A 144,179-nucleotide genomic window follows, 5' to 3' on the forward strand; every position below is an offset into this window, starting at 1 on the left:
TCTTTCTTTGTCTTATTTTTCTTTTTTAAATTTGATATTCCTTCCCACAAGAACTTTTTTTTTATTTTTATCTTCATGTGTTTTACTTTAGGGCATTGCACTTTTTATGTGAAATATTTAGTCCCACACTGGAATCGGAAGGGAAATGATAGAAAGGATAGAAGCATATATATATAGGATATGGTTCTATAGGGGTGTAAACCCCTTAAAGGAGAGACTCTTTCTTCACCCATGTGTCGATGAGGTTCGGGGTGCTTTTTCACTCGCGCGACCTGATCTAAGCCAGGTCATGGCAAGGCAAGGGGAGGTATGATGTGGAGTTAGTTTTGAGTTTGGTCTCTGATACCAAATGTTGGGTACTTGACTGATATGCCAAAAAGCTCCAAAACTGATGGAATGCGTTAAATCAAGCTCTTTAACCTATCCCGTACTAGGTTGACCCAATCTAGGACCCATGCACTGGATCGAGCCCCATTAGGCACATAACAAACCACCACGGTTCTGCAGTCATCATCCTTGGTGACTTCCACTCTAAGTAGCTCTCACTCTACCGGTAGGTAGCCCTTTCCTGCGGCTCCACTCTGCTCCAGGGTTTTTGCCTGGTGGCAAGTAACCCTTTCTTGATGGCTTTCACTCTACTCCTGGTAGCCCTTTCGGTGACTCGAACCTGTGAGGTGGTGCCCGGTTTTGAGCTTGGTCACGTATTAATTATTTTTAACTTCAAGGGGCTTGGACTCGGGCCCATAAGGCAAGGAGTACAAAGACCCATACATATATATATTTCCTACCGCTCATATTGAAATCTTTTAATCCAATCTGTAGGAACCAAGGGTCACACCTACTCCATGGGGTACCTCAAGGGACACTTACTCCTTAGTACTTGGATTGGAATTTTTTTAATCCAATCTGTATAAATCAATGGACACACCCATTCCATGGGGTGTTTTGAAGGGATGCATTCATCTCTATAAATAGAGGAAGTGGGTGTCTTCCAAAGAATGCACAAATTCGTGTTATGTTCTCTCTCTCTCTCTCTCTCTCTCTCTTATATTGTTATGATGGCCGCTTACTAAAGAATCATTGCAATGTTTTTTTCGATTGCATTGCATACTTGTGTGTCCTGAATACTACTCTAAAGTTCTAGAAAGGATTTGTAGTAGCGAAGTACATTGTTATTGCCGGAGGTCAATAAAGGTTGTTGTATCTTGAAAGCCTACTCGCATACACCCTATTGCACCTATAGGTAGCGATTAAGATCTTAAGAAGAGTGTTCATTAGTATGCCTTAGCCTTCCTTATCATCTTGGAAAACTCATGTTTACTAAGTTTTGAAGTCTCACTCTCGTACAAGATAAGTACGTCTCTCTTACTTGCACAACATCCATCACTCTGTCCTACAAAAATACTTGAGAGAGTTTGTGAGAAAATGGTTGAGAAAATTCTATGAGAATAGAAAGAAAACAATGAGTAAAATATAGATTTGAGAAAGCTCATGAGGATGAAAGTTTTCTCCTGCAAATCACCGAAGGTTGGAAAGGACTTGAGAAATGTTTATGAACCCTCCAAAATCTTGCTACACCAAAGTAGTACCCCATCATTTCTTATTTTAAGTTTACCCAAGGTATAAAATATTAGTATCGGGTAACGTATTGGAAGGGTAATTTTAAGAGACGTATTGTATTGTATCGAAGATACATATTGTACGCTACAAATACACATGAAAATGATCAAGATACACATGATACACTTTCAAGGCCAAAAAAACAATATATATAAGCAATATATAAAATGTATTATGTATAAACACTAAACTGGAGAATAATATATAACAAGACAAGAGACTTTCATTGATTTGAGTACAAATCCTTGCAAATGATCAATTTGATGCATCAACAAAAAATAGAATTAAAAACCATGATTTAAACACAAATATCAAGTTTTTCTAAAACCTACCTTTTTCTGTTAAATCTTCTTCAATCTTTGATTTTTTTTTAAAAATAGTCTGATAGTCACATGGGCCTTCAATGGTCATATCGACATGTATCGGTTGCTATCGACCATATCAGTATGCATTGATCTGTATCAATCTGTATCGAGTTGTATCGGTCTATATCAAACCGTATCAGTCGATACTACCGATATGTATCGATACTCTCAAAATCACAAAAGCCTTTAATGTACGTATCGAAACTATCGATACGTATCGGTCCATATCGTATCATATCGAGTCGTACTGGCCGATACAATGCGATACCAATCGAGACACTATTTTAAAAAAAAAAAAAAGATCCGTATCGATATGTATCGTATCAATATCGATCAATAGCAATACGTATCAACTAATATGATAAGATACAAACTGAAACTTTAAACATGAGTTATCTTTACTTTCTCAGCTAAATAAGTGCCCACTTGATAACCTTACGGGTGTTTCTGTTCTGATTATGTGCTGGGAAACAGCAGAATAGTTTTTTCATTTTCTGTGCTGAGAAACCGTTTTTGACCCGCTTGGTAAACCACTAGCAAAATCACAGGCTTCTTAATGGTAACCCACATAAAACCACCAACTAAAAGCCCCATGGCAATCACCGCCGCAAAAACCCACATTACGGCCTTGGATACCTTAAACCCAAATTTCACATCGTCGGTGAGATTGGTGACAGCCACACCGTATACAGCCTTGGTCATGGAAGCGGAGGGCTCCAATTGACCCAAGCGGCGAGCGGCAGCAGTGCTTCCACCGGAAGACCCAAGGGGACCGGAGGTGATAAGCCCAGTGGGCTGCAAAGGCATAGGACGGGACGACTTCTTCTGGGGATGCAAGGGCCCTGAAACGGTAAAGGATTTGGAGATAGGACCTGAATTGGAGGCGGATTGGAGGGATCCACTGTTGTGTTGGAAGGAGTGACGGGAAGGCCTTGATGGAGGTAACCTAGACGAAGTACCTGCGTTGGAAGAGGAATCCACCACTACTATGCCGAATATTTTGCCCAGTTCACCTGATTTCTTGACGTCGCCGCCGGTGTATGATACGGCTCTTGACCCCATTGTGGGTTGGCGTTCATTGTGTTGTTCTGGTGGGCTTGAGACGTACAAGCCACTGCTCAGCTGGTGAGATGGGATTCAAGTCCCCATTAGAAAGTTTTAGAAAAACACAATCGTTGCAGAGAGTGAGTCAAAGAGAGGAAAGCAAAGACTGTGGAAGTGAGTGAGGGAGTGAAGTGTGAGCGGGATTGACTGTGATGGTGGAGGAGGTGGAGGACAGGAGGAGGAAGAGAGGTGGTGATGGTAAAGAAAGAAAGAAAGAAGAGAGAGAGAGAGAGAGAGAGGATGACCTTCTTGTGAGAGCTGCGTTTTAGGTTTGGATTTTGAGACTTTTATCGGGAACAAGTTTGCAAATTTTTGCTGAGAAACGACAGAACATGTTGGACATTTCTGTCAAAAGTCTTCTAAGGAGCATAAATTTTGATTTATGTTTCAAAAAACAGTCACAAAAAACACTTCGTTATCAAGCAGTTTTTGGGTGTTTTTCCGTTTCTCAGAATGAAAAAACACCAGAAATTGTTTCTGATAAGGTTATCAAGGGGGCACTAAATAAATAAAAGGGAAGTGTTTCCTATGGGAAATGTGGCCCATGTGCGCATGGAGCCGGACCATGTGCGGAAGCACCCAGTGGGAAACGTGGCCCCTCCGTGCAAGGCACTTTTCATCCTCCCCCAAAACAGAACCATTTTCCCAAAAATATAAAATATTACATTATTACATCTACTTTGAGAATATATATTTTGCCCAAAATGAGAGTGGTGAATATGTTCATTTTGCTATCTTAAAATTCTTGGTCGCTAAATTAATCCATGATCCCAATCCCCACTTTATTTTCTAGACTGTCTACTAAAAGTATTTTATTTTGAGCCTTCATAAGTAAAGTCATTTAGGATATTGCCATTACCTTTAATTATGAGCTCAATCCCCAATTTTCAAAAGTGGATTCACTTAATTTTTAGGATAAAGTTTTCTTCGATCGACCCATTGAGGATGGTTCACCCACCATCCTAGGATTAACAAACCCTTATAGAGTTTTAGTATTTTTCCAAAACACCTTAGCGATGCCCTTTCCTGCCCAGCTAACACCCACAATGAATGGAATCCCATTCACCGTGGGTGGAGGAAAACTCAATCCTAATTTCTATTGAAGTGTTCTATGTCTAGGAGCGTGGTTCCTATGCCTGCTCGAGACCCATTCAACACCCCCTTTTTGGTTCAATCTATGAGGGGCAGAAAAGTCATTTTATTACGAGGAAAAATAGAGAGACAGACACAAGGGTGCAGGCGAGAGCCACGCTCAAGGACAGGAAACTGTCTTTCTATTTTTATTTTATATTTTTAATACACCAATCATTTCCAATTTTTTTTTAAGGCCATTTGTTCCATCACCAATATTTAGTATTTTTCTTAGAAAGTTATGGGAGACTAGTTTGCTCCACTGAGCAAGGTAAACACCTCACCTTCCCATCTTTGTAACATGACAAGTACGCATCTTTGGTGGTCAACGAGTGTGATCGTGGTTTGAGGTATCGGTATACTACACGGTTTTGAAGGTAACCAATACTAATATCTGGATGATACCGTATCAATGGAACGGTATAGACAAGGGGTAAAATAGTCAAAAAAATCTATTTTTAAGGAAATCCAGAGATAAATTTATCTGATACGGCTGATCCATGTCAATACTGGATCGATATCGTATCGATTTTGAAGATGACCAATACCCGATCGGATAGCATGCGGGAACGACTGTGATGGAGTCAAATGTTTCAATACTTCGCCACTCTTAGGTGGCCGACTCCTTTACTTATTTTACTCATTCTTTTGAGATTTTCTTCACCGAATCCATCACTGCGAGATTTTCATATCTCAATTGAGGAAAAGTCATTGTTCTCTGAGTACTGACTCCATCAGGAAAATCAAGCTTAATTTATATATATATTTTTTTGTAAAGTATGGTTTCTTCTTGTCTCGCTTGAAACGTTGTAGTTTTGCTTGTTGCTTTTGGTAATCTCTGGTAAGGAGAAAGAATGCTGGTGCATGTGGTGCGCTGCTTCTGCACCCAGACATAGGGACGAGCAAAATGACTTCCACTATCATAAAAAGGCAGGAATTCCTAAAAATATGGCGATCATTTGCTCACCCCTATGTCTGAACGCAGGGGCAGCACAGCGCACCACACACACCCAGGTAATTTTCCCTTTCCCTATTTATTAGTTCTTGTTTATCTTTTCACACTAGTTTGGGCTAACTTACCATCATGATTCACAGTCAACTCTCGCATTTTTTTTTTGGCCAAGAAATTCTTGCATTTCTCACAGGCCGCAGTTATAACTCCTCATCATAGTGTCATAGTGATGCCCCTTGAGTCGGTTGTGGAGAAAAGGAACTTGATCATGAGAGCAAGGGACCTGAGCTCCACCTATCCACAAAGTCACAGCCCTGTTTGACCTGCCATGTGGTAGAACCAGGGCCCACCTGGAGAACCTTCTCCACCATTAAAATTGAAGAAGATGGGTGCCTTAATTATGGAAACTCAGCCCAACAAAATTGATTAGGTATTATAGGTGAAATATTTAGTTTTGGCAAATATAATAAATATTCATTCTGCAAATTCCAAGCAGGGTTTGGCTTGCAATAACTAGGACTCTAGGAGGATCAAAAGAGAATAATGCAACATCCAAGCCTACCTGCATTGGTGTAGTAGCATCAAGGCGGCCAAGGTATTTCAAAGCAATTTTCCTCAGTGCTCAATTGATTAGCTAAACTGGGGGCCAACCCCAATCAATTTCATAGTAATAGTAATTGGGAATGTCATGAATATCCTAAGCAAGAAACTGAGCCAATGAGCACAGAAGCATCAAGCTACTGTTACTGGGCTGAGAATTCAATAATCTTCATTTTGTCATCTTTGGAACAACGAAGCATCTAATATAGTTGGAAAACAATGTGTCACATTCCAACAGAATTTGGATTTGGATAGAAAAGAAGAAATCTCCTTGGTCAGATATCTCAGAATGTGAACCAGAAACCATCATAAATGGTGCATGTATACAATCAGGGACAGGACTGTAGATTTTCAGTTTCTCAAAAATACATAATCAGGATGCCTTGATTAAGATGAGAATGAAGCTACAAAAGGATAATCATGCATTCCATTTGTTTCAACATAAAGCAGCACTTTGCACATATTCCACCCATCATAGATTATAGTCCACTATGTTACTGTTACCTTGTGTTCAAATCGAACTCCCCAGCACCCCTCCACTCCCCTTGCACGCCTGTCTCTCCATTTTCAGGCTCATTCTCATCATTCAGGAAATCTTCAGATGGCTCTTCATCATCTTTCTGTGGGTTTCCCCATCCCTGTATCATCTCATCCATGTTAATTCCCTGTTCTTGGACAACCAAACCATTGTCTGCTTGAGAGCCAGCAGCAATCCCTCGCATTGGCGCACGTGCAAGCATCTCAGCATGGGCTTGTGCTTCGGCACGAGCTTGCTCTGCCTTAACCATTGCTGCCATCCGCATCTTAGCCTCGGCAGCTTCTCGACCTGCTTTCTCCCTAGATTCAATTTCTGCTCTTAAATCCAACAAGGCTTGTTTCTCCTCTTGTAAAAGAGCTTGTTCAATCATCAACCTTTCCTCCGATCGGAATTCCCCTAGGGTCCGTTTGCGTGAAATTATGGTGAAGGCAAGTACTTGTTTCTCAAAAGTTGAAGTGAACTCTGCAACCTTTGTGGAAATATTATGGTCCCACTGCTGGGAGCGTGAGGGCATCTGACCTGTTGTATCAGAATCAAGAATCCTGTCATCCTCTTCTACCTCATAGTCTGCCACCACATGGTAGGGCAGTAGCCTGCGTAAGTTCAGAAGATGGATGAAGAAAAGCAATAATGTTGTTGGGAAAACATTCTGAAACAGAAAAACGTTAAGAAACCATAAAGTGTGTAGGCATTGTTATGATCAAAGAACAATGACAAGGATGTGCAACCAGGGTAGACGATAACCATATACACAAGTCTGTATGCATGGCAACATGATGCGATTAGTATCTGTTTAGGTTTCATCCATCAAGTAATTAACTTCAATCATTATCTATGAAATGTAAAGTTTAGCTCAACTTGAATTTCTACAACCAAAACAAACCCCCCCCCCCCTCCCCACCAGCAAAAAACTAAAAGTTGATTATATAAGTGGAAACCACCATGCAGTCTGTGTCTCTGCATACAGGCAAGGAAACAGGCTAAAGTTGAAAGACATGAACTTGTGCAAGTATACATCTCAACTTGTGCAAGTACCATAGTTGTCACGGCGTCATGGCGATCCAAGTCGGTGGAGGGGTGTCTGATCGATATATCAGCACGTCGCCCGTCATGGCGGTCATGTCGACCATGGCAAAATTGTAATTAAATCCAAAGTTGAATGGCAAACTAGTAGATAAATCAAGATTTATAACAGCAATGGCAGAATTGTAATTAAATCCAAAGTTGAATGGCAAACTAGTAGATAAATCAAGATTTATAACAGCAATGGAAGAATTGTAATTAATCTGAAGTTGTAAAGGAGTGGCAGAACTGTAATTTAATGGAGTTAAAGAGAAAATTGAATGGGTTAAACAGAATAGCAATAGAGAATATAAGGGGTTTTATATAAATAATATAAGTTGTCCTTACTTGCAATTTTAAAGACTTAATGTCTTCTTTAACCTTGCAATAACACGATAGATAGAGAGGCAGAGAGGCAGTGAACTGGAGTAGTTCCAGCAGAGGAAACTCCTTATGAAGACGATTCTCCCTGCAATTTCTGGAACAAAATTGCAGCACCAAGGTCTGCCGATCCCAACGAGAAATAGCCCCAAAATTCTACTGACAACCGAATGGTAAGATCTGAAATCAGATCTGGCGGATGTCTTAGTTGCAGGTTACTAAACCAAGGCCAAAATAGGAGATTTAGGGAAGCAGGGTGGATCTAAGGTTGGGGAAGAAACAAAAAATTAAAGAAGAAGAAATCGAAGAGGGAAAGAGAGGGAAAGAGAGGCAGGAAGAAGAAATCGAAGAGGGAAAGAGAGACAGGACACCATGGCGTAGGTTGATATGCACAGACCTCCAGCGCCAGGACGCCATGGCGGCGCCATGACAACTATGGCAAGTACACATCTCAACTTGTGCAAGCACACATCTCAGAAAATCAAACCAGGGTTGACTTCTGAAACATCCTTATCCTAAAAGGTCTTACAGTCCCGGTTTGTCAATGAGATTCTAAAATTTAGAATTGGTCAAAGGACTTTAGTTTGACAGAAGTACCCAATAACTATTCTGAGTTGTATGTTTCTATATGGGTTTTGTAATGATTCCAAGTACGCAATGAAGATAGAGACTGCTTGATTGAAAATTGAAATGGGCAGAGGAGGTCTCCACCATCAGACATTGTTTATCTGATCGGATTCTACTTCCAGCAGAATAAAATTAACAAATCCTCCACTAAAATAAGTGCACTTTGTTATTTATTTGCATCACATGCAATTTTTATTTCATTATGAAAAGAACAATTCCAAGTGGTATAAGGTTGAAATCATGATTTCTTGGATTAGTGTAGGAACTTAGACCTTAACTATCATGCAAAAATCATTCTACAAGCAAACTATAATAAATAAAAATATAAGCACTATCATAAGATATGAGTACAACATATATAACTAATAACAGGATTTCAGTAATGACAAAGAAGCCCAACCTTGATTAGTCATACAACATATGTATAGAGAATAGTGAGAGAGGATAATGGAGAAAAATGATTGAAAGACCTATGAGAGCAAAATATTGCTCACAATTTATTAATATACCAGGCCTAGCCCTATTTATAGAGTTCTGGCTCAAGCCAAGCCAGGCCATCGGGATGTGCTAGCATCGGCCCAACTATTATCAGACTAGGGTTGGGTGAGGTCTGGCTTCCGGGCATATCTCAGCCTAAATCCAGGGCCGGGCTGTTAGGGCTAAATTCATGGTCTCACTGACTGGGCCACAGTCTGGCCTAGTCCAAGTTTCATCTCTACATAGCTGAGTTGGTGTAATCCCGGGTTTGAAACTCCATTTGGAATTGCTATATGCCCACCCAAACAACAATAATCCATGTGTGCTAGTGTAATGGCAGTTCTGTAAGTAACTTGAAAATTAGAACTAACAATTGAAGGAAAAATGTGGTTGAGGAACTGGAATCAAAATTTCTTAATACAAGAAGAGGTCCCTTGGAGTATGATCTTTGCAAAATGATTGGATGAGACTCAAGCAGGGATAAACGCCAAAGTGGAACTATGGAGATCAACCTTGGAATCAAAAGGCCTGAAGATAAGCTGAACAAAGACCGAATATATGGTGCATTACTTTAGCAACACTGAGACAGATAATGAAGCGGTGAATATTGGTGGGAGAGAGATCCCACAAAGTGAGTATTTTAGATGTCTAGGATCAATCGTTAATAAGGAGGGTGACATAGAGGACAATGTTGCCTAGAGGATTAAAATACGATGGATGAAGTGGAGAAGTGCGTCCGCCGTCCAGAGTACTGCATGATCGGCGTAACCCTTTAAAGCTTAAAGGAAATTTCAATAGGACTGTCATTAGACCAGCTATGATGTACAGTGCGAAATGTTGGGCTTTGAAGAAGTGTCATATAAATAAACTTCAGGTGGCAGAGATTTTTTTTTTTTTTTTTTTAACCCGAACCTTACCTGGGACCCGGGCCAGCCCCTAGCATTTTATTAATTTCCAAAAAGAATGAAAGAATACAAGGGGGGGACATACCACCTTACCCCAACCCAAGGAGCACAAGACTCGATAAGGCCTCTCAACTCGAAACCTCTCCAACCCCATATAGGAAAAGTGACAAATCACAGAGAATTAGTGTCTGAGGACAGGCAGTCCTGCCTTGTCCTCTCTAAGGATTCCCTGAAGTTCCCCCAAGGGCAGGCTGCCCTAGTGGAAAGTGCAGGAGGTCCCAGTATTACAAGCTTGATTAGCCAGCCAATCCGCTGCTCTGTTACTTTCACGATAGGCAAAGGTCACCTTAGCCCAGGTATGAGAGACAAGGGTCATTATCTCCTGAAACCAGTACCAGCCTTTCCATAAGTTACTCTTTTTCAGGTTAATCATCCTAACCATGGAAGCAGAATCGGAGTTAACCGTCACATCAACCAACCCTAACTCCTTGCAGATCTGCAAACCATCCCTCATTGCTCTAAGCTCCATTATCGAGCTAGTGCAACCGCCATAGAAATTTGAGAATGCTGCCATCACCATCCCATTCGGACCCCTAACCACCCCTCCTCCTACACCTAGGCTGCCCTTGCAAGCTCCATCCACATTAAGCTTAAATGAGACAAAGGGTGGGCACCAATAAATGGGGAGCGGGCGTTTCAGCCTTGTCGTAGGCGCTTCCAAGCCAAAGCATTGAAGGATTAGGTCTTCTCTATAAGATTTCAACTGGCCCAACTTTGAGGGAAGCCAAATTTCCTTGACCCAGCCTTTAATGCGCTCAATTATTGAACCAGCGGAGCGTCTCATCTCTCCATGCCTTCTATTGTTTCTCTCCTTCCAAAGCTCCCACACAATCAAAGAAGGTAAAATCCTTGTGATGTACGCACTTAAGCTGTTACAGTTCGCCGAATTCTGCCAATGGATAACCCGACCTCTGACATTCTGGTAGTGAAGAAAGGAAATGTCCAAGAGTCTAGAGAAATACCCCCAGACTTTAGAAGCCACGACGCCAGTTCCCAGGCAGTGATCAGTAGTTTCCATCCTTGGCTGCCCACAACAATTGCACTTGGAGGCCAGAGGGATACCAACCGACATTAACGAATCATCAGTTGGGATCTTACCATTAAGGAGCTGCCAAGAAAAGAAAGCTATTTTCAAGGGCAAAGTTTGATTTTGATCCACCTAGCGTAAGGTGTGGCTGGTGACACACGCCGAATCTCATTCCACGCCGACTTAGTGGAGAAGCAACCATCACTAGAAGGAGTCCATACTAGCACATCATCACCATCTAAAAGAGAGAAGTTACCCCGGGCTATGCAATTTCTAACTGTTGCCGAGTCAATATGGTTTAGAAGGTCCTCCCTCCAAGAACCGTCCTCATCAAATGCGTCCTTAACACACAATTCCATGTCAGCCAGCAGCCCATTGTCAACAAAATCAATCAACGGGCCAGCCCCAGTCCAATTATCGAGCCAAAAAGACACATTACCAGAACCGAGAAGCCACTGCGAGTGGTCCAACATGAACCCCTTGTGTTCCAGGGCAGCTTTCCAAGTCTTAGAGCCCATCCTCACCAACCCTGCCAAGGTAGGATGAGCATTTTTAAAATACTTTGCCCTGAAAAAACGACTCCACAGGGAGTGGTCTGGAAAGATCCTCCAGAGGCTTTTAAGCCTGAGGGATAGACCTACCTCCTCCAGCAATCTAACCCCCAACCCCCCTTCCTCAAGAGGTCTACACACCTTCCGCCAACACACCCAATGCCTACGCTTCCCCCATTCAAAGCTTCCCTACAGAAAATCAGCAAAAATCCGATAAAGCATACGAATAACAGCCTTCGGTGGGTCCAGAGTTGCCAGAACATGAATCGGTATAGAAGAGAGTACGTGTTTTAACAGCATAACACGTCCACCAGCCGATAACAACCTTCCCTTCCAGCCAGCCACCTTATTCCTGATTTTCTCCACCAGACCATCAAAGAAGCAGATCCGGAGTCTACCCGAGTGGAGAGGAGCCCCTAGGTAGGTAATTGGGAGTGACTGCCTAGGAAAACCCATAACTGATCCAATCATGCGAGCTCGAGCCACCGAGATTTTTCCACCTGCTACAAAACAGCTGGAAAACTAAGAAGAATAAAATAAGAAATGACCATATAATAGCTGGTTTGGGAGTAGCCCCAATTCATGATAAACTTAGAGAGAGTCGTTTGAGGTGGCATGGCCTTGTTCAACGAAAGCCATCGGATGCCCCAGTTCGAAGGAGCGACCTGATCCAAATTGAGGGAACCAAAAGATCTAGAGGCAGGCCTAAGATAACCATAGGAGAAGTGGTGAAGAAAGACATGCTTAGCTTAGTCCTTGCTCTTTGTATGACTTCAAATAGAGTTGAAGTGGAGAGCAAAGATCCACGTGGGCGACTCCATTTTAGTTGGGCTATGATATTTGTGACTATGGTGTTGATACACTCCTTTCTCGAGGCCTGAGACTCAGTTGCGATGTGGTTCATTGCTAGGTCAGGTCGATGCCCTAGAATTTATCATTGTTGTGTGCTCCCTCCCTTTTTTATATTATTAAATTCGGTTACATTTGGGATCCATGTAGCCGACCCCATTTACTTGGAATAAAACTAAGTAGTAGTTGTTGGGAAAAGAATGAGATAACTAAACAATAGAAGGTTAGTTATGTAAATGAGAACAAAGGATTAAACATTTTGAAGGAGTTTTCTTCCTTTCGATAGCAGACCAGCAGCAGGGGAGGGTTTCGCTTCAAGGAGAAGTCTCCTCAAGATGGAACTAATCAAGCTGGGGTTTTTGGACCTAAATTGCCCCTATCCTTGGTAGTAGCAAGTAACAACAGTCCACATAAGTTGCTGAGTAAATACTAAAACTATTCTGCAACTCAAGCAGGTGGTAAAACAGAAAAACCGATCCTAGTTCCGATTTGGACGACAGGTAAGATTTTAGGGGACAAGACTCCAGGGCCTTTGTCACTTAAGGGAAAGGTTCACATTTCAATGGGAAGGGTTTGAGTAACTGAGGTTCAACTCAACTTTGGGGATGCCAATGTCGTTAATCACACAACGAGAACAGGGCAGAGAGAGGAGTAAAGGGAAAGCAATAATGGAAAGGGAAAGAGGGAAGGGAACAGTAACAGTGATGCAGGAGGAACAAGAGAAGAAGAAAAGGAACAAAAGGAAGAGGAAGGAGAGGGATCGTACCTGTGAGAGAGAGAGAGAAAAGGATACAACAAGCCAACAGACCCACACCTTGCACCACGGTAACTCATTGCAACTCAACAACTATTCATTCCATTCTATTTTTGCATAAAGGTTACTTACATATACATAAAGAAAAAAGAAATCAAGGTCCCTAACCAACTCTAAACTGAAATAAAAGTAAAATCAAATCCCCTCTCCTATTTGCTACTAACGTATCCAACTTATTACCCCAAAAAAAAGACAAAGTAAATAAAATAGAAGATTAATTATTATCTCCCCAACCATACTAGTCATGACTCATGACTCCTCTATCAAACAACTTATGAGGATTTCCAGCCACTCGAATAGGAATATTAAGTGAACATTGCTGAAAAAGCACATTCTGAAGCCTTTTTTCGTCGTCAATTGGTCGAGTTACATGACACAGCAAAAGACTAAAGTGATATTCAGACTATCTTCAAAATCACAGATGGACAACGTATTTTTACTACAGCTCTGCCAATTGAGTACGATAGATCATAGATCTGAACAACAGATTATTGAAGTAAATCAGCAGATGGAAAGTTGGCAAGATTTACACCAGTTGGATGCTTCGTATGATTTAATTCTCGAAACTACAGATCAGATAGAAGGTAATCAAATGTTGATGGAGCAGCAGGCGGATGATGATACTAACAGCATGGACAGTATTGTTTGGTGCAACATAGAGAACATGGGTGAACCATAGCAACATGGACACTTGTCTGTTTTCTACAAAAGATAATAACAAATGACTGAAGTGGACCCCACAAATATCTTCTTGCAAAACGAAAATATTTTCTTAAAGTTGTTTCCCATATACGACTGCACACTATTCAACATATGTGGACAACTTTCAACACCGACACTTATTTAAACAAAAGAAGATATTTTGAAACTAAAGTGCGATAGTGGAAGACGTTATGAATAGCATTAAAAAGTGTCTTGATGCTTATAAATAGGCATCCTTAGTTCATTGAAGGGACGGTGAGTGCACCCTTCTCTTCTTCTTTGTCTCTCATCTCTTTAGTTTTTTCTTTCTTTCTTTCTTCATGAGTGTTTGCTTTCTATTAAAGTTAGTAGTTGTTTGAAGAAGTTTTTTTTTTTTTTTTTTTTGTCTTTTTCCTTGTAAGAGTTATTGAGTATTGTTATGGCTTGATGTTGTATTCTTGGCTTGAATTTGTTTGAAGGACATGAAAGCTTATTTCTTTGGTATCATATAATTACAAGGTATTCACAGCTTGTATTTCCCCTTGTGTAGATCTAAATAAGTACCATTAACAGCTATATTTTTATTGTTAAGATTACTCCCTCATTGAAAAAATGAGGGGAAAATTGGTATATCTGAGGTGTTAGGTTCAGTCGTAGATGTACTGCCTTCTTCATGGGTCTTTATTTCATCCACAACTCATTCTGAATATTAAGGACAAAATTCTGAATCCTTGTCAGGAGGGTAATCAATAGATACATTCCTCGTCCGAGTACTCGTAGTTGGGTTTTGATCATCCTGAGATTGATCGGAGTCATCTGAATTAGAGTCTGACCTCAAACTCAAACAACTCAAATTTTCTGAACTTACCATGCTTGTCGTATGACATTTGGTGTCTTTATCATTAGTCTCCTCTAGACTAATGACACATTCATAACCATAATTGGTCAATAAAGACCCCTGTTGGGTACATAGAGTCTGCATCATATGCAATAATTTTTCTCTTTCTACACAATCTCGTTCTTTGATATTCTGAGACTTCCAATATTCAATTTTTTCTATTAGATTGAAATTGGCCATAGGCTAGATCATCCTCAAGGACAAAATTTTGCTCCATAGAATAGATTTGTACGAAGTGTTCCTGTACCACCTAAAATAGATGAGCCTGTAGTTAAGACTCTGGCTAAGAGTCGGTTCTTTAGACTCATAATTGAGGTCGAAATTAGATATTGTATTAATCTGTTCAACATTTTCCTCTATCTGATCCATCTGTTTTTGAGTTTTTCTATAAAAAAGAAAAAGAAAAAGAAGTGCTTAAATCAACAAACATATTTAAACTACGATTAATACTACTAACAGAATTTTCTGCAATTTTCTCAATGTGTAATTTATGCGCATATAAACTTTCATACTTCGTAATGCAGCAGCTACACAAGTAATGGAATCCATTACAAACTGGATTTGGTGCCTAAGACCACCTGTGGTCTATTCCTTCCAACAATGGTTTAATGTCCAATACATCACATAGGCTTTAACGGACAAGACAATGGAAAGATCACACAAGCAGATGGCCTTTAACCATGGTTCAAAATCTCGCGATATTTCGAAATATCGCTTAATTTCGTATATCTCGAGCTTACCGAGATGCGAAATCAGGTCGAAATGAAAAAATACCATATTTGTCGATATCTCGTGAGATATCGTGAGATATCGACGATATCTCGTGAGATATCGACAATATCTCGATATCTCGTGAGATATCGACGAAATATGGTATTTTGGCTTAAAGTGTCACGTGAAGGGGGCTTTAATACAATATTTCGCAAATTTCGGTCCATATTTCGACCGAGAGCTGCATTTGCTAAGGAATTTCAGTCTTTTGCCTATTCTTCCACTCTTCCAAGCTCTCATCCAACACTCTAGCCATTGTTCAAGCACATTGTTGTCGGATTTTCGCGTAAACTCATCGGAGGGTCATCTAAGCTCATCATCCAAGCTTTTTCCACTATTTAAGGTAAATTCTATTCCTCTAAAACTATTTTTTTGAAAAGACTATGTACAAATTTTGTTGGATGGTGATGATATTAATATATGTTAGACAGGAGGCCGATCTATAGCCTCACGATGTCGAAATTTTTTTCCATATGTATTTTTTTTTTTTTTTTTTTCTGGTTTTAAAAATTCATTTTCCTACAATTAAAATAGGAAATAATTAGGGTAATATGACTTAGATGGTAATGAATTAAATATATGTTAGACACCAATGGCCGATCTACGGCTTCACGGTGTCGGATTTATTTTTCTGCTCTTAAATAATTATTTTAATTTTCGCACATACCACTCCATTGGCATCGGATTATGGTGCATCACAACCTTACGATGGATATAGATATGGATCATCATCATATGGGCGAGTTTAGTGGGTAGGGGACTATGACTACGAGTCCAGTCCGAGGACATCTTGGATCATCTTTTGTAAATAACATCTTTGCATACCCTAGCGGACCTAACTACCAACCTCACTAGACTTTGCAACACCGTGGATCAATAACTGCCACTTTACACTTGTGATGACTACACTCTCTTTTCTCCCCATTCTATACCCCGGACAGAGAGCTAACTCCGCGAGGCGGACCTAACTACCAACCTCACTATTATTTTTTTTTTTTTTATTTTATATTATAAAAAATAATTTTAATTTTTTTATATATTTATAAATATATTTATTTATATACAAGGAAATAAATACAGAGCTAACTTCTTCAAGCAACTACTAATTTAAAGTCTTAAATACCAACACTCATGAAGAAAGAAAGAAAAAAGCTAAAGAGACGAGAGACTAAGAAGAAGAGAGGGGTAAACTCACCGTCCCCTCAATGAACTAAGAATGCCTATTTATAACCTAAACATCAATACATTATTTAATGCTATTCATAATGTCTTCTAGTATCACATGCTAATTTCAAAATATTTTCTTTTGTTTAAAGAAATGTCAGTGTTGAAAGTTGTTCACGTATGCTGAAGATATTTTTGGGGTCCACTTAAATCATTTGTTATGATCTTTCCTAGAAAACGGGCAAATGTCCATGTTGTTATGGTTCACTCATGTTTTCTATGTTGTGCCAAGTAATACTATCCATGCTGACAGTATCATCATCCGTCTGCTACTCCATCAGCATTTGATTAGCTTCCATCTGATCTTCAGTTTCGAGAATTAAATCATATGGAGCATCCAACTAATGTAAATCTTGTCAACTTTCCATCAGCTGATTTACTTCAATAATCTATTGTTCAGATCTATCATAGTCAATTGATAGAACTATAGTAAAATCCTCCATCCATCTGTAATTTTGAAGATAGTCTGAATATCCCTTTAATCTCTTATTGTGTCATGTAACTCGATCAATTGATAACGAAAAAGGGCTTCAAGATGTGCTTTTCTAGCAATATTCACTTAATATTCAAATTCAGGTTGCTGGAAATCCTCATCAGTTACTTGATATAGGAAACAGAACTGGTATGGTTGGAAGAACTTTTCGCTCTGTCTCTAGCCTAAAGTGCTGAAAATGTGAAAACCCAAATGTTTTTCAAATTTCTAGTTTTTTGTCACATGAAAAATCATTGATTTAATTATTGCAGGAAAATTCGATAATTGATTCCATTCAATGCAACGAAAAACAATTTTGCCGACAAATCCCCAATCAATGCATTGGAAATCCCAACCATCATGGTTTATGAAGACATAAATTTTAGATTAAGTCTTACATTATAATATAGAAAAACGATGAAACTTTTCTAATATGTTGTTTATCACATGGTATTGCTCCCTATCAATCATTTTTAAATATAGGAGTTTATCAAATCTCTTGGAAGAATTTGTTTGGTTTTTTCATAAAGACAAATTCTTTTAATTTTTTCAGAAAGAGGGTCTCTTGTTTTTTAACAAGAAACTCAGAAATCTCAAGAAAATTCTTGATTTTTTCAAAAGAAAAATCACCCTCCCAATTTGTTTGTTTAACAATATTGAAGATGAGGTTTTGAAAACTCGTTTACTTCGCACAATGCTTTGATAGCTTTTCTGTGAGTTGTCCCATGTGTTGTCTGAAAAGTTTTCTTTTTCCAAGACAGTGGGCTTCATAGTTGTCATGGAGCCGCCATGGCGTCCTGGCGCTGGAGAAGGTTGCATGGCGACCTACGCCATGGCGTCCCTCTTTGATTTCTTCTTCCTGTCTCTCTTTCCCTCTTCGATTTCTTCTTCCTGTCTTCGATTTCTTCTTCCCTCTTCGATTTCTTCTTTCCCTCTTCAATTTCTTTCAATTTCTTCTTTCCCTCTTCGATTTCTTCTTTCCCTCTTCAATTTCTTTCAATTTCTTCTTTCCCTCTTCGATTTCTTCTTCAATTTCTTCTTTCCCTCTTCGATTTCTTTCGATTTCTTCTTTCCCTCTTCGATTTCTTCTTAAAACTTGAGAAACAATAGAGAAAAAATAAAACATGACTTGAGTATACATCTATTAAAACATTAAAAATAGAGAAAATAAAAAATAAAACATGATCGACATGCTCGCCATGGCAACGGCGTTGCCATGGCGGGCGACATGTCGATATATCGGCGTGACACCCCTCCACTGACTTGGATCGCCGTGACGCCGTGACAACTATGGTGGGCTTTCCATGCACCATTAAGCTCTGAATAATATTCCGCTTATTTGGATTATAAAAATCAGGAACTTGACTAGGATCTGATTGCGGATGTAGATTCAATTGGCTTTGAATCCTTAGTGCCTGAGAATATGATAGTATCTCAATATTTTTAGATTGACCATCCCAAAACAGCCACCTTAATGACATTTACAACTAAGAAGAGCACTACTAACAAGAAAATCAGCAAATGCATCCCAAACAAGTAGCAAGGAATTAAAGTTAGCTTGTCTGCCTAATAACAAAGATAATTTTTGTCCTCTGAGATCAATGGTTCATTTTAATCTGACTATTTGTATAATATTGTAATGGCTAATAAGAAACATGCAACACTTATTCCTAGCATGGTACTAAATCTCGTTTCGTTTCGGTGTTTCTGTCTGACCGAAATTTCCGAGATACCAAAATTTCGTCGAAATATGGTATTTTTCTGTGGGTGTAAAATGCCAAAAATACCGAGATTTCCGAAATTTTCGAAACGAGATTACCGAGATTTCCGAAATTTCCGAAACGAGATGACCGAAATATTTGAAATATTGCACGTGACACTTTTAATGACTTTTTCAATATCTCGCGATATATCGTGAGTCCACGATATTTCGTCGATATCTCGTGAGATATCGTCGAAATATGGTATTTTTCCATTTCGGATTGGTATCGTATCTCGGACAGCTCGAGATATACGAAATTTGGCGAGATTTTGAACCTTGATTCCTAGATATCTAATTGAAGAGGATATTTTTCCCAACCACTTCTACCCAAATCATGTTTCCAATTTCCTCCTAACTAATCTTGCTGCATCCATTTCAAATCTTTAATCTCAGCTACACACAGGTAATACGTAAAATGTTACCTGAAATGTTCATCTCCATAAACCTTTGAGAGGCTCATAGCCTATAGAATTAACCACTTAATGAAGCCATCAATCAAACACTCTAACAGACACAGCCATAAATCTATAAGCAAGATCCTCTTTGATCACTCCCTCCTCACAGATAAGTGAACCAAGAATGAGATTTGGTCAACTTTGGTAACTTCAAGCCATCAGTCTTAACAAGTCTACACTTCCACTTTATGGCTTATCTTCAGATCTTTTGATTCTGGAGCATCCATCCTTGATTCTGATTTGATATTTCCATCTTCTCCATTCCTGTCAATCAAAACTGTATCATCGATAAACAGCACACAATGGGATTCATACTTTATATGTCCAGTCAACCCATCCATAACTAAAGCAATATGGTATGGGCTCAATGCCAATCCCCAAGGTTGACCTACTCTGACTTGAAACTCCTATGTTTCTTCCCTAGTATTAGCAACAGTAGTTACAGTCCATAACACATACTTAATTGCATCAGTACATATACTTGAGACCCTTTATTATCTCCAGAAACCACTAAATGATCTGTCTAGGCATTCATTCATTAAAACCAAATAGTCATGTTGAAAGGGTGACTAAAAAGCTTCAAATGGTACCAAAATCACACCAATTACTAGTTTAGCTATTAAAACTTTCTTAAATAAAAAAAAAATAGATTTGATATGAAGCTTCTCAACTACAAATGTTTACCCACATTTTAATTCCATGTTCCTTTGCTTATCTATCTTCAACTGCCACAATTTTGTTCTCTCTAAAGGACAGATACAGCATGCCACAACCGGCTGTTTTTGGCTCCTCCATGTGACCAGAATGTGCAATAGCCTAATGAAGGCCTTCTGTTAGAAACAGAGTCTACCCAATCAGCATTAGTGTAGCCTTCAATCCTCAAATGGTTGTGTCTGGCATATAATGGTCTTTCTCCTGTGGTAGACTTTGTAAATCAAGACAGTGTAAGACTCGGTATTAGCGCTAGCGGTAGCCAGCGCTAATACCGAGATAGGTAGGGGTAGTTTAGGATATGTCTTTTGTTTCTTATTTTCTTATTTCCAATAATGTCCTTTGTTGCTCTTAGTTATTATATATATCGAATGGAGTGGGTGTTTCAACTTTATGTTGCAACTCCCAAGGTTACACAAAACTATTGATTCTCTTTGTTCTCTCTCTTCTCTTATTGTTTACATGATAGCAAGATCCTTAGGCACCACTACAACTTTCCTAATATCTTGTTCTCCTCTCTTTCAAGGTTTCAATCATTATTGATTGATTCATATCAGATTGATTTTGCGGTTTCTTTTGTCTATCGTTTGAATGGGTACAATACCCTATGCTGTGTTTTGGGACTGTTTAGAGACTAGTTCATGTTTCAAAATTAAGAACTAGGTCTCTCTTTTTGTGGTGATTGATTTATGGAGTGAAGATTGCAGTTGAAGTTCTAGATTCAGAAATCAACATCAGTTTGTTTGGGTTTTTGGAATCGATTTTCTTCGGAGTTTTGAGAAATCGACATTATCAGGATTTTGGCTTTCTCTCTGAATCATAGGTACGTATTGCAATTTCAATCTATTTTCTGTGTTTGTGAAAGAAGTTTGAGCCACCAAAAAGTGTAGTTACTAAGGTTATGTCTTCGTCCTCCAACCGTATTACTAAAAAGAAGTTTGAAGGTATTGCCTACTTTCGACAATGGAAGAAAATTGTCACTTGACGAAGACTAAACCTGCTGATGATGCGTCATGGAACACCATTGATACACGTATTATTGGGATAGATGTTGAATTCCATGGAGAATCAGATTGTTGACTTGGTGACCCATATTGATATTGTTAAGGAACTATGGGAATATCTGAATTTTATGCATTCAGGACAGGACAACCTTTCTCGTATCTATGAGTTGTCTCAAGAGTTTTATAGGGCTGATCGAAAGGGTCGTCCTTTAACCTAGTACTATGCTGACTTCAAGAGGATGTATGAGGAGCTGAATTCTCTACTTCCAATCAGTTATGATGTACAACAAATGAAAAATCAGCGAGAGCAACTCGCCATCATGGGATATTTGGGTGGTCTTGGGAAGGATTCTGATTTAGTTCGTTCTCAGATTCTCGGTGGAGATAAGGTAGCCACGCTTTCAGACACTTTTTCACAAGTTCTACAAGTATCTTGTGATTCCACCCATGTTGACAATTCAGCCCTAGCTTCTTTTACACCTAACCGTGGGCCCAATAGTGGGACACATAATGGTGGCAGTGGTGGTCGTGGTCGTGGGGCTAGTTTTGGTAAAGCTCCTATTTCTGGTACTCAGGCAACTTCATCAGGTTTGGTGAAGACATGCCATCATTATGGTCAACCAGGACATATCCAACGTTTTTGTTGGAAACTTCATGGCAAACCACCTCAGCAACAATTTGTTAATTCCACTGCTAATACTGATTCCGCTACTACCTCATCTCCAGAGTCTAAGGGTAAGACACTGAAGATGTCTGATGAGGATTATGCACGTTTTACCCAGTTTCAGATTTCTCAGTTGTCCTAGCCTTCAGTTGCTACATTTGTTTAGACAGGTAATGCCATTGCATGTCTTTCGACAACTTCCCGCCTCTGGATCATAGATTCAAGTGCATTGGATCATATGACTAGGGTCTCAAATATATTTTCTTCTTTTCATAGTTTGTCCTCTAGTGTTACTTTAGCTGATGGTTCTTTAGCTAAAGTTACAAGTACAGGCACTGTTCATGCCACCCCTTCTTTATCCTTGTCTTCTGTTCTTTATTTACTTGAGTTCCCTTTTAATATTTTGTTTGTCAATAGGTTTACCAAAACATCTAATTGTTCGGTAACCTTTTTCTTTGATTCTTGTGTATACCAGGATCTTACAACGACGAAGATGATTGGTAGAGGTCGTGAATCGGGGGGGGTTGTATCTACTCGAGGACACTTCATCACAAAAGTTTCGTTATTGGGTTAGCCATACACTTCACATGTTTCTAGTGATTCACATGGCATCATCAAATGATACAAGTCTTGGATAAGAATCTACAACGCACTAGAACAACCTTGTTGACGATCCTTTACCCTGACAGCATAATCGAATTGCGTGGGATTCAGAAGTGAAAGAAATCATTTTATCTACTAATACATTTTATCTACTAATAGTGGACAAATCGATCTTATAATAAGAATAAGATATCTTTCTAGATCAATCCCTTTGCCCCTCATTCTTCGAGAATCAGAGTCTTTTTGGGTTTGAATTTGTTCATATGGAATCTGGGTGGTTCTTTCTTTCTTCTTTTTGATTTATTTTCTTTTATTCTTTCTTTCTATTTTCTTTTGCTCTCTTTTCTTTTTACTTTTTGTTCCCTTCCATCATTCCTTAAGTCCCATAGGTTTGATCTGATCCTGTAGAATTTATGTCTACTCCCCAGTAGGGGCCCGAGGTCGGTAGAATCCAAAAACATGTACCAGTGATTCGCTACACCGGTTGATGTGGTGGTTGAATCAGTCTTCTTTTTAGTCATCGATATGAAATATGTGGTGTGTTCGAGTGTGGCGACACCTCACCAAGTTCATTGTCATTTGAGTCATCCTTCGTTGGATGGTTTAAAGCTTTTAGATTCTCGTTTTTGGTCTATTTCCAGTTTAAATTGTGAGTCATGTCAATTCATTGTCGTTTAGGTTATCCTTCGTTGGATAGTTTAAAGCTTTTAGATACTCGTTTTTTGTCTAATTCCAGCTTAAATTGTGAGTCCTATCAGTTTGGGAAGCTTCGTCGTGTAAGTTATCCACCTAGTGTCAATAAACGGTTTAACCAACCTTTTTCTTTAGTTCATTCCAATGTATGGGGTCCTTGTGCAGTTGTTTTTAAGTTAGGTTTTCATTATTTTGTTACCTTAGTTGATGACTATTCCAGAGTTACCTGGAATTATTTAATGAAAATTTGTCCAGAGTTTGTTCTCTATTTTTTGTGCATTTGTGGTTGAGGTTCAAACTCGTTTAATACTCTTTAGCGCATTCTTTATAGTAATAATGCTAAGGAGTACTTTTCTAATCCCTTTACTGCTTTTATTGTTCAACATGGCATTAATAATCAATCTCCCGATGCCGACACCCCACAACAAAATGGTGTAGCTGAAAGGAAGAATAGACATTTAATGGAGGTCTCTCTTCTGTTGAAATGAAAGTGACCAAACCTTTTTGGGCTGATGATGTTTTGACTGCGTGTTATCTCATTAACATGCATGCCTTCTTCTGTTTTACGTGATGGTATTCCCTGTTCTTTGTTATTTCCTTTTGAACCTTTGTTTGCTTTACCACCCACATGTCTTTGATAGTGCTTGTTTTATTCGTGATCATCGTCCAAGTGTTTCAAAGTTATATCCCAAAGCTCTTAGGTTATTCTCGTACCCAAAAGGGCCATCGCTGTTATTCGTTTAAGTTACAAAAGTATTTTATATTAGCTGATGTTTCCTTCTTTGAGTCCAACCCTTATGCTGACTCTTCTTTTGTAGCTTTTGAGTTGGATGATGATCTTCCTTTATATATTGTTCAATGTTCTCCTCTTCAGATTCTACAGGTTTCTTCACCGCCATCGCCACCACCACCGCCACCATCACTGCCACCTCTTCCCCTGCCATGGCTCACGGTTTTACAACTGTCGCCTTCGGAAAGATTTGGCCTCACCTATTTCGTCTGCCTCTGCCTCATCTTATTTGCCCTTGATCCTACAATAGGTAATCCTCCTCCTTTCCTTAATGTTTCTTCTGATCTTGATGTACCTATTGCTCTTTGTACGAGTGTTCGAAGTTGTACCCAACATCCTATTTCTAAATTTGTGTCCTAGTTTGGTTTGTGCTCTAGTTTCCATTCTTGTTTGACTACGGTTGAGAGTAATCTCATCCCTAGGTCTATTGTAGAGGCAGTGTCTATTCCTAGTTGGAGGGCTGCTATGACTGAGGAACTGTTAGCATTGGAGGAAAATCAGACATGGGATCTTGTACCGTTACCCTGCGGTAAATCAGCTATTGGTTGTCGTTGGGTTTATGTGGTGAAGGTAAATCCTAATAGTTCTTTAGCACGTTTGAAGGCCAAACTTGTAGCAAAGGGCTATGCCCAGGTGTACGCCGTTGATTATTGTACATTTTCCCGTGTGGCTAAGCTTACTTTTGTTTGCATTTTGATTTCTCTTGCTGCTACTCACCATTGGCCCTTATTTCAGTTAGATGTTAAGAATGCTTTCTTGCATGGGGATCTTCATGAGGAAGTTTATATGGAGCAACCTCCTCGGTTTGTTGCTCAGGGGGAGTATGGGATGGTGTAATATCCAAAAGTCTTGAAACAGTCACCTCGGGCGTGGTTTGGTTGGTTCATTAGGGTTGTATTAGAGTATGGGCTAACACAATGTTGTAGTAATCATTTAATATTTGGCATTCTAATGTAGGAAGAATATTTCTTATTGTATATGTGGATGATATTGTTATTACAAGGATGATTCTTCAGGTATTGAGAACTTGAAGATGCATTTACAGCAGAAATTTCAAACTAAAGATTTGGGAAGGTTGAAGTACTTATTGGGTGTGGAAGCATGGAACTAAATGTCTAAAAGTCACGAGATCTCGGTTTTTCCCAGGGTCGAGACGAGATGGCATACGAAACAAAAAAGTGCAATATCTCGTCGAGATCTCAGGTCGACCCAGATCTCGACCCAACTCAGCTTATAAAACTTCCAGATCTTGAGATATCTCGACCTGTCTCGAGCTATCTCGACCGAGAGGCTGTTCCATGAGCTGCTGCCTCTGGTTTTTCACCATTTTTGATCTGGATTTTGTCGAAGAAGCTGCTGCCGGCATCATTCAACTACACCACAACAAGATTAGTGCACTTAAGTTGTATTGTACACTTTAACATTTATAATGCTTATTAAAGTTGTTTTACACTAATTGAATGCTTTGATTGCTTTCTATTACTAAATTATGTGTAGAGCATGGTATTTTAGTACGTCGTCGCCTACCAACCTAGGGTCCAAAGCGAAACTCCTATTCGGACTTTGTTTTTGCAAAATCTGATAATATCATTGTGTTTAAATGGCCTAAAATAGGCTGAGTACCGAGTTTCAGACCCAAACTAGGTCTAAAACCCACCAAAAGCAGCCTTTGAGTTTTAAAAAAAAAAACACAAAAAAACACCAACTCGACCGAGATCTCGTGATGAGTCAACTCGGTTTTTCCTAGGATCGAAACCTGGTCGAGTTTCGAGTTTTAGTTCTATACGTGGAAGTGGCTCACTCAAGGAAAGGAATTTCGCTTTCACAGTAAAAGTATGTTATTGATCTTCTTTCAGAGACAGGAATGTTAGGTTCTAAACTTCTAAATACTCCTATGCATCCCAATTTAAAGCTTACAGCTGATGATGGTGATGTTCTTGGTGATCCTGAGAAGTATCAAAGACTTGTTAGGAAACCAAATTATTTGACTGTGACTCGACCTGACATTGCCTTTCCTGTCAGTGTTGTGAGTCAATTCTGTCTGCTCCTCGGACATCTCATTAGGATGTTGTTATGCGTGTCTTGTGGTCATAGTTGTCAAGGCGTCGCCTAGGCACCGCCTTGGCGTCCGGGCGGTTTTGTTGGGGCCTAGGCGACCTCCGCCTTATTGCAAGGCACCTTACACTGGTTTTTATTGGTATCAAACCTAGTATTGGCCCTTATTTATGCCAAATATCATAAATAAGCAAATGGTATAATATTTGGTATTTCATTTACTTAAGACATTATTCATAAACAAGCAAATGCCCCCCTATTGGAATCCAATAAAAATAGTTAAAAAATCAAATTCCAAAAGGATAAAAAGTTAACCCCCCAGTTCAAGAACAAAAATTGGATTTTCGACAGTAGATAAAATTTTCAACTTTCTAAGGTTGGGGTTTTTCTCAAATCTAAAAATTCTATAAATCTTAATATGATAAAACATTGTTAAAAACCAAAAGTGCGGTAAATTCATTTGTTTTGATATCTAAAAAATTATTTTCGTTCAAAGCGATTTTGACAGCATTCGCACATATCAAATAAGGTTTGACCGAAACATAACTTCTTCAATATAAATCAGATTTAAGCAATTATGGATTTGTTGGAAAGCTGGTTTTGTGTTCTACCTAATACTAAAAGTCTCATGTAATAATAAAATCATCTGACTAGTCAAACTTCTTAGAGAACAAGAACATTTCTCTAAATCGAGAACAATTTATGTTATGAATGTGGAATTAGGGGATATGATTAGATTAGTTGATTAGATTAATTAGGTTGTTTGTTGATTAGTTAGGTTGTTGTTACAAAGGGTTGGTTGTATTACCCCTATAAAAGGGATTTCCTTGTATTCATTGAGTATGAAAAGAATGAAGAAATTAATTTAGTTTGTCTCTCTCAGTTCCCTCTTCTTAGGAATCCCTCACTGGCTCGAATTAGTGAGATTTTCTCTGTTAGGGTTCTTGAATCCCTTCCCAGACTCTGGAATCATAACAATTGGTGCTTTCATTGATCCTCTCCTTCCCATTTCCTTTGCTTTCGTCCTTCCAAGTCTTTCATTCTTAAGCTCCACAGTGCTTCCAATGGGCCTGTTCTCCAAGTACGACAGGCTGGTTCTCCTTTTCCGGTCACTGGAACGTCAAGATCCGAACCATGCGTTCCTTCCATGTCTTGAAGATGCAATCTGCAAGGAGCAAGAGAGGATTTATAGTGTTGATCTTGCAGCAGTTGAAGATTTTGGTTCAATGGCCAATCTTAAACCTTACTTGGCACTATCTGGAGCATCCGTGGCAGAGATCTCTTCCACTGTCATGGTTGCATTGTCATCCACCCCTGCAGTTGATGTTCAGCCGGTCAAGACTGCGAATGGCGAAGACCAACTAGAGGACGAGGAGGCTGTACCAAAGAAGGCCGCAGCCGTTGATCGCATACATGACGCACCTGTTATGCCGGCGAAATTTGAGGAAAAGCCAATGACCCTCCCCGCTGTGGAAGTTTTGTTGCAGAATTCCTCGTTGCAGGCTGCGTTGGTTGTGAAACGCGAAGGAATTTTCAAACCCTTCACAGGGAAGGTCGAACTTGCCGATTCAATGGTAATGGCCAAAACCCATTGCCAGAAACCCATTTCTGGTGCAAATTGGAATGACACTTGTGCTGTGACACCATTCTTGAACCAAGATTTCTCAGTTTTCTTGGATTTTTCGCTCACTCCGCCATGGCCACCACCAGTTAATCGGGAAATCACTTGCCTTGTTTTCCATCATATGTGTGCGACAGGGAAAGCAGAGGATTGGAACCCTCGGCCACCACCGGAGCCCCTACCTTCGACGGGAGTACGAGAGGGTAGTCATGGTCGCCCAAGCTCTGAGTTCCTATTCATGCTCCAATTCAAATCAGCGGCTGCAGAAACCCAGAATTGCAAGAACTCTGACAGAAAGAAAGAGGGAACTCTATCTCGAGGTCGGGGAGCAGATCAAAGCTCAACCCTTTCGGGTTTTGGTGCCCTTGAATTTGGGTTTCCTCTTGGTTCTCAAGTCTGCCCAAGCTTCCTTCCGATGGGAACCTGCAGAAAATTCTACAAGTCATCCAGTCTCGGAGAATACCAAATCCGACCTCAGCAAGTACCAAAACGGTCCTGATCTCCGCTCTGCTGCAGTTTCTCCAACACCAACTTGTTCTATGTTCCAGTTTACAGATCGGAGGACTGCGACATTGGAAAAAAAAATCTCAAGTTTGGTTCCATTGTTGCTTCTTTTTCTTCTGGTGGAAGCATCATTTTGGTTCTTCTCTGGCGACGATCTTGACCCAATTTGACTTTCATCCACTGCATCAGCTGGGTATAGGCATTGTGTGGACGAGATCAACGATTACATCGTCGAGTACAACCGTATGCTCTCCCAGAGGCTTTCTGAGCTCAGCTTGGAGTTGGGAAATTGGAAATTTGGGGCAAACCCATCTTCTCAGAGAGCAATTAAAGGACCAGAGGAAATAGATTCTTGACCGAAGAGACTGGAGAAGAAAGAGAGGCGTTCTTGGTATTTTCTATGACAAAGTATTGACCAAGAACGACAATGAAAAAGTAGCGATTTTTATCAAACAAAAACGGGTAACCAGAATGAGTGGACTCCAGCTCATTTTTTTTATGATCTCAAGGTACCTGTCATCTCCATTACGTGGGCTCCTCATGACCTAGGCCTCTACTTGGCTTGAAAGGGAAGAAAAGGCATTGTGGAGGGTAGTATTGTAAAGACAAATTATGCATGGGCCAAAAGGAGAGCCCAAAGCAAGCTCAGTGGGCCTTCTTTCCATTTTACTGTTGGGTTCTTACTCAGTTCAGTGGGTTTTTGTTGGGCTGTTTTCTATTGGATGTATGGGTTTCTGTTGGCCTAATTTGTGGGCTAGCTGGTTTGGTGTAGTCTTCCATTAGCTCCAACCTTGAGGACAAGGTTGTTTTGATGGGCCGTGGAATGTTATGAATGTGGAATTAGGGGATATGATTAGATTAGTCGATTAGATTAATTAGGTTGTTTGTTGATTAGTTAGGTTGTTGTTACAAAGGGTTGGTTGTATTACCCCTATAAAAGGGATTTCCTTGTATTCATTGAGTATGAAAAGAATGAAGAAATTAGTTTAGTTTGTCTCTCTCAGTTCCCTCTTCTTAGGAGTCCCTCACTAACTCGAATTAGTGAGATTTTCTCTGTTAGGGTTCTTGAATCCCTTCCCAGATTTTGGAATCATAACAATTTAATTACTTATAGATAAGATCATATTTTCTAAGAACAGTATAAACCAAATGTGAGACTAGTATAAACCAAATGTATGTTTGATTGATTCAAACTTCCAATAGCTTGCTTCTTCAGTTCTGTTGTCTTCTAGTTCTATGCTGATTTTTGATGACTTGATGTGGCTTAATATTGATTTTTGATGACTTTATGTGACTTAATGTGGCTTAATGTTGATTTTTTATGACTTGAGGAGGCTCAATGTTGATTTTTTATGATATAAGGTATATATTGTAACATACTAAAATATTGTCGCATAGTAAATAATGTTAGAAAAGGGGGAAATAAAAAATAACACTTAGGGGCGCCTAGGTCACCTAGGCGACGCTTAGCACCCCTCCAGCGCCTTGGGTCTCTTTGCCGCCTTAACACCTATGCTTGCAGTATCTCAAGAAGGCTCCTGAACATGGTCTATTTTACTCTGATCATGACCATGGACGGATTGAGGACTTTTCAGATGCTGATTGGGCTGCATCTCTGGTTGACAGAAGGTCAACTACAAGTGATTACACATTTGTTGGAAAGAATCTTGTGTTGTGGAAAAGCAAGAAACAAACAGTTGTGGCTTGATCCAGTGAAGAGTTAGAGTATCCAGCCATGGCACATGCTACTTGTGAGTTGATGTGGGTGAAACAGTTATTGACTGAGCTTGGGTTTACAAATGATTCGTCTATGCAGTTGTGGTGCGATAATCAAGTTGCAGTCCATATTGCTTCGAATCTTGGGTTTCATGAAATAATGAAACACATCGAAGTAGATAGTCACTTTGGTCGAGAGAAGCTGCAACAAGGACTTATTTCTCCTCGTTATATTCGTACAGGGGAGCAACTTGCAGATGTGTTTACAAAGTCTTTGGGGCGTGCGAGAGTGGATTATATTTGAAACAAGCTGGGCATGATTAACATCTATGCTCCAGCTTAAGGGGCGTGAAAATCAAGACCCAACGCTAATACCAAGATAGGTAGGGGTAGCTTGGGATGATATGTCTTTTGTTTCTTATTCTCTTATTTGCTAGTTATGTCCTTTGTTGCTCTTAGCTATTATATATATTGAATGGAGTGGGAGTTTCAACATTTTGTTGTAACTCCCAAGGTTACACAGAACTATCGATTCTCTCTATTCTCTCTCTTCTCTTCTCTTATTGTTTACAGACTTCAAGTACCTGAGGATGTGATACACAACATCCAAATGTCCACTCTTGGAAGCATGCATAAACTAACTCACCACCCCAACCGCATAAGTGATATCTGAGAGAGTTAGAGAGAGAGGTCAGCTTCCCCACTAATCTCTAGTACTTCCCTGCATCAATAAGTGACAAACCTCTCTTCTCCTAACTTGTGATTTTGCCTAATAGGAAAATTAGTTGGTTTACAGCCCAACATTCCTATTTCTTTCAGTAAATCCAGCACAAACTTCCTTTGACAAATATTTATTCCTTTCATGACATTGACACTTCAATTCCCAAGAAATATTTCAAAGGTCCAAGATCCTTGATCTCAAACTGTTGAACTAAGACTTTAGTCTATTTATCTCCTCCATGTCATTTCTAGTCCCCACAATGTCATCCACATAGACAATTAGGATTGTGATAGTACCATTACCTTGCCGGGTAAATAGTATGGACAGCTTGACTTTGGGTATATCCATTCTTCAAAATAGCTTGTTTAAACCTCTCAAACCAAGACTTTGGGGACCGTGGAGGCCATATAGAGCTTTCTTACGAAGACACAATTTCCCTTCAGCTAAGGAAAACTTGAAGCCCGGTGGAGTTTGCATATACACTTCCTCTTCCAAGTCACCATGGAGGAATGCATTCTCATATCCATCTAATCCAATGGCCAATCTCTATTGTCTTATGACGAATCAAATTGTGTTTAGCCACAGGAGCAAACGTCTCCTGATAGTCAATTTCATACACCTGACCATATCCTTTGGCCACCAATCTGGCCTTATATCTCTCAACAGTGTCATCGAATCGGGTACTTGATGGAGTAGAACCATCCACATCCAACCGCGACTCTACCCTTGGGAAGATCAACCAGTTTCCAAGTACAGTTCTTCTCAAGGGCCATCATTTCCTCACACATGGCTTCCTTCCACTTTAGGTCAAACATGGCCTCAATGACATTCTTGGGAATGGGAGTAGAGGAAAGAGCAACTGAGAAAGCAACACATGTACAAGCTTTTGTTCCCTTTCGAACAACAATGGGAAGGTTGAACTCAGAAAGAGGGGAAGGAGTATTACCTGAAGCGGTGGAGCTCAGGATGTGGATCCAAAGAGGACTGTTGGCAAGTCTTCTTTACATTAAACTGGCATGTCCAGTAACTCAGGTATGGTATTTGAAACGTCTTCCTAGTTATATTGCAAATCTTTAGATAAACCTCTTAAAAAATTAGAGGGCCTAGTCTATTGAGATGTGTGATTTGATCAAAATTATGATTTTACAGAATGAGAAACTGTCATCCCATTCAATCCGATTGGGATGCCTTGACTCTAACATGTCCCTTGGGAGGAGTAACATGAAGGTCAGAATTATGGGTGTATTCAATACTCCCAAATAAAAGGGAACTAATCTATGGTCGATTCCGTAAGAGATAATAAGAATTGCTAGTTGTACCTCGTGAAAAAGACTTCTTTCGTGGAATTAACCATTCCATTTCTTTTAGAAAGAAATTCTGTTCAACTAACCAAATACGGCAAAATTCTGTTCAACTAACCAAATATGGCATGGTTACAAGAGTCTATCATCGCATATAGGCTTTAAGGGCATCATGACATAACCGTCGAGGTGAAGTAGAGACCTAAAAGATTGAACGAAACGATACATAGACAAAGAAATCCCTTATGAGTTCCCAGTTATTCCTTTCCGAGGATTCATTATTCGAAGGGATCGATACTTTATAGAGTACACCCATCCACATCCAACCGGGACTCTACCCTTGGTAAGATCAACCAGCTTCCAAGTACAGTTCTTCTCAAGGGCCATCATTTCCTCACACATGGCTTCCTTCAACTTAAGGTCAGGCATGGTCTCAATGACATTCTTGGGAATGGGAGTAGAGGAAAGAGCAACTGAGAAAACAGCACCTGTACAAACTCTTGTTCCCTTTCGAACAACAATGGGAAGGTTTAACTCAAAAAGTGGGGAAGGAATATTACCCAACTCAAGAAGGTGGAGCTCAGGATATGGATCCAAAGAGGACTCTTGGCAAGTCTTCTTTCTCTTTCTTTTGTAAACAAATAACTCCTCGTTACCAGTTTCCCTAAATGATCTAATACATCAACAACATCCACCTCCTTGTGTTTCCCCACATCAAGCAGAAATGGAGGGATAGGCAAAAGGGGAAGAAAAGGGGTGACAGTAGCAGCCTCTGCACTTCTACTATTCTCCCCCTAAAGAGGGTGCAGATGAGGAGTAAAGAAAGGCAAAGATCCAAAAATGTGACATCTTAGGAGAGAACCTGCCTTCGGGAGGATTAATGGTAGCACTTATAGCCCTTGGTAAAAGGGGCATAACCAAGGAAAAAACACTTGAGGGTCTTAGGATCAGGTTTAGTCAGAGCAAACTTATTAACAAGGACATAACACACACTCAACCACCTTGGGAAGAAGCGAAAAGGCCATAGTTGTCACGGCGGCATGGCGGTCCAAGGCGGTGCAGGCATGTCTAAGCGCTTAGGCGGTAAAGCGGCCGCCTAAGCGGCGCCTAAGCGGTAAAGGCGGTCTAGTGTTAGTTTTTCCCCTCCCCTCCCCCCCCCCAAAACACTCAATACATGATGGCATGATGCACCTTATATCATTAAAAATTAAATTTAAGCCACCTCAAGTCATCAAAATGAAAAATAATACATGATACATTAAAATTCAGAATAATCAAACATCATAAATTAATTAAAAATCTAAAAGAAATAACACAAAGTAAAAATTGAATAATCAGCATTCTCTTATTTATTAATCAGTTAATCACTAATCAATAATCACTAAGTCCTAGATAAAAAAACTAACTATTATCATCATTTCATAAAAGACATAGTTGCAGCAGGTGTTAGTACTACAGAGAAGAAGAAGAAGCAGCAGTTCAACAAAGCAAAAAAAAAAAACAGAGAAGCAGCTGCAGCAGGAGGCGTTACAGACTACAGAGAAGAAGAAGCTGCAGTTAAACAAAGAAAAAAAATAAAACAAAACAGAGAAGAAGAAGCAGCAGTTATGCAAAGGAAAAAAAACAGAGAAGCTGCAGCAGCATCAGCATGCGTTACAAACTACAGAGAAGAACGAGTGCAGTTAACCAAGCATTCAAGCAAAAAAAAAAAAAAAAACCAAGAAGAAGAAGCAGAAGAAGCAAAGCAGCTATCCAAGCATTCCAAGCCAAAAAAGAAAAAGAGAAGCAGCAGCAGACGATAAAAATAAAAAAAAAAGAGTTGAAGAAGAAGAAGACGACTATGGAGTTGGAAGAAGCTTACCTTGCCGCAGATGGAAGAAGCTTTGCCGCCTTCGTCTAAGTCTAGTTGCCGGAATAGTGCCGGAATAGAGGAACTAGGAAGAAGCTTTGCCACCTTCGTTTGCGCAGATTTCGCAGAGAGAAAAAACTGGTCGAGGACTTTCACTTTTTTTTAACTTTTTGAGAAGTTTTAGGTTTTTAACTTTTAGCTTTTTAGGGATTTCAGTTTTGTATGATCCCATGTAGCAGCATTACACGAAATACTTTTACATCAACAAATAAAAAGCAAAGAAACAGAATAAAGGAATAATGCATGAAAAAAAAAACCACTCTCAGGAGAGGCGGCCGACTTGACCACATGGCGCACCAAGGCGTCGCTTTAACCGCCTTGGCGACGCCTAGTTTGTCAAGGCGGACGCCTTTCGTGACTCTAATTAAGCGTACCATAGCTTAGCCCTTGGATTCCCGCTTGGACGCCAAGGCGGCGCCTAGGCGACGCCTTGACAACTATGGAAAAGGCAAAAACATGAGGGGAGAGAATTTCAAAAGGGGATTTGAAACCAAGGATACTAGAAGGCATACGATTTATCAAGAAGGCAACATTAAGAAGAGCATCATACCAAAAAGTCTTGGGCACATGTATACCAAACAGCAGGCTCCGAGCGATTTCCAATAAATGGCAACTTTTTTCTTTCAGCTACCCCATTATGTTGGGGTGTGTCAACACAAGCTAGCTGACGTACAATGCTATCATCAATGTTGGAGCCCACCATACATATAGTCCGCCCTTTATTGGAGTGAACAATTTTAATTTAGTATCAATTGGGTGCAAATCAGTTGGTACAAAATTTTAAAAACAATATAGACATGGATTTTGTACACTACTCCTACCAGAGATAGAGGAAAGAGAACCATTAGCAACTCTACCTTATCCCTACTAGAGCAAAAAAAATAGGAATCATAACACTAAGACATAACAGTAGTGATCGATGGCTCCAAAGTGAATAACCCAAGAGGTGGAAGTGGCTGAGGTAGAGGCCTGCAGGGCTAAAGGCAAAGGATCTGACATAGTGGATGAGGAAGACGAGCAACCCAATTGTGACATAACCCGTCGAAAAACTAAAAGATCTTCACTTGTAAGGGAACTGTGGTCTGCCTATAGTTCAGATGGGTACCCCACGGATTCAATTTCAACCATCACGGAATATGCTCTAGCTCCCCCTCGCCTGCCACCATGCATACAAATAGGTGGGAGTCTAAAAGGTCTCCCATGAAGTGCCTAACAAGTCTCCCTAGTGTGCCTGGTCCTGCCACAATGGTCACATTTGAGCTCGTCTTTGTCATACATACGGTTTGGAACTTGGCCTCTTCCTCCACTACGCCAATCTCTATAAGAGCTAGAGGAAAGAGCACTCAAGGGATGGTACGGTTTCCAAGACTACTCTTCTGATCACTTCACTTTGTAAGTAGCTACATACTTCATTTAAGGATGGAAGAGGTGATCGGCCTAAGATTTGCACCCGGATTGGTTCATACTCTGGGTTCAGCCCACCAAGGAGAATCAGGACATGTTCCTTCTCAAATGTGTTATATACTTTTGCTTCATCCTTGGGGTTGGACAGCCGTAGGTCCCTATAGTGATCATATGCCTCCCAGAGACCAAAATTTGTGTTTTAGTACTCGAGATGGTTGTATCCCTGCTTCATGTTGATAACCCTTTTGGAGGAGTTGGTAGACCTTAGCTGAGTCACCCACTCGATCAAAAGTCTTAGAAATACTATCACAAATGTCCTTGGTTGTTTCCTTTCGCATAAACCTCCTACCAATCTCAGGTTTCATGGAAAAAAACAACCAAGTCATCTCGGTTGAATTTTCAGTCTCCAATTTCTGATATGTTGGATCACTTGAACGAGGGGCTTGGATGATCCCTATGAATGTACCCTAACTCCTCCTTACTTCGCAGAGATAGCTTCACTGAGTGGGCCCAATCCAAATAGTTGTTGTTGTCCAACTTCACAATGGATATTTGGGTGTTGGGATTCTCAGATGCAATAAGCCAAAGCTTCTGTAGGTCCATTGACCTCTAACATGATATGCAAACACACTTGGAAAGCTGGTTGGTTACCCAAACCAGATGGGGAGTACTCACTCTACCAAAAAACTCCTTCCCAGTACTCACAGAAAAATTCCAGTAAGCAAACAATCCATAAAACTTGAAAAACTTGAATCAAATGCACCTTTCAAGGCGTGGGTCATCTCATTACAATTCATAGGCCCCAAAAAGGGTAACTCACCAATAACCAGCACTAAAGTGCATCAAACATAACATTTCAGATGAAAAAGGGGCAGAAAAGCAATTCTGGCAGTACCTGTCAGTCCATGGGAGGAGTAGTACTCCAACCACGCAAGTATTTAGAACCCAAGACCATGGAGGGATGGAAGAGGACCCTTGGGCAATTCTAGCATACTTGGTCCCATTTCCAGCTGATGGTTGATAAGAGAGAAATGAAGTCTAAACCTGGAAAAAAAATGGCAGTACCCCTTGTTTGCTCTCTTTGTTCGTCAATCTACCTTCATTGCTTCAACTCTTCACCCTTGAGTCTTCTAGTTGATGAAACACCTTGGGAAGGTCTTCTTACGTAGTACAGCCTCTATTGGAGTCCTTTCTCTCCTAGGATTCCAAAAAGAGACAATGAAAATACAAGCTAATGGCCGACTCTCAAACCAGCCCTCTGATACCAAGTTGAAAGGAAAGGAAGGGATCAATGTGAGAGAAGGTAAGGAGAGACAGAAAGGAAGAGAAGAGAGGATAAGATGAAGAAGTATGCGTACAATATCTTAGGGAGAGAATCGATCTCTCTCCCCTATATTGATTCACTTATGTTATGAGAAATTACATGCATACCACCCATGCTAACATAAGGTAGCCTAGGGAGGTAAAAGGTAAAAGCACAATACAAAATAATAACAAAGTACCCTTATTACATATACTCTTAACAATAACATAGTTAGAAAATTCAGACTTGCGAATATATCAGAATGAGTAAAATTCAAGTATAATTTGTTTTGCTAATGAAAAGAAAGAGACAGCAATCAAATTCAGTCAAAAAGCAGGCAATGGCAAAAAGGCAAGAATGGATTAATTCAGGTATCAAACATTTACTCTTTCAACATGGTGTTTTTCATCCTAGGATTTGTTTTGGGGACAGTTTTCCCTTCTAAGATTGTAATCTTTGACTTTCTTTTTCTTCCTATACGGGTATTTTAGTTGTCGGTGCTGAGTTCTCATCCCAAATCTCCCATTTGTTCCTGTTGTTGATGTATTGTTTCCTATTACCTTCTAATAAAAGTTGCTCTTTATCAATCAAAGAAAGAAAAAGGTTTATATATAAAAAAAAATTTGGCCCTTTCATTTAGGCGGATATAAGCTATTAGAATGAGAAAATCCTTTAATTGTTATAATATACCCAGCAATCCATTACATATTTCTATAATACAGTTCAATCATTCAGAGTGTGGTTGGCTGATGAAATTGAACAGGGTGGAAATGGAATTGATCCAATTCTGCCGTTTGGATAATCTTGATAAGAGTGGAAAGAGAATGAACCCAATTCCACTGCGACCACTTTGGGTGCAACTGTAACCTTCAAATTCTCCCTTTCAAATCCTCTTTCAAGGGTAAGGATTTAGAAATCAGCAGAATTGGAGACATGGGAGGAATTGGGAAAAACATTGGAGCCCGATGAAAAATAAAAGATCTCATCTCATCCATTAGTGTTTTGAGGAATGGAGGTTTTAATGGTTATCCAGTACATTGTGCTGAACATTTAAAAACTTAGTCCTTCCGATTGACCTTTTATCTTCTCTCCTCTGCTTTGCTTTAAAGTGTTCCCCTTCAGTCCAAGGAATCCCCATACAATAGAGGTACACATCAAAGAGCATTATAAGCTACTACATCACCAGCTTTCCTTTCAAATTTCTAACAATCAACATCCATAATGGCAAATAAATAGAATAAAAAAAAATAACAAAAGCCTAAGAATCACAGCAGGAACCCTAAGAAATACAACTCCTATCATATAAGAATGAAATAACAGAACATTCAGGAAATCAGTAGAAACCCTAGATGAATGAACCTCTCGCAGGCATCTTCAAGAGACGAGAAAGGTCTCTTGATGTCGGGATTTCCTTTCAAAAGTCTAGCCATCAGCATCCATAATTGCAAATATATAGAATAAAAAAATAACAAAGAAAACCTAAGAATCTCAGCAGGAACCCTAGAAAAAAACAATTCATATCATATAAGAATGAAATAACAGAACATTCAGGAAATCAATAGAAACCCTAGAAGAATGAACCTCTCGCAGGCGTCTTCAAGAGACGAGAAAGGTCTCTTGATGTCGGGATGACAAACCCGCCACGCATCCTGGTACGCCATTTCGAGCTCTGCCTGTTGCGCTTGTCGACTCACCTTCTGCTGTTGTGTTTGTTGCTGCTGCTGTTGTAACTGGTATTGATTAGGTGTTTGTTGTTGTTGTAACTGATTAGCATTAGAATTAGGGTTCTGTTGTTGTTGCTGCTGCTGTTGTTGTTGCTGTTGCTGCTGTTGCTGTTGCTGTTGCTGTTGTTGCTGCTGTTGTTGTTGTTGATGTTGTTGTTGTTGTTGTTGTTGTTGTTGTTGCTGCTGCTGCTGCTGCTGTTGCTGTGGGGGAATGATTGGGCGGTGAAGGCCGGGAGGTCGTAAGTGAGCGTCGATGTTGGAAGGGAAACGAGCCATTGCTGCTGCTTGTTGTTGGTGGTGCTGTTGCTGTTGCTGTTGCTGCTGCTGTTGTTGGTATTGTTGTAAGAGCTGGTGTTGCAGCAATAGCTGCTGATGCTGAGACAAGGCATTTGCTTTTGCTTCTTCCATCTCTGTGTCTCTCTCTCTGGTTCTGTTTCCTGCTTTCGATAGCTCCGTTGGCTCTCGCTGTGAACAGAGAGGTAAATCTGGTAGGACGAGGGTACCGGACCAGAGATGGGTTCAGCTCCAGTATATTGAACGGTTTATCCGGTCTGATTGTGTCGTTTTGGTCCAAATCCCCCCCCCCAACTTTTTTTTGGGTAAATTACATGTACACTCTCTAGACTTTGCCTTAAATACAAATTGACCCAAGGTTTCAAAACGTGAACGAGTACACCCCTTATAGTTTCAAAACCATGCTAAACTAACTGATCGTTAGCCATCTAACGTTAACTGATGATGTGGCGTTTAGAATGGATATGAAAATACAGTTTTACCCTTTCAAACTTATCCTAGATATTGCAAAGAAGGTGGCAAATAAGAGTTTGTCTTCTTCCTTTAGAAACTAAGATCTTCACGCAACAAGAAGACATCCTAGCCACTACATCGAGAACCAGGGAGAGGAGAGATGAACTGGACCTATAACAACTAGCGGAAACCAAGGAAAGTGAATTGATAAATTAGTTCCATGGGACAGCAGCAGCAGCAAACATCGACAACCATATTTTGCAATTGATTCCAAGGACAAGCAACAGCATTTGAAGAACAAATGACTGGTTCTTTTCAAGTCGATAGATCTCTTTCAAGCATATAATGACAATATGATCTTGCGAAGAACAGCTGCAGAAGTAAATACCGAGAACCAGAGAAGAACTCCCCCAAAAAAATAATCAATCGAGAGTCCAAAAATAGGTGAATTTGCACCACCAAAGATCAGGTGATCAGATGGACCCCAAATACCTCTCAAGTGACTTTCTTATAGAGGGCAATGATGCCCCAATAGTTGGAGCAGATCTGCTGGCCAGACCTGATGGAAACCAAAAATTGATGGGAAGAAAAATCTCCCAAAAATAGAGTATCGCCCCCTGGTTTTGGAGAACCCAAATAGTAGCAATTGAAGAGATGATTAAGGCCCAGAAACAAGATCAAATGGACCTCCTAGCAATAGGAAATATCCATTGAAATTTGAGCAACAAAAATAAATTAAAAAAATATTAGTAGGTATGATCGAAACAACAGAAATCTTATTTTTTGTCAGACTTGCAGATTTTCTTTCTTCTTCTTCTTCTTCTTCTTCTTCTTCTTCATCGTTGTGATACCATGTAACAAAACTGGACCTTGATAATTAAGACCAGTGACGAAGAAGAGAGCTGAGATAAAAAAAAAAGACGAGATTGAGGGAGAAAGACTGGAGAAAATGCTAGAGGGCTTAGCAATTGTTGCTCTAGCAGTCCCTCTTACCACACTTAAAATGAAAGGGTAAAACCGTATTTTCATATGCACTCTCAATGCCACATCATCAGTTAATGTTGGATGGCTAACGGTCAATTGGTTTAGCATGGTTTTGAAACTACAGGAAACTTTGGGTCGATTTATATTTAGGGGTGTATGCATAATCTACCCCTTTTTTTTTAGTACTTACCATTTTGACAAATTGTAGTTTAGGAAGCAGACATTTCACATATTGTGTTTCGGATACCTAAACTTAATTATAATTAGGAAAAAATTCTTAGATCCATTAGATAAGAATGGAAATTACAAGATAATTAGGCTTCAATTTTGTTTTACATCCATTACTTTCTATTTTAAACAGATTTATTTAATCCCTAAAGTTGGTAAATATTCATTCCATTTGTTGCATCAAGAAACTGTCGGAAGGGTCCTCCGGGATGAAACTTGCAAAAAGGAACATATGGGCAAGGGAGAGCCGGTTTTCTCCAGCAAGGAACTCTTCGATGCCTAAGTCAGGTCTCTTTAGCAGTAGATAATTCAAGAAGATTTGAGTGTGATTGATCCCTTTACCTAACCCTTAAGCCTCCTATTTATAGGTCATACTAAGCAGAGGTTGTGCCTCACTAGAAGACAACAAGTATTACGCTCAACGGTGAGCTTATCATGGTAAGAGTCGTATTAGGAGTGTGCTAGCTGGAGAGTCCACTATTAATGGGAGTTTCCATATTGTTGATCAGTGGGAGATCTTGTTTCCTTGTAGGATACATTTGTTTCCCTCTTTGGGGGCGATCATATTCCCATGCGATTGGGTTTCCTAATCTGGATCGGCCATGTGTTGTGTGGGTGTAGCCTGATGGGTTTGGCCGTGGGTAGCTCCATACAGTTGCGGCTTGTCACATGTCATGCTAGCATTTGTGAGCCTTATTTAGGTATATCATAATGCCCCCTACTCCTGCGGAGCCGTGAGGGTTCAATCACGGCTCCGCAGGAGTAGAGTAGGCCGACCGGCGAGCATTGGTGTTATGAGAGGAATAACTGATCAGTGCGATGCTAACCTCTTCCTATCTGAGCTGGTCCTTTTCTGAGCGAGTATTGGAATTTTGATCTTCCCCGAGCAGTGGTAAGATCAACACTCTCACCGAGCGATGAGCGTTACATTGCTATCCAGCCTATCGTGTAGCAGGCATGACGCTCTTGACTGAGCGATGGTAGGCTCAACACTCTCGACTGAGTGATGAATGCTGCCCGACCTCCTGACTTTTTGACCCACCATTTTTATTATGCGTGTGGGTTTCAACTTTCATGTCTCGCAGGGAAGACTCAAACCATCAATGCATTATAGTTTGTCAAGCTAAGTGGCCCGACGTGAGCAGCTTTTGTCACTTCTGCGCTGTCGAACAAGACATCTGTCGGATGGATGAACAAATAAGTTTACACCACATCATTGCGTGCGCCGCTTGGTGCATAGAGGAGACAAAAAGGCATCTCCATCATTTCAAATTTGTGTCCCATTCGATTGCAGGCGTGTCTTTTGGGGTGATTTATTACCTCTCGCTCATGATTGGTTGGGGATCTCCTTTAAAAAAAATCCCTCCTCTTCTTCTTCTTTATCTCCTGCAAATCCTCTGAGTTTTTGTATTCCTTAGTGTCTTCTGCAAGTGCAAACCAGGTATTCAAGGTCCAGTGCTCAAGCGTTTGTTGTGTCGCGTTTTCTCCGCCGCTTCGTGCTTTTGCCCTGTGAGCTTCTGCAACCAGTAAAGGCCTTCCTTTCTTCTCTCCTTTTGTATTTTATTTCTTTTTCTTACCTCCCACTGTCAATGCATTTTTTGGCCAAGATGTAGCGACGGAAGCGGCAGCTATCGTTGCTGCCAATAGACTTGTTTTTCCTTTTAGGGGATGATTCTTCCTATTATTCCTGAGTCATCAGGTCTCCTAGTCCAGGTACTGATTCCCCTTGTCTAGGCATTACAACCTGTTGGTGCACCAGATTTTAATGTGCCTGGGGCCATTCGAGGCATCGGCCATGCTTTTTTAACCAGCAGGTAGGTTTAGGTTTTGGGGCCTTGAGGTCCTATAACACAATGACCGACGAGGAGCTAGAACATTTTAGGGTCAAGTACCACATCCCTGACACCGTGACCCTCAGAGCCCCTAGGAAGGACGACTCTACGTGCAACCCACTTGGCAAAGAGGTCTACCTGTATGAGTAGTTCTTTGCTGGAGGACTTAGGTTCCCGATCATGACCCTCCTGACTAAGATCTTTGACTATTTTCACATCTCCCCTTCCCAGCTCGTTCCAAACTCTTGGCAGAACATGCTGGGGTTCATCGCTTTTGTGACTAGGTTGGGTTGGCTAGTTTCATTCGATCTCTTTCTCATTGTTTCCATCTTAAGTCTCAACTCCCTCTTAGGCCTCCGAGGCTGGTACTGTCTAAACCAGCGCTCGAGCATCAAGTTTGTTACCGGACATCCTTCCTCCATTAAGGGTTGGAAGAATGGTTTTTTTTTTCACTTCGGGTGTAAAGGGGTTACCGCTCGGTAATGCCTGGTATGAGCTAGATACCAGACGAATGAATATTAGGCCCAAGTTGGATGGCCAAGATAGAGCCACTTTGAAAAAGATGAGGGAACAAGAATTTCCTCTAGACACCGTCGATCTAGATGATGAGGGGTTTCTCTCTCAGCATGGACTTAGTCTTGGTGAGCTACTTTCCTTCTATTTTAAAATTGTGGTTTGGTCCTTAACTCGGTTCTAATCACTTTGGTTCTCTACAGTGCCGCTCGACAGAGGTATGCTCCAAGCTACTTTTATTGCTCTCCAAGTGTAGCACAGGACGCGGGGGAGGGCGTTAATGACACAGGGTCAGGAGTTAATGATATAGAGTCGGGCTTTAAGCACCGACCGAAAAATAAGCTTAGCAGCAAGAGGAGGAAGACCACTGCCACTCCTCCTACTATTTGTCTGTTAGAGTCGACCGTTGATTGATCTACTAGTGCCGGTGTGGAGGTGGTGGATATCGTCATTCGAACAGTTGGCATCCATCCGGGTCAGTTGGTCGCAACTCCTTTTGGTTGGGCCATAGATCCAATCGGGGTACCTTCCCCCGCCAGGGAGGTGGCTCCTTCTGAGGTCATGCCTATCGTCCCTGTGGAGAACCAGGTTGACCAGTTGGGTGGTGGGTCTCCTCCATCGACGAACGACAGGAATCGAAGGGCCCGTTTGCCACTATCTGTCCCTAGTGGGATTTGACCACTAGTTGTTTGATTTTTTATGGCATTCGAGTGTCGAACACATGGGTTCATGGGACTATACTCCCTCGAGACAAGTTCTTGTTGGAGTCTAAGTCTTGTAAGGAATTGATGACTAGAGGAAGGATTTCCTTGCTTGGGTGAGTGTCTGATCATCAGCTTTTGTGCCTAGTGATTCTGAATTATAGAGCAGCATCAGATCAAGGAAGCTAGTTGGGCAACTCAGGAGATATCTCTTTTGGGCACAATCAACTCTCTCAACTGCGACCTGGATTCTAGTCAGACTTGAGTCACTGAATTTAAAAGTGCGCTGAAGATAGAATAAGAGGCCAGAGGGGTTGTCAATTGATATGTGGTTGAGTTGGAGGCTGAGCTGAAGTTATCAGGGAGCGTCAGGCAGTAGCGTTGGTGCGAGCAGTGGAGGAGTATAAGGGTTCTCCTACCTTCGACTAGTAGCACACCATGTGGACACCTATATCAATGGCGCACAGAAATTTCACTACTTCCTGTGGAGACAATCCCTGGTTATAATTTTTCCCCGTTCGATCTTGCCAACGCTCAAACTTATTTTGAGAAGCAAGTCGCCCCCAATTGCCTGAAGAAGGAAGTGGTAGTAGTAGAGATACTGAGGAGGCCGAGGAATAATTTATATATATATATATATTTTAAATGTAACTGCTTCGAGCTTGAATGAACGGTTCTTTTGTGCCATATTTCTTTTCTCTTGCCAATAATAAAGTTCACCCCTTATTTATTTTCATGCTTTCTTTGAGGTGAGGGTTTTTGGTGCTGACCTTCGGGGGTTAGTATGTTAGTGCCTCACTTCGGGTGAAGTCTTCTGATATCGACCCTTGGGGGTTGGTCTTTTGGTGCCTCACTTAGGGTGAGTCTTTTGATGCCGACCACTGGGGGTCGCTCATTCAGTGCCTCACTACGGTTGATGTCTTTTGATGCCGACCCCTGGGGGTCGGTCATTCAATGCCTCACTTCGAGTGAGGTCTTTTGATGTCAACCGCTGAAGGTCGGTCTTTCGGTGCCTCACTTTAGGTGAGTTCTTTTGATTTTGACCTTTAGTGATCAGTCTTTCAGTGCCTTACTTCAGGTGAGGTCTTTTGATGCCGGTTGATGGGGGTCGGTCTTTCGATGCCTCACTTCTGGTAAGGTCTCTTAATGCTAACCTCTGGGGTTGGTCTTTCGGTTCCTCATTTCGGGTGTGGTCTTTTGATGAGCTTAGGGAGAATTTTGTCACAAATCCCGAGCAGTTGTATTTACTAAGGAAGACTGTATGTAACTCACCAAGTAACCAAAAACCCAAGTCACCAAGTCCCTCCTCAACGTGAGAGAGGCTGTATTTATAGATGTAGAGGGGTGTGTGCACTCCCAAATTTGTGTAGGGATACTGGGTTTGATTCGGATCATCGAAAGGGGTTGTGTTTGCATCGACGGGGGGTGTTTGGTCAAGGTAATGGCCAATGGGTTGAGAGCATATGTTTAGTTGCCTTAAGGAACGTTTTTTGGGGCCTAAGGAAGCCAATATACGCATCCAAGATTCCAAAAATAAGCTTGATCGTGAAAGGAATCGAAAACAAAGCTAAAAATGGCAAGTTTGGGCTTCTTGGATTTGTATAGATTCAATAGTGAACTAGGGTCAAGTCGACATCGAGGAGGGATAAGGTCGACATTGAGTGGCTGTCGATGAATAACACTTGACATCGAGGGAAAATGGCTCGACTATCGATGTTTAAATTATGAATGTCAAGGTAAGTTAGACAGTAGGAATGCACTGCTCGACAATCAACTGGGATATGTCGATGTCGATGGATAGTAGGGTCGATATTAACTCGTGGTCTTTGAGTGTCGACTTGGATTTTGGTGTCGACAGGGAGGATTTGTGCTATTTGGGCCAGGTTCTATACTGGGCCAAGCTGGTTCCAAGGGGTATGGGTTAGAGCTAGGGCTAGCCTTTCCAGGGGATCTTGGAGGGCTTGGAGGCTCTGGTTTGGGGCTCCGACAAGTGGGAATCAACGATCAATAAAAGGATTCAGGCAATGCATATTGATGCTACATTCACAGATACAACACCTTTACGCCTTGGAGGGTACTCATCATTGTCACGGGAAACCTCCGGGGGAAAGACAAAATGAGATGTCTACACTTTTGTCCCAAACCTGTATGTAAGGCTTCCTAACTCTTTATAGGGTCAAAACCACTACAATAGCATGCTTTATGGCATGGATTAAGTCAAGGTAACTCGAATCCACCCATCAATCCCACCTTATTCATCTCCCATATTTTCAAATTCAAACCCTAAGCTTGAACCCTCCAACCTTTCTTGTTTCTTTTGAAACTAAGACTATAATGTATGTATTGAGTCTCAGAATACCCTTTACAAGTATTAAACCCAATCCAAACTCATGAAACAAAAACCAAACGAAATCTAGGGCATTTACCTTTCGGATGACTTAGGAAATCCAAGTCGGTGCACAATGGCGGTCTCCCCATCATCCTTTAAGGTCGAGTGAGCTTTGCCTCTTTCCAATGCTACCTATTTAGGACGTATCATGGTCGGTCTCCTCCAAGCTTGATCGATGGAGGTCCTCCTCTCCTTTCTCTTTTCTTTCTCTTTTTCTTCCTTCCTTTCTTTTCCCTCCTCTCTCATTTTTCCCTAATGTGAAGTGAATAGTGTTCACTTAACCCAGCCCATGGTCTTATATAGACTACTCCTTGGACCGAGTTGGTCCAACCATGACCTATGGTTCAAGTGAACCCAGCCAAACCCAAATAAATTCCTCACATGGTTTAAAATTCTGTCAAGTTATTCCACTATTCATCTTTAATTTTATTAAAATGTTTATTTAAATTGCTTGCCACATTATATCACAGCTCACATCTATATTAAGAAATTACCCTCATTTATAGGAATTTCCCTATACTAGTAAAAATTTCTAACCCCAAAAATTTGGGGTATTACAGATCGAGTCGGCAAATGTGTTCAATATCCGTGACTTCAAGCAACTATCAAGTGCTCTATTTTGTTTCAGATCTCCCTGTCGCCTGGTTTAAATTCACTTTATTTGGTTGCAATTTTATTGGTAATTGTTTTGTAATCGGTTTAAAATCATTGATTTTTTTTTTATTCTCAGTCGAACTAAACCAAATGGAAGCTTATTTGTTAAAACCGTAATCGAATCATTTCACTTTGGTTCGATTGTGATTGTAAACAGGTAGTTCCAGTTTCAATTTTAACCATTACGTCCCAGTTCTCACTTCTTAGCAATGTCTCATTCTCTTTGCAAGCCCCCTTTAAAACCCAGGCTTTCTAATGAACCAGGATGGATGGACAAATTACCGTATTCAATTCAATCAGACTAGTTAAGCCGTATCTTAACACTAAATCTAAGGTCTTGAGGAATGTTTTTTTAAGGTAAGGGAGTTATGTTCTTTCACTAATGTTGTTGTGAATGTGGACGTACAAGTTGATCTTAATGGGCTTTCAACTCTGATGAATGTTGGTGGTGATTCTTTTGATCTATTTGTGCCTTTTGAGAGCCTGGATTTTGTGGCTATCAACACATGCGATCCCAACATTATATATATATCAAGACTCTCAATATATTGATCCTATTTTGCATAGTCGAAGCAATCAAGATCCATAGGCATCCAAGTTGTAGACTCAAACTTGGTAGACACTCAAAGGCCCCGAGTCGACATTGAGCCAACCTTCCATCGACATTGACCTCATCCCCTGTGAATATCAAGTAGAGCCTTTTGAATGTCTATCTATACTCGACATTTAGACATATTTCCATCAACACTCAACAACCCCATATAGACATTAACCAGTGTTCTTCGACAGTGACTTGATGTCGACATTACCCCTGGTAGATGTTGATTCGACCCCACTTCGTCGATCATGTGTGAATCATAGACACCAAAACTTTCCAAGTTTAGCTCCGATTTTGATTCCATTAGCGTCCAAGCCCCTTTTTGACAACTTGGATCCGAATTTTAGCTATCTTAGGCCCCAAGAAACATCAACTTTGGCAACAAAACACTTGCCCACACCCCATTGGCCATAATTGTTGGCAAAACACTCACCGTCCACTTAGTTTTCACACTTTCCCATAAGGGCCCCCACTTAGTTTACCAACTAAGTTCTTAGAGTTCAAGTACTTGGTTCTCAACTTAAAACCACTTTCAAGTGAGTTCTGAGTACTACAACGAAGTGCCATCCAAGGGAGGTTTGACTTAGCCTTTACAAGCGGCATAACGACCTCAAAATACTCTTTTCCTGAGTTACAAAGGGAAGCCCTCCAACCCTTTTGAGTTCAAGCCTCTCCCTACTAGGTGAGACCCCCCTTTTCTAGTTTACTTTGCATTCTTCTACATATCTGTTTTTTTTTTTTTTTTTATATTTTGCATTGCGAAGGGAGGTGTGTGTGATCCCATCTCTTTAGATGGTGATTACACTCATAACCCTGATTGTAGTACTCACCATGTTCATCTCTGATACATGTCCCCTCCCCCCTTAGTACAGATCTCATTCATGCATGCCTCCTTTCTTATTCAGATGAATCTTGCATGATATAGGTGTTTGCATGTCGTATTGTAGTTTTCTTCCTTATTCTTCCTTCTACAATGACATGTATGCTCTTCCATCATTCTTCATGATCCATAGCCCTATCACAATTATCCATGTATAATAGGCTCATATCCCCCATGTCATCATACCTTGATCTCTTCTCCATGAACACATATAGATTAGGTCTATCTTCATTATTCATGTCTCTATAACCATTGTGTCCTGGTTATGCTAGTTTGTGTCTTGCAATCTCATACATTCAAACATGTGATGCTAACCATGTTTATTGTATTTTGACTTCCTTCACATTCACTTTTCTTTCCTTTCATGTATACTAATCGTCTTCTTGTAGTTGAACCTCTGGGTATGTCCTCTTACCCTATCTTGTACTTTTATTCCACATTCTCTTATACCATGTTTTTCTCATTTTTATTACCCCAAAAGCATGTTATCCCCAAGCCTAGCCAAGCAATAGGAAGACAGACTTGACCAGGTAGACTGATGTGCCTAATACTTTTCCTGAACCGTAACTTGACCCGTACTCAGACCAATGGACCAACCAGTCCCTAAAGAGCATCACAAGAGAGTCAACTTTACAGTACGGGTCCTAGACCCTCCTTTAGGTGGCGAATCCAACACACATTTTTCACCTCTCTCTCTCTCTCCTCCCCAAAGAGGGAAGAGGTGGAGGACAAGTAGAGATACCCCGCCATGGTCATTTATCCTCATACTCATATCCCCATTTGGATTATCAATTGCCATATCTTGCATCAACTTGGACTGAGAATGCAGATGAGTCAGCAAAGCTTGCAAATGGCCTCCTAATATGGCCATCTTAGCATCTATCGATTCAAATTCTAAGACAATTTGAATATTACTACCAATCTCTCCAAAGGGTTCAGTGGGTGCTCTCTCATGTTACTTAATGTGTTGGACGCCTAATGGTGTAGTAGAACTTGAGTTAGGGGCTACACTTGAGTTCGAGTCTCAATAGGTCCCAACAATCTAACCTCTTTAAAAGACTTCAAAATAGTAAAGCTATTTGAATTCAACAATGTTTTGACCTGTAGAAGCTAGCATGTCACATGTCCTGGACCCATCACGAGGAAGGAAAGCTTAAGAATTGACCCCTGAGCAACCTTTAAACTGCCTACTCACCAACAGAAGGGATGGCTAATTTAGACTATGGGAACTATGCGTCTTCCTCACAACTGACATTGAGGAAGGACATGGCCGTTACAAAGTATTTGGGCCGACGAGAGGTGGATACAACATTCTTAGAGGTTGGGATTGAGGAACATCAACTTTATGGGTGGAGATCATCGGATTTGAGCACTGGTTAGATGGATCTAGGCTAGCACCTCTCCCTGCATTAACCCCACGTTTTGCTTCCCAATGATTCTGGAAACCTCGCTTAGCTGGAGCATGGGGAGCTTCAGTTTTGCAAGCACCTGAGAAGTGACCGAAGGTTTGGCAACTACTACAAATAGGGCTTCCATTCATAATGAACACTTTGATGGAATGTGTTTTTTGATTTTGCTAAAAGATCATTTGTATTAAGAAAAAAGAGAAAAAGTAAGATACATGACACAAACTGGCCAAAACCAAACACAACAACAAAATAGCAAGATAAACTCTCCCACCTTCGGCATTGCCATCAGCGGGAGATGAAATCTGCTAAAACTAAAAAATTAAAAAGAGGAGTTCTGAAATCTTGGTCTACATTGTACATTGATCAATAAATCATCTTGCAAAGAGGAATCCAATAATCTAGCGGTTGACTTGGCAAGGAAATCAACCATAGTTTGATTATCTAAAACAGTGTGATATCTTCCATTCAATAGAAAGAAGATATGATTGAAGAGTAGACCAGCTTTGCCAAATGAACAAGGAACTTTTTTTGCGGGAAACCAAGATTGAAAAAGTTGTTGAATCACATTCAGTTCATAGTTTCTTTATACTAAGATTCCTTGCATGTTCCAATCCAAATATGAGAGCCATAAACTTGGTCTTCATGCCTAGAAATTTCTTGAAGGACAAAACCACACTAGCTCGATCATCGCGAATAATTCTACCAGCACCAGATCTGCCAGGAATTCCCAAGGAATACTTATCCGCATTAAGTTAACTTACACCAGGTTGATGGAGGGCAGACCCAAAAAATTTCCAGCATCTCCTAAGGTCTTCGAGGTTGAATCTGAATAGCCATTACTCTAGGTTGAATAAGATCCTCTATCGAGGACACACGATGGGAGAAAGATGATGATGAAGCACTCAGCTATCTCTGAAATAGGCTCCAGGTCTGGAAATTATTACACCCTCTACCCCCAAGATGTCTAGTATTTTACTCCAGCCAATAAAGTACGGGATCAAAACCAGACCAGCCAGCCAAGCTTCCTTAATAGAAATATCATTAGGCTTTCTCTTCCACCATAGACTCAAATCTTGAAAAGAGTGATGAGGCTGCCAACTGGTACCATAAGAGGAAGTGAATGAAGGCCATATAGATCGAGCAAACACACATCCAAGAATAGGTGTTTAAGGGACTCCGCTGCCTTCCCACACAGATCACACCTAGAATAAAGAGAGACACCTTTGGCCATGACTTTATCATTAGTTGAAAGCTTACCATGTTGAAGTCGCACCAAAGATTGATTGACGAGGTTGAAGACTTTTAATCCAAACCATTGCAGACTAGCCACTTTAGGCTTCCTTGTTCTAAATACCTCCCATGCAAACTTTACTGAAAAACACCAGAGGGGGTATGAGACCAGAAGCAAACATCATCCACAGGAGAGTTGGGAAGCATTCAGAACTGAGCCGATTCAAGAACCTCCCTAAAAATAGACAGACTCCACCTGAGGAAAACTCAATACAAAATAAAGATGGGTTCCAATTTGAAAGTTCCATGATGGAAGAAGCCCTCAGCCACCTATCAAACCAAAAATGGACATTTAAATCATTCCCTACTGCCCAACTTTCATTACTCGAAACAAACTCCCACATTATTTTCAACGCCAGCCAAATTGATGAGGATTTATAAGAATTCTTCAACGAACTATCACGATTAATGAATCTGGCCTGAAAGAAGCTGCTCATCCCTAACTGACCATGCTTAATCTGCCATAATAATATACAAATTAAGGCCTTATTTACATCACACATTGTTTTAGGGAGGCTAACCCCATCGTTGACTCTTTTGCAAAATCGGCAGGAAGGCTAGGTGTCTCTTCTTTTTCCCTTGTTCTTCCCCCTCTTCTACAAGACAAGCTCTTGGTAGATGCGCAAAGTAGGCTGAGATTTTGTATCTCATTTTGTTAGTCTTTTGTCTTTTAATTTGCTGGATAGCGAGTCCCTCCCCTGTTGATGCCTATGTCGAAGGTGTAGGGTGGGGCTTTCCTGTGCTTTTTTTGTTTCAAGTTTCTGGAGTGTTTCTTGACCCAGCTTGCATCTATGTAATTTTCTTCTCTTTTCATTCTTTTTAATATATATGATCCTTTTAGAAAAAAAAACATCAAGCAAACTTCGGATACCCAGCCTCCCTTCTTGCTTGGGTGAGCAAACCTCTTCCCATTTGATTGATTTATTGTCTGGAATCCAAATCATCTGACCAGTTAAAATTATGCATACATCACTCCATTTTTTCACAAGATATTTTTGTCATTAATAAATCAAAAATTTATGAACAGGGATTCCTAATATCACCGATTTCACTAACTCCACAAGGCTAGCCCTAGACAACAATTTACCTTTCCAGCCCATGAGGTGGCCCTTAATCTTGTCCATCAGAGGGAGAAGAGGGTCCCTTTTTACATGACCCTTGAAGATTTCGATGCCTAAATACCGAGTAGGGAGGGAACATTCAGGGATCCCCAATAGGTGTGATATATGATGCCGACGGCTTGGGGAAACATACCCAAAAAACAGCTTGCTTTTTTCAACATTCACTAGTTGTCCCAAAAATTCTTGGTACTTGGTTAGAAAGGCCATATGATTAGGAACATACCTAATGAAGTATTTATAAAAATAAATACATCATTAGCAAATAGAAGGTGACTTGGGACCTACACCCCTCTAAGAACAGGGAGTGCTCTGATCTTCTTGTTGGCCAACAATGAGCTAAGACTTCCTTCGCCAGAATGAAGAGCAAGGGAGAGATCGATTCCTTGACGAAGGCCACTTTCCACACCGAAAAAACCCATTGGACCACCGTTGAGAAGAATCGAAACGCTAGAAGAGGTGAGAATATGATGTATCCAGCCAATCTACTTCTCTGAAAAATCCAAAATTACAAAGCACTGCAAAAAGAAAATCCCACAAAAGCGTATCATACGCCTTTCGGATATCCAACTTAATGCCAAAACCTCCACTCCGAGTCGTAGAATGCATTAGATTAGCCGACTCCGAGGTAAGACCAATGTTGGAAGAGATGATTTTACCCTTTTGAAAGGCACCTGTGAAATAACCTAGCGGGGGGTGAATATGTTGTATCTAGTGGAACATGTCCTTTTTACAATTAAATTGTATAATTTAAAAAATTAAGGCAATAAAGCAATCACAAGACACAAGCGATTTATAGTGGTTAGACTCCAAGAGTCTACGTCCACTCCTCTCAATACTTGAGAGAATTCCACTAGATGTTTCCTTTCAATTTAATAGGTGGAAAATAACACCTTTTACAATAATCTTGTTGCAGGGCAAGAGAATCCTTCACAATAATCTTTTAAGGATAAGAGAATCCATTCAATCTTTTAAGGATAAGGAGATCCGTGCAATATTTTAAGGATAAGAGGATTATATGCAATCACCTAAGTGCAGTCTAGGATGACGCACACTTAGTTTGATCAAGAGTTCATCAAACTCCTAGATCAACACTAAGATATAAATGCAAACCAATGAATAAAGAGTGATATTACCTAAATGGAGAAGCTTCCTTGTGCAAAATGATATAAATATGAGTGTATGCTAATAACAAGGGCTTTCTCAAGGTTTCTTCAATGAGTTGGATCAATCATTTCAATACAACCTTCAATGGATGAGTTGACTTGAGATCAAAGTGTTATAATAGAGGCTCTCGACTCAAAATGAATAGAAGACAATTTTAAAAGCTCTCCAAAGAGTGTTATTCAATGCTTCAAAAGGTATGTTGAGTGATGAGCACATTTATGTGTGAAATCTTAGGGCATAAAGCATACATTTTACCACATTGGACAGAATTACTTCGGTGCTTTCTTGTGCTTTTCAGGTTTTAGGTGAATTCTTGTGAAAATAGAGCAAAAGATGCTAAGAATAGCCGGAAGCGCCAAGGAGTCAAGAAAATTAAATTTGGATTGAGCACTGAAAGAATCACGCCAATTAACCAAATTTGAATGTGATTACAGTGGACCCCTTAGCATAACTTTGAGGTGTTAATAGTATGGATGTGTAGCTCATTAAGTCAGCTTCGCAACGGTTCAAACGGCATTTGATTCCGAGTTGAAATGAAGAAGTTACGGCCGTTTCCGTGGACAGGAGTTTATTTGTAATTATTGACAGTCGGCTGGGGACAAAATAAAGTGGAAGTTCGGATTTCAAGGCCTTAGCGCAATTATCAGAAGTTATCTTTCTGTCAGCCGAAAGATTCTATTTGGAAGGCTCTAGAGTAGTCCAACTTCAACTTGCGATATCTTAGGCTACCGAATTCCAAATTGGGCGAAATTTGCATCTATTTTGAGTGATTTTTCGTAAGGAATACAACAGTGAGGCCCATATAAGCATCCCATGCTCCACATTTTTTGAAAGACATATTTGATATTTCATTAATTGTGAGTGGAATCCTAGTCATCACCCTTGCGTTCTCTCTCTCCTCCAACTTTTCAAGGGCACTTTTGGAATTCTACTTGGGATAGATTTCTTTTGAAAGATATTCTCTCATCTATGGAAGGTTGAAAAATCAAAGATGCCTTCATCTCATTGTTTGGAGAAGACACCTACAAAGAAAAGAAAGCACAAGTTAGAATTAGAAAGTTACTTTTTAATAAATAGAAGGTTTATGTATCTAGGATTATTTTCTCTTCCTCTTTCTATTTTTTTTCTTTTTTTCTTGGGATTCAAGGCATTGTAAAGGAGGAAGGAGAAGAGAATATTCTCTTTTCTTAGGGAATATTTCTCCTACCACTTCCCTCCTCTCTCTTCTCCCTTCCCCCTATAAATACCCCTTGCCCTTTGGGTTGTAACTAGTTAATTTTAAGTTAGTTCTAGTTCAGTTTTTAAGTTAGTTTTAGTTTAGTTTTAATTCAGTTTTTAGTTCAATTAATTAGTGAAATTTCTTCTTCTCTTCTTTTAGTTTTTGGCTTTCTAAATTCTAGTTTGATTTTATGTTTTCAATTCCGTGGTTGTAATGCTTTTGATTCATGCTTTAATTTCATGTCTTCAATATAGTTGTAATAATTCTAGTTTAGTTTCAAGCTTTCTAGTTTAAGTTCCTAAGTTAATGACAAGACTTGGAGATTTAGAAGAGGAAGCCATGCAAAGTTTGTTCAAGTATTCAAGCTCTTCAACTACATTCATGCAAGTACATCCATGTTTTACTCTGTAAACTCTTAAACTCATTCTCCCTCTCTTCTATCTCATTCTCTCTTCTTCTTCTTCTCCCTCTATTTTTTTTTTATGTGGTTGTGAAGTGTAGCTGCATTTTTTTATTCCTTCCAATTTGTTCCAATTCGCATTAGTTTGATAGGTTAGATGCTCATGTGTTAGGACGCCAATTTAATCCTTTAGATGCGTAATTTTGTTAGATGCTTGTGAGTTAGGATCCGTTAGTTTAATCATCATTAGTTTAATTTAGTACTTTAATTAATTTGGTTCACTTTGCATTGCTTTAAAGTTAGTGAAATAGAGTGGCGTATATCTCCTTGTGTTCGACCCGTAGCTACGATTGACCCGTATGCTTGCAGTATTATTTTAACTCAAACATTGAGATTGGATTTTAATGGCCTATTTATACCCAAAAGGTGTGAAGAATCTGAATGCCAAAAGGTAAAAAAAATGGTCACTTTTTTGGTCTACCGGTTGATCTGTACATGAACTGGTTAGACCAGTTGAAAGAGCTGTTGACAAATATAGCCATTGAACAACCGGCTTAACCAACCAACTTGATACTGGATGGACATTCTCTAGCCAGTTAGGGCCAACTAGTTAGACCGGTTGCCTAACTTGTGGAGACCGTAGGAAGCATAGTACACTTCTTCTAAATAGTCAAACCGGTTGGTGCAGTTTCAACCCAGTTTTGTCATTTTTGAATTATTTCTTTTAGGGCTTTTGCACCAATGATCTTTTGGTCTTCTTAACAGTCCTTGGTCATCAACTAGGGTATTTCTAAGTCTATGCTCATATGACCATGCGAGTCTGCAATGCACGTGTGTGAAAAATGTTCTAAAAGTAGTCTTGATGCACATGAGCATGTCTTGAATAGTCTTGATTCTTCTAGTATGTATTGTCTTGACTTGTCTTTACTTGAGAAGCTTGTCTTAGTCTTGTCTTGAGAGGCTTGACTTGTCTTATCTTCACACTCTTGGTTCTTCTTCAAGTCTTGTTACTCTCAATATGAATCACTACAAAGCTTCACATACATGTTAAAGTATGCAAGTGTTTGTTATCAACAAAACTTAGTTGTGAACAACTCAGTAATGTGAGATTCTTGATTGGGCAATTCCCCAACAACACCTTGCTCCTCATAAACTAGTCTTGGAAGCTTTACTGATAATCTCAATGCTAACACTTTAGAAATTATTTTACAGAAGAAGTTGCCCATACATGTAGGTCTGAACTTATCCAAATATTTTTCTCCCTCCACCTTGGGGGTCAAAGAAATAAAGCAGTTGTTCACCCCATTAAGAAGTTTGCCAGATGAGAAAAAGAATTTTAATACAAAAATCATCTGCCATGATCTCCCAACATTTCCTAAAAAAGCCCCTGCGAAGCTGTCTGGACCTGGAGAGCTATCAGGGTCATGGTCCCAAACAACATTCTTAATCTCCTCATTAGAAGGGATAGATTATCAACATCACCAATCTCTCTAGGAATATAGCGAAGGTGATCATTATGAGAAATTGAACGAGATGCTTTGTGAAAGCCCTCATAATAACCTGCAACATAGGAAGCTATCTATGGCTGATCACTGGTCTCTGTACCATCCTCCTTTCTAAGAGATTTGATAAGATTTCTACCTCTTATTATTTTAGTAGAAAGATGGAAAAACTTTGGGTTCCTATCCCCAACAGTCATCCACCTAATTCTGGATTTCTTCATCCACAACTTTTCATGGTTCTCTAAAGCCTTCAAGTAGCCAATCTTAGCATCCACTTCATGACTAAATGCCAAATCATCCATGCCCTCCCTCACTATCAATTCCTGGTCAGCTTCCAAATTCTTTTTTGCATCTTTAAGGGAAGAATCAAAGTTTGGAATCACCAAACAAAACCAAGATAGGAGGACTAGTTTTAGGCTCTTGAGTTATCAAAAAGACAAGAAATGGGGTTATCTTTAACCTCTTCCTACGAAACCACATGCAAAAGTCCACGTGCTCTATCCAGAACTTGTGGAAACGAAAGGGGCAGTTCTTCGGCTTCGGAATAGCATCTGAGCTCATCAATAGAGGAACATGATCATAAGCTATCCTTTAAAGAATTTGTTGCGCACACCCCTAGAAGTACGACAATCACCTGTCATTACAAAATCTCCTATCCAGGAATGCTGCCACGTTATCCATGTAAATTTACACCCCTAGGAAGGAATACCAATAAAAAATAAGAGTTTACCATTTCCTGAAAGTCTATCGTTGAACTCCGATTGAAATGACCCGGGCCCCTCTTTTCATGAGATGCCAGAGTGGCATTAAAGTCCCCAACAACAATCCAGGGATTTGAATCGATAGATAAAGTAACAAGGTCCATTCATAATTCACGTCTTTTCACCCTAAATTGGTTGGCATGAATAATAGACACAAGCAACTTCTACCCCAACCAGTCCACACAGACCGAAATCTATTGGTCTAATTCTAAAACAACCACAGGGTGCTGAAGATATTACTTCCAAATCAACCAAAGATTGGGCACCTTATCCCTCCTAGAATTGGCAATTACATCTGCTGCAAAACCCCTTTTATTGAAAACAAAAAGAGAGGGAAATTTTCTTACTCCAACTAGGGTTCTGCTAAGCACGCCACATCCGATGTGTGCTCTTTCAAGAGAAGACTTAAGGCCCTTCACTAGTAATCGTCTTTACCCCTCTGATGTTCTAGAAGAGGACCTTTATGGATTACTTTCATGACTTGGAGGTTTTGTCATACTTTTTGGTTTGACCTCCATTATTGTGTTTGAGATTTTGAGAAGGTCAACTATTGCCCTCGAGACAACTTTGTTCCTTTCCCTTAGCAGCTGCATCGATTTCCCCTAATTTAGGGAAAGATAACAGCACTCGACCACCTGCCGTAGAAGATGAAGGCAACGACTCCACCATAGAAGGTATCTTGGGAAGACTGATGTTTGATGATCTTGTGAGTCTCGAGGAAGAAGTCTCCGCTACTAGCACTTTACCACCTCACAAAGTTTACCCCTCTACCACCATGGTTTGGATTCATAAGCCCTTTGCCACCGTCTCGACCATGACCCTCACCTTCCCTGGATTCAAAATGCCTTCTTCTAGGCCCTGAAACAGCTTCTTCAACCCCTTGTCTTCGATCATAAATCTCTGATAATGGTTCAAGACAAACCGAAGAGTCATGAATAGAGTCCACATCCCCAACCTTCCCCTCAGAGTGCTTGACTTCTTCCTCACCTGCAGAATCACGCTTAGAGTTCGAGCTATCTTCATCACCATTACTCCCTTCTGAACTGTGTGAAGGCAACCCAACTTCAGAAGCATACTTGCTCGACTCACAAGGGCTTCTAAGATCCGATCCGTCCATGCCCAGGTCGTGAGAATGAGAACCATCACCGGAGCCTCATCTGCAGTTGGATTTACAAAAAAAACCAAAAAAAGTGTCCAAAAGAGTCCCATTCTAGGAGGACCCCCAAACTCGGGAATCATGCCTCCTTTGCTCATTTTTTCCTATTTTGAATGCTTACATCCGTCCTAGTGATCCTCACCTCCATTTTTCACTTCCCTACTTCAATATTCGCATCCCGTTATGCTATCCGAGCTTCGTTTGAGCCTCAATACCCCATTTTACCCATTTCTACCCTATTTCCATCCTTTTACACTCATACCCTTCCTTACAAACTCCATTACTCCAATGTGATGTCGTTTGTCCATAAGTCAAGTAGTAGATTCCTGAAGCCACCCGCGACGCCGTTACTCTGCCTCCAAGTCCGAGTAGTAAAAGTTCCTTTTAACAAGCCGTTACTCTACCCAAAGTTCGAGTAACCCCAAACTTACCCCACATAACCGTTACTCTATCCAACAAGAGAAAGGAAACCCGGTTGTATGTCTCCACCTAAGCCATGGGACATTCCGTATTTAGTATTCATTGCATTTTTCTTTACTTCGTTGATACTTTTGGCAGGTATACGTTTCTATTTTTCTTTTTAGTTTAGCATAATGTAGATCATTAAAGTGATTTATTTAGTGTACATAACATTTTTTTTACTCACAGAAATAGCATGTTTAATTTTTTTTTTCTTGTGATAAATGCATTTTGAGTTAGTCTTGCATGTAGTAGGTATAAGACATATCATTATAGGGAGAATATTCGAAATCAAACATCTAGTAGAAAGACTGATTCGATCAGGCGAGATGGGATGCTAATATCTTCTCGCTCTCATAACCTGACCACCTACCTAGACTCTCTGACCAGACCAAATGGAATCAAGCATAGCTCTTTCCATCCATCATGGATTGGACTACCCTCATTGGGTCCTAGGCGCAAATCCTAGGTTGCGACTCCTTTTATTTTGATGTACATATGGAATGATCCCAACCCCCCCCACCCCATTTTAATAAATTTAAATATGATGTACGACCCCATTCAACCCAACATCCCTGTCACCAAGAGACCTCGAAAGCTTTGGACCCACCCGCAAGGCAGATTGAAACCCTGCATCCGGAGCTCACAGTACCCACAATAGGAAAAGAGATTGAGTTACCATTCTCATCATTAATTGATAATCAACCTCCTACTTGCCGAAATAGGATCACGAGAAAAGGAAACAGGAAGATCCTTCTCCCTTGATTGCACCCTTTCAAGACGTTGAATGGAATTCAAATTGCCAGAAGCTGCCCCTCCCTGGAATCCCTCATTTCCAAAAGGGAGGAGGCACACTGAGTCAATTCACATTCAACATGGCTGACCTGAGGAGAAAATGCAACGGCCCTGTTTGGGGAAGAAGGCCTTTCAACATCAGCATAATTTGCTCCTGGAACCCCTTCCATCTGTGTGGATATAATCTCAAGATTTAGAGTCATCCGCCTTTTTAACACGACAAATATTAATCGCATGCCCCACATTCTTGAAATAACCATACCGACCTAATTCATCTTCATACTTATTAGAGCTGAGAACTCTCAAATGCCATATAGAGCTCAGATTTCTCAGTTGTATTTCATTCAGTGTGTAGATGTATTTATACATGAGATGGGAGTATTGAACCCTAAGAGAATAAGAATTGGATTCTACATGTGATAATAGGAAATAAATCCTAAACCAAATTAATTACTAAAACGGTATATAGAGTTTTTATTTGAGTGAAACTCTATATAAGTCAATAATACTCAATAATTTGTAGAAAATAATATAACACCTTCAAACCAGGTTGGCGGTGCTCGACCTGAATTTCGAAGACACGAGAGGCCAAGGTGGAGTCTTCCACCTCTACTAGAACGCATGCAAAGTGACCCACCATTGCTCTACAGGTTTGCTGATCCAGGGCACCGGCCATCCCACCGCCTTCGCCATCGACAACAAGACATTCTTATGCCAGTATTCAAATGGGAGATCAGGGAATCTTACCCATACAAGTTTAGTCAAAATATGTTTCTCATTGATGTTGAAACCAGCTTCCAACGCTGAAAGTGGATTAGTTGTCTGCCAAACCTCACTGGACTCCACCTCCAAATTAAGGCCATGTCACTCTTATCATATCTCTATTGTTTTCTCTTCATGTTCGATCAAATCAATTAAGGATTTGATAATTTCAATGGTTATGTGTATATATACTTCTCCCTCCAGCTCTCAGGAGATTCTTGAAGCGGTTTGGAAGAGGCCTCAAGATGGATGGATTAAATTAAATATAGATGGCTGTGCTCTAGGAAACCTAGGAAATGCAGGAGCTTGGGGAAATTTTCGTGATGCATCGGGTTTTCCTATTAGATGTTTCTCTACCTATGTGGGTATCATAGCTAACTTTGGAGCTGAGTTTGTTGCATTTGTGGAAGGGATAAAATTTGTCATGGCTCTTGATCTCAATCGGGTTTGGGTTGAATGTAATTCTAGCTCGGTTGTGTTTTGCATTTCGAATCAATTAATTCCTTTGTCGTTTACTCAATCTTAGTTAGCTTTGAAGAGTTTTCCAGATGGAATCTCTTGGAGAGTCTCTCATTGCTTCAGAGAGATAAATTCAGTTGCAGATTCACTAGCAAAGCATGTGGCAGCCTCAAGAGTTGATTCCATTCGGAATAGCCCCTCGTTTTATTTCCAATAATATTAGCAGGGATGCTCAAGCAAGGCCTCGATACCGTTTTATTTAACGCCTTTTTTGGTCTCTTTGATTTGGATTGCATTCTCAGCTGATGGCCATGTCGAAGGTGGAAGTGTGATCTGAAATTTGTGTTTATTATTTTGGCCAACTATGTCTGGCATACACCTAATTGTTATTGTTTCGTTCTTTTATTAATAAAGATCTTTGTTGACCTTTAGCAAAAAAAAGGAAAGTACTAGATATGTGAATGAATTTAAATCTACCAATGTGTTTATTAAAATACTGTCAAGATACTTTCTCCTACTCTAGGTACAACGAGGAAGGGCCATTATAATGCCAACCAAGATCATTCTGTATTTTCATGATTTGCATTTATAAGGAAGATTACAATAGTTGTAATTTTCTTTGACCAAGATGGTATTTAATCTTTATATAAGGAAGTAAATAAAAAAAAAATCTAATTATTAAAAGAGAAAAAGCTTGCTACATAGCCCGTACATATTCCTTTATACCCTCTTAACATAATAAACAATGAGACTCACCCTAACATTTTTCTCTCCTATTCTAACCATGTGGGCCCCATGTTGGCTTGATATGGATGATACCATTTTCCATCCTTCATTAGTTGTAGTGTGTAGAGATTTCTTCTTACATTGCCCTTGTAGGAAACCCTATCCCTAATTAAATATGGACAGCTAGACAGAAGTGAATTCATATCCTCTCCAATGGCATTCAACGGCCAGAGTCGATCTCCCACCATCCATGGGGTGTGGGGACCACCTATGGATGGTGGGAGATCGATTCTCGACGGAGGTCAAGGAAACAAAAAAAACCCTATAAATCACCATGCATCACCTCTAAGCTTTGTCACAATCTAAACCTAGCTATGAATCAGCTAGGTCATCTGAAACAGTTTCGATCATCTGTGCCAAGGAAGAGAAGCATGGGTCGCAGGAAAATTGAGATGAAAACGATTGATAAGGAACCAGCAAGACTTGTTACCTTCGCGAAGCGTCGAGTTGGTCTTTTTAACAAGGCCAACGAACTTTCCACCTTATGTGGTGCTGAGGTTGTCATACTCCTCTTCTCTGAGTCTGGCAAGGTATACTCCTTTGGACATCCAAACGTCAACTCCATTTTAGACAAGTTCCTTGTCCAAAACTTTTTACCTGAAGAAAATGTACCAAAGATTATGGAAGAAAGTGTTCAAGGAACCAAGAACAGCCAGGTGGTCAAGCATGAGATCATGACTGAGCTTCTCAGCAAGGTGGGAGTTGAGAAGAAGCGTGGGAAAGCACTTGATCAGCAGCGAGAAGAAGAAACCCTGCTGGGTGGAGAATGGTGGCAAGGACCGATTGAGGACCTTGATTTGCCTAAGCTTAACCATCTAATGCTTTCGATTCATGGTTTTATAGAGCTTGCAATGGCGAAAGCTAATATGTTAACCCTTGGCACCAAGAACGGCTGCAAATAAATATTGCAGTTGTTCCTGCATGTTTGCATTTCTCATATCAAATAAAGTATTAGCTTCAAATTTAGTTTTTTTGTTTTTGTGTTTAAAAATGCTTCTGATCTCCTTTCTTATCATTCTTTTGTTTTTTAAGTCCTCTTTCTGTCTCTTAAAAAAAAAACCCTTACCTTAATGGGATTGAATATTTGAGAAGATGATGAAGTTCTTGTGGTGATGGGATTAGGGTTTTACTTAAGTTGGCCTGTTCTAGCTAATCCAGTCGGATAAGCTTACATGCTGGATTGTTTTCTCTTATTCCAAGAATTCCAAGATTCAGATCGTTTGGTCAATTTGTAATGATTTGATCACCTAGACTCTTTTGATGTGTAATCTCCCTAGGGTGTCTTCCCCAATTGCTGATGATCTGAGTGAGGGTGGATGGTGATGCGAACTCCAGTGGTGCAAGGGCTGGAGTCTTGATCCCTTCTCTACCTAAGGAGTCTACAGTTAATGTTCCCTTCAACAGTAGTGTTAGGAAATAACAATGCAGTAGAATGGCGATATACAAAAGAAAACAAGGAGAAGAGAAAGCACGCACACACACACAAGACTAAGATTTTCGTGGTTCACTCCCAAGAAGGTAGGCTACATCCACGGTAGAGCGATAGTCCAAATCCATTATTTCCTGGAAGAAATTACAAACCCTCACACACATCTCTCAAAGAGATAATCACTATATATAGCGTTTTCACGCGTCAAAATATAGAGAGAAAACCCTAACCCGAGAAAGTACAAAACTGCCCTAGAAGCACACTGGTTTGGTCCGAGATACAAACCAAAATAGGGTGAATTATATATCAAATTGATGATCTTGATGAGTTCTTCAGGGCTAAGTGCCTTTGGGTCTGTTGTATGCACTTTTTGGCTGTTTACATGCGTTTTGAAGGCGAAATAGCATGCCGACAGTACTTTCTGGATTAAAACTAAGATTAGGATTCACCAATAACAAGTAGAACTCTTGCATCAGAAGATGAAGATACTTCAGTTGTTAGGGATTCTTTGGTTCGTGCAGATAGCTCCTTCGAATACTGCTCCATCTTCTGGCATGCGTCATTCTGTCCTTGTGATCAATGCAGCGTCTAGAGCTGGGGTGGGTAACAGCTCTTGTTCTAATGAGAACGATTCTTTCGATCTGCTCTATGGATGAGGATGACGGCCATTCTGAGTCTGCTCGCTTATGAGACTCGTTCTCAAGGAATTCTAGTCCTAGATTTGTTAGGCATGGCGTTCCATGGGACAGCCAAGAAAGACCAAGATAATTCGACACATCGAGTTTGGATTGAGTTCTTTTTTGTTGGGAGGTTGAACTCGACAGGATTATTTTCCTTTTTCGTTTGTGTGCTCGGGAACTGCTGATGGCCATGTCGAAGGTGGATCCTTGGGTCCTTTTGTTTGGTTTTTTTTTTTTTTTTTAGTTTCTATTGATGGCAATGCCGAAGTTGGAGCTAAAAAACATCTTTGTTTCTGTTCTTCGTCTAAGTATGCCCCTAGACGCTAATTTTGTACATCCTTATCCTATTTTAATATAACCTTTGCTAACCTTTAGCACAAAAAAAAATAAAAAATGAAAGGGCTGCAAAACCCCCTAATCTTTGGATCTTATGGAAGGCTTCTTTACCTCGGCCATCCCTGATTAGCTTCTCAGAGCAGCAACTTATTGTTTGCTTTGACATCAATTTTAAGAAGTTTTTCTTTTCTATCATTCATGCCAGTTGTTTTAGGGCTGCTCGTTAAGAGCTATGGGTTGAACTGTGCTCTCTATCTGTTGCTTTGGTGCCTTGGATTGTGATTGGAGACTTTAATGCCACCTTGTTTAATTTCTCATGACAAGAGAGGTCCTAATGCTTTCAATGCAGATTCGGTCTCATAGTTTGCAGCCATGATAGGCTCATGCTCTCTTATTGTTCTTCCATCTAGAGATCACAAATTCACTTGGTGTAACAATAGAAGAAAAGGGAATGTTTTGGCAGTCCTCTAAAGGAGTTTTTGCAAGAATCATAGTTGGATTTTTTTCACAGCTCTTACCAACGTTTGGTTGCAATGAATCATAGTTGTCCTTTCAAGCTTCAGCAGTTTTGGATGGAGCATTCAGACTTTTTGTCTGTTGTGGAGAATTCTTGGGCCCTATTGGTGTCTAGTAGTCCTATCATTTAGGCATCTCAGAAACTTAAGAGATTGAAAGCTATCCTGCTAATTGGTAAATGGGTGTTTCCCCTATAATATTACTGAAGAGGTTCTTCAATCTAAGGTGGCTTTGGAAGATGTTTAGGAAGCTATGAAACAATGGGGTTGAATTACTGTGAGTCTGATGTCAAGGTTATCTACCAGCAAGCTCTTGACTTGGAGGAGAAGCTTTGAGTAGAAAAGTCAAGGATCTGATGGTTGAAAAGTTAGTTTTTCACCTGTCTACCAAAACTAAAAGGTGTAAAAACTCTATTAGGGTTCTCAAGAAGGAGGATGGGATAATGATTTCTGATCATTCTTCAATCGATTAGTATTTGGTTTTGTAATATGAAATTTTTCAAAAGAAGGTGCTTTCTTCAAGGTTCGTTGGCATATTGTTGAGAATGATATCTGCCATGCTTTCTTCAACTTCTTTATCAAGGAAATTTTGATCAAAGGCATGAATAATAATTTCATAACTCTCATTCCAAAAATTGAGGGGGCGGTTTCGCTTGACAAATTCCTCCCAATTTGTGTTGGGAGCATTCCAACAAGGAAAAGTTATTTTCATCAACATCACCATGGCTTCTGAGCTCGCTAACATCCTTCCTAGGAAGGTGCACGGAGGAGGGATTGGCCTGAAATTAGATATTCAAAAAGCTTTATGACACCCTTGAATGAGACTTTCTATTTGATGTGTTGTGGCAGTTTGGTTTCAATGAGGTATGGATTTCCTGGATTTCTCACATGTTATCTTCTACTAAACTATCCCTTCTATTCAATGATAGCCCTATGGGTTTTTTTTGGGTGAAACGTGGCCTAAGACAAGGTGACCCCCTAGTCCCCATGCTCTTCATTTTGGCAGAGGAAGTTCTGTGTTGTGCCATACATACTCTACTAAACAATGGGAAGATTAAATCCTGACCAGGTCCTCGGGGAGTACAAGTTCCTCCTCACTTGATCTTCATGAATGCTGGTATTCGCTATGTACAGAATTTAAACTCATTCCTGCATCATTACCAGCTTTATTCTGATCAGAAGGTGCATATGGGAAAAAACAAAATTTTCTTTGGTCATATTGATGTTACTCGAAAATGGCAACTTCTTAATATTCTTGGGTTCATTGAGAGCCATTTCCCAACCAAATACCTTGGTATTGATATTTTTAATGCATAGTTAAAAAGGATCATATTCTTCCTTAGGTTGAATCCAGGCTGCTTGGTTGGAAGGGAAGGTGTGGGTACCGCGACCTCCTGGGATGCGGATTCAATCCGCCTTGCGGACGGGATCCCTAGAGTTGTTACTTATCGTGGTCCCTTGGCGACAGGGGTTTGGGATCATGCTACATATGTCAAAATAGATGGAATCGCCACCTAGGATTTGGGCCTAGGACCCAATGGATGTAGCCTCATCCGGGGTGAACAAAAAGGTCTACGTAATTTCATATGGTCTGGTCAGAGAATCTAGGTAAATGGTCAGGTTATGAGAATGGGAAGGTATTGGCACCCCATCTCATCTGATTTGAGGACAATGACATGGTAGGGGATCGCCACGTGTTCACGTCATCCCTCTCTGGGGAGAAGAGAAAGGTGAATCGAATGTTGCAGTCGCCTTCTAGAGGAGGGTCTAGGACCCAAAGTGTAAATGTAATGACTCTCATGCTACGCCCTTTTAGGGACTGATCGGTCCATATGTTTGGTGCGGGTCAAGTTACGGTCCGGGGAAGGTATTAGGCACCCCAGTCTGCCTGGACTTGCCAGTCTTTCTCTTGCTTAGCTAGGCAAGGTTACAACATGCTTTTGGGTGAAAGAATAATGTACATGAAAAATAAAATCTAAAGTGCAAAGGAAAGATAGGGGGATGTACTTGAAACTTGGTTGCATGGTAAGGGTTAGTATACATGAAAGTAAAAAGAGATAGTGTCAGGCATATGAAGCATGAAAATGGTGAAAACAGCAAAACAAGAAGTGGTGTAAAGAGACGATAGTGATATAGTGGGAATACAAAGAATGGTAGAAATAAGAAAAGGGTAAAGACCTAGTCTACATGCAGGCATGGAAAAAGAAGTAGGAACATGGAGAAATATGGAGAAGTAATATGACATGAGAAGCCTGAACAAATGAGCACATGTGAGATGCATTAATCAATATCAAAACATTGTGATACACAAGTAGGCGAATCCTAAATTAAAGAGGTACATGATATACAATCACATAGAGAATCCAACAGATGCATGCAATAACAAGTAGGGGGAGTTTTAGTCTACAGTGGATGGGGATCGTGAATGAAAATAAGCATGTAATCATAGAAGACAACAAGAGTGTGTGTGATCACCATGTAAATAGATGGGATCACATGCCACTAAGAGATGCAAAACGAATATGAAAGAGAGAGAGCGGTAAATCCGGTGAAAATAAGTGAAGGAATAAGGATTCAACTAGTTAGAAGGAGTTGAACTTAAGTATGAGTGGAGGCTTCTCTTTTGTGAATCAGAGGAGAGATGATTGGAGATGATATCGCCAATAGTTTGGGCTTCTCGGATTCTCCTTTGGGCAGCACTTTGTTATCCGTACCCAAAGATCACTTGATATGAGTTAATTAGCCAAGATAGGACTTAGAGAGTTGTCCAAGGATTTGGGCATCCTCCCCAATGTGAGAGAGGGTGTATTTATAGTTGTAGAGGGGTATGTGTACTCCTAAATTTGTGCTAGGACCTTGGGTTTGATCTGTATCATTGGTAAAGCATCGGAATGGGTGTCTTTGCATCAACGATGGGTGTTTAATAAAAGTTATGGCCAATGGGATGTGGGAAAGTGGTTCATTACCAAAGGGGGAGTTACTTGGGATCTAAGGGAGCTAAAATTTGCATCCAAGTTACCAAATATAAGCTTAGACATGAAAGGAAGTGAACTTAGAGCTAAACATGGAAAGTTTGGGTCTCTCGAATTTGCATAGGGTCGACAATGATTTGGGTCGAGAAGACATTGAGGAGGGGTAGGTCGACATCGAGCTGTTGTTGATGAATAGTTGTTGACATCGGTGGGAATGCTTCGGGTGTCGACAATAATGTTCTGAATATTGATATGAGATAGACAGTAAAATGGCTCTATTCGACAATAAAAAGGGATGGGTCGATGTCAATGGAAGGTATGGTCGATGTCGACTCATGGGCTTTCAATGTCGGCCTTAGTCTGGGTGTCGATGTAGAGATTTTAGGTTGTTTGGGCTGGTTCTATGTTGGGCCAAGCTAGTTCTAAGGAAGTTTGGGTCAGGGCTAGCCTTTCCAGGGGGCATTTAGAGTATTCTTGGGCTCTGGTTTTGGCTCCACTAGGGATTTGCGGGTTTTTCTCTGAGGGATATTGAGAGTGAACGATCTATGGACGGATTCGGGCAATGCACATTTGCGCTACATCTACTACATCGACTCTACACCTTGGAGGATTCTCATCATCATCATGGGAAGCCTCCGAGGGAAAAGACAAAATGAGGTATCTACACCCAGATTCATCAGAAGGGGAAGACATAGTGAAGAGGGAGAGGGGAGATACATTGGCAGGATTGGAGGTGTTAGCAAGAACTCGGCAACGGTGGCACTAGGGGCAGTGCACTAGTGGGAGATGCACAAAAGAAAGAAAAACTCATTTGAGTTAAAGCTTTAATACCATGTTCGATCAAAAGATCTAAATTATATTTTCATTCCTTAATTATTTCATATACATGTGATTACATTATATAGAGAGATTAGAAGATTGAAGAGAATCCTAGAATCTTACTAGGGAAATAGTTCTATACATAGAGTTACATTATAAAGGAAATACTTGGAGAATAAGTAGAGTCCAAGATGGAATGTAAATCCTCCAGTTATCGGATATACATTGCCTTAGAATAGGCAATTGTATACTTGGCTAATAGTCTCATGCATTAATACTCATTCAATCCCTTAGAAATTTTTGTAGTAGTGGCATGCTTATTTACGTATCTATCATCCATCAGATGGAAGATCTCCCATTGTTACCAAAAACTAACTAGGTAGCAGATCTATTAGCTAAACGCAGTGTTGCTTCTCAGCAGTCCCTGCCTTGACCATCTCATCTTATTTTTGTGCTTGCAAACATTATAGGGGATGCACAAGTTAGATCCAGATACAGATTTTCAATCTAATGCTTTCGAGCTTATTTCATTTTTGGCTTTGGTCTAGAGGTAACTGCGGATACCAATGCCAAAGGTGGTTCCTCTAGTCAAAGGCTAGATGGTTTGGTCTCTGTTGATGGCATCACTGAAGATGGACTGCCAAGTCTCATTTTACTTTGTAATTTTTCTTAAGTCTGGGTATGCCTAGACTCTAAACCTGTACATATTTCAATTTTTAAATATACTTTTGCTTACCTTTAGCGGAAAAAAAATCATTGAACATAGCTCGTAATTCAGATCCATACCAACGAATACGATATGTTATATCATGAAGCTGGAGCATTTTTTATTTATGGGTTAATGAAAATATATTCAATGAAGCTCATAACTCTTTTTTTTTTTTGGTGAATGAAAATAATATGAAAGTCAAGAGCCTAAAAGGTTATCCAAGGAAAAAGATCTCAACCAAACAATACAATGCCAATGAGAGAGGGACATAGAGGGGTGGGGGCAAAACAACTAGAAAAAAGGGGGATACACCAAAGGGGAGGGGTAGAAACAACCATAAGAATAACTAATGATACAATAAAACTAGGGGAGGAGAAATCAGAGGTAGGTCCCACGAAGAGCCAAGATGCCTATTTCGACTAGTATTAGGACAAACAACACTTTTTTTTTTCCTCTAAAGGATCATTTGTATTAAAAGAATGAGAATAAAAAAGAGAATACATACATCAGCTAGCCTGAGCCATAAACTCAAACAAAAAAATAGGGTCAGCCCTTCCCACCCTTCGCATTGCCGTCAGCAAGAGGAACTAACTCGTAAACAACAAAATATCAAACAGAATCATGAAAATGTGATCTACCTTGAGCATCCACCTAAATCTCATTTTGAATTGAAAGAGGGAAAACTATCATCATAGAAGTAACTTCAAATTTTGCTGCAGACTTGGCTAAAGAATCCGCAATAGGATTAGCTTTCTATAACAATGCAAGAACTTCCAATCAATAGAAACCAGGTAAGGTTGAAAAGAGACCCACTCTTGCCGCACAAACCAAGGCACCACCCTCTTAGAACGTAGTAAAAATACAGAGGCTGAATTACATTCCACCTATAACTTAGGAATCCTTAGATCCCTAGCAAACACCATGCATTTAATCACCGCAATGAACTCAGCCTCTAAATCAGACTGAACTCCCAGGAAATTCCAGGAAATTCCTGAAAGAGAAAACCACTCTAGCATGTGCATCTCGAAAAACACAACCGACACCTAATTTTCTTGGATTTCCTAGAGAACAACCATTAACAACATAATTATGAAGAATCTTGTTTTTAATATCAAACAAAATTGTGCTGGGAAATTCCCTCCTCCCTATAAGAATTTTGATGATAACAAACACATTAAAATGACTAACATTGTTTCCAATGTTATAGTATATGTGACCAAATTCAAATGAGCAAATACAAGAAGGAGACAAGACTTGAAAGATACCAAAGTTTAAGAAAAGCTTAGAGAAGTTTGAAGAGCCAAAGAATCAAGTTGGAAGACGTTTGTGTGCACTTGATTTAGGATAGAACACGTTTATTGCATTGTGTAAAATTGCATATGCATATAACATTATTGCATACATGTTACATGACCTAAATAGACCTTAGGTGATGCCCAATATATCCCAAAATTGATCCAAAAAGAGTAGGAGGTCATCAGCCAAAAATCAGAGAAAATAGAGTGACAAAGAGCCAATTTAGGACAATCGTATATATCCAATTTGTTAAGATCCGGGTTGCTAGATTTTTGGCCGAGACCAACTGGCGGGCTTTGGATTCTGAAACAGCTCGCCAGATTTCTTCCTAAGAAAAAAAAGAATAATCGGCACAAGCCACTTGATGAAACGGCTCGCCAGATTCCTAAAATGGTGAGTCTGGTTGGTATACGACAAGTCTAGATGACCCAAATCCCTCCAACAACTATCTTGATGATCCGACGAGTCAGATTGTGAAACGGTGAGCCGGTTGAGAAAAATTCTGTCCGTTAAAGCTTTTTCTCCATCAAATTTTTAAGCAATAAAGTGAGCTGATGAGCACATTTATGTGTGAAATCTTGGGGCATAAAGCATACATTTTACCACATTAGATAGAGTTACTTCGGTGCTTTCTTGTGCTTTTCAGGTTTTAAGTGAATTCTTCTGAAAATGGAGCAAAAGATGCTAAGAATAGCCGGAAGTGCCCAGGAGTCGAGAAATCATGTTTGGATTGAGTACTGAAAGAATCACGCAAATCAATCAAATTTGAATGTGATCACAGTGGACCCCTTAGCATAATTTTGAGGTGTTAATAGTATGGATGCATAGCCCGTCGAGTCAGCTTCGCAACGGTTCAAACGATACTTGATTCCGAGTTGAAACGAAGAAGTTATGGCTATTTCCGTGGATAGGGGTTTATATGTAATTATTGATAGCTGCCTGGGGATAAAATAAAGTAAAAGTTTGGATTCTAGGGTCCTTAGTGTAATTATCAAAAGTTATCTTTCTATCAGTCGAAAGATTCCATTTGGAAGGCTCTGGAGCAGTCCAACTTCAACTTGAGATATCTTGGGCTCCCGAATTTCAAATTGGACGAAATTTGGGTTTATTTTGGGTGATTTTTCGTAAGGAATACAACAGTGAGGCCCATATAAGCATCCCATGCTCCACGTTTTTTGAAGGACAGATTTGACATTTCATTAATTGTGAGTGGAATCCTAGTCATCACCCTTAATCTCTCTCTCCTCCAACTTTTCAAGGGCAATTTTGGAATTCTACTTGGGATAGATTTCTTTTGAAAGATATTCTCTCATCTATGGAAGGTTGAAAGGTCAAAGATGCCTTGATCTCATTGCTTGGAGAAGATATCTACAAAGAAAAGGAAGCACAAGTTCGAAGGTTTATGTATCTAAGATTCTTTTCTCTCCCTCTTTCTATTTTTTTTTCTTTTTTCTTGGGATTCAAGGCAATGTAAAGGAGGAAGGAGAAGAGAATATTTTCTTTTCTTAGGGAATATTTCTCCTACACTTCCCTCTTCTCTCTTCTCCTCTCTTCCCCCTATAAATACCCCTACCCTCTCCTTTGCAATGTGGCTCATGCACTTAGTGAAATTTCTTCTCTTCTTTTCCTTCTAAATTGTGATTTTTGGCGTTCTAGTTTTTAGTTTTGATTTCATAAGATTAGATATTTCAAGTTCTTAGTTTTGATTTCATAAGTCTAGTTTAATGGTTGTAATAGCTTTAGTTTAAAGCTTCCTAGTCTAAGTTCTTATGTTGATGACAAGACTTGGAGATTTAGAAGAGGAAGCCATGGTAAGTTTATTCAAGTATTCATGCAAGCAAGTCCAATTTGGTTCAAGCACATCAAGGTATCTCATTCTCTAAACCTTTAATCTCATTCTCCCTCTCCTCTATCTCTCTCTATCTTCTTCTTCTTCTTCTCCCTCTATTTTTTTAATTTTTTTTTATACGGTTGTGGTTTGTGGATGCACTTTTATTCCCTTATTCCTTTTTATGTGGTTATTATGTGTGGCTGCATTTTTATTCCTTTCAATTTGCGTTAGTTTGATAGGTTAGATGCTCATGTGTTAGGACGCCAATTTAATCCCTTAATTTTGTTAGATGCTTATGAGTTAGGATGCATTAATTTTTATTAGTTTAATTAGTTTAATTTAACACTTTAATTTGGTTCACTTTGCATTACTTTTAAGTTAGTTAAATAGAGTGGCGAATATCTCCTCGTGTTCGACCCGTAGCTACAATTGACCCGTACGCTTGCGGTATTATTTTAACTCAAACATGAGCCTATCAAGACAAACTTTACATAGCTTTAACTATCAACTACCATCCAAACAAGTGCTTTATTATTCATTAATCAAGAATCTCATTCAAGCTCTCCTTAGGTGAACTCAAGCATTCAAGTCTTCACACTCTCTCCAACTTACTACATCAAGAGGAGTATACATAAGAGCTCAAGTGCATTTATCATTCATATCATTTGCGCTCACAACAAGGAGTAGTGTCACACTCCTTTTTAGGTTTTCAATTATCATTCATTGGAGTTGTTTTTTTTTTATCTTGAGTTGTGTAGGCTCTAGCATAGAGCATTGTTGCATTGCATTAGTCGCATTGTTGCAATTAGCTTTTTTTCCTTTTGTTTTCATTGGATCTCTATGGTGCGATCGTAGCTTAGATCTATACCAAGGTTTCAAACAGAAAAGAAAGAGAATCTTTATCTGAATAGCTTCCGCTTTGTCCACACTTGCTCGCGCGGGTGCTTCCCTCTAAGGTGGAACGCTCCCCTACCAATGCATTTTTACATCCCACAGCAAGAAGTTATGGTCCTGGAGGTATAATATCAACTACTTGATGTCCATCCGATGTATCCGCTATGGTTATTTCATATCCCCCCTTTTCTTTTCGTACTATTTTGCTTACTATACCCACCATTGTAGCATTATAGACTGTATTGTTACTCTTGCTCCCATCGGGATAAATAAGAAGACATGATCCCAGGCGGATACTTGACATGTCCCCCCTCTTCCAGGTCTGTCACAGGGGAAACGAAAACCAAAATTTGCTTTATCGGGTATCAAACGGGAGCTACGAGTAAATAGAACACCTTTCAGTAGTATTAATACCGTCACATGGATCGTAAATGCATGAATATGATCTACCAAATGTTCCTCAAAAGTAAGTAAATATATCTGAAACATATAAAATGCAGTGAATCCCGCTGTGGAACAAGCGATTATTGCGACAATTGGTGAATATAGTATCAATCTCTACTTAGTGATAAATAAAGCATCCGTACCTCTTTGGATCTCTAAGATATTTCATAAAACGGGCTTTCTAGAGAGCCCCAATGGGGGCGCGACACAACTCTCTCTAAGGAACTCAGCAAAATAGCCCCGTAACTTCGGGAGAAGGGGACTAGGTGTATTTTGTCGATTCTTTTAAGTAATATACCTGGAAATCCCCGTTGGTGATTCTATATCTTTATTAACATTGTTTCGGGCACAATTGGTACATTCCAAAATAACCATGCCTCCGACATCTTTACCCTTAGCTTGTTTCGATCTCTATCTTTCTACCTGTAATAGGTATTGGTATTTATCCAGATTTTATTCTCTCAGTATCAGTTGACAAGGGAAGTTCTGTAAAAGCAATAGGAAGAATTGCTCAGATACCAGTCAATGAGGCTTATTTAAGTAGTGTTATAAATGCTCTCGCTAAACCTATTTGGTATGAGTGCTACATGAAGAACATAAGCCAGATGACAGAACGGGGAGACCTAGGATGTAGAAGATCATAACATGAGTGATTCGGTAGATTTGGATTCTTATATATCCACTCGCAATTGAATTAAATAAAATAAATAATAATATATATATATATATATATATATATATAAAGACTTGTGTTGGATTGGCACTACATATATAATCTATATAGATAGAATAAAAAAATGTGTCCCCCTCTAGGTTATTTCACAAATAGTTTCCTAGATTTGCTCCATAGTATTCGAAGAGGAAGACCACCTTCTTTTGTTTCTTTCCCACCAAATATGATAAATCACTTCATGAAAAGCCAACTTTCCAAGATTGGCACAAGTAGATTTACCATTACAAGTATTGAAAATCCACCTCCATTCTCTATCAAAGGGAAGCATAATTCTAAGAGTGGGCTATAATTTTCTTCGGATGCCACCCCCAATGGATTTGGAGAAAGGACAAAAAAAAATAAATGGTCAATACTTTCAATGGAGGTCCAACAAAGACAATAATCTGGAATTGACAGATTTCGATGGGAAAGAAACTCTTGAGTGGGAAAAATTAGTCATAGCTCTCCAAACAGTAAAACAATATTTAGGGACAGACGAGTTGAACAAAATCGTCCTAAACTAGGAAACTCTGAGAACTTTAGATCTAATTAAATCCCAAGCCGAAGAAGAAGATCTTTTTATGAATTTGCACCCATCTCCACTGCCACTAGGTCTAAAATTGATATTAGGTAGCTTACTCAATGAGAGATTGAGAAATGCTAGGGCCTGGACTCCAAGTACCAACTTGGAGAATGGAGGATACCTTGGAAAACCTATCTAAGCTAGTATCATACCTGATTCCATCACCATATTTTAAAATTCAAATACCGTCAAAGTGCCAATTGTTCAGCCAAAGATAAGTGTCAAAACCATCATCAATGGAATTCTGGATATGATCTGAAACAAGTAGCCTGGATTTTAGGATTTTGCTCCAAGCCCAAGAAACATCCATAGAACCAGGAGTAGTCCAAATGGAGTCTTCTTTGAGTATATGCAGTAAATTCAATCAACCAAAATACTCTTCTATTTAGAAGCAATCTTCCATATAAGTTTAACAATGCTAGCAATATTGGCTTCTTTAACTCTACAAAGACCCAAACTCCCCCTATTTTTTAGAAGATATAACCAAGAGCATTCAAGACAAGGTCCCTTGGTGTATGCTCTTTGTCGATGAGAATGTTTTGGTTGATGAGACAAAAGAAGGGATTAACTCCAAGTTAGAGCTTTGGAGGTCAACCTTGGAAACATAAGGATTTAAGATTAGTAGAACGAATACGGAGTATATGATGTGTAAATTTAGTCACACTTTGATGGATACTGATATGGTGCGAATTGAGGAAAGAGAGATACTGCAAAGTGACTATTTTAGATATCTGGGGTCAATCATAAATAAAGAAGGTGACATTGAAGATGATGTGTCACAGAGAATTAAAGTGGGATGGATGAAGTGGAGAGGTGCATCCGGAGTGCTGTGTGACCGACGCATTCCTTTAAATCTTAAAGGAAAGTTCTATAGGACTGTTATTTACCCAGTCATGATGTATGGGGCAAATGTTGGACAGTTAAGAAGTGTCATATTGATAAGCTTTGTGAAGCAGAGATGAAGATGTTACGATGGATGTGTGGAAAAACAAGGAAGGATAAAGTACATAATGAACATATAAGAGTGGACTTTGGAGTTGCCCCTATCAATGACAAGCTCCAAGAGAGTCGTTTAAGGTGGTATGGCCATATTCAACGGAGACCTAGGGACACCCTAGTACGGAGGAGTGATCTGATCCCGATTGAAGGAGCTAAAAGAGATAAGGGCAAACCTAAAATGACCATAGGAGAAGTGGTGAGAAAGGACATGCATAGTCTAGGTCTGGTCCCAAGTATGACCTCGGACGAAACCTATTGGAGGGCAAGGATCCATGTCGCAGACTCCATCTAGCTGAGATTAGCCTTCGTGTTGGGTTATGTCTTTTTCCTTTTGCTACCTTCCATCTTTCTTTTATTTCTTTTATTTCCCATCTCCCATTTGACCTTTTCCTTTGTCATTTATCATCGCTTTCCCCTTCCCTCTTATCTTATCTTTTCTTCACCTTTTATTTTTGAGTATACCTATAGTTTCTCTATTTTGTTTTGTTTTGGATCTATGTAGTCGACCCCGTTAAGTCAGGATAAGGCTAAGTTTGTTGTTGTTGTTGTTTAGACCTATAGGGTGTAGAAAATTTGGATTATCGTGACCTCTCCAAAGGAAGGAGTACATAAGAGACTCAATGTTAGAAGAAATAGAAGTTGGAAGACCAAAAACTCCAAACCAGTGAATGTAAGAGTTTTGCATGACTTGTCTTATAAGTTTTAGTCTACATGTAAAGGAGAGTAATTTACTCTTCCAAATTTGAAGTCTCTTATAAGCCTGTCTAAGATAGGAGAGTAGTAATGAGAAGAAAGCTTTGAGGCGAACAAAGCTAAACCTAAGTATGTAACAGGAAGGTGACCCTCGAGGAAACCCAAATACTACATTAGTGAGGAAACAACACCTACAAAGAAAGAAAGAGACTTATGAGGATTCATGGTGAGACCAGGCATAGTAGATAAAGAAGATAAGGCTTCAGAATTACATGATACAGTAGGGATGGTGGCTTAAGCAAAGTCCATCAGATCATAGCAAAAGCAAGATGGGCAAGATGGGTGATCTTTTAAGCCTTACACTTTGGAATAGACTTAATGCAATTCTCCTCAGTTTTCATCAAGAGAATTTTAGAAAGACCTTCCATTTTAATGGAGAAAAGGAGAGAGATCACCCATTACAAATTCTTAATTTGGAGTAAGAAAACCGATGAGGGGAGCCATTGACCAGAACAGAGAAGCGAGAGGAAGAAATCCAACAATTGATCCAATTAATGAAATTTTGAGGGAAATCCATTAGAATTTGGAAAATATAATCCCATCTGATAGAGTCAAAAGCCTTATGGATGTCCAACTTCAAAAGGACATAATGTGGATTGTTTTCCTATCAAAATCCCTAACCACTCATGACAAAGGAGGATATTGTCAACAATATTCCTCCCAGGAATGAACGCAGGCTGATTGTGACTAACCAGAGCATCTATAACTAGCTTAAGTCTGTTTGCAATAATTTTTGCAACAAACTTGTAGAAAAGGTTTGCAAGAGATATGGGGCGAAAAGAAGAAACTTAATTAGTCCCCTCAAACTTTGAAACTAGATACTAATTATTTTTACTAATCCTTGATGGGTTGAAAAAGAAAATTTGGACTACCTTAACAAGATTTCCCTAACAATGCCCCAAGAAACAAGGAAAAACCCATAGCTAAACCCATCAGGACTAGAGGCCTTTTCAGATTTATGGGATTTAATTGCTAGCAAAATCTCATCTTCAGAATGAATTGAAGAAAGCACCCTTCTACAATTAGGGGAGACCATAGAAAAATGGATATCCTCAGGAATAGAAGTAATGGGAGGGAGGAAGGATTAAATTGATTTGAGAAATGAGAAACAAAATCAATTTAATCTCTTCCAGATTCGAGATCAAGGCTCCCTATGAATTTTGAAGCCTATAAACAGAGTTGAGACTATGCCTAACCCTCATAGGAAAAAAAGCAGTATTAGAGTCCCCAAGAGTTAACCACTTAGCCCTAGATTTTTTGCTTAAAGAAACTCTGTTCTTGTAGAAGAAGGTTACCCAACCTAGATGATGAGTCCCTCTCTTTCTCAATTGAGCACTAATTGTAAGGGTCATATTGGAGACTAGACTGGATAGTAGAAAGTTTAGACTTACAAGCATCCAAAACCAAAGAGATGTTACCAAAAGTTCTTTTATTCCAGGATTTTAGAACTTCTTCCCCCCCCCCCCCCCAAAAAAAAATATAACCTTCATAACAAAATTAAAGGCCTAAGCCTATAGCCGAAACAAACTTGAAGGAAAATCAAAGAGGAAACAAAAGGACAGAGTCTACCCAAATCAGCTAGACACCTAGGGTTACCCAAGAAAACCTAGCCGACTGTTCAGGGGAAGCAATAAGATCCCACCCCTTCTAACCACTATCCACTTCTTCTTCATCAAACAGAAATAGACTACCCAAAAACACCCAATCACTAGTGCCTACTCCTAATACCTTGACTGGCTAAGGACAATGAGAAGTTAACGTGCCTAGGATGGCCTTTTTCCCACAATGATTCTTGGAAGGAATGAGAGGAATCACCCAGATCCCGCAATGATTCTTTATAACAATGGAAGGAGAATCTTCAACGGCTTATTGTGGATCTCTACCACCAACAACCCATAGGTCAAGTACAAGATTGATACCCTTGGAACAAATATTGAAGAGGGGCATAAGGAGGAGGTAGCAGCAACACACAGAGTTGGTTCCTCAACAGATTGCTTAGCCCAAATACTACTGATGGGGAGAAAAAGTGGGTGAGGGGGGAAGTTCGAAAGTCTACTAGAAGGAAAATTAGGACAAGGCATAGAAGGCCCAGCCCGAGATGAGGGTGCCAAACCATCACAAGTCCAGTTGTTATACCCCGTACCTAGAAAAGTATTAATTTATTGATGTTTATGATTGATAGGTACGATACAACTTCTTTTGATGGAATCCAATTCAAGTTGACCCAACGGATAGTTATTTGAACTACAGGTAACTCTGAATCATAGATCATTTATTTAAGACATGTACGTTGAGTATGATTGTTCAGTGTAAAGTGAGTTGAATCCACCAAGATGACCCATAGTCCAATGTTGGGACAGTTAGTTGTACAGTTTGGGGTGAAGCAGAGGCTTCATGCTAGTTTTAGAATACCTTTTAGTTAGAGTTTGGGGAAGCCGAGATCGTGAAAATGAAGGTAATTGAATTACCTTTCAAGTGGAAAAGGAATTAGGCGATCAGATTTTGATCAAGTGAGATATGCTCGATTGAATAACCAAGGGTCAGTGGACCAGGATCCTAAAAAATAGGATCCAGTTGATCGAGTCATATGCAGGTCGACCGGATGGCCACAGGGTAGACTCACAGTGAGAAATCATCTCATAACGGATAGACTATCAATCGGCTGGATGAGGCAACCATATGTAATTCTATCATTTTTTATTGGTGCAGTATTGAGTCGGTTGAGCAACTAGTCGACTTGTTGATCATGGCAGTCGACAGTTGGCCATAAATGATGGTTTAAGTAGAAACCAGGCTCATTCTACATTTTTTTCTAAAAATTGGAAATCCATAGAGAAAAGAGAAAGAAATGAGGAAAAGAAGGAGAAAGGAGTTAAGGCCAAGACTTGAAGATTAGACTTCGAATCAAGGATCAAGAGCTCTTGGATCAAAGTGGAATAAAAGGAACCAAAGGAGAGTGCTTGAGTTAGGGTTTTGAGCACTAACAACTGCCTAGTGCGGTTGGTGAGCCTTAGTGCGTGTCATGCCCATGCTCACTAGGAGGTCTCGAGTTCGAGTCTCTTGGCTGGTTCCTTCCCCCCTCCCTATTCCCCCCCTAAAAAATAAAAAATAAAAAATAAAAAGAGTTAGGGTTTTGAGTTCGAAAAGGTAAACACTAAGCCCCCTTTTGATTCTTTGGGTGTTTTGACACATTTTGTCGATTAGAAAGTTCCCTAGTAGAGTTCTTGACGTATTAAAATGATTTAGAGTGGAAGGGGACTTAATCCCATAGAGTTTTTTTTGGGGGGGGAAGTGGTAGAAATGCCATTCTCCAACAGATTTACCAAGAACTAGTCAACCAGTTTGACCTAGCAATGATCGGTTGTGGCTAAAAGGGGGTTGACTGGTTCATCGTTCGGTTGACCAAAGAGGGCTAATGTGAGGGAAATTCTGTAACCCTATCCATTTTTTGTGGTATTCCATACTACATAATTTTTTATTGTATGCATGAATTATGCTTCTAAATGAAATGAATTGTATTATATGTTTTAGCACGATGATATAGATGAACATGATCCTAGTATGATATGATTCTAAAGAACCTCATGATTGAGAGAATAAAAAGAGACTTAAATTGAAGGTCCATCAATGTCACACTCAAGAAGTGACCCAGATCCGTTGAGCTCCAAGGTTGGGCAAGGAACGTGAGAGGTGTTGAGAGGAGGGGTCAGACGTACCAAATTCGTTGGGGCCCAAAGGTTGGGCAAGAAATGGGAGTGGCGTAGAGGATGAAGAGAAGAGAAGTAAAGAAATGATAAGAAATGTAAAGATGAACAAAGACTCTGATTGAGCACATTTCCTCGTTAGATTTAAATGCTATGCATGGAATTTTTACTTATGATTAGATATGTTATACTTGTGATTGACTTCTCAATGAAAGAAACATGTGTTTATTGTGATTTCTTTATGCATGTGTATGCTCTTAATTCATTGATGTGACCTTATTCTTCTCACTAAGCTAGTTAAGATCAATCCACTATTTATGATTCTCTACAAAGCCAAAACATGTCCAGTGTTGTTGCGCTTTGTATACCTTTGGAGGTTGAGGGAGTGATATACATCCCTTAGAGAGATGATGATAATGCAGAGATATTGGAGACTTTTTTGTTTATATCTTTTAGGATGATGTAATATATATATAGACATGGAAATTACCTAAGCGAAAGTACAATGTTATAAATATATTTTGTGTAAATGAATGTGTCAGGAAATGATTAGTAGTCGGTACAATAAATGGGATACGTATGTTATGATGTTTGATGTGACCATGGAATTAATTGTAATTATTTAACATTTCGATCTTGTGGATGTTAGGGCCACCATAACTATTATATATGGATGTTTATGATATTGTAGTCTTCCGCTATAGCATTTGTGATTACGATTCTAATTTATCCATTGTAGAATGCATGTAAACAGAAGAATAGCCATTATCACACAATGCCTCGTGAGAGTCAACACCAATATTTTTTACCCGAATTTGGGAGTGCTACAACTTGTTATTAGAGACAATTTTGGATAAGGTTTAAAGCTAGGGAAAGTAAAAGATCTTAAGGATCAGAGTAAGGAATTGGAATACAATAAAGACTTGAGAGATGAGTGAGGATTTGAGAAGACAACTGAATTAGGAATCTAGGTCTAAGTCTCTAGGTCTATGAAGTTTAGAGAAGAATGGAACAAGACAGAACAAGGTAGAAATGATAGAGACCTTAGGACTTTTTGTATGCAGTATAGAACTGTTAACTGGAAAATGTATAGTATATAAATACTGTGTGTTAAAGAGGTAGAACTGCTAGTATGATGCATGTTGGGATGTGAGTAGTAAAGTAACTAATCATTTGCTTCCGTTTTGGTTGCCAATAGTTCCATAGCACCAAAGAAAAGGGGAGGAGGCCCCTAGCCCAGTGACTAGGGCGATACGCTAGGCTGTTGGCGCCATGTCAAGTGGGGAGACACCACCCTATTAGCACCAGGCTCAGTATCTGCACTGGGTGGGAGTGGACTACCTCACTAGCACCATATGGAGGTTATAGCATCTGCTAGGAGTGCTCTAGCTTAGTTGCCCAGAGTGGATGATGTGTTACCACCTCCACCTCCCGTGGCAGCATGGGGCACCATAGGTGCTCTTGTAGGCGCCATTAATGAGAAGTTTGCCACAACAAGAGTAGGCCACTATGTCTAGTATGTTTAGGGGACTAAGATGACCACGACTCTTAAATAGTTTCAAAGACTAAGGCCCCCAGACTTTATGAGAGTAGGATCTGATCCCCTTGGCCTTTGACCTAGATACAAAGGGTGAAGAGGATATTTAAGTTTCTAGATATCTTAGAGGCACAAAAGATGCCTTGTGCTACCTTTATGCTACAAGGTGAGGTATCATATTGGTGGAAGGCAGCCCAAAGACACTTGAGGTTGATCCTCTACCACTAACATGGGAGGGTTTCACAAGGGCCTTTCTAGGAGTAATTTCCCATCAGACTGAGCAAGGATATGGACGTAGAGTTTCTTTAGCTGACTTTGGGAGATTATTGCTTGGCAAAGTATGTACAAAGGTTTAATGAGTTATCCATTTTTGCCCCTCACATGGTTAGTATAGAGGAGCGTAAGGCTCGTCAGTTTGAGAAGGACCTAAAGCCCCACATCCATGCCACTATTAGTGTTGCATTTGGGTACGTACATTGAGGTGCTCAAGTGGGCACACATGTTCGATGAGAATAGCATTGAGCCCCCTCGCATGGAGGACAGGAGTTAGGGGAAGCATCCTCAGACAATATCTGATGCCTAATCCACCCCTTTCTAGAAGCAGCAGAAGTAGAGTTCGGGGCAGTGCTTTAAGTGTGAGAGACCACAATGAGGTTTGTGCTTGTTTGGGTCTAATGTCTGCTATAGATGTGGATTAGCTGGGTAAATGGCCAGGAACTACACAACACAAGGCAGTCACGGTAGCTAGTAGTATTAGTCTCACTAGCAGTACCCGCCCAGCCAGGATCGCCAAGCCTACTAGGTGAGATAGACCCACCAGGGATATTAGGCATCTCAAGACTATCAGACACAATAGCGCTAGCAGTCTAGGTAGAGTGCTTAGGGATCACAGAGTGCACCAGAATTACAGGATGACTAATTCCTAGGACCTAGAGTAGAGTCTTTGCTATGACTACTGAGGATGCTAACGCTTCACCATCTGTGGTATCAGGTCACCTACATTAAATTGAGATTCAATCTTGCATCAATTTCATTTGACTGTATTGGTAGCATGTTATGTAGGGTAAGCTTATGACTGAGATGTTACGATGTGTGACAGGTATGTTGGTAGTTTAGGACAGTCTGCATACACACTATTAGATTTGGGGTCTACTCATTCTTTTGCTTCGAGGATGAGGATTTATCCTAAGATCATGGATCACCAATTGTGTGTAGCCAGTCCATCAAGAGAAGTATTATCGACAAATACAGTGTACAAGTCATGTGTTGTAGGAGAGAGAGAGAGATGGTAGGTGTTGATTCTAGTTTGGACAAAGGAGTTTCGGCAGAAGAGGATGTGGATCCTTATTTCAGGGAAGCCCAGGACAGAGGGGTGGTGATTCATGGTGGCAAAAGGGGTGATGTGGGGGGAGTCCCTGATCCCTCAATCAGAGGTAGCAGAGGTGGTACAGTAGGTCTTTAGACAAATAGATCATATGTTGCGGCTTTAGCGGGGGGGATCTCCACTAACATTGATGCTTTGTCGGACCCTATTCACATAGGTAATGTGACCAAGATTGTTATCCCCCAGATGGAGTATGAAACAAATCTTCAAAAGTTTCATTTCTCACTCATTGGAAGAGTCAACTTTTGATTGGCTTCGTTGGATGATCTTCGGAGAACGGCGAAAGGCGCTTGGAATCTCAAGGACCGAGTTACTATGGTACCTCTAAGGAAGGGATATGTGCTCTTTCAATTTTCCTTTGAATGAGACATGGCGGGGATTTAGAGTAGAATCCTATAAGGTTCAGTGGACAGTTTATTCATTTTCAAAGTTGGAAACCAGATTTCAACATTCATGAGGATTAGATTTTGACCAAGTTTCAATGCTTGATAAAGAAAAAGAGCTGGTAGAAATTTCAATGCTTGGTAAGAAAAAGAGGTGGATAGTTTATTTGTTTTCAAAGGTAGAAACTAGATTTCAACATTCATGAAGATCAGATTTTGACTAAGTTTCAATGCTTGATAAAGAAAAAGAGCTTGTAGAAATTTCAATGCTTGATAAGAAAAAGAGGTGGTCTAAGAGATAAATAGTGTGATAAATTAACAATACAATGGGAAGGAGGCAAAAAAAATAGAAAACTAAAACTGGTTGTATGTTCTTGAACTATACAACACAAGATATCCATATGAAAAAAAGGGGTGCGCAAAAAAAAAGCTTGACAAAAGAATATAAACCAATATATCCAACAAGCTTTCTCCACATGATAAATAGAATTTCCTTTAGCAATACATTCATATAGAATGGCCTTTCCTAGGTAAAATTCTAACCCGCTTTGGTTTCGGTTTTAAATTTGTCTCCCTAGTTATGTCTAGTGTCTCTTCAGTTCATTATTCTATCTTGATTAATGGTGTTGTAAGATGCTCAATTCACCCTTCGAGAGGCAATAGATAGGGAGACCCCCTTTCTCCAACTCTTTTCATCCTTTGCTCCCACGCTCTAAGCAACTTGTTCTCTAAAGCAGAAAGCGAAGGTCGCACTTATGGCATTCGAGTTCAAAATCGAGGGTACCCATCATCCACCCTCTTTTTGCAGATGATTGTTTACTTTTTTCAAAAGTAAGGCTTCAAGAACTTCACAACTTAAGAGATGTGGTTGATGTCTTTTGTCGAGCCAACGGGAAAGTTATCAATAAGAAAAAATCTAGCCTTTGCTTCAGTCTGAATACAACTCCCCGAGTTAAGAGGTGGTTCTCAAGGATCTCAAATTCTCATATAGAGACAGACCATCAAAATATTTGGGAGTTCCTTCTACTATTGGGGTTTATACAACGGAGGTCTTCCGGCCATGAGATTAACAACCATATATCCAAAAGAGTACATGGATGGTCTCAACACCTTCTCTCCTTTGCTGGACGTGAAGTATTGTTAAAGTCCACATCTCTCTCCATCTCCAAGTTTGCATCCTCTCATTTCAAGTTAACATCATCCATTCATAAGAAGATCCAAAGTACAACAACTCTCTTTTTTCAGAGTGGAAATGATAAAATCAACAAAGTGCATTGGCTTTCATGGGGAAAATTGTGTCAAACAAAACCAAAAGGGAAAATTGGTCTTAGAGATCCTAAACTTCTAAATAGAGCTCTTTTAGCTAAGGCAGCTTGGAGACTCTTTGCTGATCCAGAATCAGATTGGGCCCTGTTTATGAAAGGGATTTACTTCCCAAATTGCAGCTTTATGGAGGCGGTGGTTGGTCATAGTCCATCATGAGGGTGGAGGAATATTATGGAAGGCAGAAAGGTTCTTGAACGAGGACTATTATGGCAGATTGACAATGGTTTATTTGTTAATATTTGGAGGGATAGATGAGTTCCTTCGCTTCCCGATTTTATGATACCATCTTGCTACAAGTCTGAAGGAAGTTATCAACTTGTATCAGATGTCATTCACTCCAATAGCAACCGGTGGAATGAGGAACTACTCAATACACTGTTCCCCAAGGATATTAAGGATGCCATTATGCATATCCAGCTTCCATTATTTCCTTCTAAGGATCAGCTTGTGTGGGGAGGAGATAGAAGAGGCAAATTCTTTGTTAAATCAGCATATAAGCTCTTGTGTAGTGAGGAGAAACAAATTTGGCATTGCAATTCCCTCCCTAAAATCAGGTCCTTCATCTGGAGGGGTTGTATTGATGGTCTTGCAACTGGAGAAGGTTTTTCTAAACGGCACATGAACATTGACCCCTAGTGCTTAAGATATGGAGCTGGAACTGAATCCATTGATCACATTCTTATTCATTGCCCTTTTGCACAAGCTATGTGGTTCCGATGCTCGCTTGCTCTAAAAATGAAGATGGATTCCTCATTCTCAATATCTGATTTCATAAGGACTTGGAAGAATTTTCATAGTATGGTTAAGAAAGAAGGCAGAGCCATGGAAGGTCTGGTTAGCTTCCTACTTTGGTTTGAGTGGAAATCCAGGAACGATCTCCTTTTTTGTAGGAAAAACTGGTCTACAATTGAAGTCATTGATGGGGCAGTCAGAGCTCATGAGGAAGTTCTCAAGGCTCAAAAGTCTTACACATCAAGTGCTATCAATATTGCCCAACCGACCATCCCCCGCCCCAATGTGGAATCCTCCTCCAAGAAACACTCTCAAGATTAACTGTGATGCTTCAAAGGACCCCAAAAGTGGCAAGTGTGGTTTGGGAATTGTCGTTCGTAACTCGAATGGAGATATACTACTGGCTAAGTCTGAAGTGACGAATTTTAGAGAGATTGAGGTTGGTGAAGCTATGGCCATTAGATGCGATCTATTGGAGGGTATAGCCCAAGCTATGGACCATTTAATCATAGACTCCGATAACAAGGGAGTAATCTCCTACATCAATGATCCCCTGAAGCCAGTTCCTCTCTATATCCAATCGGTTGTTAAGGACATAAAGCACATATCCTCTTGTCTACTTTCTTGTAATTTTCTTCCAATTTCTAGAGAGTCTAATGCTTTGGCAGACTCTTTAGCTCAGAAAGCCCTATCTATACAATGTACAATAGTCTGGCCGCATTCCACTTCATGGCTAGTGTATCTTTGTAAACCATTAGTTGTGTGTCACTCACATTCTAATCAATCATCAGACTTACACGATCTGATTCTTTTAGTGGTAAACAACTATTCAAGTGAGTTAAAAAGTTTAGGCTCCGTTTGTTTCGGCATAAAATTTTACCTAGAAAATTTTTTATGGTAAATTTTACTTCGTGAATGTAAAATTTTGCATGTTGAAAAGTTTTCCAATGCTTATTTCCATTTAAAAAAAACAAACATTGGAAAACTTTATACACGTAAAAATTTATAAGTCAAATTTTTTTAAGTGAAAATTTTCAAGTAAAATTTTCCCCGAAATAAACAGAGCCTAAGGGAAAAAAAGTCATGACAAGAGTTTCTTTCACCGGTTAAATATGTAGATATAACATAACTATATATTGCTTATTTACGTTGTATTATGCTTAAAAACACTAGTTTGCATGTTTATTTTTTTAAGTGAAAATTTTCAAGTAAAATTTTCCCCGAAATAAACAGAGCCTAAGGGAAAAAAAGTCATGACAAGAGTTTCTTTCACCTGTTAAATATGTAGATATAACATAACTATATATTGCTTATTTACGTTGTATTATGCTTAAAAACACTAGTTTGCATGTTTCCTTAGATAATCGGTTAATCCATATTTATCTTAAACGTATCTAATATCTCTAAGCGTCATTATGTCTTCAAGATGTCTCTTAAATCCATATTCCCCATATGCTGCCTAATACCGATACTTTAAACTTTGTTAAATAGAATATTTTTTAAGAGAGAGAAACACCAATTTGCTAAATAAAGATTGTATAATCACTTGGCCTCCAGGTAGCCTGATTGGAGCCTGGAATTGAACCGGTTGACAACCCCGTTGGTCTCAATTGGGCTTAATTGGGCCTCACCATTTTTTCCCCTTGCACCATGACTGGCCGAATCGGTAGTTTGGCCTTCATATGGTAGGCATGGATATAAATAGTCAATTGATTTCTAAGCTTTAATTGGGTAAGCACTATTCGGGCTACACAAACGAGCTTCAAACAAATTGTTGCACCATTTGTCACTAAACGGGTCGGTCCTAATTGGTCTTGGTCGGACCTAACCACTAACCAGGCCTCACCATTTATCGTGACCACCCAAATAACCACTAACCAGGCCTCACCATTTTTTCCCTTTTCATCGTGACCACCCAAATAACCACTAACCAGGCCTCACCATTTTTTCCCTTTCCATTGTGACCACTCAAATAGGTAGTCAGGTCTGCATAGGATCTTTGTCCCCCCAAGTCCCTGTCCGGCCAGTTCCCCAATGCCTGTAATAAGGGGGGGTGCAATGACCACCCTACCTCTGCCTGGGTGGGATCCATCCCTCTTTATTACAGGCACTGAGGAACTGGGCCAGAGAGGAACTAGAGGAAATATTTCTGCATATGGTAGGTCTGGACACAATTATAAACGTCGGTTGGTTTCAGGGCTTTAATCGGGCTAGCACTATTAGGGCTAAACGAGGGTGATGGAAAACTCGATTCAATTGCAAAATATGAATGATGATTTTTTAAGCCTGTTAGAGGCCCTATTCTGCAAAACTTCCTGCTGGAGGCCTAATTATACAAAAGTGAATAATTACAGACCTGCAAGTGCAAAAATCTCTTAATATTTTGTGTTTTTTTGTACGAGTGTGTTAACTGTGTGTGTGTGTGAGAGAGAGAGAGAGAAGAAGAAGAAGAAGAAGAAGAAGAAGAAGAAATGGGGAGAGAGGTATCAGAGAGTTGCGTGGACAGTTTGGTGATAGAGATGGTTTCAGCCTACTGCAATCGATTCTACGCTTCCAAGCCAGAGCTCGCAGCTCCGAGGATCGAGGCCATTGGTTATCAAGTCGGTCACCAGCTGTCAGAGAGGTAAAGACTTCTTATTAACTCCCTTAAAACAGCTCCTTCCTTTCTTGTGCTTTTCTGAATCTGCGTACATATCGTCCGGATCAAGGAATTTGATTTAAAAAAAGACTTGAATGATCCTACAATTTGATCTTCTTTACCCCCTCATTCTCTACTGTGAGTTCCTTAGGTTTTGATGGGTCATGGATTGATGTTAAAGGTACTTAAGTAGTTCTGAAATATGTCTTTCACTGTCCGGTTTCATGAGGGTAGCTTCGTTCTCTGCGGATCTAGAATTTGATTATTTAGCGGCAAAAGTATTTTGATGTAATTATTACCCTTAAATTGGATGATTTTTCTGACTTGTTAGGTTTTGATGAACTTGAACATTTCACCTAATTTTTGGTTTCTTTGGTTGTGGAGGAAAATGTTACAGAATTAGGTACATAAAAGTGATCCGAAATTGGTCCCACTAAAGGAAACTCTGAATCTAATTATAGAAATTAGGATTTTAATGCCTGGGCTTAATTAGGGCAGAATGAAGTGGTTGCTTTAGGTTAGGGACTAAGGCTAGAAGGGAAGGTCTGCTAACAGAATATGTGACAAACAGAAACAGTGGAATCTGGTTGTTCAGAGTTTAGATCAGAGTCGAGATTGAGACAGTATTGGGAACAAGGCAGAACTAGGACTCGGCTGGAAAAAACTGATATATTGCAATCCAGGGCCTGAATGAAGTAAAACTCTGATCGACTTGGGATCTTTATGTGATGAAGTGATGGTTGAAATTTCAAGAAAAAATTGATGTTTCTAACAAGTTGCGATACATTGAAACTGAGCTGTGGCAAGAACAGAACAGGTAGTACAAGATTTTAGTTCATGGTATCGGTGCTGGTAGCGGTCACTGCCAATACTGATACGATCGGCTGTATCGGGCCGATTCTAGTATAAAAAACCAATGCAAATAGCTGGTCTTTTCTTCTTTTAGTTGGGCAAGTAATCCCAGTTGGCAGAACTAGAATAGGTACGAATGTAGAAGGGGTTCAACTAAGAACCACTCTACAGTAGGATCGATGACAGGTTGCAGAAGAACATCAAATTAGCAATAAAACCAGAATTAGTAATTTGGGAGGTAGAGATCAAACTGGCCAACAGATGGCTACCAAACTTGAGTTGAGTGGAGGTGATGCTGATCAGGTCCTTTACTCCAAATTACGGCTGAATATTGAGTTATGAAGAGGACTTGAAATTAGAAACCAGCCTTCAAAATAGAAGGTTAATGGAGAATCCAATCTGGCCAGCAGTTGGGGAAACCAACCAGAGTCGATTGGTGAGCAGGTTGTACTCTCTAGATGCTTCGAATATGACCCCAATAGGTTCAGTAGCTAAAGAAATCTGAAGCCTTGAAGTTGCAGCAGAATCAGCAGAGAAACAGAGCCGCAGGGTGCAACAGTCTTTCACTTGATTGTGTAAAAAGCAGCCGCAATACTTGGTGTTGATTTTGGTATCGATTCAGGTCTTCAAGGACTCTCCAGCAGCAATAGTAGCAGACACAAGAGACAGCAGCAAGCACACTCGATTGGGAGCAGAGAAATAATAAACAAGAGATAATAGAATAGGAGGGAAGGATAAGGAGATTTGGCTCTCTCAGCCAGGCCTCCCAGCCCTTCAAGTGAGTCACATGGACAAGAGAAAAACTTGCTCAAAGCAATACTAATCAAGTTCATTAACTTGTGGTGGGTTGGCCTCTAAAGCCTTGCATTAATAGGACTTGTAGCTGATTCAAACAGAAAATAGAAAGTATAAGAATTAGAAGCTAATGGAAATGGCAGTCTCCTTTTAGGATTGGACTTGCCGTACATGAATTAGAAACCTAATAAAATAGAAGGTACCAAAATTGGATGTCTTTTGACTAAACTTCTAAAAAATAGAAACTAACTTTTAGAAACATGAAAATAGAAACTAAATATAATTTTCTCATGTGCAGCCAATCCTTTCCTTCTTGTCAAATCTGGAGTCTCATATGGTCCCCACATAGATATTATCGGCCAGCAGCTGTCGATGCAGGTTTATCACCAAACTGGGTTTCTTTCCTTATAAATAAGTCTAGGGTTGGATTATAAACATATTGGGCCTTTGGTCCTATGGGTTTGCAATGTAATATGTCACTTTTATGGACCTAAAGTAGGGGTACATAAGTTGCATACGGGATTAGTCCTATACTTAGTTTATTTTATGTTTTAGTGTTTTAAATTGAACCGGTTGAACGACTGGTCCAATTTAAGTGATTTTAGAATATTCTTTTGGGATAGAATCTTTTTAACTTAAGTTATATTTTAGGGTCCACACCTCTACACGAATTTAGAGAGGGAATGTTTTGTATTTAGACTCAGTCTGGGATTTCCTATTCCTAGGCTGCATAGGAATTTAAGCCTTTGGCCAATAATAAAGAACAACCGTGGGGCTCATCTTTACCTCACTGTTTTACGAAATTTGCTTTTGCAAGCTGCTGCAACCTTTCTTCTATTGAAGATCTGCTGTGTGTAAAAAGCTAGTAGGATTGGTGTGTGATCCAATTGATACCTTGCGATGTGAAGCTCGGGTGGTTCGTTGGTGGGATTGGTGTTTGATCCAATCGACACTGCAATGTGAACCACGAATCAGATCTGATTTTTATTTAATAAGTTCAAGTTCAAAGATTCAATTTTTATTCTAGTTTCATCCTCAAATAAGCTGCTGCCAAAAGTAATCTGCTATTACAGTAAGTTTGAGACATCCCCATCCCCATCCCCATCCTTCTTCTAATCCTCTACAAGCCCAACCCTAGTTTTACTCTTTGTTATTTTCAGTTTTTCCATACCCTAAATTCCCCACAGACCTAACCAGCCATCAGAACTTCATCAAATTTCAACACCACCACCCCCTGCCCATAAGGAGAACTCGATCTCCCTTGCTGCCCATCCCAACCACTGAAACCCTAATTTCCCCCATCTCAAGTCAAAACCCAAAACCCAAATTTCGGCCCAGCCCAAACCAACCGTCAGAACAGTCTACAAACCTGACTGATTATCTCTCATACCCTCCTAAGAAAACCATTCAAGTTTGGTTAACTTCTGCCCAGCCAAACCCTAGAAATCCGTCTTTTCTTCTTCTCTCAAAAACCCGAAACCCTAACCCTAACTTGCTGTTTATTCTAGTTTACACACTTCCTCTCATCAAAACATCTCAGGACCTTCACTCTGATAGACTCCCCTACACCTGCCTAGCATTACCAACACCTCAAACCCCAACCTGAACGCTAATTTTGACCTAAAACCGTATTCTGCCCCAATTGGACTACCAGGTCATATCAGATCCTGTTGTACTGGCTCCTAGTTGGTCGTCTCCTACCAACCTAGGACTACCTACATTAGCTGTGTTGAAGAAAGACTACGTGATATTGACTAAATACCCCCACAATTCTCCTAAGAATATTCTCACCAAGCCAAAATAAGGGGCTGTGATACTGTTCGCATGAACAGTGTTTGGCATCTTTTTCTTCATGTTTTGTGCTACATCAGGTACAGTGGTGCCAATTTTCTTGACAAAAAAGCCACTTTTTGACCGTATCGCCAACACCAATATGTATCGGGCGATACGATGCTGATACCTAAATCTATGGGTAGTAGGGTATGAGATAAGAGTTGGAACTGGAGTTTAATGATTGGATTTGTGAGTGTTAAATGAATAGAGTTAGTGGATGAAGTTTCAGGGCTAACAGATCAGTATCAAGAAAACTAAGTTAAGCTGCAGGTTGCAGAAAAGTAAGTTAGAAACAGAGCATCTGCAGGATAGAACAAGTAAGGTAAAACTGACCTGAATACTAGGCTTGAGTTGAGGGAACTGCAGTAGCAAACCAATACTAGAAACTACAGCAGAAACATTGAAGAACAAACTCTCCTTATGGCCTTGGGAATCCACCCATTCGACCAAGGAGAATCCTCTTCCAAACACACAGTGAATCCACGCTGTTTTAGCAGCAAACAACTTGTATTGATCAGAGAACCTTGTGTAAAGCTTGGGGGAGGGGGGTGATCCCTTTACGATGTGGGGATCGTTCCAATTGCTTGGACTCCAAGTACAAGACTTACTAAAATTTTTAATATGAATCCAAAATAGGAACTCTTCTAGACTAGCTTTGAATCTACTAGAAGAAAGTAGAACTCAGTCTACATCTACTCTTATCCTGCTAACAAGTTTCTTGAACATGATCAACAACATAGAGATGAAGTTACAAGACCAGAAAAAATAGAGACTAAGCTGCTACTGCAGGAAATCTCTAGAAGCTGATGAAAAGAAGACCAAAACAAGGGCCAAAAAGAGAATCGATCAGCGTGATTTCCCCTGTCTTCTTCTGCTGGATGCATCGGAAAATGGTGCCGTCTGCTGCAATTTTGTCATATGGTTAGCTTCAATATTTTGAAAACTTAGACATCTGAAGTAACTGGTCCTCCTAAGTTTTCAACCTCTACCCATATGGCCTTGGTCAAGTTACCAAAAACCTGGGCCAAAAACCCTATCAATTCTCCTTCTCAACTCTTTCAAAGTGTATGCATGAATTAGGTTCCAGTTGATGGAATCATGTGCCTTCAGAATTAGGCCGTATAAACTCTCTTTGAAAGATTATACCTGGTAGCCCTGTTAGAAGATGAACTTGGGTTGGGTCATGGGTGACCTTAATTGCCTTGCACCACTGGTCTCAGGTTCCCCATTCAAGCATGGGAACAATGACACAGCTCTATAGTCTCATATCCAAAGTGTTGATGAGTGATGAGAAAAATCTTAGGCACTTTAGAGCATTAAGGAATCCTGAATCTGTTGCGTGTGAGAATGACCTGATAAGAGATTCCATTAAAATGACTAAAAGGATGAGACAACAGGTTCCCTTGGTGTAAGTGTTGGTGTAAGTGTATTTCCAAATACCTACTTGGAACTAAAGAAGATTAGAGAATAGCAGATCTACATCCATTTCTTCTACTTCACTAATCCAGTTTGGAGCCAATATTTCCATTATGCTCCTAAGTTTACTTCAGCCCCATTTGATTGCTTCAAGAGCAGGGGAAAGTAAATTGATTTTTTTCCCCTTTGAAATGTAAGTTGTGGGGAACGAGGTAGGAATGAAGGCCAGATTTGATACTAGGCCTGAGGTACAGAAACCTACAGGCTCTACCACAATCATGGTATCAAGTAGCGATACGATCAGGGTTTAAAGTATCGGTCTGTATCATACAATCATGGTATCAAGTAGCGATACGATCAGGGTTTAAAGTATCGGTCCATATCATATTGCATCGTATTGGCCGATACGTATCCTCCCTCTCTCTCTCTCTCTCTCTCTCTCTCTCTCTCTCTCTCTCTCTAATCGTATCGAATTGTATCGGCTGATACGGGCTGATACGATACAATACAATCGATACTTATCAATACCATCAATACGATTGACAAATGGGTTCGTGGGGGCATTAATACGTATTGATATGTATCGGCCGGTATGGCTCGATACATATCGATACCATCGGTACGGTCGATACATTCTATAAGAAAGCCATTTTCACTCACAGACTCGATATAACTGCTGTTTTGGCAGAAAAATGAAGGAAAACTATCAACCGAGAGTCTAAAATCTTGCATTTAATCTTGGTTTTTCGCACTTTTGGACTTAAAAAAACAAATCAAGGACTGTTACAACATCATCAAACACTCTTCTTGGCTATAGACTATTACAACATGTAAGAAACCTCATCTTTTATAACAAATTCAATTTAATGTACTTGTCTAGTTATAAATTATTCTCCATTTTAATGTTTATGCATGATTCTTGTTATATATTGCTTATTTATATTGTTTTTTGTTCCAAAAGTGTATTTCCATGTGTATCTTGACCATTTCCATGCGTATCTGTAGAGTTCGATACGTATCTCCAATACGATACAATACGATACGATACGATATGTCTCTTAAAATCACCTGATCGATATGATACTTGATATTGGTACTTTAAACCTTGGGTACGATAGGACTGATATGGTCGATATGTATCAAGATTGGCCATGTAGATACGATACAAAACCGATACAAAAAAATTTATGTATAAAACTGATACGATACTGATACATTGGCTGCTAAAACCCAAAAATCCCAGGTTAAGAAAAAAAAATTCTTTGTTTTTGGGCCAAAACCTAAGTAAATCGTACTTATACTAAAAAACGACATAGGAAGAGTGATTTAACAAGCAAAAAATTGCATTAAAGATGATCAAAGTGGAGATCTAAAATCAAAGTCATTGGTTGAAGCATGTTAAAAAACATGGAAATTTTTTTAGGGGGGCTTGAATCTTTCTTGGTTTTGCCAAGTATTACATCTAAACTGAAAAACTCTCCTAGATTTGGATCATCTGAAATGATTTGTGATCTATAATGTATAATTATTTTTGTTGCTAAGTACTTATTATTAGTACTTACATACAACTTCAGGTCCATTACCAAAAAAAGAACATACTACTTCAGGTTTTACTATTAGACTAGTAGTCCCACTACTGCAAGGTCTGGGAGGGGCAAATGTACATAGCCTTACCACCGCTTCACAGTGAGGCTGTTTGCCTGTTTCCATGTTTTGAACATGCAACCTAATGGTTGCAATAGCCCAACTTACCCATTGCACCAAGGCTCGCCTACTTAACTTGCTAAACTACTATACTTCCAAAACAAAAATTAAATCTAATAAGGACTCTTCAAAACTTATCTATGACAGCTAAGGAATGGGCCCCGGAAGATCCCTAAAACACCTATTATGTCAAGTACTAAACTAATATCTAATGTGGCCCACCTTTAATTAAAATACTTATTATTTTGCACACCTCAACTTTTGGGCCTTATGATGTAGCCCATTACAAATAAAACCCAAAGAACTAAAATCCCTTACCCCTCAAGTATTAAAGTAGGACCAATTTTTGGAGCGATCATGCGTTAGTAGGTTGCCCAATTTAGTCCATACAACAGTTGGGTTGGTTTTATATTACATTGGCCTTTCACTCGAGCTATTAATTTAGGCATGTTTATAATATTTTTCTTTCTTAAGTCATAAGTAGTGAGTCATCTTAGGATATTGGTTTAAATTAGCTGAGTATTTTTTTTTTTTTTTGTCAGACATTCTAAACATAATTTTGGAATTGAATGTAGTTATTCTTTTTTGGTTGAGTTTTATAACTCCCTATGGTTTTTGGTCTGGTCATTTTTTTTCTAGTTGATTGCTTTCAATCAGCTTTCTGCTTGCAATTCAAATTGAAGGCTGTAAATAACTTATTGGTGTTTCTCTTAATTAGTTTAAGTTCTACTTGAAAATTGAATATTTGAATTTAGTAACTCAAGTTTTATAGTTCTCCCTTACCTGCACCAGATTCCAGTTGTGGTTTGAGTTCATATCTTTTCTGCCACCTCAATTTCTTATTTAAAGATTTATTTGGATCTCAACTTGAGTATTCCTCCTCCTGAGTTGAGCTATTAGTGTTTCAGCATTATTTTCAATATTTTCCCACGTAATATAACATCATGTTCTATTCGAACCTGTGATATAAGTTCACTCCATTTTAGTTGAAATTTCTTATTCAACTTGAATTCTTCTATTCAATTACTACATTTAATATCTTTAGATTCAATTCTTATTGATATTTTATAGTTCTCTTGAGTTGTGACAGCCTGCACCTGTGTCATTCATTGCTTTTTGGGTTTTGTCCATAGAAAATCCACACCTGTAAAATTGCGTAGATTGGAGTAGATTTCTTCCTTATGGTTCATTGAGCCCTACAGAACCATCATTTCAAATTTCAGGTCAAGTGGCTTTCACTTTACTGAGTTCACATGCTTCTCCCTATTTAACATCCTAAATTTTTTCCCCGAAATTCAATTTGCTTCGTATTCTTCCTGAGCTTGTGAATAGGATACTTAGTTTTTACTTGCATGGAATGAGAGATTCCTTGCTCTGCTTGAATTAGGATTGTTCTGCTGAAGCCCTTGTCTAAATGAGATTGTTTGTTAGTCTTGAATTAGGATTGTTCTGCTGAAGCCCTTGTCTAAATGAGATTGTTTGTTTGTCTTGAATAGAGAGAAAATTCTCCTCACATGCTTTCTTCCTATTTCACAGGGTGAGTTTTCCTTCCCTTTTTTTTTTTTTAATTTCAAAATCAACTTGCAACATATTCTTCCTGTGCTTGTGAATAAGGGTATTTAGTTCTCATATAGGCCTTGAACTAGGATTGTTTTGTTGAGGTCCTTATCTAACTGGGATTCTTTATTTTGTTAAATAAAGATTAATTTCTTTCTCCTCTCTCATATTGCACCTTTAAATTCTGATTTATGAGACTTTTTATAATATAAAAAAGGTGGATAAATTGAATGCTGTATGATATGATCTTCTACCTGTTTTTTCCCCCTTCTTGATAGGTATACCATAGAAAGGCCTAGGTTCAGTGATCATCTAGAAGCAATCAAGTTCATTTGCAAAGATTTCTGGTCAGAACTCTTTAAGAAGCAGATTGACAATTTAAAGACCAATCATAGGGTAAGTCTGATAAGCTGAACTTAAACGAATTTATATGCCATTTTATGATGTTGTTGTATATATTTGCTTTGCAGGGTACATTTGTATTGCAAGACAACCGGTTCCGTTGGCTGACACGTGTGTCAATTGATCCATCACCAGCCAACACTGATCTGTCTCAAGAACCTTCTTTGGCTACAGATGAGAGCAAGACTGCACAAGCAACAAGCATGCATCTATACTTCCCATGCGGGATCATAAGGGGAGCACTTTCAAATTTGGGTATTCCTTGTGCAGTTTCTGCAGACATATCCAACCTTCCTGCATGTGAGTTACAGGCCTTTGACTCTTTTAAAGATTTTGATCTGATTTCTGAGTGGACGGGGGAATTCATTTTTAGCAGGGAGGATAAAAGAAGTAATCTTTTCTTTACTTGCTTAATGTACATGCATTCGAGGAAGGTGGTAGGGAACAGATATTCAATGTCTTACTGTGTGATCTAGTGATCTAGGTAATAACTTGATGCAGATGGATAACCTTGATTATGGCCTTGCACTTTGAGATTGTAACAGTTTCTTCCTTGCGTCATTCGGAGTGTGAGTAAGACCATAGTTAATACCTGTCACGAGATGTTTTGTTACCATCATCTACTTGGTGTGATTCATGTATCCTTACACCTCTGAACTTTAGTGATGTATCTGGAAAAGGCAATGGGGACAGCTACTATTTCCTTCACGTTCTGAGTCCTGATTCAAGTTTTCCTTTGGGTGTTATTCATGGGAAATGTATGTTGCCACAGTATTTTCATACCCCAGTCCTCATCACCATCTGAGCCCCTTCCAATTTTTTTGGAGTTTGTTGGAGATATAATTACAATAATTCATATAATCAAGTTGTATACAGGGTGTCTTGTATGTATATTGAGTCTTCAACAGCTGATGAATGGACCCAGCTTTAATCCACCCAATTAATCTATTAGATGGATTACAATTCTGGAACTGTTATATGTTTTCTTTATGCCCTAACTATTTTTCTCTGGTAAAACCATAGTTTTCCTGTTGTGTTCCTTTAGTTTTAACCATTTGAATTTATTAGAATAAGCACCAGGCTTACTGAATAGTATAAATAGTTGATTTCTTCTGGGGTCCACCCTCCAACCACAAGAATATACTAGCTTTCCATCCTGTTGTTCGGTTCCTGGCAGTTATCTTCCAGATGGTTTATTCAAGCATGCACGTGTGTTTGATCATTTATAAGATGTAAAACCAAGACTTGAGTTGATATTTTGTGCTGCATTCGCTTTTTGGGTTTTTAGGTTCCTTATTTTGAACTCAATATGGAACATGTGACCTTCCCTGAGAAATATTATTTTCTTCAATGGAGAATGAAAACCATGGGGAGAAATGGTTCCACATTTTTTGTAGGCATTTGGGACATGTGCATCACCTAAAATGAACTATTTGCCAGAACCATAAGCAAATTGAAGCCGAGTTCATTGCTTGGAAACGTTTATTGACCTAAATTAAGCTCATGGATAATAGGATCCCATGCTTTTTTCAACGTTCATTTTAATCATGGTGCCACATTCTGTCCTACACAAATAGCTGTACTTTGGGTGAATCATAAATCTAACATGCTGATATTTGCCTTTTTTGTGTTTAAAACTGTGAAACAGGTTCATTTGTGGTCCGAATAAAGGCTTGATGAATGTTTTATGGAGGAGGGAGAAGGGAAAAGGGGAAATTAGCAGAATGGCGGTTACGTCGTTGCTTTAGCCGTGGCTTCTCATTGACAGGGATTCTGAATGGTGCTCATCTCTACAGTAGCTTGATTTATATTTTCTTGTGTGGTACATTGGTTGAAGGATATTTGCAATACTTCATTCATAATATCCAAAATACAGAACCTCCCTTTCTCTCTCTCTCTCTCTCTCTCCCAAAAAAAAAAAAATCCAGTGGCAGAATGAAGGTGCAGAGATGTCTTCCACCATGTACCATTCCATCTGTCCGACCATGGGGTACTGCAAGCTCAGGTGAAGAGATCAATTTCCAATTATCAAGCAAAGGGAAGAAGGGTGACTCCATAGCTGTTTACAATAATACCTTAAACACTTACATAACCATCTCTTAAATCTTGAAACAGAAATGGCTTTCCCTTTTTCTTTTTTTTGTTTTGTTGTGGAGAAAAATATGGTTTCTATTAACATCGGCAGTTCTTCATTGATTTGTGCAAACAAATAATCTAGAAGGACAAAGGGAAGATAGTTTGGATATGTTAATGAAGTCATTTGAAATGATCGAGTAATCTCTATGTTGTACTGTTTTTTTCCATTTGTATCATCACATGATGCAAAGCACAAAAAACAATCATATATTCACATGGAACAATCAGATATTCACATAGAACTGTCAAGCTGCATCTCTACCTAGGAAGGAAGATCAAATACTCATGATTCCCATCTCCTTCAGCCTTTTCTTCCCTCTCTAATTGAAACTTCTTGTACCGATAGAGGATCAATTCCAGTCATGCAATCAGAGGCATCGCCCTAAATTGTTCAATCGCTTGTTAATTCGGACCTTAGACACCCCCAACGATGAGAAACTGGTGATCAGAAGAACTCACCTTGATACGCTGAAACTATAATTGTCTTTCAGCAGTTTATCAGGATGAAATTGAGAAGGTTAGAGGTTGTTCAGATTCACGAGAACCATTTGAGAATGTGGCCGACGACAATATCTCGGTCCCCTGGTACCCTTCTTGTCCATCATGAGAAATGTCTGATTCAGTATCTACAGCTCCATCCATATCCTCACTATTAGAATCATGTCCACCACCTACCACAGTAGCAGCTCCAAAGCGAACATGCCGCCCACCTGGAGAATCAACTGGGGAATCAGATTTGCCGGTTGCCATGCCACCGCTCGTCGTGGCAGCTGAAACAGGTTGGGCTATTGGTGGTGCATTTTTCCTGTTGGATAAACATTTTTCATTGACCGGTACAGGGTATGTACAACATCTATACATGCATATTAGGAACCAAAACACCCATGGGATCCCCACAAGCACCATGCCTATGATAGCAAACCATATTGTCGTCGATGTCTCTTGTAATGTAATGAACAATGTCAAGAACACTCCACCGGCTAAAATAGAGATGCAGAACAAGCCTGAAATCACATATATGTAAGTATCATTCTTCCTATCTTCTACATGGGCCATAGATTACAAACCTATGATGATCAAACCGTGCTCTTTCTCTTTCTCTTTCTCTTTCTTTGTTGAGCTTCTTCTGTGTTAATAGAGTTTCAAAGAGCCAACCGAGATCTTGGAAGTTGAATTCAGAGATAAGAGATTATTATGGACACAACAGACACATAGTCAAACACCGGGTGGATGGGTGGGAGAGGGGGGGGAGAAGAAGGGAAGGAGAGAAATAGAGAGAGATAAGAATGGTAGAAGCGTGAGGCCATTATACGTCAGTTTTTGGGTTGTTATTTGGTAGGGACTGGAATTTACATTGTTGTCCCCATCAGACATCAGTTTGTGGATCTTTTTAAGTGTTTAGTTAAATAATAAGCCGGGCCAACCAGATCTCAACCTACCCTAAGCCCTCCTCTTACTGGCACGGTCTGGCCTGTTTCTAGCGTTAGACATTTTTTTATTTTTTTTTTGTGGATAGGTCCTAGTGTCCTACTCTATCCTATTCTATTGAGGGGAGGGGAGATGTGAACAAATAGACTTGAACTCAAGACCATTTCTTAGCAATGGGCTTTCACACACCACATACTACCAAATGCATTATACACTTGTTCAGAGTCACAGAAAGGTGTGACGACATTGATGGTAACCCCATCAAGCTTCACCGCCTCCCACCGGATCAGGATCACCATGGCCACCCTTCTTCTGCCTGCTGATGTCATTATGGCACCATGTGGGTGTTACGACCAGTGGGTGGTTTTCCGCCTTGCGGGTGGCAGTCCAAAGCATTGTTATCAAGGTCCCTTGGCGACAAGGAATTTGGTTTTGCAATTGAGATTTATAATTGAAGTTGGTGGGTTTGGGATCATGCCACATATTAAAATAAAATGAGTCACCAACTAGGATTCGAGCCTAGTACCCATGGTGGTAGCCCCATCCAAAGTAAGTGGAAGGCTACCTGATTCCATATGATCTGGTCAAAGAGTGGTTAAGTGGTCAAGTTATGAGCATAGGAAAGTATTAGTACCCTAATTTGTCCAATCGAACCGGTCTTTCTACTAGATATTTGATTTCGAATATTCTCTCATAATGATGGATTCTATTCCAACATGTAAGTCTATATGATTCATCAAGAAGTTAAAATGATGTTTTTGCAAGTGAAAATGCTAAAAAGTTACTTTGTTAAACAAAAACATGAAGCGAGATAAATGCACCAAATCATGCATTTTTATTTTTATTTTTATTCTTTTTGGTGCAATTCAAGGGCCGAATAGCCATCATGGCCCCACAAAGAACTAGCTGAGGGATTCTAATATTTTACATTGTGCCAAATGTAAAGAGAAAGATAGAAATATATACTTGCAAACAATATCAACACAATGAGAAGAAAATGATAAATACGAAATAGTAAATGTCCCACGGTTCAATTGGAGACAGACAATTGGTTTACTTCACATCACTCGAATTTTGGGCAAAGTAACGTCTGTAATGAAGGTTTTTTTTACTCAAACTTCGGGCAATGCAACCGCTTCTTTGGAGATTTCACAAGCCTATTGCTCGTCATTTGTTAGAATGACGGTGCATGGGTGTAATAGGGAATAATGAGGAAACAAAGGTATAAGAGAGTGGGATGATGGATTCAGGACCCTCAAAATGTGGATTTTTTTTTTTTTTTTTGGTAAAGATAGTTCTATTCAGATGCAAATGGAGGGCTCGAAGCTGGAAAAATACAAGTTTCCCATAGCTATGGAGTGGGATGGCCATACTGTCATGCACTGCATAGACAGGACCTTCCAGGCTAGAGAATCTGCAATTGCGATAGTTTCTCTAAGAATGTAAGAAAAGTTACATGTAATCAGAAAAGTAGCCAGGACCTTCCAGGCTAGAGAATCCGCAATTGCGATAGTTTCTCTAGGAATGTAAGAAAAGTTACATGTAATCAGAAAAGTAGCCAAGCATTTTATGTTAACAATTAGAAGGAGTGAAGTGCGAGTCATCTTGGCAGAGTCCAGGATGTAATTGATAATTTCTTTATTATCCGACTCGATAATAAGATCGTCAACCGCAAGCGAGATCCCTTCGCGAATACCATAACGGATTGCTAAGGCCTCTCTCCCATTGTGATGTCATCAAAAGAGAGCATAAACATCAAGGAAATAGAGAAAAGAGTGGGAAATTACGCTACTGAGGCCCAAAGGCACGTCTCCCGAACTGGGAAGGGGTCCCTCTATTTATAGAGGGATCGGAACCATGGGACCAGGATCCTCTGCAGTACCGGTGGGGCCGCAGGGCACATCCACCGGCACAACAGAGGCTAAGTGGCACACATGACACACATGGCCTCTGCTGTACACTCGGATGTGCACTACCACCCCGCCAGTACTGTAGAGGATTTTAGTGCGGAACCATGGCAGTGCCGCAGACTACAACTCAGATTTTTGGCGGCCCCACCAAACCGTACCGTAGCCAAACAATACTTTTTTGTGGGGTGTTTTGCAAATATTTGGGTCTTTTTGGCTATTTTCTTGGATTTTTTTTTGGTGGGCTTGAGTATGAGTGAGATTCTTACATTGTCTGTGTTCAGTCGTCATCATCGTCGTGGGTGGGTGACTATTTCTAACATCTAAACACCTCGATTGTAAAATCCGCCTTCCTTCTCTCTCACTTTGTTATTTGTTGCCTCGTTACGCTTGCATAAAGAAGAGCGCAATCAATGATTTTAGGGTCAAGATCGGAGGGATATACTATCTCCGTGGTGTTCATACTAAGGATTTGGTAAATTACAATAGGCATGGAAAAAAATCTCATTTTTCGACTATGTTTGGATCGAAACAGTCCATATTTCGCAAGTTTCGACTTGAACGCCTATATAAATTCATTTAGGGAAAATTATAATACGACCCCTTGTGTTTTCAAAATATACACCCGACATCTTTAAATGGACGGTGTTAAATATAAAATTTAAATAACAATTTTACCCTTCAATTAAAATAACTCTATTCTAATTTTTTTATTTTTGTAACATAAAAAATGGGACCCACCACTTTCTTCCTGTTCTTCTTTCTTCTTCTTCTTCTTCTTCAACCACCGCCCCGCCCCACCACCGCTGCAACCTTCGTCCCACTCCTTACGATCAAAAGTATCACAAAGCGAGATCTTGGAGCATAGCACGAAGGATTTCAACGAGGAAGTCCTCTCCGGCAATGTCGATTACACGAATCACATTGTCCCTCTCACTTCTAGCACATACAGAGTTCTCACGCTCGACCAAGACCCATTAGTGGCTAAGAGAAAGAAACGAGAGAGCTTACCTTTCCTACGCTTCTCAAGAAACCTCTGCAGAGACTTCCTTCGAAACATCGGCAAGTCTACAAGACGGACGAAAATTTTTCAGTTTTGAAGAGAAAACGCCAAAACATTGACAAATGGAACTGTTAAATTATTATCACCCCCCACCCTAAAAAAAATTAGAAATAACAATAACTCTAATCTCCGTTAAGATTATCGAGCACCTGAGGTTCATGGCCATGGTTTGAGGTATTGGATTGAAACGGTATCCGTCGAGGCCGATCCCAAGATTTGATCGATTCAACAAGGTTTGACTGGATCGTTGATTGGATCGCCCAATTTGGTTGTATCGGCCGATCCAATCCGATCCAACTCAATATTTTTTTATTTTTTCTTGACTTTTAAGTTTTTTTTTAGTTTTTTTATATTATCTTGACCGATACCAATCGATTTTGACCGATCCGATCTAGATAATATTGGCCGGTCCGATCCCAAGATCACAACACCCACCAACTCTAGCCGACACATGACCCGATCCATAAAAAACGATTTTGGGGGATGTTTTGACCAATCCTGACCGATTTGGATTGATCCGATCCCGATCCGAAAAGGTTCCTGCCATGATCAATCTCGAGTCCGATACCTGAATTTGGAACCTTTTCATGGCTCGAAGAAACTACGAGTTTTGGATCAGACTATTCGGTTTCCGCTAGTTTCATGATTCTCTCAGCCTAAACAAAAGAAAGCAATACAAGATGTGAACTTGTCATTGCTTCTCATGAGTGTTAACAGTTTTAATCGGAAATTTTTCATTCATTACCTGTTAAAGATCTATGAGAATTGAGAAAGAAATAAAACGGAAAAATACTCGTTAGTGGCGAGAACAAAATCCAGAAATCTATACATAGAAAAAGACTCATTTTTCGGTTACAAGGAATGTTGATGATATCAACACCTTTGTAAATAATTCTATTTCTTTATTTTATTTTATTTCCATCAAAAAATAAATAAACAAATTTTCTCATTGTTCTTATTCTACCCTCTACATAAATTGAAGATAACTATCATGATTTTCCCTGGAGATGGAAACAAAAACCCAAGGAATAGAAACCATGTCAGTTAAAGACGATAACAACCACTAGATGAGAGCCTGGACACCAAGTTGTTGCATTTCTCTTAACCTCCATACTGGGTAGAAGGCACCTTCCCCAAGCTCTTCTACATCCATTTGCTGCATAGCCCACGCGTAGTATACAGTGTGAATTGTATCCTGGAAGGAACAATGAATTCGGATTTTATTAAAAAAAAAAACACAATATTGAAAAGAGGAAAATCTAGGGTTTAAAGTGATGCAAAAGGAAAAACATGTTTTTTGGATGAGGGTAAAAGCTAAGAGCCAGTCAATGGGTTTGATCTTAAAAGTAGATCAACTCAACGAAGATATGAAGGACAAGCCGGAGGTATGTTGTAGGGTGAACAAGTTAGTAAATAGGGCTTTAGTCATCTGTAACATTGGAAATTGACAGATATCGGTAGATAATTTCAACTTAAACCAAACAAACAATAAAAATTATTAATTCCAATTCCAAAAATTAAAAAAAAGACTAATATTTCTATGGACAAACAAGGACCAAGAGATCTCAGCATCAAGCAATGTCTTATATGATAAGTGGTATCCAATAAAAATAAAGTTCACATGGCTTCTTCGGACTTTGCCATATATGGCACATCCCTTACTTAACCCCACCTCAGAGAACTCTGAAACTGTACCATGAGATGAAGTCTATCCAGATTTATTAAATCAGCACAGATGACTTTGGGCTGAACAACTCATCACAGCAAAATAGAACTGACCCAATCAAGTGAAACCCAACACAGCCAAAAAAACAAAGACTCAAACGCAGAAAATAAAATATTAAAAAAAATCTAATCACTAAATGACCACATCAGAGTCGGCCCATAGGTAGGCCCTCTTTGAAGTGTGAGCACCCAGTCGGAACCAGAACTAGTAACACGGGCGGGCATACATCATGCAACATCCTAACATAAAGTCAGCAGCTTGATGCCCTACAACAAAAATTATGAGCATGTACAATTGACCATTTTCTGGTCCATTATCAGTAAAACTTTGATCTTAATTCTATGGTCGCTTGCATTTTTTGATACCTCTACAAAGAGAAAAATATACACTGCATGACTGGAACAGAACAGACATAAAACTATGATAATAGTTATCATGTATGTGACAGGTATAGGGATGGAAGGCCCGGTTCCTACCAAGGGCATTCCCAAGGTTATTTATCTACCTGAAAGCAAGAAATTAACCATTTAGTCTGACATTTCTACTTTCTACCATGGCAGTCCCAATATTCGTCTATAAGATGGAAATATCATAGCATCCAATCTCATCAATATTCTCCAATTCAATAAATGCCATTCGAGATCATGATGAATGAAATATATTTTACATTTGGCAGGAATATGATAAAACCATGACAAGATTTGGTAAAAACAAAGATAGGTCACATGAACATTGTGTGTGTGCATTGATTAAAAAAACAAGATTCAGATTTTAACCCCAATCCCTTCTCTCACAGGATCACGCTCATTAAATGCTAGCATAGGATATGTGGAATAGATTACACATTCAATTGCAATAACAAGATCAAGAGCTTACCTTTCCCCCTTCTGTTATGGAACCATGTCTATCTCGCACACAGTAGATTTGTTGTGTTTGAAACTATGGCAAGTCAAAATGAAAAGCGCACATCAGCATCAGTTTTTACAACCATTAGTAGATATTTTTCTAATAACTGTCAATGAAATGCTTACAGCTACAATGATTATGGGAGAGCTTCCCATAAGTTTGGTCTCTCTAACTTCCACCTCAGATATATGTAAAATCTGCAATAAGGAATCATTCACAAACATTGATCAACAAAAAACAGTAATGATTATGCAATTTCATACATATCCTGCGAATTGTTCAGTTGAAAATCCAGGCATTTAAAGTTCTACCAACTGCTGCCTGATGACTGTTTGGAATTGGTTATTCCATAAACTAACCACAAGTACTAATCTTCTTAACATTGAATCCGATGTATACCAATAAAAAATTATAAACCGCTCCAACACAGACCAACCATAAACAAATACTTGACATGCAATTTGATCCCATACAGGTATTTGAAAACAACAAAAAGAAAGAAAAAGAAATTGAAAGGCAAAATAAGGCTTTCTAAAACATCAAGAGAGAGAGAGAGAGACAAAACTACTTAACATCCTTACAGAACACCAAACCGCCCCAGTTACATAAAAATGAATACAAACAGGCTAAACAAGTTCTACGGTAAATACTAATTCAATTCTTTAAATAAGTTCTACTGTAAATACTAATTTTTTTTTTTTGGTAAATGAATATATTACCGAACCCCAAGAGGGGGAAGGGAAAGGGAACCAAATTACAGGAGAAAAGGAAAGCGGGGAGGAGAGAAAAAGGGGGGGGGGGGCGGCCAGCCAGCCTACGCAGAGGAGGGAGGCCGCAAGAGGGCCATGTCAAGCCCCCAAAAAGTCAAAATATGCCAGTTTCTAAAGTTGTCCTTACAGCGTCTCTGCAGGATGCATCTAAGCTTGGAAGATACATCAGAGGAGATGGCTTTCCAAATCATGTCAAAGGATCTAGATTTGGAAGTCCATCTCCTAATATTCCTTTCCAACCAGATATGGTGAATTGCGGCGCTAAAAACAAGCTTCCCAATTGTGTCACATATTGAGTTCCCTGGAAAAGTTTTGAGCAACCAAAGCCATTCCCGGTCAAAACTGCGGGCTCTTCTAGTCCGAGGCCAAATAGATGACAAGACCTTGTTCCAAATGGTGGAGGTGAAGGGGCAGTCAAAGAAGAGATGGGTGATGTCTTCTCGGCCAATCCAGCAAAGGTTATAAGAGGGGGGGACAGGGATGGTGCGGTGGATGAGGAAGGCTTGAGTAGGCAGGCAAAGTCTGAGGGCTCTCCAAACAGTAAGGCTGTGACGGGGAATGTGGCCAGTAACCTAGACTAGGTTGTGCCAGGGAACAGGAGTGCTAGGATCTCTAGAGAGGTTCCAAGCAGAGGAGGAGGTGAAACAGCCTGTGGGGGAGGGGAGCCAGATTGCCTGATCCACTTGGTGGGGTGAGTTCGACTGGAGGGGGGGAAGAATTGCCCAGATCTGGGAGATGATGGTTGGATTAAGGGGAGGAGGTGGAGACCAGGATCTAGCGGAAATGAGGGCGGAGACATTGGCATTCTTTGGGAGGCCAGAGGAATAGATTGCTCTGGGGCCAAGCAGGTTGTAGAGGATCCCCAGAGGGTGCCAGGGGTCAAGCCAGAGGGAGGTGGAGGTGGAGGTAGAGGTGCCATCAGCTATGGAGAAGGAGATACCCTGGAGAGCAAGGGGACGGAGGGAGAGAATCTTACACCAGATCCAAGAGGAGTCAGCACGGATCTTGACTGTCCAAATGGAATCCGACTTAAGGAGACAAGATTGGACCAAGGTAACCCAAATGGAATCCTGGTGAGAAGAGATTTTCCCGAGGAGTTTGAGAATGCCCGCCCTATTACAATCACGAATGCGACGAAGGCCCAGACCGCCCTCCGATTTAGGAAGACAAATGGATTTCCAACTAGCCGGGTGGAGAAATCTGGGGGTGTCTTTCCCTTTCCAAAGGAAAGCACATAAGGTGCGTTCAATGACCGATATGGTAGAATTAGGGATGCTGAAGATACCGGTCCAATAGAGGTAAGAGGCTTGGAGGACCGAACGAATACATTCGAGTCTTCCAGCATAGAAGAGGAGCTTGCCTTTCCAGAGCTCGAGGCGCTTGCAAATGTTATCTAGCATAGAATTGCAATGATGGCTAGAGAGCCTGGCAGTGATCAAGGGAAGGCCTAGGTAGGTGACAGGGAGGGTGCCAATGGAGAAGCCAGTGAGTTGACGAAGGGTCTCTTTGGTAGTTTTTGGGATACCAGAGAGAGATTTTGGATTTAAGGAGGTTGACACGAAGGCCAGAGAGAGATTCAAAGAGGTGAAGAGAGTCCATAATGGCGGAGATAGAGGAGTAAGAGGCCTTAGAAAAGATCATCAGATCGTCTGCAAAGGCCAAATGAGAGAGATTGATGTGCTTGCATTTGGGAAGGGGAGATATGAGATGGAGGTCAGTATTAGCTTGGAGCCTCCTAAAGAGAGCTTCCAAGGCAAGGGAAAAGAGGAAAGGAGAGAGGGCAGCCTTGGCAGATGCCAACCTTGGAGTGGAAGAAACCTGCGGGGGTGCCATTGACAAGCACAGAGAAAGAGGGGAAAGAGATGCAGGCAAAAATCCAACGGACAAAGACTGGGGGGAAGCCCATGAGAGAGAGAACATCACAAATGAAATCCCAACAGATCGAGTCGAAGGCTTTGTGAAGATCGATTTTTAGGAGAGCCGCAGGGGAGTGAGACTTGCGGTCGAATCCTCTAACAATCTCGGAGCAGAGAATAATATTGTCCGCAATGCTTCGGCTTGAGATGAAGGCCGATTGGTTGGGGCTAATGAGGGAAGGGATGACAGCCTTGATCCGATTGGCAAGAATCCTGGCTATGAATTTATAGATGAGGTTGCAGAGGGAGATGGGTCTAAAATCAGACAGAAAAGTAGCCCCATCCTTTTTGGGGATAAGGCAAATGAAGGTCTGGTTGATCTAAGGAAGCTAACCCGGCTTGAAGAAGAAGCTGCGGATGGCTTTGAACAACTCGCCTTTAATAAAGTCCCAGCGGCTGAGAAAAAACCCTATGCTGAAGCCATCAAGGCCAAGAGCTTTATTGGCCTTGTGGGAAAGGATAGCCAAAGAGATTTCCTCATCGGAGGGAATGGCAATGAGGGATGCGGAGAGGGAAGGGAGGATGAATTTGTTGATGAGCCCCGGCGGGATAGGGGCAGGCGGGGGAGGGAGGGGTTGAAAAGAGAGGAGAAGGAGGAGGCAGCCTCTTTAATAGCAGTGGGAGAAGTGAGGTGGGTCCCATCAGCGGCAGTAAGATGGGAAATGGAATTAGAATTCTGCCTGGCTTTGAGGGAGCGATGGAAATAAGCAGAATTTGAATCTCCCAGTTCTAACCACTTGGAGCGGGATTTCTATCGCAGGAAGCTTTCCTCGATCAGGGAGAGGGATGAGAGCTCTTCGGAGAGTCTCTTTTCCTCCGCGGCAAAACCCGTGTTAAGAGGGTCAGATTGGAGCTTGATTTGGACCGAAGAAAGATCAGACCGACAAGAAGATAGCTTAGAAGGGATATTGCCAAAGGTGAAGAGATTCCAACTGCGAAGAGCCGCTTTGGTGTTGCGAAGCTTTCTAGCTAGGGCAATCAGAGGCAACGAGCGGGCCAAGACTGGGATTCTCCAAGCTTTCACGATAGTGTCATGAAAGAGGGGGTGAGAAGTCCACATGTCAAAGAATTTGAAAGGTTTGGGGCCAGACAAGGAGTAAGGCTGGATGTGGATGAGGCAGGGGCAGTGGTCTGAGAGACCTTGGAGAAGAAAGGAAGCATGGGAGTGGGGAAAGGAGGAAAGCCAGGCTTCATTAGCCAGGAAACGATCGAGCTTGCAGACAATGCGATCCGGGCCAATTCGACGATTGTGCCAAGTGTGAGGGGATCCAGACCAACGAAGGTCGTCGAGGCCAAGATCCTCAATGCAATCGTTGAAAGGATCCACCGCCGAGAGATCGATGGGTCTGCCCCCTAATTTCTCAAGCTGGGAACGGACCACATTGAAGTCTCCGTCGATTCCCCAGGGGAGGGAGTCCATACCGGCCTTGAGGAGGGAGAGATCAGTCCAAAGGGGCAAACGATCGGTGGCCTGATTGCAAGCGTACACCACAGAAATATAGAAAGGCGAGGGGGAGTTATGAAAGGAAAGACAGAGGTGGATAAATTGGGAAGAGGAGTGGATAAGGGAGATGTTAAGTTTGGAGGGGTCCCAGAGAATCCAAATCCTGCCCGACGGAGAGTAGTTATAATTGGAGAGGAAGGACCAGGAAGGGGCAATGGAGGCAACGATGCGGGACGCGTTATCTTGAAGGACACGAGTCTCAAGGAGGGCACAAAAGGAAGAATTGGAGGATTTGATGAATGATCTAAGTTCAAGGTGCTTGGCAATGGAGTTAAGTCCATGGACATTCCAGATAAAGCCAGAGAACATGGAGACTAGGGGGAAGGGGGGTGCACCGAAAACCTAGGAGGAGTGCTCCTGTGACGCCTGCGGGCATAGGCGACAGCAGGACAAGCAACAAGGGGCCTACAAGAGTGTAGAGCCAAAGCCACCCCAGGTAAGAAGGGGTGGAACCAAGCAGATCTGGCTAACTGAGAAGGGGAAGGGGGGGGAGGAGACGAAGGGGGTTCCAAGGAAGATGAGGGGCACAGAGGTGGACCGAGAGAGGGTTTGAGGGGCGCCAAGATGGTCTAAGGGAGAGGGGCTGTGGGTAAAGGGGGGAATGGGCTCAACAATGGGTTTTGGATTGTGGTAGGATTTTTGATATAAGTGGGTTGGGGGTTGGATAATAGGTAGGTTATAGGTGAAAAAGGATTTGGGCTGAGAAACGGGCCTCGGGTGGGCTAGGAAAGAGGGCTGAGAGGAAGTGGGGGAGGTAGGTGTGGACATGGGCCGAGAAGATGGGCCAAGCAGGGGATGGGCTGAAGCGTAAATGGTCTAAGAGGGTGAAGAGGAGGGGGTGGTGTGTGGGGGACAACTTGGGGGTAGGTAAAATTGGGGGTAAGGTTGTAAAAACACTAGGGGAGGGGGGATTAAAACACGACAAAGGGGGTGGGGAGTCAAACCTTGGCTGAAAAGCCGAAGATCTTTCACGCGAATGGCAAGAATTGCAGCCCAGGTCACTCGCAGAGACACAAATAGGCCTGGCGTTATCCAAATCCGGAAAGAAGGAGATATCAAGGTCCAACGGATCTTCAAGCTGAGGTAGGTGAGACGTCGAGAGCGACTGTTCAAGGATGTCCGTAGCTTTGCCGTTCTGTCCCAAGCATTTCTCAGCGACGGTGGCAGCGTCAATTTCAGGAGCAGAAATCGAGGGCTCGAGGAGAGGCGGAGTCTTGTCACGGCGGAAGGTCGTTTAGTGCTTCCGTCGACGGCGACGGGAAGAGGATCTTCCTCACCTAGGCTGGTTCACCAATCCTACGGGGCCTGCAGCATTCAACGGAACAGAAGCAGGGGTCGACTGAGAACCAGGGTCTGCAATTTCCATCCGATGAGGATTTGGGGTCGACGATGGAACCGAGAGAGAAGCTTGAGAAGTCACAGGGCCTGCTGGTTCCATCGGAGTAATTGTTGGGGTTGATGATGGAACCAAGGGAGGAACCTGAGAAGACAATGGCCCTGCTGGTTCCATCGGAGAAGATGCTGGCGTCGACGATGGAACCAAGGGGAAAGCCAGAGTAGCCGAGGGGCCTGCTGGTTCCAACGATGGAACCGAGGGAGTATTCAGGGGAGTTGAAGTCGCCGGCTCACCCACAGATGCTTCAGTTTGACTTGCGCTGGAGCACTCATTGGATCTGTGGCCAAAAATTCTGCAATGGGTGCAGTGAGGGGAGAGCCAGTCATACCTGACAGGCTGTTCAAAGGAGAACCATCTTCTTCCACGATTGAGATAGAGGAAGGAGGAGGGTTGTCAGCAGAGATATCAATGCACAGCCTAGCGAAAGAAAGCCTGTCCAAGTGTCGGGTGCGAGCATCAGAGTACAAGGCGAAGCCCAGGACAGAACCGATTCTGCTGAGGCAATCAGGGCTCCAGTACTGAAGAGGAAGTCCGAGAAGTGCAACCCACAAGGGAATAGTGCTGAGGTCGACCTTGTGGAGCTGGATGTAAGGGGTCCATTGGCGAAGGAAAATTGACTTGGAACCGACAAGCCAGGGGGCACCGTCCAGAGCTCGAGCTTTTACATCCTCGAAGAAGAACTTGAAGATGAAAACTCAATTTTCAAGTAGGTAGGTGTCCAAGGTGCCTTGAGCTCTCCACTGTTTGGTTAAGGAGGCTTTGACAATGTTGAAGGATGGACGAGATCCCAGGAACTGTCCAACCAGGCAGGACTGCCATTTAGAGATTTCAGGGGACAGAAGGTTATTTGGACAGAGGGCAAAAGGGGAGCCATCTTCAGATGAAGAAGGCTGGACGTAGTGTAGCGTGAGACCAGAGCTCAAAGAGGGTGAGGGTTGCGAAACGAGAGAGGCCCAGGATTGTGGCCCAAGGTGGGTAGGAGCAGGGGAGATGCTGGAGCCAGGAGAGGGAGGAGAGTTGGTGGTGTGAAAGGTGGTGGTGGGGGGGTTGTGGGTGGTAGGGGGAATGCTGGTACTGGGGAAAAAGAGACAGGTGGTGGCAGTTGACAAGGAGGCGGTGGTGTTTGGTGGGGAGGGAGGCGGAGGGAGAAGGGGGGGGGGGGAGGGCGGTGGAGGAGCTCATGTCATTTCACTCGTTCTTCTATTTTGTAATGCCTTTTCTGTGATTTGAGTACATTACATATCTTGAGGTTCTAAACATATCGTAAATACTAATTCAATTGCTTAGGAATCTCCTTTTTTTTTTCCCCTGGGGATGTGGATGGAACCAATCACAACCAAAAAGCCATGAAGAAAGTGCAGCTTCCCAGCAATGCACCTTGAGGAAAAAGAAAAGTAGGTGGAAGAAAAACATATCCTTACAAAAGGCCCAAACTTATGTCAAGATAGGCCCAAAAAAAAAACCTAGGAAAGGAGGCCAATTGGACAAAATGCTCATTTCACACTGGTTTTAACCAGGCAGCTTCCAAGTGATTCCACTCCCACAGCGCACACATACACAGAGATTAAGTCCTAAATTAGAGGTGGCAACTGGGCAAGGCAGGTTGAGTTAGGGTTTGTTGGGAAACATACCTGTCCCAGACCTGCCATCTTATAAAACGCAGATTGTAGGTGCACTCAAGGCCAACCCATTTATATTCAGGCAAGTTTGGGCAGCACATGTAAATATTTAAATACAAAAATTACCTAAAAATTGCTTAGTTTTAAGGCTATAAGGTTAGAGGACATGCATAAAAATCGCAATCATTGAATATGTTTCTCTCAATTAACCGAGACAGGCAGTTACCGTTTTTATCTGTAATTATCCTGTGCAACTCCCATATCAGACTGTGCGACCTCCCTGCTACGACTCCCACTCCACCTGTTACCTCCCTCCTTTACCACTATACATTCTCTTTCCCAGCCCTACATCCTCCCTCTGCTCCCACTCCTTTGGGTTTTTCTGGTTTCACGGTGGCGGTTAGGCACTCTGCTTTGTTTCAGCAGTTTTCAGGACCACCGATCCTGTGGGGCCATCAATCTCCACAAAAGAGTAGTTTGGGTTCTCATTGTCACAACCATTGGAGTCCCATTCCTTGTTTTCTTAGCCCACCAACACAAATCTGATCTTGGAGCCATATCCCACCTCTGATTGATTAGAAACTCAGACAACGGAACACACTCCCAAACCAAGAAACGGAACCCAACAATGTTGAAATGCCCAACAAATGCTAAAAACACATTAGATCTCGAAAACATGAAAAATATGAAAATCCATTTGAGGTTGCAATACCAAAAACCAGATCTCCCTGTCAGAAATCTCAGAAACCCTATTAAACTCTTTTTTCATTCCAAATCCAATGCAGCAAGGAAAGCACAAAGAGGAGTTAAAAGTTTTTTTTTTCCTTTGGGATAAGGTTCTACAAGCACTCAAGCAGAGGAAAACACCATTGTGGAGGAAGGTATCTGCAGTTGCGAAACTCTAAACCATGCGTCTTTTATTCAATAAATCCACCTATCCTTTTTAAGGAAACCTGGGTTTGGTTGAAAATCTGCATCAAACATCGCAACAAACTTGTAATTCACATAACCACAATTTATTGCAGATATGAGATTCCCAGTTTTGTAACTAGTTCTAAACAATGATGGTGGTAAATAACGTTACTCCCGACTTCCAGAGAAAGGGGAGAGAGATGCAACAGTGGACGGACGACAGGACTCAGCACCAAGTGATTGGGATGATGAAGATAGGAGGAGTTCTCACAGGGACATCGAGGAACCGGTCATTGAGTGAAAATTCATTGGACGATTATGATTACCCTCATCTCAAATCTACGGATACAATACAAGAAATATAAGAATAAGTTGGCAGAATGTACGCACTGCCACCACCACCCTAATTTTAATTATTATATTATGACAAAAATGTTAATTGGGCTAAACTGTATGGGAAACTGGTGGCAGTAGGACATAAGGTCTGGGGTTGATGGTGTTGGCCAGCCCATTTAATAATATAATGCAAGGCTTAATACAGATGTAATCAACCCTAGTTATAAGATAAAACCCCAATAAATAACAACAATAAACACTCCAAACGACCACAGCAACTTAAGATCAGACTACTGTTAACAGAAATAAAGAATTAGGCTGAGATTCAGAAAAATCTGTAACTCACAAAACCTGGCCCCAAAAGGGCTGTTCTTCTGATCGAAGGTAGCTTGTATGAAGTCTAATAAAACCCCAAAGCAGCTTGTTCTGACCAGAGGTTGCAGAGATAAGACCCCAATTAGAATTAGTCCAAAATAAGGGCTGAACTGGGAGAAATTGAATAACACCAAGCACAGGCCTTCAAAGGGCCTGATCTCCTGGTTGAGTGTCCCTTTTGGGGGGCCCAACAAAATCCCAAAAGCTTGTCTGAAACAGGTCACAGGAGGGGGAGATCTTGGTGATCGATCGCTGCCTAGAATTCTCTCCCAAACTGAATCCGATGGGTCTGTTTGGTGTCTCCTAGTCTTCGATCAGCAACTCAGTTGGATGATCAGTATAATAACTCCAGGGGGCCTCGTATAGCAGCAGTCACACAAATAAACCAAAGAAATAGAGAATAACAGAAGAGAGTAGAAAAGAACTTGATAGGTGTGGATGGGGTAGGCTCTCTCAGCCTTGGGTCTCTCACCCATAGCTAAACCAGCTGTTGAACAATCTATCTCAGATTTAGAGGTTGCAAGCAAGCCTCAAAATTTCATTAATTAAAAGTGTAGAACATTACAACCGATGGACCCTTTATATAGCTTGGCCCAAGCTTCTCAAAATAGAAAGTTTAAAATTAAACAACTAAAACCAAAAGGAAATAACATAGAATTACAAAGTATTCAAGATAGGAAACCACTTGTCTAACAAGTACTTACTAATCTAACTTGCTTGCTTGCTAAGGAAATATCATAGGAAATAAAAATAGAAACAAATCAGTCTTCTAGAAGCTCCAACCGATCACCCTTCCTTGCTGCTGACTTGGCCTCCTAATAAGACAACATAGGGGACAGATTTGGTCTTCTAGAAGGGCTGGGCTGGACCAATCTAAACCAGGATCCATTGGACCAGCTGCTGGTCCTGGTGCCCCTTCTTCCTCCTGCAGTATTGTAGCCCAGTGAAGGGATCTACATCAAATAATCAGGCAACTGGGCCAAACCACATAACTTGGCATCTATTAGTTGGGCTTCATTTAAGGTGGGCTAGGTGAGCAGGGCTGGAATTTGCTGCCCCTAGCGTAAATAGATGCAATAGCAGAATATGACTCAGGTGCCTGACTTGAAATGGCTGGGAATTGGAATAAATCTGTACTGATAATGAAAAGAAGGGTGAAATTATCACAATGTTCTTCAAAGTTCCCCAATCAGCTCTCCAGAAGGAAAGCTAGCTGCAGGTCCTCACTTTTCAGGGGGAGATGGGATTTCCAATTCAACACGAAGCAGGGGTGACTGCATACATCTGCCCCTCCCCATCATACATAAACTACTTATTCAATACTGATCTGCACTTTCGTTCTGATGGGCAAGCTAGATAGTATTATGTTGGTGTATATAAATAAACTTCCTAATCATAAGAACAATTTTATAGCCAAGAGGTCCTCCACACAGAAAAAAGCCCACATAGAGTAATACCCGTGCTCAATATACAATGGTAATTTGGACTTTCCACTGTTGCCTTCTGAGTCAGCAGCCAACTGGGGATCTTGATTTTTGATGCGTGATCACTTAATTACGAGGTGAGTTTATGATCTTATAAGAAAGTTGATGATTTTATGAGTTGGTAATGTAGTTCTAGAATAGGAGATAATCCTACTAGGAGCCAGGTAAAATCAGGTCCTGATCGAGTCTGCTGTTTGGGGCAGATTTGGGGCTGTTTAGGGCAAATTTAGGGTTTAGGCTAGGGTTAGGGGTGAATGTGATATATGGTAATGATCAGCAGGTCTAGGGGATTATTTTGTTATAAAAATATTGGGATTTGGATGAGTTTAAAATTTCTGCAGAATTAGGGTTAGGGTTTCGGGTTTTAGAAATTAGGAAAATTTACCAAAACTAGGGTTTAAAGTGGGATTTATGACCAGCGCTTGAGGTCGAGTGTGAGGGACAAGGGAATGGAAGTTCGGCTGTGATTTGAAGGAATTCTGACCGCTGAACAAGTCTAAACAGAAATTACGGTTTTTTTGGGTTTTAATGGAGAAGAGGGAATTAGGGTTGGACCGTTGGACAGATCTGATCAGGCCCAAAGCTGGATCAAGTGAAAGGGTTGGGATAAGGATGCTATGCCTGAATTTTGGGTGAAAGGATAGGACTGGACAGAGCTTAGCAGATCACTAAGGTATGGAAAGGACTCTACCACTAAGTAGTCTATTTAAAATAAAAGATTACAAGATAAAATCCCAACTAATAAAAAACTTTAAGAGATTAAATATACTAATGGACCTAAAAAACCCCATGGAGCGGTTCATCTTCACATGGATACCTAAATGGGTTTGGGTCGGTCCAAGACATTGCACCTGCATCAGGTTGTGGTGAGTAGGAGAGAAAAGAAAGAGAGATGGAGAGAAAGAAGGAAAGAAAGTGAGTAGGAGAGAGAAAATAGGAGAAAAAGGGAAGGAAGTGGAGAAGTAAGAAAAGGAAAAAAAAACTTGAAATTAAGAGGGTATCCGAGAATGAATTGGAGAGAGAGTGTTTGCGGTAGGAAAGGATGGAAAAAAAGGAAAAACCATGGAAGAAGAAGATCCTATCAAACAAACTATTGAGGTGATGCAGGTCCAAGCACTAGGAAGAAGAAGAAATAGTCCTTAAGGGACTGATTGTTGGAGCCTTAGAAGAATTTTCTTTTCTATACTTAGTTTTTTTTTTTTTTAGCAGCAAGCATAAAGCTAATTTTTATTAATCAAATTCGTATTCAATGCTGGCCTCCCTTAGAAACTTATATAGAAGACTCAAAAATAGACTTAGACACTAAAAAGTAAAGGCCTAACCCTATCCCTAACCTATTAGGTAACTTAAACTGACTAGGAAACTAGAATACTAAAGGAAATAGACTCAAAACATGGCTGGACTTATAGAATCCTAATCCAGCCCAACTTACATCACATGACCACTTACGTTGTCAAATGACCACTTAACCAAGTCACATGATCACTTAAATTGAACCAATTGGATGCAACCAAATTTGAACCGGTTCAATTAAAAAACATAAAAATAAACTAAGTACTAGGCTAATCCCATATGCAACCTATGTACCCTTAGTTTAGGCTCATTAAAGTGGCCTAATACATAGAAAACCCTTGGGAACAAAGGCCCAACATGTATATAACCGAACCCTAGGCCTATTTCCAAAGAAATAAGCCAATTTCTATGATGAACCTGCATAAACTCTCCACAACTTGAAAAAATTCGTACTCGAATTTTGCAGTGATGGGGGCGAATCAACATGTGATCAGCAACTTTGACCATCCCCAAACAAAATTCCGATGAGACAAGAACATTGGGATAAAGTCTTCAATGCGTGGAGCTTGCTCTTCGAAGAACCATGGTGGCATAACAAACTCTATGTGTTCTTTCTTTGAATCAGTAGCAACTGTCAATGTCTCGTCCATAGAGCCTTCAGTGTTAGCAACCTTCTCATCTAATGCATGAGACACAAGCTCCACCTCTTCAAGAACACCATCTTGAAGGTCATTGTTTTCCTTTGGAATGCTCTCAATCAACTTTTCATCTTCTACTGTTTCAGCTTTGTCTACTTTGTTCTCTTCAATGTATACCTCTTCAGTAGAATCTTCTACAATTGTATTTTGGACCTCCACATCAATTTGATGGCCGAGCTTCTCAATTATGATCTCAACTACTGGTGCAGCTTGGTCTACTTGAATTTCTTTAGCTATCAGTTCTTGAATCTCTTCAACACAAACTGCCTTAGTAGAATCTTCTGTTGGTACATCCCCATTGGTGAAACTTCAAACACAGTCGATGCCACTTGCGTTTGAGTTGACATGTTTGGCAGTCCCTGTGGTTGTACAGTCGATGTGGTCACCTTTGGTTGTAACCCTTTTAGAGTAAACAGATGGTATAGACGGTGTCGATCAGGTAGGACACACGAGTTGTTTTCAAGTTCAATCCAACCTTGTCGCTCGCCCAACCAATTACAACCTACTGCAATAACACTCCTTGGAGATGGTACCGGCTTACACCAAGCACCGGAAGAGTATGGAACACTCAAATTCAACAAAGACTTGACCTGTAGGCATGATGCAAATGTCTCCTGACTGGGACAACATATCCACCACGGATTGTGAAATAATGTTGTTACGTCGCCTCTCATCAACAATTAATATGGCTGTGCTCCCATTGGGTAGACGAACTCGGGTCTTAAAAATGAATGGAGGTGGGTCTTTCGAGGCTTGGTTGGAGCTTCCCACCACCATTGCTTTGATACCAATTAATGTAGTCCTAGATAGGTAGGAGACCTACTAGGAGCCAGATAACAGGATCAATAGCAAAAAGGGGTTACTGGTTCGAATGCACAGCACTAGGTTTTAGGTTAATTCTAGGGTTTAGGATGGGAATTTGGGAATGGATCTTATATGGCTTTAATGTGCAGGTCTAGGGTGCTTTTATGGCATATAAATAATAGGATTTGGGAAGGTTTTAAAATTCTGCAATTTTGGACAGAATTGTGTTGCAGGTTTTGGGCTTTAATGGAGTGAAGAAATGGGGGGGTTGTAGAGAAGACTAAAGGCCTGGTTTAAGGACAAGTGTAGGGAGTGATGTGGGGGACATAGGCTGGAAGTAGGGTTCGAAACTGATGGCTAAATCTACAGTTATGAGGGAGTCCTAGTTGAGGTAGGAGTTGCAGGTTTAATGGAGAATTAGGATTTGATGGATGGAGGGGGATGTAAATTAGGTCTAAGGGAAAGGTAATGGCGGTGGAAGAAGGTTTTAAAATAACTTGCAGGTTTAAACTTACTGTAAAGCAGAAATAACGGCAGCAGATTGATATCTTGAAGGAACCTCCCGATCTTCATGATGCAAGGAGTCGCAGGAGTCCACCTACCCTTTACCACCTTGAGATCCACAAGGATGTAAGAACTCACAGAGGAGCAGAGGCAGCAGCACGATGGCAGCAAACAATGCTTGAAAGCAGGACATAGTGGGGGAGCCTGCCCACGATTGCTATATTTATAATAAAAAAAAAAGGGCCAAAGGCCTTACAGATATTCAAATCTAGATTAGGAATCCCAGATCTAATTCCCAATAAAAAAACAACTCCACCCTCTTAAAATCGTGGAGGGGAAGTATAAAACAAAGTTTTTAAACAAAATTAAAAGATGCTCTCTAAGAGCCAATAGAAATAAAACAACAGCAAATAATAAGAAAGAGTCACTTAAATTGGACCATTGGTTGGACCGGTTCAATCTAAGAGCTCAAAAAAAAAAAAAAACTAAGTACAGAAAAGAAAATTCTTCTAAGGCTCCAACAATCAGTCCCTTAGGACTATTTCTTTTTCTTCCTAGTGCTTGGACCTGCATCATGAGGCAACTACTTCAATCCTAGATCTAAGACCAAATTGCAAGAAATCACAATTGATTGATCGTACAAAGGGGATGGTCATAGGGTTTGATTTTTCTGTTGTATGGACGAATCTGTCGGATCATAGGAGATTGATTGTACCTCCCTATAGACCTAGAATTTTGATGTGAACATTTTAGAGAATGTGGATGACATGTAAAGGAATCTCTCTACCTAATTTGGGCTTATTTTGATTTTGTTTGATAGGGTAATAAAATACTGCACTTCCGACTGATGTACTGGGAAGTCTGGGATCACAAACTGGAACCCAATCTTGGGAAAATTATAACTGGAACTTATAAAGAGAATTTTAATGTGATTTTTGGTCGGTATGATCTTTATTTGAATTTCTATTATCTCATAAAAAATTTGGAACGTTTTTAAATGGGAAAAGGTGGATTCTGATATCATCTTACCACTGTGTATAGAAATAGACTGATTCTGAACACAGTACTTTAGGAGATTGGTTACCCGACCTAGGGGTTGATTCTGAGTTTAAATTTTTTAGAGATATTATTTTTGTGTCTAGTTTAATTATAATCAGTTTGGAGGTATGTTGGATTTGTGAGCTATTTGTTTCACATTTAATGGTTTCAGTCCACAAATTTCGGTAGAATCTATGTACTGAACTTGTGGGTCATATTTCGCTAACAATGACTAAGAATTTGAAGTTTAAATTTTGAATTATTGTTAACCTATAAGTCTACTGTTATTACAAAAAAAATTGGAAAACTTTTTAATGCCGGAAGAGGAATTTCTATACTGATTCCATTTGTCACGTAGATTCTTTCAAAATTTCGTTGGAATAGTATAGGACTTTAGGAGGGGGGAGGCGTATTTGATTATATAAGAATATATTCAGTAATATATTAATAATGAATACGTGTGTATGTAATAGACAGCTGAGGTTATTTTACTTTGAAAGATAACATAATCAATATTTGGAGTGGCATCAAGGTAAGTGAGATTAACAGAACCCTATGTAGTATTTTATATAAATCTTTTCTTTGATTTATTGTTCTATTAAATGACATAATTGATATAGCATGAATGATTTTGGATATGTTTTGCTTTATTCTAAAAAAGAATGCATAAATGTTTTAGACCCAATGTTTTCATGGATTTGTATTGGATGATTTGTTACCGTTGGATTGCGACCCTTCCAACAGAGGGATAAATGTTGGGGTGGAATTTTGAGCATAGGAGTGAAGCGTGAGCCTGACGTTTAAGGACTTCGTCCAGTTCAGAGAGCCTAGAGCTTGACACTCGCATTTCCATTTTGGTTGGATAAGAAGACCAATGGTGAGACAAGAGCATACGTTTAAGGAGCATGGGTTCCCATCCCTAGGAGGCTGTTACCGGTTCAGTGAGCCTGAGTTCTCTTCCCAATGACTATGTTTTATAATATGATATGTAACCTATGGCAGTACCACAATATGGACCTTATTGAAATGAATAATTGAACTTTTTGTCTTGTAATTGTTGAATCTTTTTAACATAACTTGAATGGTTTGAAATGTGTCAAATTCATGTTTTTGAAACTGCATACGGGACGTTTAAGGACTTTGTCTGGTTCCGAGCCAAGAGCTTGATGCTCGCATTTCCATTTTGGTTGGATAAGAGGGCCGGGGGTGAGACAAGAGCATACGTTTAAGGAGCATGGGTTCCCATGCTTAGAAGCCTGTTACCGGTTCTGTAACCCAAGAGCCTGAGTTCTCTTCCCAATGACTATGTTTTATGATATGATATGTACTCTTTGGCAGTACCACAATATGGACCTTACTGAAATGAATAATTGAACTTTTTATTTTGTAATTGTTGAATCTTTTTAACTTAATGGTTTGAAATGCTTCAAATTTATGTTTTTGAAACTGCATATCAAACATGTTTTGAAAAGTTTACTGATATTAGAAAGTTCCTATGATTTATCGATATTATGATTTTGTTTCCCCTTACTCACTAAGTTTTCCTAAGCTTAGTATCTTTTCATCTGATGTTGAGGAGGAACCTTTTCAGTGTGAGGAATAATGGCAGTTGTTGAGGAAGATGGACTCCAAAATGAGGATATTTAGAGATTTTCATTTTTTCTTTTAGTTTTAATTATGTAGATGGCTTTGGATTTGACTTTTCGGTTACTTCAATTTTAGTTACGAGTTTTGATCAGTTGAGATGCAATTGAGATTACTTTCATTTATAGTTGTAGTATAACAAGCACATTTGAAATTAAACAATGGAATTTGAGATTACTTTGGATATTTAAGCTTAGTTTCATGGTGATGACAATAGTTACCATTTTAAGTCTTCCGTAGTGTATGTGTATGAGATTGAGTAGATCCAAGTGACCATGGTTCGATATTTGGTTCACCTTAAACCATATTACGATCCTGTGTTTTGTGTGACGCCCTTGCCCTTGGGCTGGTTTTGGGGGCGTTACAAGAGATGGTATCCACTTGTAACACCCCCAAAACCAGTCTAGGGATAAAGGTCATTACTCGAAAACACAGGATCGGAAATGGTTTAGATAATGAACCGAAAATTTAACCATAATTTCTTAATTCCAATTAATCCTCATCATCATCACAAATATAAAGAGCAAAAAACTTTAAATGACAATTAATCATTATTCAACTCAGTTGTCTAAGCTCAAATATGTTGGTGACACCACAACTAAAAGTGAAAATAATCTCTATTAAATCTCAATTCTTCAAATTCTTATATAAATAAATGTATCTGAATCAAAATCGAAAACCATCAACAATTGTTCCAACTATAAGAAATTAAGTTGAAAAGATCAAATATCATAATTTTGAGCATTCAACAACCACAGTGCACTCTTCACAATAACAAGATTCTTGTTCAACATCATCTTAAAAAAAAAAACTAAAGGAGTAAGCTTGGGAAAACATAATGAGCAAGGGGAAACAAAACCATAATATCGATAAAGCATATGCTATTTCAAATATCAAAAAATATTTCAAATCACATTCAATATGCAGTTTCATAATACAAATCAAATTAATCAAATCATGTTATAAAACTTAGAAGTTTACAAACACAGAAATCCCGTCATTCACCTCAAGAGAAATCCACAAATAAATGTAAAGAGCTCGAGGGAAAAGATCAGTGGCTTTGGCTCATGTAGTCCAGTACAAGGCTCCTATGCAGGGAAAAACCTTGCCCTTATGTAGTGTTCTGCCTCACCATCTTCCCACTATGACTCAATTCCAATCCACCCAATGAGCTTAGAAGTCAGTGGGAGACTCACGTAGTTTGGTACAAGGCTCCTATGAAGAGGAAACCCACCCTTTGTTCTAAACCCACCACAACATCAACTTGTGTTGGTAAGGGTAGCAGTCCAATGGTAACAAATCATCAACACAAATCCATGAAAACCATTGGGCCTAAAACATTTATGTATTCTTTTTATAATAAAACAAAACATATTCCAAAATCATTCATGCTATATCAATTATACCATTTAATACAACAGTAAATCAAAAAAGAGATTTATATAAAACAATACATAGGATTCTGTTAATCTCACTCACCTCGATGTCGCTCCAAATATCGATTACATTAACGTTCAAAGTAAAACAACCTCGGCTGTCTATTACATATACGTATTCATTATTAATACATTACCGAATATATTCCTATATAATCAAATACACATCCCCCCTCTAAAAGTCCTATACTCTTCCAACAAAATTCTGAAAGAATCTACGTGAAAAATGGAATCAGTATAGAAATACCTCTTATGGCATTAAAAAGGTGTACAATTTTTTTTGTAATAAAGAGGGCAAACCTTGGTGCAACGGTTAAGGTTGCTCCATTGTGACCAAGAGGTCATGGGTTCGAGTCTGGAAACAGCCTCTCTGCAAAAGTAGGGGTAAGGCTATGAACATTATGACCCTTCCCAAATCCAGCAGTGGCGAGAGCCTCGTGCACTGGGTACACACTGCACTACAATTTTTTTTCAAATAACAATAGGTTAACAATAACTCAAAATTTAAACTTCAAATTCTAAGTCATTATTAGCGAAATATGACTCACAAGTTCAGTACATAGATTCTGCCGAAATCTATGGACTGCAACCATTAAATGTGAAACAAATAGCTCACAAATCGAACATACCTCCAAATTGATTATAATTAAACTAGACACAAATATATCCATCAAAAATTTTAGACTCAGAATCAACTCCTAGGTCGGGTAACCAATCTCCTAAGGTACAGTGTTCAAAATCAGCCTATTTTTGTACACAGCGGTAAGATGTATCAGAATCTTCACTTTCTAATTTACTTATGAGATAATATAAATTCAAATAAGGATCATTCCATCCAAAAATTACATTAAAATTCTTTGTACAAGTCCAGTTATGATTTTCCCAAGATCAGGGCCCAATTTGTAATCTCAGTACATCAGTCGGAAGTCCAGTATTTTATTACCCTATCAAACGAAATCAAAACAAATCCAAATTTGGAAGAAACATTCCTCTACATGTCATCCACGTTTTCTAAAATGTCACATCAAAATTTTAGGTCTATAGGGAGGTACAAATGTACAATCAATATCTCATGACCTAACAAATCTGTCCACCAGCAGAAAAATCAAACTCTAACACCAACCCCTTTGTACAATCAATTAATTCTAATTTCTTGCATACCATAATTTGGTCCTAGATTCTTACCCGGAAAAAAAAAAATTGGCCTTAGATCTAGGATTGAAGTACTTACCTTAAGTAGGTGCCCATAGGAAACTCCAACTATCTGAGTTGAAAGAGCTTAGGAATGAAGTATATGAGAATGCCCAGATTTACAAGGCAAAAACCAAGGCTTTCCATGATAGGAACATTTTGAGAAAATCTTTTGAGGTAGGTCAGAAAGTTTTGTTGTACAATTCTCGTTTGCACATCTTTCCAGGTAAGTTGCGCTCTAGATGGGATGGCCCCTACATTGTTCAGACTGTTTATCCTCATGGGGCTATTGAAGTTGCCAATCCAAGTACAGGTGCTACTTTTAAGGTAAATGGCCAACGTTTGAAGCCATACATTGAGATGCCCCAGTTGAGGAAGAGGTCATGGATCTCCATGAGCCTCTTTACCTTGAAAACTAACTTCCAGGTATGTATCCCCTCCCTTGTCCTTATTCCTTTTTTTCTGCATGCATTGAGGACATTGCATGAATCCAGTGTGGGGGAGGGGGGTGTTGGACTTAATTGGTGAAGTTTGTGAATTTTGATTGTAGCGGTAGTTTATTTTGTGCATACGCTCTTTGATTGCGAAGCAAGAGAGAGGGAATTAGGTGCCCTAGCATGCGAAATAATAAAAAAAAATCCATTTTCAAGGACGGTAATGGGTATGTATCTGGTGAGAGGGGCTGAATTGAAAAATATGAGCACTATTTTGTTTGATGGCTAGATTCCTCTGTGTTTTATAGACCCCTTGATCTTTTGGCTAGTAGTTGAGACCAATTTGTTTGTGGCAAGGCAGGCATGAAAGTGAAAGTGAATGAAAAAAAAAAAAAAAAAACAAAAAGGAAAGTGGAATTCCTTGGGACTAGACAGGGCACTGTTGCCTCAGGAAGCAGGGTGACTTGTTCGAAATTCCTTGGAAGGAAACTCAAAAAAAAACTCTTGCATCAATGTTTCAAAGTCTTTATAGATACATGCAAAAAGCGAAGCTACCAAGTATTTGGGTGTCTAGTGTATGCTCCACCATGTAATTCAGAGAACAGTAGTGGAGTAGAAATAGAGTTTACTGTTGTGAAAGAAAAGCTATTACCTTAATGCCTGAAAAAAAAAGTATGGTAAAAAATGCTCAAGCCCGAATCTTTGGTTCCATCGATGCTATGAGTGGTTTACTTGAAGGTGAGTAGTGTTCAGAAGATATGAAGAGATCCCTTAATCTTGATGCATGCTTGTTACTTGAATTGATGTGGGGTGATAAAATTCAAGTGTGGGGGAACCTTTGGCTCCTAGATCTTTAGTTGAGCACTTTTTGAGATTATATGCATTATCCTACTTGTGCCATGATTAAAATTTGCAGCATTCTTTTTCTAATTGAATTTTGGGTGTACATTCACTGCAAACACCCACGAGACACAACTCGTCCACTAAGGCTAACCTAGGGGTTTAAAGGCTTGTTGCACATGCTAAGTGCAACCGTGATTCCTACGAAAGCGAGTAAGGTTTTTTTGCATTCTAGGTTAGTTTTTCTTTTTGTTTACTTGAGGACAAGTAACGTTCAAGTGTGGGGGAATCTGATGAGCACATTTATGTGTGAAATCTTAAGGCATAAAGCATACATTTTACCACATTGGACAGAGTTACTCGGTGCTTTCTTGTGCTTTTCAGGTTTTTGGGCTATTTATTGCTATTCTGGACTATCGGAGGCTACATCTCCAAATTTACACATAAAGCTGCCCAATGTTTTTGCATGCCTGTGTTCAGGGCTAAATTTTGAGCAAGATGGATGTGACGGAATTCAATTAAGCATCCGTTTAGGCCTCCATGCAGTTGATTGTTCTTTTCAGGCCAAGAAAGGATAATGGGTCAGAAAAGAGTTGGAATGCAAGCCCAAATCCATTCTGCCACTTCCCAAGGATATTTTTGACATTAAAGAAGGCATTTCTAATCAATAGTGGAGATCTACTGCAATTACAGGACCATTTCGGTAGTTTTTCATTCTTGAAGAGAGAGAAGAACTGCTACCCACATGGGGGAGACCCACACTGCCTCATGCCCTCCGCAACTTTTGAAGGCCCACAACACTGTCCACGATTTTTTAAGGTACACCAGGGTTCCACGATTTTTAGAGGGTGCACTCTGTACATTTTTTCTAGAGGACAGCTTTGGTATTTAATTAATTGATTGAGTGGAAATCCTAGTCATCATCTTCACTCTCTCTCTCTCCTCCAACTTTCCAAGGGCACTTTTGGAATTCTACTTCGGATAGATTTCTTTTGGAGAAGATTCTCTCATCCTTGGAAGGTTGAAAAGTCAAAGATGCCTTGATCTCATTGCTTAGAGAAGACACCTACAAAGATAAGGAAGCACAAGTTAGAATTAGAAAGTTACTTTTTGAAAAATAGAAGGTTTATATAGCTATGATTCTTATCTCTCTTAGTTTCTATTTTTTTCTATTTTTCTTAGGGATCAAGTCTTATTGTAAAGGAAGGAGAAGGGAATATTCCCTTATTTTTGAGATCCTCTCTCGTCTCCTCTCTCCCCTCCACGATTTTAGAAGGAGGAAGCCCTCAAAACCATGGAGGTCTCTCTCCCTCTTCTCCCTTCTCCTCTTCCCCCTATAAATACCCCATACTCTCTCTTGTAAACTAGTTCAATTCATTAGTGAAATTTCTTCTTCTCTTCTTCCAGTTTTCGGCTTTCTAAGTTCTAGTTTGATTTTCTGATTTTCAATTCCATTGTTGTAATGCTTTTGATTCATGCTTTAATTTTATGCCTTCAATATGGTTGTAATAATTTAATTCTAATTTAGTTTTAAAGCTTTCTAGTCTAGGCTTCTAATTCTAGTGAAAAGAGTTAGAGACTTGGAAGAGAAAGTCATGCAATGATTATTCAAGTGTTCAAGCTTCTTCAACTACATTCATGCAAGGCCTAATTAAATCATGCACTTTCAACTTTGGTAGAAGGGAGTATCAATTTCTTATTTTTATTTTTATGTTCTTCTTCTTAACCTCTTAATTCTTCTAGTTTCTAATTTCTTCTACTTATTCTCTACCTCTTTCTTCTTCTATTAGTTTTATTTTATTAGTATTCTCATCTCCATTAATCCCTCCATTCTAGTAGGACTCTCATTCTCCACTTTTTATTATATTTCTCATTCTCTACCTCTCTAATTCAATCATGCTTTTAAGATTTTTATTTTTTATTCACTATTATTATCATGCATTATGTTAGAATCTTAATTTAATTAATTTTGTTTTAATTTCAGATTTGGTAGCGCCATTTCAAGTGTGAGAAGCAAACAAATTTCAATCCGGTTCAAGCCCCTTGGGGTTTTACATCTCTAATCTCTTAATCTCATTCTCCCTCTCTCATCTCTTTCTTTTATTTTTTATTTTTTTTTGTGGTTGTGGTGTGTGGCTGCAATTTATTCTTTCAAATCCGCGTTAGTATTGATAGGTTAGATGCTTATGTGTTAGGACGCCAATTCAATTCCTTAGATGCGTAATTTCAATAGATGCTTATGAGTTAGGACGCATTAATTTAATTATCATTAGTTTAGTCCACCACTTTAATTAATTTGGTTCACTTTGCATTGCTTTTAAGTGAGCAAAATAGAGTGGCGTACATCTCCTTGAGTTCGACCCGTAGCTACGATTGATCCGTACGCTTGCGGTTATTATTGGCCTACTCTTTTTAGAGACGCTTTTACTTCTTGCAAAGCGTGTCCTTCATGCCAATCTTTAGGACGTCTCACCAGAAGGAACATGATGCCCCTCAACCCAATTCTGGTGGTTGAAGTGTTTGATGCATGGGGCATAGATTTCATGGGGCCTTTCCCTAATTCTTTTGGTAACCTATACATATTACTTGCTATGGACTATGTGTCTAAATGGATTGAGGCAGTTTCTTGTAAGACCAATAACCACAATGTGGTTGTGAAATTCCTAAAGGAGCACATCTTCTCCCATTTTGGTACTCCCCAACATTAGCGATCGGGGCAAGCACTTTTGCAACCGGCCCTTTGAGGCCTTCATGAGGAAATATAGTGACATTCACAAGTTGGCCACACCCTACCATCCCCAGACAAGTGGCCAGGTTAAGGTTTCAAATAGACAGATAAAGCAAATTCTTGAGAAAACCATCAACCCGAACCGCAAGGATTGGTCTAATAGATTGGTAAATGCGTCGTGGGCCCATAGGACGACCTTCAAGACCTATCTTGGTCAATCTCTGTACCGTCTAGTGTATGGAAAGGCGTGTCACTTACCTGTTGAGCTTGAGCACAAGGCCTTTTGGGCTATCAAAAACTTGTTTTTGCAAGAAATAATAACCGCCAGCGTACGGATCAATCGTAGCTACGGGTCAAACTCAAGGAAATGTACACCACTCTATTTTACTCACTTAAAAGCCATGCAAAGTGAACCAAATTAATTAAAGTGGTGGACTAAACTAATGGTAATTAAATTAACGTGTCCTAACTCTCAAGCATCTAGCGAAATTATGCATCTAAGGAATTGGATTGGCGTCCTAACACATAAGCATCTAACCTATCAAAACTAACGCAGATTTAAAGGAATAAATTGTAGCCACACATCACAGCGACAAAAAAAAAAAATCCAAAAAAAATAGATAAGAGAGGGAGAATGAGACTAAGAGATTAGAAATGTAGAACCCGAAGGGGCTTGAACCGGATTGAAATTTGCTTACTTCTCACACTTGAAATGGCGCTACCAAATCCAAAATTAAAACAAAAATAATTAAATTAAAATCCTACCATAATGCACAATGATAATAGTAACTAAAAAAATAAAATCCTAAAAGCATGATTGAATTAGAGAGGTAGAAAATGAAAAATAAAATAAAAAGTGGAGAATGAGAATTCCTAATAGAATTGAGGGACTAATGGAGATACTAATAAAATAAAACTAATAGAAGAAGAAAGAGGTATAGAATAAGAAGAACAAATTAGAAACTAGAAGAATTAACAGATTAAGAAGAAGATGAACATAAAAATAAAAATAAGAAATTGATACTCCCTTCTACTAAAGTTGAAAGTGCATGAATTGACTAGGCCTTGCATGAATGTAATTTGATGAAGCTTGAACGCTTGATTAATCCTTGCATGACTTCCTCTTCCAAGTCTTCTAAATCTTCTCACTAGAATTAGAAGCCTAGACTAGAAAGCTTTAAAACTAAACTAGAATTAAATTATTACAACCAAATTGAAAACATAAAATTAAAGCATGAATCAAAAGCATTACAACCATGGAATTGAAATCATAAAATCAAACTAAAACTTAGAAAACCAAAACTAGAAGAAGAGAAGAAGAAATTTCACTAATGAATTGAACATGTTTACAAGAGAAGGCATGGGGTATTTATAGGGGGAAGGAGGAGAAGGGAGAAGAGGGAGAGGGGCTCCACAGTTTTAGGGCCTCTCCTTCTAAAAAACGCGGAGGGGAGAGAGAAGGGAAGAGAGAAATCCCAAAATAAGAGAATATTCTCCTCCTTCCTCCTTTACATAGCTTGATCCCCAAGAGAAAAGAGAAAAAATAAAAACTAAGAGAGATAAGAATCATAGCTACATAAACCTTCTATTTTTCAAAAAGTAATTTTCTAATTCTAAATTTGTGCTTCCTTTTCTTTGTAAGCGTCTTCTCCAAGCAATGAGATCAAGGCATCTTTGACTTTTCAACCTTCCAAGAATAAGAGAATGTTTTTCAAAAGAAATCTATCCATAGTACAATTCCAAAAGTGCCCTTGGAAAGTTAGAGAGAGAATGATGATGATGATGATTAGGACTTCCACTCAATCAATTAATTAAGGGAAGCAGTTTTCTGTGCAGGAGTGTGGCCTACACCAGCACTCCCATGTGTCTATCTCTCTCCTTAAAAAAAGGGGGTAGAAGTGTCTTTTCACATGGGGAGGAGAGAGATAGACTCATGGGAGTGCTGGCGTAGGCCACACTCCCGGACAGAGAACCTTTTCCCATTAATTAAATACTAAAGTTGTCCTCTAGAAAAAACGTGGAGGGTGCACCCTTTAAAAATCGTGGAAGCTTGACATGGGTCCCCCATGTGGATAGCAGTTCTTCTCTCTCTTCAAGACTGGAAAATTGTCGAAACGGTCTTGTACTTGCAGTAGATCTCCACCATTGATTAGAAATACCTCCTTTGATACCAAAAATGTCCTTAGGAAGTGGCAGAATGGCCATGGACTTGCATTACAACTCATTTCTGACCCATTATTCTTTCTTGGGCTAAAAAGAATAATCAACTGCATGGAGGCCTAAATGGATGTGTAACTGAATTCCATCACGTCCATCTTGCTCAAAATTTAGCCCTGAACACAGCCATGCAAAAACATTGGGCAACTTTACGTGTAAATTTGGAGATGTAGCCCCCGATAGTCCAGAATAGCAATAAATAGCCCAAAAACCTGAAAAGCACAAGAAAGCACCGAGTAACTCTGTCCAATGTGGTAAAATGCATGTTTTATGCCCTAAGATGTCACACATAAATGTGCTCATCAGATTCCCCCATACTTGAACGTTACTTGCCCTCATGTAGACAAAAAGAAAAACTAACCTAGAATGCAAAAATCCTAACTCACTTTCGTAGGAATCACGGTTGCACTTAGCATGTGCAACAAGCCTTTAAACCCCTAGGTTACCCCTAGTGTACGAGTTTTGTCTCGTGGGTGTTTGCAGTAAATATACACCCAAAATTCAATAAGAAAAAGAATGCTGCAAATTTTAATCATGGCATGAGTAGGATAATGCACATAATCCCAAAACGTGCTCAATAAAAGATCAAGGAGCCAAAGGTTCCCCCACACTGGAATTTTATCACCCCACATCAATTCAAGTAACAAGCATGCATCAAGTTCCAGGGATCTCCTCATATTTTTTGAATACTATTCACCTTCAAGTAAACCACTCATAGCATCGATGGAACCAAAGACTTGGGCTTTGAGCATTTTTTACCATACTTTCTTTTCAGGCATTAAGACAATAACTTCTTCCTCTCTTTTTTTCAACAACAAACTCTATTTCTACTCCACTGTTGTTCTCTGAATGACATGGTGGAGCATACACCAGACACCCAAATACTTGGTAGCTTTGCTTTTTGCATATATCCATAAGACATTGAGACAATGATGCAAGAGTTTTTTTTTTTTTTTTTTTTTTGAGTTTCCTTCCAAGGAATTTCGAACAAGTCACCCTGCTTCCTGAGGCAACAGTGCCCTGTCTAGTCCCAAGGAATTTCACTTTCCTTTCTCTTTTCTCTTTTTTTCTTTTTTTCACTTTCATGCCTTGCCTTGCCACAAACAAATTGGTCTCAACTACTAGCCAAAAAATCAAAGGGTCCATAAAACACATAGAGGAATCTAGCCATCAAGCGAAATAGTGTTCATATTTTCCAACTTGGTCCCTCTCACCAAATACATATCAATTACCGTCCTTGAAAAGGGATTTTTTTATTATTTCGCATGCTAGGGTACCTAATTCCCTCTCTCTCTCGCTTCGCAATCAAAGAAACGTATGCACAAAACCAAACTACCGCCACAATCAAAATTCACAAACTTCACCAATCAAGTCCAACACATCCCCCCACACTTAATTCATGCAGTGTCCTCAATGCACGCAGAAAAGACGGAATAAGGACAAGGGAGGGGATACATACCAAGAAGTCAGTCTTCAAGGTAAAGAGACTCATGGAGATCCATGACCTCTTCCGTACTTGGAACGGGCATCTCAATGTATGGCTTCAAACGTTGGCCATTTACCTTAAAAGTAGCACCTGTACTTAGATTGATAGGATCTTCTTTTTCTTCTTTTGTTTTTCTTCTTATTTCTTCTTGTTCTTCTTCTCCTTCCACAGTTTTCCCTTTTATTTCCTTTTTTACCTCCTTTCCTACCGCGAGCACTATCTCCCTTTTATACTCTCTCTCCAACTCACACTCTCAGATACCCTCTTAATTTCGAGTTCTTTTTTTGTATTTTTCCCACTTCTCCACTTCCTTCCCTTTTTCTCCTATTTTTTTCCTTTTTTTTCTCTCCAACTCTTTATTTCTCTCTCCTACTCACCACAACCGACAAGAATTTCTCCCCCTCTTGCACGCACAAAATTACCTCCAATTTAGTGTTGGATACAAAGTGGGGCGCACCAAGGGTTAGGAAATCAAAATATGGTCGTAAAATACAAAATCCTCTTACACCCCTGTCGACCCGAGAAAGCCCTAGCCCGCTCTGAGCAGGAATAGGGCATGGGCTAGGTTTTTCAACATTGAGGGTGATTTAGGGTTCGATTGTTCAAACCCGAGCTCAGGGTTGGGCTGGGCTAGGGTTGAAACCTCGACCTGAGCCTGGCCCGGCCAGGCCCTGACTTTAGCCCTGACTTTATGATGGTTTTAGTTTTAGGTATTACACTTTTACCAATTTAGTCTTTTAGGAAGTTTCACTTTTGATTTTGTGATTTCTCTTCCCATTCAGCATTTACTCATTTAGGGTTTTCCGTTTCTCTCCCAAGTCCCACCAAATGCTAGCACTCTAGCATTCAACTGCCGTCCGCCGACGAGCTATTTGCTAAAGCCTTTAAGGCTTCAAACTTCAATCAAATTCCTCTCCCAATCTCGTCTTCTGGGTTCTACAGCTCAAGAGCACAGAGCAGTGGAGCACCACGTTGAGCTACATGCTAAGGCCTTCAAGGCTTCAAACTTCAATCGAACTCCTCTCCCAATCTCTTCTTCAGACTTCTGCAACTCAAGAACTCTGAGCACCTCTACGTTTCCCTATGGTAGGAAGTTTCACTTTTGAATTTTTTATTTCTCCTCCCATTCAGCATTTACTCATTTAGGATTTTCCGTTTCTCTCCCAAATCCCACCAAATGCTAGCACTCTAGCATTCAACCGCCATCCGCTCAAACTTCAATTGAACTGCTATCTCAATCTCGTCTTCTGGCTTTTGCAACCCAAGAGCACGGAGCAGTGGAGCACCTCTGCGTTGAGCTAATTGCTAAGGCCTTCAAGGCTTCAAACTTCAAACGAACTCCTCTCCCAATCTCTTCTTCTGACTTCTGCAACTCAAGAACTTGGGGCACCTCTTGTTGGTGACTTGGTGTTTCACCATTTCTTTTTTTTTATATGTTGTCCTTTGAAATAATGGTTGATTTTAGTTTCCTATTGCTGTCCTTTCTCTCTCTGTGTGTGTGTGTGTGTGTGTGTGTGTGTGTGTGTGTGTGTGTTGGTGTATCAACCTCTATGTTTCTCTTGTCTTAATTTGATTTGGCTTTTCTTTACGGTTAAATTTAGTTTCCTATAGCTAATTTCCACTGGAATTAATAACTGTTAAATCTTGCATAATAAAAGGTGAGGAAATGGAATAAAAAACATAATATCATAGTTATAGATGCATATTCATCATCTTATCCCTGAGATAATGGGAATTACCATCGATAAATAAGTTGTGTAAATGAAAACCATTAAGCAGGATAAATGTCCATTACTGATGTGAACATTGGAGACAAATACAACCGATTCAAGTCAAGTTGCTACACTGCATTAACAGATTATACAACATACGGTGTGATACAAGCACTACTAACAGGAAACAAAGCAGTGGACGAGATTGTGGTCAAACTAAGTTCATTAGGGAACTGACGAATTATCAATTGATAGCTTCTCCACTTCCAGGTTGAGGTAATAGGTATTTGTTAAAGGCACTGATGTTATTGAATTATATGATCATGAAGCCCTCCAACACCCCATCAGCACATAACAATTCAGTGCTTTTAGCAAGTGGTACTCCTACTTGTTTGTTCCCTTGCATTTCCCAAGCCCTATTTTAGAAGAAATCAGAACATTGAACATGGAACCTCAAGATGTCTAACCCTTGGGAGGAGTACAGGTCAGATACACCATAGATATAACAATACAGGTGTTTCTCATTTTTTTAATGCATAGGAGGGCAAAAATGACAAAAAATCAGGGCCAACCTGGCCCTGACAAAATCAAGGTGAATCAGGGCCGGGCTGGGTTGGGCTGAGCCCAGCAGGGTTGGGCCTGGGCTGAGATATCTTAGCCCAACCTCAGGACCAGCTTGGGTTTGGGCTGAGCTGAGGTCTCAGGGTTGGGCTAGGGTTTTAAAACCCGCCCCAACTTTCTTATAAGATCATAAACTCACCTCGAAATCAAGTGATTGCATCATTAAAAAACATGTTAAGGACAATAGGGTAACTTCCTAAAGGGAAAATAGGTATATTTGTCAGGTTTCCTTCGTTTTTTTAAATAAAATACTAACGGACTGGGGCTAAGTGAAACCAAGTTTGAAAAGTAAGGGACGTTTGAGTAATTGTCAGAAACACGAGAGGTTCGCTGAATTGTCAGAAAGGTCAGGGGAGGTCAGAGTAATTTACTCTAAAAGAAATAATTGTTAACCCTACTGTTGTTAATGCAACCCTGATTAGTTGGTTAATTATATAATGCATGTAAATTCTCAATATAGGCTTCGTAAAATGTAACGGTAATTAATGACTATCATGGCTATTCCAAAACCATGTATTATGCACAATAAACAACTTCACTGAATTGGTTAATTGCATGATTCAAAAATTCAGAGCCTAATATAATCTAACATTATTACCAGTGATTAACAATATATCTAAATGATGAGAACAGGTACAAAGACCAAATTCTTCATGTTTATCACCAATAAATACATTGCAGTTTCAAGAAGGCTTCCTATGTGACCTTTTCTTGCATATAGTAAACTTTTTAGTGAGCAGATAGAACAAAAACCCCATGGACAAAGTATTTGACATTTCCATTTATATTTCCCATTATTCTTTCAACTGTATTTGGCCATGCATTACAAAAAAAATGTTACTCTCAGAAACATCCACCGGAACCTTTACAAGTGACAGAACAATATACTCGGACCAATTTTGTCCAGGAGAATCAAGAATATTAACCCTGACCTACTGGATGGAGAAAAATGAATATCTGATCAACAATTAATCAACCATACCTTATTGTCAAAGAAAATACCCTGGCTTTCATAAGCTCTATGCTCTGCTTTACAACGTTCAAGCACTCCAGGACTACAGTTCTTCTTCAGTGTTTCCACGTCACCCTGCACAAGAATTTGTTACTTAGTACAGATGTAAACAGGCTGCCAAAATATCACTATAATACACCAAAAGGGAAAAACTAAAAACATTTCCTGTTCCTGCAATCTCATATGAACTTCAGTAGTTACCTTGATATAAGCATTCAGGGTTGGCTTTATCATTTCCTGAACTTCAGCTGCAAACTCCGGTAAAGAAAAAGAGCTTGAACATGCGAAATTTTATACAGTAGAGTGATTAGATTGCCATTGTTGAATCATGAAAACCCCAGAAAGAGAAAGCAGAAGAAGAAGGCTATCTTACGGATCTCGACGACGTATCTCCTTGAAACATAACGCAGCTGTTGTTTCTCCAAAAACTGTTTCATTGATACTGTCAATGAGAACACACTAAATTAGCAGCAGAAATGGCAATATATATGAAGCCTCCAGTACAATAGCTGAAAGGAAATCACAAACTGATTTAAGTGTAGCAGAATACTCTTGTATTTTATGAACAACCGGATGATCACTAGTTTCCCAACGTTCCCGCAAGTCCTCTGCAAACTGCCAAAATTCCAACCCCAAATCTAGTTATAACCGCTTACTTTCAACAAGGAACCATGGGAGTAATAGAATGTCTGTCAACACTTAACACCAAAAAGTCAAAAACCAAAGAGATAGGCATGTCCATGCAGTTAAATTGCAACATCTCTTGTCAGTAAGGAAAGAAAAAACCCCACTATTAAAAATAATTGAAGAGTAGATGAAACTGACTAGGAAAGGAGTTTCCTAGTAACTCTGTCAGTGTTCTTATATTGATCATCCTTTCCATAAAATGGCATGTTCCAACAATAGTGAGAAAGATTATGCGCCAATAAAATGTGTACAAGCCAAAACAACAGTGTGATGTGGATGGGAAGGAAAAGGAATAATAGTTTAAGAAAGAAAATGTACCTCCTGACCCTTTGTTACAACAGGCTCACCGATCCCACTTATGCGCTTGAATACAGGATGACCTTGCATCTAGAAAGAAACAGAAGATCAAGTTCAAGTGAGGAGCTACATACTAAATGAAAGAAATAGTCCATCTACGCTATTCCCACAGATAGGAAATAAGACCAGTGGACCATTTACCTTCATTTTAAATGCTCCCCACTTCTTACCCCACTTTGACTGCTTTGTGGGTACAACAACAATGTCAGTTCTCGTACTTCGTTCTCCTGTTGATGTAGAGGAAGTTACATTTTGCACGTGCCTTCTCTTAGCAGGGTTACCATTTAACTCATCTTTTACTGTGTCATAGCCCTTCTTGGCTAAGTCAATGACCTTTGCATCCTTCAATTTTTGAAAGGCTTCAAAAACTCTAGGAGAAGCAGAAGAAACACCAGACCTAAATCTGCCAAATAATGATTCTTTAGCATCAACAGATTCAGATTGCTGGGAATTTTCTTTTCCAGATGTAGTACTGTCTTCATCCATCGCAGCAGAATCAGATTTAGCTGAGGTGTTGGAGGATCCAGATGACTCTTGCTGTCTTATTCCAAGGCTCTCCTTGACCTAAATTGTGATACAAGGGGAAGGCAATAATGTTTTCAGTGGATCCTAAAACTATAAAAAACAATCATAATTCAACAAAAGGCTTCACAAATGCAACAACAAATGACTCACCTCTTCCGTGGCAGCTGAAATCTTCTCCTTTACATTGGCAGTAACCTGAAAAGAAACAAAGTTCTCAAAGATTAATGAATGAAGAATACCACAATTTGAAAACCAGCTTTGCTGGCTATAAAGCAAAAGCATGGAGGAAAAATTGCCAAAACAACGGGACCATGAAACCATGGCTTGGAAGAACCTGATCCACAATGGCCATAACAGATCGCAAATTATCCATGATTAAACAATAGTGCAAGCAAGAAAGGGAAAGCAGCTTACTTTCAAAATTACAAAAAACTTAAAATGTAGCTGATGCAAACTGAAAACCAAAGTATGAACAAACCCTAGGGCAAGTGAAACAAGGAGATAAAAAATTTCCACAAAAAAAAACAGAAAGAACATCTTTTTTCAAGAAATCGGAAAAATGGCTAAGATCCCAGAACAGAACAAGGACACAAATAGGAAAGTGAAGGGATTCGATAAAAGTAGCATGACAAATGCACCAACAGACGTATGGAGACGAGTTTGCCTTAAACCAGAGGGAGGTAAATAGAACTGCTATTCTGTCATTCTGCTGAGAAGTAAAACAGCGAAGTTAAGAACCCAAAACATGTCTAAAAATATACACACAAAAAACAAAGTTTCAAAAGGTTCTGATAATTATTACAGCCACAAAAAGTCATGAATCTTCTAAATTTTGACTAATAGAATAATTCTGATCAGTTAGTTTCAGAATAAAAATCTTTCAATCAGTGCAGCATCTGTAGGTAATTTTGAACTGACCTTCTTCGCAGTAGATTCAGCTTCTACCCACACGCTGTCTGCACGCTTGTACAACTGCTCCGCTGTCTGCTTCGTTCTGCATTCACCAGTTCACCATCTAAGGCCCTCCTCTGAAGTGTCTGGCAGCCTTTGGCATACAAAAGTATGTCTCAACCTACAACCTAGAAAACCAAAAATTCCAGAAGGCATGGAGCGACTATATCCTAAAATTACCTGACTTTTAGTTCTTCTTTCACCTCTTTCAGCTCACCTGCTTTCTCCTTGAGTTCCTTGACTGACTGCTGGAAATCCATATTACTACCACCAAATAAAAACCGCAGATGGAATTAAAAAACAGTACAGGAAATCATATATGAGCTGAGAACTGCCAAGTAACAGAATGAGCAAGTGCAAAGATGAAAGTAATAGTAACAATATAATAAAGGTGGCAGGTGGTACCCAGGATGGCAGTAATACTAACAGAAAATGAAGGGAGACATAAAGGGTTAGAGTAAAAAATGGAGTAAGGAATTTATTTCTATCTCAGATAGATTTAAACCCATAATAAATAGCTGATCCATCCGGAAAAATAGCACAGAAAACACAAAGATATCAACCCTAACAGGCAAACGACTCGTTGTTTTGCCCTTTCAGTAGAAAGAAGTAACACGAGGAAAAGAAAATGGATTTCACCTCAGTCAACTAAGTATAACAGAAAATTTCTGCTGCAATTAAAATGGGCACCCACCCAACCCCCACCCCCAACAAAAAAAAAAAAAAAAGCATTAAGTCTTACATAAAAACCGATTGAAACAAGTATACTAGTAACAATAATGTTATAAAGAATAACAGTAAATTGAGAAAGTAAACACGCTAAAGCAGACTTAAATAGAGAACTCTTCCATTGTTCATTTCTCTTTCTTTTCAATGTATGAGACGCCTGTCTCCTGGGTTTTGACTGCTAATTTATAGAATCAACAAAAAAACAACGACGAATTTCAAAACACAAGGTTACATGAAAGTTGCAAAGTAAAGAGGGGAGGCATACCTTTTAACTTCTCCTTTGACTTTCTTTGAGAACTCATTGAAGACACTGAATCCACGAGAACCCAAAAGTCCATTTTCAGAGAGCAATCGCAGCCTCATATTCGAAGCCTGGATGAAGAAACCACACAAAAGAAAAGTGTACCATTTCCTTGATTACGTGAACAAAATATAGTGACCAAAACCCCAACCAAAAGTAGGGTTCCCATCGATACGACAACGAAAAAAAAAACACCTGATGCTGAGATTAGGGTTGTAGCGAGCAAACCTGGTATGATTTTAGCTGCAGAGAAAGGAGTTGCTTGGATAGAAAGAAATCTCGCACCAGTTTTCTGCTACCCATTAGAGATAAATTCAGAAATTTCAAACCTTGCTTTATTTTTGGCCAAAACAAGACCTCTCAGGCTGTCTCGCTCGGTCCCTCCTCTTCTATTTTTCGTCAAAAGTGGAAGGTTGCAGAATTTTTGCAAGAGAGTACAACAATAGTTAGTAAATTCGGATTCAGGAATTATTCGGACGAAGAATTATTCTGAATAATGAGTTTGGTAAATTTAAGGATTTGGCAAAAAAAAGCGAACAAAATAAAATTCGGGTTTGAATTCAGATTCGGGAATTATTCGTTTACAAAAACAAATTCGGGCGAAAAATTAAGATAATTTTTAGTAACTGTTTTAAATCAACTATAGGTTATATCATTCAAGTTTGGTTTGACATCTTTTTTATGGACAAGATTCGTAAGCCTCTTAACAAGATTAATTTTCTTTTCTTTTTCTATGATTTGTTTACTAATATACAGTTCTCTTTCAGTTTGTCCCCTCTACAGGGGAGTAAGAATGATCTCTACAAGAGGTACAGCACCAAATCCCATCTAAGAAGGGAAGAACATCATATTACCCCACTGTGAACCTTTAATGGGGGCTTCCTCTTGGTAGAAAGTAGAAACCCTTTCACTTCAAGAACAGCACATAATATGATAATAAACTAGTAATGACAGAAGTATTGAATCAATAGATAAATGCTTAGACCCCAAACCAACAACAATATATATAAACATCTAGCTATTAAATCAAGTCTAATAGCATTAAAAAAAATCAAGAGGTTGATGGGTTACCTTTGGCAAAATGGAGCAGAATCAATCGATCTTACTGATACTAACCTCCCACGGATTTAATATGAAATTGCAATAGAGTTGCAGAGAAATACGATTAAAAATCCCAGGCATCAGGAGGTGAAAACGATCCGAAATAGGGTTCCTATCACTATAATAGATTCCAAATGGCCCAAGCTACGATTTTATGCAAAATAAATTTGGTTCTGCAAACAATGACCTTCAAAACAAACTAAACAGATCTGTAACAGGAAATAAAGGGAGGGCTTGAAAAGCATCTTACTTACCTTTAAGAAATGACGATTAGAGGAAGGGGAGGCCTCGGTGGGGGGTTCATCGGCCAGTAAAGAAGAAGGACGTTGGAAGCGTTAAATGCTGCTATTGCTAAGGGATTGAAGAGATAAAGCCCTCTCACTCACCTCCTTCTCCCTCTTACTCTGAAAAATGGTTCTGATTCCTTCAAAGATGAGCAAAGGCAACTTCAAAGTTGCAGCAGAAGACTCCCGCTATCCCTTGAAGATGAAGAGGAGTGCAGAACATAGTTTGTAAGTTCGGGAACGGCAATAGCCTCAGATGGAACTTGCCAGCGAAGAAGAACAGTAAGTTAGCCTCCCATTGCTGCAATTGCCTTCCATGGGGTTTTCTGCACTCTACCGGTATTGGGGAAAATAAACAGATAAGAGAAAGGGAGCAGGGGTTTTGTCGTATTGAATCAATAGCCTCAGTCACCGGCCGCCGCCGAACTCGTCCGGGAACAGAGACGGAGAAGATAAACGGAGAAAAGGAAGACACTATTAGGGTATTATCTGTTTTGCCTGGTTTGGTAATCGGGAAGGGCGAGGGCGCGAGCATTAGGGTATTATCTGTTTTGTGATATTTGGTTTTTAATTCTTTTTTGTCAAAAACATTTGAAACAAAGAATACGTATAATACGCATAAAATACTTTAGGGTCTCTTTGGTATAGTTTAAATTTATGTTTATTTGACATATAAATATAAATAGATGTGTTTGATATGATTTATGATCCCTATTTCTTATTAAAATAGATCAATATAAACATAAATTCATAAACAGCTCGAGAAAGTTGTTTATGATTTATCATCATAATCTGTTAAAATTTGTTTAAGCGGGTACCATTAATGAACAGATGCAGAATTGCTATTTAAATGGAGGTAAATTGGTAAAATTATTAAAATTAGAACAAAGCCTCTCATTTATCCCTCTCTCTCTCCAACCTCTACCCCGCTCCACCATAATACATAATATATTCTCATACAAAAAAAAACATAATACATAGTATATTCTTGACTTGAGAGTACCAAACCTATTTTTCATTATATAATCTAGGAAAATTTACGAAACACCTCCTGAAAATGGGCCGATACTCAGATCATCCCCTCATATTTGAAAATCTCAGATCACCCCTTCTACACTAACGGTGTTAGTGTGCTGTTAGTTATTGGTGTAAAAGGACTATTTTACCCTTGTACTAAATCATTAGAATTAAATTTACAATACTACCCTTTCCTTCATCTTCAACCTAATTTCATCCTCTTCCCCACACCTGTAACTCAATCTCAAGCATAAGTTGGCCGGAGAGTCGCCGGAGAGAAAGAAAAAAAACAAAAAAACCAAGAGATAGTGGGTGGCAGCTGCTCCGATGGTGACTCAACGGTGAGGCAGCTGCTTCTAATGGTGACTCACACCTGCAAGAGGCAAATCATCGGTGCTATTGACTGATATAAAGAACTGTAATAAGCCCTTTGATTAAATCAAAACCCTAAACTTAAACCAAAAAAAAATCAAGCTAGTCGGAAACAGTATATGGCCGAAGGATCATCCATCAAGAAAACCCTAAACCTCATATTTTTCAAAAGCCCAAGAAGCAAGAACTGCAGCTTCCCCAATCCACTTCAAATCCCATGAATTCGATCACTCTATTGTCTGAAATATTTTGCACGAAGCCCGAAACTCTGAGCATGCTCTGCCATTCTTCAAATGGGTCATTAAAGACTGGTTACCGTCATGATCAATCGACCCATCTGAAGATGATTCAAATCTTGGGCCAAACTCGAAAGCTCAACCATGCGCGATGCATTCTCTTTGACATGCCCAAGATGGGTGTGGAATGGTATAAAGAGTTTTTCATTATTTAAATCAGTAGTTATGGAGAAGCTAGGATTGCTCAGTTGGCCTTCTAATGACATTCAAAACTTCAACATTATTTTCTGTGAACAGCTGTGTGTTGTTGTAGGTTATATTGAACCCTTTTCTGTAACACTTTTGATCTCCAAATCTAAACATAGAAATTGAGAACCGTGAAAGAGGAAAATTGCAGTAGAGAGCTCGACATAGCTTCAATGACTTCGGAGCCATTTCTGAATTAAATCAATGAAAATTTGGGGCTTTTTAAGTGGGTTTCGTATTCAAATTTAGAGAGTCGAACTTGGCCAAGGAAGTAAACTTGTGAATCTCCGGCGATCATTTGCATCTGCGATGGATGCTCTTTCACAACTGCTGGTTTTTGTCTTGGGGTTTTATGGTGGGAGAAACAGGGAAAGCTAATCGTGAGGTGCAAGGATCGCCGGAGATTCACGGCGTCTGACGCCATACGATTGGTCGCCGACCTATCACCACCCTTTGCCGAGATTATTGGGCCGCCGTCACGGTGTTTTGGCCGCCATTCACGGCATTTCCTTGAGGCAGAACCCTAAGGGTTTCATTTGCCTTTCTGTTGATTGGGGGAAGAAGAGGAAATATTCTCCTCTGATTCCCCTCATCCTTATAAACTTAAAAAAATTGGTGGTTTTTAGATCTAAAGGTAAAAAGTAACTTCACATTAATCAAAGGGTAGTTTAGGAATTTAAATTTATTTAATTGGGTGACATATCTAAGGGTAAAAATAGTAATTATACTCTTCTCAAGGGTAGTTTAGGGTTTTCAAAAAATTTAACTAGCTGACTTCATCAGTTAACTAACGGTAGGGTCTAATTTGAGTATAGGGCTCTAATGCAGGGGGTGATCTGAATATTTTCAAATATGAGGGGATGATCTGAGTATTGGCCCATTTTCGGAAGGTGTTTCGTAAATTTCCCTATAATCTATTATATCTAGTAGTAACCAAACAAATATTATTTATAGCCCATAACTTATTATCATAATTGATTATTCATAAATATGTTATAAATATAAATATAAAATATGAATACGCTTATAATACGTAAATTTACTATGGTGCAGAATGCACCTTATCCTGTAATCCCTAAAACCCTTCCAACAGTTATAAGTGTGAAAAAACAGAGAGATAAAGCCCTAAAACCCCTTGGTTTAAAAACCAAATAATTAGGCTTTAATTCGGATTTAGTTGGATATTTCCCGTTTTTTATATAATAAGAGGAAAAAAGGCATTTCAGATTTTTGTCAAATCTGCAAAATTCGGTTCAGTCGAACTATTCGCTAAATTTAACTATGGAGTCCATAGTTAGTAAATACGCATATAATATGCGTATCTAAAAGTTTTAATAAAAAAAAAACGTTCTTAACCGTATATTTTCATATTTTTGTTAAAAACGCGCTTTTTATAAGCTGGCATATTAAACACATATAAATACGAATTTAACATAATACTTTTTAAAACTTAATCTTAATTTGTGACAAAAATAAAAATCAAAATGAAAGTCTTGAAGAGAATCTCTTCAGGTCCTCTTCGTGACGTCGAACCCTAGCCGTCGCTGCCCCCAATCCCTATTCATCTTCTCCAACTCCGTTCAACGGCTGCCAACGAATCTTCGGCTTAATTCTTCAACGGCAATGGCGTTGGCGACGGCTCTACTTCTCTTTTCAATCTTCAAGGCCGCGGCTCTGCTGAAGAGTGAAGACCGTCCATACTCCATACTCTGTTCCTCCTCTTCTTCTCCGTCTCCGTTTGGTTGCAGCGGCGATTGCAAGTATCCGTCCATCTCTATTGCAAGTCGTTTCTTAACCTATTGAAATCCTTCTTTGCTGTCTCTTGCTCTTCTCCTTTTGTCCTCTAGATATTAACCTCCATATAATTAGAAATAGAGGAAACCTAGAACAAATCTGCAAGCAAACCTATTTCCGGAATGAAATCCAAGAGGGCATGGAGTCAGAATTCATAAATAGAGAAGAAACACAAATAAGAAATCTGCAACTGCAAAACCTATTTTCTATCTGTGATTTTCCATTGTTAATCAAGTAAAAAACTTTATTCCATAGTCGTTTTTTATAATTAAAAAAATAGAAGTCGTACGGTTATTGCAATCAATCCCGTTTTTACCGTCTCTTTGAACACAGTTCGGGAGAATAGGGGT

The 144,179-nt window shown here is 39.8% G+C and overlaps 5 protein-coding genes and 4 long non-coding RNA genes across 14 annotated transcripts; 5 read left to right on the forward strand and 4 right to left on the reverse strand.

The window, feature by feature from the left end:
• Nucleotides 1-6,120: 6,120 nt before the first annotated feature.
• Nucleotides 6,121-48,276, reverse strand: LOC122646559 (putative mediator of RNA polymerase II transcription subunit 12). Of its 6 annotated transcripts, none has more exons than XM_043840130.1 (5): nt 48,263-48,276; nt 43,284-43,286; nt 38,335-38,486; nt 37,907-38,178; nt 6,121-6,903 (listed from the first exon to the last, which is right to left on the reverse strand). In XM_043840130.1, exons 3-5 carry the CDS (start codon nt 38,455-38,457, stop codon nt 6,273-6,275), a joined length of 1,026 nt encoding a protein of 341 aa, XP_043696065.1. In that variant the 5' UTR covers nt 38,458-38,486; nt 43,284-43,286; nt 48,263-48,276; the 3' UTR covers nt 6,121-6,272. The 6 variants fall into 6 exon arrangements, with proteins under 6 accessions (XP_043696065.1, XP_043696063.1, XP_043696069.1 ...); XM_043840128.1 differs by having other exon boundaries at nt 37,907-38,127; nt 38,206-38,486; XM_043840134.1 differs by lacking the exon at nt 43,284-43,286 and having other exon boundaries at nt 37,907-38,175; nt 38,350-38,473.
• Nucleotides 15,045-22,386, reverse strand: LOC122646561. The gene is made up of 3 exons (XR_006330650.1): nt 22,311-22,386; nt 21,468-21,473; nt 15,045-15,055 (listed from the first exon to the last, which is right to left on the reverse strand). It is a non-coding gene; the product is annotated as an uncharacterized LOC122646561 (long non-coding RNA).
• LOC122646560 lies at nt 22,498-50,292 on the forward strand. The gene is made up of 3 exons (XR_006330649.1): nt 22,498-22,735; nt 40,001-40,014; nt 50,283-50,292. It is a non-coding gene; the product is annotated as an uncharacterized LOC122646560 (long non-coding RNA).
• A 10,880-nt stretch (nt 50,293-61,172) lies between these two features.
• On the forward strand, nt 61,173-61,760 carry LOC122644712 (agamous-like MADS-box protein AGL61). Its single transcript, XM_043838105.1, has one exon. It carries the CDS (start codon nt 61,173-61,175, stop codon nt 61,758-61,760), a length of 588 nt encoding a protein of 195 aa, XP_043694040.1.
• A 1,079-nt stretch (nt 61,761-62,839) lies between these two features.
• On the forward strand, nt 62,840-72,610 carry LOC122646900. Its single transcript, XR_006330713.1, has 3 exons — nt 62,840-62,853; nt 66,356-66,357; nt 72,357-72,610. It is a non-coding gene; the product is annotated as an uncharacterized LOC122646900 (long non-coding RNA).
• A 572-nt stretch (nt 72,611-73,182) lies between these two features.
• Nucleotides 73,183-84,878, forward strand: LOC122646901. The gene is made up of 3 exons (XR_006330714.1): nt 73,183-73,247; nt 78,175-78,180; nt 84,868-84,878. It is a non-coding gene; the product is annotated as an uncharacterized LOC122646901 (long non-coding RNA).
• Nucleotides 84,879-87,312: 2,434 nt separating this feature from the next.
• On the forward strand, nt 87,313-97,989 carry LOC122646899 (trafficking protein particle complex subunit 6b). The gene is made up of 4 exons (XM_043840535.1): nt 87,313-87,519; nt 95,970-96,087; nt 96,162-96,393; nt 97,742-97,989. Exons 1-4 carry the CDS (start codon nt 87,368-87,370, stop codon nt 97,768-97,770), a joined length of 531 nt encoding a protein of 176 aa, XP_043696470.1. The 5' UTR covers nt 87,313-87,367; the 3' UTR covers nt 97,771-97,989.
• Nucleotides 97,990-98,727: 738 nt separating this feature from the next.
• LOC122644713 lies at nt 98,728-99,285 on the reverse strand. Its single transcript, XM_043838106.1, has one exon. The coding sequence runs from the start codon at nt 99,283-99,285 to the stop codon at nt 98,728-98,730; it is 558 nt and encodes a 185-aa protein (XP_043694041.1).
• Nucleotides 99,286-103,565: 4,280 nt separating this feature from the next.
• LOC122644571 (mitochondrial import inner membrane translocase subunit TIM44-2-like) lies at nt 103,566-139,137 on the reverse strand. Its single transcript, XM_043837949.1, has 14 exons — nt 139,008-139,137; nt 138,744-138,850; nt 137,930-138,013; nt 137,717-137,792; nt 136,949-136,993; nt 136,415-136,837; nt 136,235-136,303; nt 135,780-135,844; nt 135,603-135,671; nt 135,431-135,503; nt 135,200-135,304; nt 105,385-105,456; nt 105,230-105,292; nt 103,566-103,822 (listed from the first exon to the last, which is right to left on the reverse strand). Exons 1-14 carry the CDS (start codon nt 139,080-139,082, stop codon nt 103,691-103,693), a joined length of 1,458 nt encoding a protein of 485 aa, XP_043693884.1. The 5' UTR covers nt 139,083-139,137; the 3' UTR covers nt 103,566-103,690.
• Nucleotides 139,138-144,179: the final 5,042 nt, after the last annotated feature.

The sequence above is a fragment of the Telopea speciosissima genome, chromosome 11, assembly GCF_018873765.1.
Source record: "Telopea speciosissima isolate NSW1024214 ecotype Mountain lineage chromosome 11, Tspe_v1, whole genome shotgun sequence".
Classification (NCBI taxonomy): Eukaryota; Viridiplantae; Streptophyta; class Magnoliopsida; order Proteales; family Proteaceae; genus Telopea; species Telopea speciosissima.

Coding starts and splice junctions, on each gene's coding strand:
- LOC122644571 (XM_043837949.1), bottom strand. CDS start 139,082: ATGGGTAGCAGAAAACTGGTGCGAGATTTCTTTCTATCCAAGCAACTC. Junction 105,293..105,384: donor CTCCCATAATCATTGTAGCT/GTAAGCATTTCA, acceptor GACTTGCCATAG/TTTCAAACACAACAAATCTA. Junction 103,823..105,229: donor CCATAACAGAAGGGGGAAAG/GTAAGCTCTTGA, acceptor TGTTCCTTCCAG/GATACAATTCACACTGTATA.
- LOC122644713 (XM_043838106.1), bottom strand. CDS start 99,285: ATGGCCCATGTAGAAGATAGGAAGAATGATACTTACATATATGTGATT.
- LOC122644712 (XM_043838105.1), top strand. CDS start 61,173: ATGAATCAGCTAGGTCATCTGAAACAGTTTCGATCATCTGTGCCAAGG.
- LOC122646559 (XM_043840129.1), bottom strand. CDS start 38,457: ATGGAAGAAGCAAAAGCAAATGCCTTGTCTCAGCATCAGCAGCTATTG. Junction 38,128..38,205: donor AACAACAACAACAACAACAA/CAACAACATCAA, acceptor CAACAACAGCAG/CAGCAACAACAACAGAACCC. Junction 6,904..37,906: donor CTTGAAGACGCCTGCGAGAG/GTTCATTCTTCT, acceptor GAACTTACGCAG/GCTACTGCCCTACCATGTGG.
- LOC122646899 (XM_043840535.1), top strand. CDS start 87,368: ATGGGGAGAGAGGTATCAGAGAGTTGCGTGGACAGTTTGGTGATAGAG. Junction 87,520..95,969: donor GGTCACCAGCTGTCAGAGAG/GTAAAGACTTCT, acceptor CCTTCTTGATAG/GTATACCATAGAAAGGCCTA. Junction 96,394..97,741: donor CATATCCAACCTTCCTGCAT/GTGAGTTACAGG, acceptor ACTGTGAAACAG/GTTCATTTGTGGTCCGAATA.